The sequence below is a fragment of the Myxocyprinus asiaticus genome, chromosome 42, assembly GCF_019703515.2.
Source record: "Myxocyprinus asiaticus isolate MX2 ecotype Aquarium Trade chromosome 42, UBuf_Myxa_2, whole genome shotgun sequence".
In the NCBI taxonomy this organism is placed as follows: domain Eukaryota; kingdom Metazoa; phylum Chordata; class Actinopteri; order Cypriniformes; family Catostomidae; genus Myxocyprinus; species Myxocyprinus asiaticus.
In genome coordinates this window covers 26,348,272-26,476,733 of record NC_059385.1, presented here as the reverse complement: position 1 = coordinate 26,476,733, position 128,462 = coordinate 26,348,272, and the positions used below count along the sequence as shown (strand labels likewise).

The 128,462-nt window shown below is 40.8% G+C and overlaps 1 protein-coding gene across 2 annotated transcripts; it reads right to left on the bottom strand.

Moving 5' to 3' along the window:
- Positions 1-7,842: 7,842 nt before the first annotated feature.
- On the bottom strand, positions 7,843-88,506 carry LOC127432965 (SH2 domain-containing protein 3C-like). Of its 2 annotated transcripts, XM_051684513.1 has the most exons (12): positions 88,338-88,506; positions 80,364-81,105; positions 71,786-71,825; positions 32,547-32,675; positions 28,273-28,700; positions 25,857-25,981; positions 23,560-24,050; positions 21,789-21,904; positions 17,667-17,838; positions 16,376-16,487; positions 12,689-12,895; positions 7,843-12,239 (listed from the first exon to the last, which is right to left on the bottom strand). In XM_051684513.1, the coding sequence occupies exons 1-12, from the start codon at positions 88,447-88,449 to the stop codon at positions 12,064-12,066; spliced, it is 2,850 nt and encodes a 949-aa protein (XP_051540473.1). In that variant the 5' UTR covers positions 88,450-88,506; the 3' UTR covers positions 7,843-12,063. The 2 variants fall into 2 exon arrangements, with proteins under 2 accessions (XP_051540473.1, XP_051540474.1); XM_051684514.1 differs by lacking the exons at positions 80,364-81,105; positions 88,338-88,506 and adding an exon at positions 75,307-75,478.
- Between the last annotated feature and the right edge of the window lie 39,956 nt (positions 88,507-128,462).

Genomic DNA, 128,462 nt, shown 5'->3' with positions numbered 1-128,462 from the left:
TCATAATAATACACAATTATTAGTATTATGATGGAGAAAATTGCTAGCCAACCAGGCTTTAATCTCACTTAAGCAATGTGTTAAGGAGAAAAGAGATTGTGAGCCACATGGATCAAGTGGAATATATAATTGCGTATCATCAGCATAGAAATGATAAGAGATGTTGTATTTGCGAAAATTTTTGCCTAATGGACACATATACAATGAAAATAAAATTGGCCCAAGAATGGATCCCTGCGCTACACCACTGTTTAGTGAAGCTGATGAAGAAAACAAATTACCAACACAAACTGAAAAAGATCTTCCTTTAAATACGATCTAAACCAGTCCAAGACTGTACCTTTAATGCCCACATAATCTTTCAGCTGCCACAATAAAATACCATGATCAATGAAGTCAAAGGTGGCAGTTAGATCAAGCAAAATAAGGACTACCACCTTCCCTGAGCCACCAACAATATATAATTAAAAACCTTGAGTAATGCAGATTCTGTGCTATGAAGAGTCCTGAAGCCTGACTGAAACATGTCTATAATTGCATTCTCAGCTAAATATGGGACAAGTTGCGATAAAACGGCCTTCCCTAAAACTTTAGATAAAAAGGGTAAGTTTGATATAGGCTGATAATTACTCAAAACAGAAGGATCTAAATTAAATTTTTTAATGAGTGGCTGCACTACTGCATGCTTAAAACAAGCTGGAACATTACCATTAACTAAACTGTTATTTATAAGTAACTGAATACTAGTACCTAAAAAATCTAGTAAATTTAACAGCAGCCAAGGTGGAATAGTATCAAATGGATAGGTAGAATGTCTCGTATGAGTTAATGTATTCTCCAATTGTAGTAAAGAAACAGGCTCAAAACTACTAAATGTACTTAAACAATTTAAATGTGGCGTATCGGACATTGCTGGAGTAACTTTAGCCCTAAGATTAGCTATTTTATTCATAAAACATGGCAGTTTTAAATTGACCTCAGGGCAATTTATAAGTGTTGGAGAAAGCACTTTATTGATAGTGTTAAATAGAACATTTGGCTTATTGGAATTCCTACTAATTATATCCCCAAAATATTTTGCTTTTGTTATTTTTACTACATGTTGAAAATTTACCAAAGCATATCTTAAAATTTCGAAAGAAACCTGCTGCCTATCCTTTTTCCATTTATGCTCAGCCTTGCGGCATAATTGTCTGGAGACACGAATCTCATTGTTCATACACGGCTGTGAGTCAATTTTCTGTTCCCTATATATTAGCGGTGCAATTTATTAAATAAATCAAAATGTTCATCCACAATCTCCGCTGGAACTGACAAAAGAAGTCCAGAGTGGGCAAAACCATGACCATCAAGGCCCCGGCGCTCCAATAATAACAAAGAAGTCTGGATGTTAATGAGTGTTTGATGATCGTAGCACAGCAAAGAGCTGACAAATGGCAAAAAAGAGGCTGAGGCAGCCATGGAGTTAAACTGGTACTAAATAAACATACACATAATAAAAGCAACTGCAGCCTAATGGCATGCCGACAAACACGCTGGCACCATCTTGATAACTTAATCTTGATAACTTAATCTGAAGCTGACACTTCAGAGGATGTGTAAAAATCTTGGTCTTACAGACATTTGGAGACTTCTGAAACCATCTGGGAGGGACTACACCTTTTTTCATCAGTTCATAAGATTTTCTCTAGAATAGAATAGAATAGAATTGAATAGACATTACTGTAATGGGCCTCATCCAAGATGACGATGAGTCTGCATACAGAAGGCTGAATGGGTTGAAGGTTGAATGGCTGGCTCACTGGTGTAGTCAAAACAACCTGGCGCTGAACACGCTCAAAACGGTGGAGATGATTGTGGACCTCAGGAGGAACCCTAACATTGACCATCCTCACCATTCTAAACAGCACTGCGGCAGCAGTGGAGTCATTCAGGTTCCTGGGCACTACCATCTCACAGGACCTGAAGTGGGAGACCCACATTGACATGTGAAAAAGGCCCAGCAGAGGTTGTACTTCCTTCGCCAGTTGAGGAAGTTCAACCTGCCACAGGCGGTGCTGATACAGTTCTACTCAGCAGTCACTGAGTCTGTCCTCTGTACTTCAGTAACTGTCTGGCTTGGTGCAGCTACGAAATCGGATAGTTCGGACCGCTGAGAGGATTATTGGTTGCCCCCTGCCCTCCCTTCAAAAACTATACACTACCAGAGTGAGGAAAAAGGCTGGAAAAATCACTCTGGACCTCACTCACACTGACCACCAAAACTATCAGACTATCAAAACTACTGCCCCATTGAGCAATAATTAATGTGCAATACACAGCTTAGTCTATTTATATTTATCCAACATACCATACCTCTTCTGCCATTACATTCCCTTGCTTCTGAATTTAACAGATGGTGGTGGTGTAATGGACTAAAGCACTGAACTAGTAAGCAAAAAGTTGTTGGTTCAATCCCCACAGCCACCACCATTGTGTCCTTGAGCAAGGCACTTAACTCCAGGTTGCTCCAGGGGGATTGTCCCTGTAATAAGGGCACTGTAAGTTGCTTTGGATAAAAGCGTCTGCCAAATGCATAAAAATGTAAAAAAAAATAATATATATTGTGTATTTCTATATATACTTTATTTTCTATTCACTATATTTTATTCTATTTTTTTATTTTTTTTATTTTTTTTATTATTATCTCTGTCTTGTTGTATTGTTTGTGCACTGGAAGCTTCTGTCACCAAGACAAATTCCTTGTATGTGTAAGCATACTTGGCAATAAAGCTGATTCTGATTTTGAACTGGCACCGGGGCCAGAAGGTTTTGCCAAATAATCTTTTTAGATCTTCTGGCACAGAACTGGCTCCACTTATGTTAGAAGTACACAGAGATATTAAAGAAAGGTGAGCTACCACCAACCATGACGCAAGCCCTGATCAGTCTCAGTCTTAAAAAATATAAGGACCCAAATGAATGTAAAAGTTATCATACAATTTCCCTGATCCAATTAGATGTAAAAATATTGTCTAAAATTCTAGCTAATCGATTAAGTAGAGTAATTACATCTATTATACATATAGATCAAGTGGGGTGTATTTGTGGTCATAGTTCTTCTGATAATATTAGACATTTTATAAATATTATGTAGTCAGTAGCGAATGATCAGACCCCGATTGCTGCCATCTCACTTGACGCCGAGAAGGCATTTGATAGGGTGGAATGGGACTATCTTTTTAAGATTTTGAAAATTTACTTTTATTGGGTGGATTATGTTACTTTATAAACAACTGTTAGCAGCAGTGCAAACTAATGGATTATTTCAGATTATTTTTCTCTTGGTAGGGGAACCTGGCAAGGCTGTCCTCTCTCCCCTTTATCGTTCTGTCTTGCACTGGAACCATTAGCAGCCGCAATAAGAAAAGAGGATGATTGTCCTGGCACTGGAGCAGGAGGTGTGGTGCATAAACTTCTACTCTACGCAGATGATATATTATTATTTGTCTCCGACCCTAGTAGTTCTATGCCTAACCTCCGTAAAATTATTAAATCCTTCTACAGATTTTCAGGATACGGGATGAATTGGTCTAAATTGGAAGTTCTGAGGCCTGCCACGGCTTTTCAACCTGGCGCCTTTCAATGGCCCAAGCAAGGCATTAAGTATTTAGGCATTTTATTTCCAGCAAATTTGAGAGATTTAGTTAGTTAATTTTGACCCATTAATGAAAAGGCTCTCGTGTGATGTGGGTAGGTTGGCTGCACTACATTTGTCTATGGCTGGGAAGGTCAATGTTATAAAAAATAAATTGTATCCCAGAATTCAATTATATACCACAGTCTCTCCCCTTAGAATTTCCTCTTTCTTATTTTAAACAATTTGATAGAATATCTAAGTCCTTTATTTGAAGTGGTAAACAACCTTGGTTGCATATTAATATGTTTCATACTGTAGACCAATTGACAAAGGAGGTTTAGGCCTCCCCCCAATTTTTTTTTATTACTATGTGTGAGGAAATGAGGTCACTGGGACAGGAAGGTTCAGGTCTCAGGTGAGCTTTTAATCACAAACTTAGGGATAACACAGTCACAACTAGCTGAGTAACTTCTTCAGCTTCACAAACTCTTTAGCGTCACAGCCTCTTAATCATCACAAAGTCTTTATCACAACTCTATAGTGTCACAAACTCAGTAGCTTCACCGTGAGACTCTCGTGCCAGACTCTCTCTCTCTCTTCTGGTGGTGGCATGGCTGTTTATATGCCCCTCTACCCAAGCTCACTGGAATTAGAGACAGGTGTTAGACATAATTTAGCACAGGTGTAAGCACCCTTCCCGCTTTCTCTCTCTCCGGACGGGCGCTCTGCCACATCCCCTCTGCCACACTATGCTTTTAGCCCCTCCCTGGTACTACATTGAACAAGCAGTCCTTGCCCCAATCTCACCGTTGCAAAGTCTTTCTATCAAACTGCCTAGAGAAGTGAAAATGCATCCCATTATTTCACACTTACATTCAGTATGGACAAAGGTTCCTGTATGTTAAATTTTGATATTTACCTAAATGTTTTCTTAAGCATATGGCAAATTGTGTATTAACAAGTCCCCCTTTTGCTGGAAAGTATGGTTGGAGAGGGGTGTTGCTACACTTGGTGATCTTTATGAAAACAGAGCTTTGAGATCATTTGAAAATATAACACAGCAATTTGGGATTTTAGGTCTCAATTTTTCAGGTATTTGCAGTTGCGCCACCTACTTTGTACTATTTTGGGGGGTAGTACACAGCCCCCTAAAGCTGCAGACACCCTCTGTATGGTGCTCACAGCCTTTGGAAAGGGGCATGAAGTGTCAGTGTATTGTTCCTCATTGATTCATAGTCTTGGTGATGGGGCCTTAACAACTCTTAAGAGGTTATGGGAAAGATATTTTAACTTGGTATTGAGGATGGGGAATGAAAATGTTAAAACTATGTCTAGGGATGCAAGGGTACGACTAATTCAGTTTAAGATTTTTGCATTGTTTCTACTGGACTCCCTCTAGATTGTTTAGGCTTGGTTTAAAAGACACACCTACCTGCTGGCGATGCCAGTTGGAGGATGGAGACATAGCCCATGCTTTGTGGTTCTGCACTAAGATTCAAGAATTCTGGGTAAGAGTCCAGATACTCAAATTTCATTTTTTCCCAGATTATGTATATTGGGTGATGAGGCGGTTATTAAAGTAGGTGACAAATAGAAAAAAAGCTGGGTCCAAACTAGCATAATGATCAGCAGACAAATAATTCTTAGAGGATGGAAGTCAATTGGCGCTCCCTCATTTCAAGAATGGTTCACCGAATTGGGCAGGGTGGCGGCATTTAAAAGGATGTCATATAAGCAGTTTGGCAGATTGGACATGTTTGGTAAGAAATGGGACAGGTATTTGTCCTTTCTGGAAGGCTCTCAGTGAGGACCATGTGGAGAGAAACTAAATTATGGTAATAATTATGGATTCTGTTCTTTGTAGGATTCTTTGTTTTCTCTTTGTTTGTTGATTTTTGTCAAAATTTGTTATTGTTTGTTTGTTTATATGTGTGCATTGTGTAATTTAGGCTTTTACCACAGGGTTGTTTGTTGAGAGACAGGGTGTGGTTATATATTCAGTTTATTCTGTTTATATACAGTTGTGCTCAAAAGTTTGCATACCCTGGCAGAAATTGTGAAAGTTTGGCATGATTTTGAAAATATGACTGATCATGCAGAACACTTTTTATAAAAGTCTTTTATTTAAGGATAGTGATCATATGAAGCCATTTATCATCACATAGTTGTTCTTTTTAAATCATAATGATAACAGAAATCACCCAAATGGCCCTGATCAAAAGTTTACATACCCTTGAATGTTTGGCCTTGTTACAGACACACAAGGTGACACACACAGGTTTAAATGGCAATTAAAGGTTAATTTCCCACACCTGTGGCTTTTAAAACTGCAATTAGTGTCTGTGTATAAATAGTTTGTTAGCTCTCACGTGGATGCACTGAGCAGGCTAGATACTGAGCCATGGGGAGCAGAAAAGAACTGTCAAAAGACCTGCATAACAAGGTAATGGAACTTTATAAAGATGGAAAAGGATATAAAAAGATATCCAAAGCCTTGAAAATGCCAGTCAGTACTGTTCAATCACTTATTAAGAAGTGGAAAATTCGGGGATCTCTTGATACCAAGCCAAGGTCAGGTAGACCAAGAAAGATTTCAGCCACACCTGCCAGAAGAATTGTTCGGGATACAAAGAAAAACCCATATGTAACCTCAGGAGAAATACAGGCTGCTCTGGAAAAAGACGGTGTGGTTGTTTCAAGGAGCACAATACGACGATACTTGAACAAAAATGAGCTGCATGGTCGAGTTGCCAGAAAGAAGCCTTTACTGTGCCAATGCCACAAATGACAACACCTTGACATGCTTTACATCTTCTAGCACACTGTTATTTGGAGTGACGAGACCAAAATAGAGCTTTATGGTCACAACAATAAGCGCTATGTTTGGAGAGGGGTCAACAAGGCCTATAGTGAAAAGAATACCATCCCCACTGTGAAGCATGGTGGTGGCTCACTGCTGTTTTGGGGGTGTGTGAGCTCTAAAGGCATGGGGAATCTTGTGAAAATTGATGGCAAGATGGATGCAGCATATTATCAGAAAATACTGGCAGACAATTTGCATTCTTCTGCATGAAAGCTGCACATGGGACGTTCTTGGACTTTCCAGCATGACAGTGACCCTAAGCACAAGGCCAAGTTGACCCTCCAGTGGTTACAGCAGAACAGAGTGAAGGTTCTGGAGTGGCCATCACAGTCTCCTGACCTTAATATCATCGAGCCACTCTGGGGAGATCTCAAACGTGTGGTTCATGCAAGACGACCAAAGACTTTGCATGACCTGGAGGCATTTTGCCAAGATGAATGGGCAGCTATACCACCTGCAAGAATTTGTGGCCTCATAGACAACTATTACAAAAAACTTCACGCTGTCATTGATGCTAAAGGGGGCAATACACAGTATTAAGAACTAAGGGTATGAAGACATTTGAACAGGGGTCATTTCATTTTTTGTTGCCATGTTTTGTTTTATGATTGTGCCATTCTGTTATAACCTACAGTTGAATATGAATCCCATAAGAAATAAAAGAAATGTGTTTTGCCTGCTCACTCATGTTTTCTTTAAAAATGGTACATATATTACTAATTCTCCAAGGGTATGCAAATGTTTGAGCACAACTGTATGAATCAATAAAAGTGTTGATAAAAATGTTTTTCACATCAGTCTAAGATGATCCAGAGAAATGGGATGCACCTGAACTAAATTTCAAATGTCTTAGCAAAGGGTCTGAATACTTATTTCAGTGTGATATTTAAGTTTTTTCTACAAAAATATGGTTTTTGCTTTGTCATTATGGGGTATGGAGTGTAGATTGATGGGTAAAAAAATAATTTAAAGCATTTTAGCATAAGGCTGCAACATAACAAAATATGAAAAAATTAAGGGGTGTGAATACTCTCTAAATGCACTGTAGATATATATATATATATATATATATATATATATATATATATATATATATACAGAAACGAAGAAAATGATGACTACTACTATTACCACTGACGTGCACAGAACGGGGGCTGCAGGGGTGCAAGCAAATGTAAAGGTGCCCTTTTAGGCAGAGGTGCCTTTAAGATTGTGGAGATGTAAGCGGATGTGCCTTTACTACAGCGCACTCCCCCCCAACTCAAGAACCCCTGCCCCTGCTAAGGTCTGTGCACGTCACTGACTACTACTGCTACATTAAATAATTTTAGAAGGAAAAAAACCCTCAAAGACACTAGGACACAAGCTTACTGTATTTTATTTTTTGAAAAAAGAGTGCAAAACAGAGGACATACCAGTATGTACAGCACATAATAAAAGGATGCAGTCACATGACCTCGTCCACTTTCTTCATCGTCGTCCATTGAAGGGTAACTATTTACAAAACGAAATAGTCACACGTTTACCTTTACAGAAACTTTTCAATAGAGAAACCAAACACAGGTTACAAGCCTTAGACCAGTAGGCCTTATTAAAAAAAGTTTTAAAAGGTCCATTTATTGTTTTTGTAAGCTTACTAAACAGAGCCTTTTGCTGGCTAAAAGTGGAATTGCATATGATGCACTGTTCATCCCATAATGCTATTCTATACATGACAGCACCATCTACTTTCAGATGTGCCTTTATTAAGATACCTGAAAAACACCTCCGGAAAGTTCCCTGGAAATACACATTGATAGACTTGGTGTGTAGCAGCCTGTATGGGATATGCAACATTAGAACTTTTACTCTTAATGGGTAAGTGTTGTTACCCTAGAAATTAGGGTAGAAAATGTACATTGCTTACAGAGGTATATATATATGACTTTGGGTTTTGTTTGGCTAAATCTACCAGAACATGAAAACAGTACTGGACTCCAATAAGGGCATCTGTGAATACAAGTACAAGTTAATGAATTTGGCCATGATCAGGGGCGTGTCCAGGATTTTTTGCCAGGGTTGGCAAAGGGGTGGAAAGAGTGGCATCCAGTAAGTTTGTCTGAGGGGGCGTATTTTACTACTGAGGCGGAACGCTGTGTCCTCCCAGACACGGTTGGGTTAAGCCATTTCGCACCATCTCCAGGGCATTCTGGCCCTGTCCCTGGCCATAATTTGCTGCTAGCTGAACTTTTTTCAACCCCTTACATTTTTTTTTTTGTTGTTCAAATATTAGTTTGAATGACATTTGTAAATTTTCTGAAGAAAATGAGTGGTGCTTGCCAGTGCAAATGTCTACACCACTATTAAAGGGTTTTGTGGGTAATTGCCAGGGTGTTGCTATGTGGTTGCTGTGGTGTTCTGATTGGTTGTTATTGTATTGCTAGGTGGTTACATACTGGCTCAAGTTAAAAAAGCCCACCCACAAGTCTCTATGAAGTTCAGGTCCCTAGATATGCCTAAGGCGATAAAGTCCATGTTATTTTTTAGATCATGTCATCATCCGTCAAAGTGGAAACCGTAATTTCAGTGAGGTTTTGAAAACCCCCTAAACCTAAGTTTGAGCAATAGCAATAGTGATGCTTTCCTCGTAAACATCCTCCATGTAGTAGGTTGTGATATAAATTATTGCCGTAACATTTTTAAGAATGTTTAGTTCTTTAAAAAAATAAAAGCAAATTAAAGGAATGTTCCAGGTTCAATATAAGTTAAGCTCAATAAACAGCATTTGTGGTAAAATGTTATATATATGTGGTTACAGTAAGGCACTTACAATGGAAGTAAATGGGGCCAGTCCATAAATGCTAAAATAAATACAGTTTCAAAAGTATAGCCACAATACGTAAACATTATCCGCATTAACATTATTTTAGTGTGATAAAATCACTTACTGACCTGATCTGTGTGACGTTATTTCCAACACCGGGATAACAGGGTTTTGTTGTCATGACAATGAAGTTATAATATTGGATATAACTTTACATAGATAAGTAAGCTATTTTATCACATTTATTTCATGTTAACACATATAACGTTTACATTTTGTGGCTATACTTTTGAAATGTTATGTATTTTAGCGTTTATGGACTGGCCCCATTTACTTCCATTTTGAGAGTCTTACTGTAATCGCAATTTTTGCTTTTTTTGTGGAAATGTGGAAATCAACATTATGCCACAAATGCAGTTGAACTGAACCTGGAACATTCCTTTAAAGAGCAAATGTCTTTACTAACTTGCCATGCATGATCGAAACATGGACTAAACCTGGCGCATGACTACGTTAGATTGCTTATGTTGACTGTTCATTGAAAATCTTTAACCCAGAGTATCTTTGTTCGAGAATAGGGCACAGATAAGAAAATGCTCCATAAAGTTTGTCTACATGGGCTCTTGAATAATTTCATACAAACTGACATTCATTGTGATCTCATCTCATTGAGAATATGTGTCTAAAAAACTGCTAGAAACTCAAAGCCATATTGACTAGCATGCTCTATGATGAAAGATATTAAAGACTCCATGAAATGGTTTGACAAGTAGTTTTCTTTTCTGTATTGACCTACTTTCTATTGAAACAGGAAGTTGGGAAGGACATATTGAAGGGCTTGTCCTTAATTTTAAATATCCAAATACCCTTTAGTTTCCGTCACAGCCATGAACCATGATTCGCTATTTGCTATTTTGATTTGATAGCAAGTGGTATTTATAATTTAAGGGGAGGGGACATTCTCATTGTTGAGACCGTGCTCTGGCAAATCAGGTGAGTCATCAATACTTTTTAGGGATGTCCCAATACAATTTTTTTAAGAACAAGTATGAGTACCGATACTTCCTTTTTAGTTTACACCGATACGATACCTGTTTTTGTTTTTTCAATTAAATTTCAACATAATATTGTAATACATATATATTTTTTAATCAAATTAACTGATTTTATACAGAACCTCACAGCACAATTCAAAATACAACACTGGAGTTTATTTTTGTAAAATAAAGTGCTGCACGACAGAGCATAACAGATGTTAGATATTGCTTAAATAATAAAATTACCATAGATTTATTATTATTATTATTATTATTATAGTGAATATTACATAACTATTCGGTAGTAATATATTTCTGTCTAATTTTTTTCCATTTAAATTTAGCTTTTATTTTGGTGGTAGCTTCTCACTTCTGGAAAAGCAGGTTGCTATGTGACCCAATGTGATTATTAAACTGCAAAACGTTGCTTTTTAATGAAATAAATATGTATAAATATGTCTGTATGTGCCTCATGCTACAAAGTGAATTAGTGCTCTGCTCGCTGTCATCTGCTACAAACAGAGCATGTGATGCTCATGATGGTGTTTTTTTCGGTGTATGAGCATGTACAAGCAGCCGGCATCAGCACAGCACTGGCTCCACATACTCACAAGAGCTCACATTTAACTATACTGTATATTTATCTCATTAAATCACAGACTTTTGTGGTTAATAATCACACTAGGACATAACGTGATTTTAATTTGTACGCTGAATGTTGACGTAATGACATTTGTATGTCAAATGGTATCGTTTTTTTTTGTATCGGAGCATTTTTACGACCACGAGTAGAAGTACATGAGCGCGGTATCGGACCCAATTCCGATACCAGTACTGTTTCGTGACATCCCTAACATTTTAAGTCTTTTTTCCCGAAACAGAAAGACTGTAATTTGACATGTATTTGCCAAAAGTTAATTTAGTCAACTTTTAGGAGATAATTAGTCTCAAAGCTAATAGACATCCATTTTAGACTCCAATTCGATTTCATGGGGTCTTTAAAAAAAATTAAAATAATAATCTACAACAGAGCAACAGAAATACAGAAAAAGAAAACATCACCAAAGCGCTCAGAGGAGTGATGCTGAAAAACCTGCAGAGTGTGTGAATGTGAACGTCTGTAAGACACTCATAAAAAAATAAAGAAACAATTCCTCACAGTAGCTGTCTACTGATAAAGCCATAACAGCATCAAAATCCAGCAGGTATCTGTTTAAATTCATGATTTGGCAACATACATTCAGACATTTGACAAGTGAGTGTGTGTTCAGTCAATTCCAGCAGTAAATCGTGCAGTTTCCTCTCTGCGCAAACAACATGTATGGGAGATGTCTTTGCTCTCATCGTCGACATAAAGCTGATGGCGACAAAATCGTTGGTTCACAGAAAATAACTTGCATTTTATCACATTCTCTGTTTTTGAAAAAGAAGTTCTTAAACCCTTCATCACAATATGTCGATTCTCTGTCCAACCACTGAAGACGAGATTTTGGCTTTAGATGTGCATTTCATTCCATTGCTGCAGTTCACATCTGTGTTCTTTAAGGGGCACTATCATGCTCATGTAAAGCCTGTCCCCTTTTGTGCCTTTTTTGCAGAGTGAATCATTCCGTCATTGTCTTATTCTCCATTTCTGCTGTACGTCTACCCCACAAAAACATAATAGTCCGGTCCGGGCGTGGAAGTGACAGAGTGGGGAGGGATCATACCATTTGTGGGCGCGGGGTGATCAGGGTGGGTGCTATAATTCACTGTGTCGTACGGCAGGTTCTAACTTGTGTGAAAGAGCGGTGAGGACCTTGTCAAACTTCTCATAGCGTTCGGACTGGCCGCCTTCCGAACCTCGACTGCCCCATAATAGCCTCATCTGAAACTCTGTACAAAAGATTTCCAGCACCTCCTTACGCTCCTGGAAATCTGTGAGGAGAAAGTGGGAAAAAAGACAGAAAGAGAATCACCAACACATAAACAAACTGAAAACAAAAACTATCAGGCATATCATACGATGCCCCCATTGTCATTTCGGCCAAAATAAAGGACGTCTATGCTAATACGGGACAGTTGGCAACCCTATGCTTCGGTAAAAGCTTTTTAGGCTAATCTTGCATACAAGTCCTTGCGCTACATAAGAGGGGTTTGTGACGAGTCTCTTTTGACTTTAGCTAGATTTGCTAGCTAGATGCTAACACTTACTTGTAAATGCAAGCAGTCAAGGCTTAAGGGGTCTGTGGTAGCAAGATGGAATTTTATGACATTGTGTTATGTCCCAATACTTGTACCCTGTGTTAGAACGTACCCAAAAGTATGAACTTTCCCATCACCACTGAAGTACATAGTCAAAGTTTACACTCAGTTTAATTGTTTACCGTTTAATTTGCTCTCAGCGTTGGTGCAATACAATCCTCCGTGGTGAGCAATGGTGCGTGCTGCTTCCAGGTGACTCATGACCACATCCACCCCAGACTCCACACTCTCCCAGGACTCCAGCGCCTCCCCTGCCGCCACACCGCGCTCCAGCAAAGACAACACCGGCACCACGTGCGGGAAGGACGTGTTGGACAGTACACAGGTCTCTGAGAGACACAATTTAAAGACAGTCAGACAGATCCTTGATCTGAAAGAATGACACATGGATGAAAAACTAAGTATGCACTATTTTGTATAAAACAAATTACCTATTTATGAAAACAACACAGATTTCTATTCATTCATTATATTGGTCAGTACGTTTACATGCACTTTAAAAGTTCGATTTCAGTCAGAATAAAACAATAATCAGTTGTTTTTTTAAAAAAAATGTTTTGTAAATGTTTTAGTCTGAGTGAAATCGCACCAGTCTGATTTTAACTTTGTTGGACTAACAGCCCTAGATGATGAGATTATAGCTCGACTTCGTTCAGTACGTTTACACCTTAATCGGACCATCACTGGCCTCAGCGTTGTGTGCATATTAAGTATGATGAACAAATGGTCTCCCTTCTTTACTTTAAATGGCCATAATAATGTGTTATGGATGCGACAGTTACAGGATCTTCTTCTCAAATCATATGAGTATCAATGGGAGAATCAAACCTCCACCGCTTGTTCTTTTACTATGATGATTCAGATAGATTGCTGACTATTTGATCTGTGACGTTTTTAAACCTACTGCATCTATTGCAAACATTTGGGAAGCGATCAATTTGACAAACTTCCCAATTTGAATTGTAATATACAGTAAACATTCATCATCTAATATTGTCGCTGCTCAGAGTTTGTAGTACACCTGCTAAAGAGTGCAGCCAGAGACTATTTAGCAGAGACGGGTCCCTTCTATTAAAATTAATGGGAGAAATTGGAACACCCATGGTCAACGGATATGGAAAGGAAGTCCTGCCCTAACGTAAAAGAGCCAATCACCTTTTAGATACAGACATTGCCTGTCAATCAACTTGAGAACGTGCATTCGATATACAAGCCTGGAAAATATATTTTTTTTTAGTGTGATCTGAGTCAAAGATGCACAATTTATGATATCATCATATTTTAATCATCATTTGAAACATGCGCTTTGATTGTAATCTTGACCAGCCATTCTGAAGTTTACGGTCTTTCCCTATTCAATTAGATAGGAGCTGCACTGTCATGCTGCTTGATTACATAGAACATAGTTGTCCGGGAGAGTTCCAAAGATGGCTGCCGAGCTAAAAAAACCTTCCCTGTGTCTCAATCAGCTCCCTAGCTCCCCATATCGTGAAACAGTATATCGTGAATACAAATTGAGGCACTGGTAAGGGTACTGATCCGCTGAACACTGGGACACTAATGACTCAATCACCTGCAACAACTTAACCAGCTTGCGCATCGAAGCGCAGCTGTTATTAATCAGCAACATTATCGTTCATTTTCATATCCAAACGTACAATGTTATTATAACAGATAAATGGCATAAATAAAGATATACAAATATATTGGAGTGCATTTTAAACCTTCTTTTAACAACTCAAAAGAAGATTTAACTTTTTAAATTTTTTTAAGTTCCTTCATGATAATTATGAGTGAAAGACATTACAAACAACATCTTTTAAAGAGAAAATAAGGCTTGGACTTCATAGTTTTACACTTGTGCTCATCATCTAAGGACTTGAGAGACTTCAGAAGACATGACGATGTTTCCGGTAAGGGAACATAGTGAGAAACGATGCTCCCTGGTTTTTATGGCGCATTGTGGGATTTTTTAGGGAGCGAATGTTTCAGTGCACTGGAACGATTTTGTGAATGAGACAGCCCTTAAAATGGCCAACTCACTGATCAGTGCCCTGACTACTGAACTAGAGAACTGATTGAGATGCTCCGCTCCCTCACTCTGACTGAAACAGTAAAGGCAGACTAAGGGGCCGTTTACACAACAACATTTTCAACTAAAAACGGAAAACTTTTTATGCGTTTTGGCTGTTCGTTTACACGACAAAGGCGTTTTGGGGCCTGAAAGTGCAAGTTTTTTTAAAACGATGCCATTATCATCTCAGTGTAAACAAACAAAAACACGAATTTGTGAAAACGATGATGTCATGCACACGTGTATTACGTGTTCAGTCTATATGCATGTGCGCGAGTACTTCAAAACAACAATGGCAGACTACAGGACTGTGTTTGTGCTGCTCAAGATTGAGTTTATTGATGCTTCTCCAGCAAAGTGTAAATTTACTGCATCACTACTACGACCAACGATCGCCACCTTCATTGTTTGTATTCATCGCTCTGTGGAAGAATGCTTGTGCGCAGGCGCGTAGTGTCTCTTTACAAAGTGACATCGCCAACTACTGGCCTGGCATGCATAATACAGTGTTTTTAGTCGTTTTCGCGGATCCATGTGAACGGGATCATTTTGACACCCTTGTCGTCTGTACGCAAAACTTTTCTGTTTTTAGTACATTATGTAAACGTACCCTAAAACTCAGCCTTTTGTGCTTCATTAATCGCGCAGTAATTGCGAACCCCTAGTGGTTCATCATGAAACTGCAGGGGGTTCGTGAAATTGTCATACAATGAAATATAATTATTAGGGTGGTCAATGAATTAATTTTCAATCAAATAATTACATGACCTGATTCATTAGTTGCATATAATCAACATTTGCTGAGAAAGGCCCTGAAATAAAGAGAACCCGCGGCAGGTGAGAGGGGAAGGCGGCCCGGCTTCTAGCCCGTCGGCCGCGACGTGTGCGGTTCTCCCCCGGCGGCGCAGCAACTCGTCCGAAACCTCCCAGCTCTGGTCCTGGGCGTGCAAGGATGCCATTGTGTGTACACATGGTAAATTAAAGCCGGATCCCCGAGAACAAGTGCGCTCTGCGTTTTAAAGACAGCGGTGATGACGCATTATTCACATCAGGTGTGCTTCATCACCGCTGTCAGAACGAGGCTTATTAATTATACAGCTCTTCTCGCTCTCCTGCCTAACTCCCGTCGTGAGCCTGGCTGTAGGGCGGCCCTAAGAGGCGGGCGACGATGACGAGCCGCAATATATATATATATAAATGAATTATTTAAGTTATATTTAATTAATAATATGTATAATTACATTTTTTGTGCGATTAATTATATTAACAAAATAACGTGTTAAATACATTAAACCAATTAATCAAATAAAATTAAATATATAATTAAAAATTAATCATTGTACAATTTTTTTTTATATGATCATATAACACTTTACTCTGATTTTATATACAAAGTAAGTCATTAAATGTATTATTCATTCTGTTTATTGAAAGGTTAGAACAGTACTGTACTTGAAATGTCAGGGGATATTTCAATTAAATAAATGTATATTTAGAATTCAGTTATTAAAAGAATGGGAAACCCTGAATTATAAAAATAACATTTAAAATTATAATTATTATAATTGTATTAAGTAGTGATTCTTCTAAACTGCCCTCAGTTTATCGATCACTGATGAGTAATGTTTTTGCAGTATAGAATGTGAACATTATTTTGGTATTAGTAAAGGTTAGTAATAAAGGAAGAAGATTCTGTATTGTATTTCTTTCACTCTAAAGTGACAATACGTTTTACCTTTGCCATCATTCATGGCTTTCAGGAATGGCTTGAGTTTCTTCTCATAGAGGATGGCCCCTTCTGTGTGTCTCTGTCGCAACGTTATCCATGTCTGCTCCAGCCGTGAGATCTAAAGCAAACACACAGAACATATTGCATAAATATATGTAGTGTGTATAAGTACATAGATATACTGTATATACAGTGTAAGTAAGTACTGTACTGTAAGTACTGTGTCTTAAAAACGATAATTACAAACAACCTGAAATACTTTGTGGTGTTGTATTTACTTGTTTCACCTATATACCAAATGCTAACATGCCCGTATCTTTGCTAGTTTGGCAAACCCCTAAAGCTATCCACTGCAAGAACCTTTTGAGAGACTGTACATCTGAGTTTCGGTTCTTGTCTTCAAGTCTTACAAGCATTAAAATGCCAGCTCAATCCTTACACATGTCCAGGCTGTTAATTTCTTTCCTCTCAACCCTCCCCCATGATCTTTTTTCCACATTTATCTCTATCCACACTCCTCTCCTCTCACTGCCCTTCAATTCTTTTGTTATGACTCAAAAAATGGCTGAAATGGAATGTGATTTAATTGCTGTTGTGATAAATGTCAGTGCAAACGAACACAATAGTGCAGCGACAGCTCTACTGTAAGCTGCAAATCACTTTCAACGCTAAATAATGCATCTGATTAACACTTTGATTTACTGACTATCACACAGGAAAAGTACACAGTCTCTCAGGTTCTTCTTCCCCACTTTTTTCTTTTTTTTTTTTTCTAGTAAATTATGTTTGTTAATGCAAGCATCACTATTCCTGTTGCTCATGCATCAGTATTAAACTTTGGTGCTATGGACATAAATGATACCTCAAACATGTGGCTTATTGAGGAGAGATGTGCTATTAAAAGTCTATGTAATCGGACTTGACTGGCTGTTGTTAAACCAACAAAAATATCTCGTAGACTTACATTAAAGAAGGAACCCGAGCCATATCTAGAGACCAGAGGCTTGGGGTGGGCTCCTTCAACTTGAGCCATTTATTTTAGAAAATGTAAAGATTTGGTGGTTTTTATGTTGTAAAACCTTCCGTGATTTTACAAATGTGTAATTTAGTTAACACTTTTTATCCAGAGTGACACTACACTACACATTGTTAATAGTTCTGGACCACCCTTTGCACGATTTAAACCTAAAACCTTTCAGTTACCAGCCCAGATCTTTAACCACTAAGCTACATTACCATGATATTAATTTTCTTTCCTTCTGTTCTCTGTGCAGATGGTTTCTTATCTCTATTTTACCTGTGGTAGCTCCAGGGCTCTCATGACCGCTGCAAATCCGTACATGTTGCCCATATTGCTCTTGAGTTCAGCAGCTAGTTGGATGGTTTTATGCAGGAGGGCGGCTCTCTCATCTGTGCTCCCCGTACAGCCCAGCAAATCCACCGCCATCATTATAGACATGGTGTAAAACCTTTACAATGAGAGACAAAAATAACACAAAACAGATGATCACTTACAATACATTTAAAACAAATACAGTGATAACTGTTGTGTAACTCACATGTTTCGCAGTGAGAAAGGGGGTAAGTCGAACATTATGGTAACTAACTAACCCGTTTGGAGTTATGTCTTACTTGATCATTGCTGTATTGTGACAGACTGATATCACAGTGAATTCGGTGACAGTAGGTCTAAAATTCTGCTGCTGAAATCAGTCTGTGCTTATTTAAATTCGAACCACTTCCCCAGTGGCTGAAGTTGGAAGTGTTGTTAAACATATGGGCATGTGTGAGCTCCAGTTTCCTGGTGAAATGGCCACAGAGTGGCGCCAAAAGTGAGTTGTTTTTAGTTGTAAAATTATGTAATACAATCAATAGGAATGGATATTGTATTAACTCTACCCCCTAACTCAAACCACAACCCTTAACCCAACCGTCAGTGGAGTGAAAATATAATTTTAGAGTGAAAATACAACCTCAAAATCACACTCATCATTGTTTACGTGAACACAATTACTTTCTCGTTATTGCGCACACAATGTGCAATTAGTAGCGCTAGAGTAAAGGTGAACACATCTGAATTCATGCAAGTGAAGAGTATAGATAAAACTGATTATTGAGTATTGCTATGAAGTCAATGTGGATAGCATTTTTGGAAGAATTTGATGAAAGAAAAGTTTGAGTTTATATTGAAATTTTTAAATATTTGATTGTTGAATATTGTCTCTAGGCAAATCTAAGCACATGTTTGAAACATTGTTGAGATCTCTTCTGAAACTCTAGAGGAGACAAATTTGATATGATGTAGGGTTAGAGTTAGTGTTAGGGAGAAAAATCTGAGAAGCAGTTGCTCTCCATTTAATCTCCTGCTGTTTAGAAGAAACAGCTGAGGTATTAAAGAGATCTCATTTGTGAGTTTTCTTTCCTGTGTGTTTATTTTCAGCAAGATATGAATATGTGTATATGGGTGAAAATGTGTGTGTTTCTGACCTAACTATAATTTTGGTTTCAAGATTTCTGAAAAATGTCAGCTAAATCTAAAAAATATTTTTGGAGATGCCCACAATGATTTATAAAGTAACTTAAAGTGTTTATTAAATTCTAAAAATGGCAAAAGTTTTGGCAAAGGGTTTGTCTAATGCTGCATTCATGTTGTGTCAGAATTACTCTAATTACAGTATAAATGACAACTCTACAAACAAGCTATTTTGCTGTAATTCAAATGTGTTTACCTTTTACTTTGGTGCTCCTGAAATCATGTTGCGCAAGACACAGGTTCTGGTCCAATGGAAACCAGGAAGTAATCGTGTGCGCATAATCAATGTTTCCATCCAAGTTGCAAACTTAATTTATGCCAAAAAACATAACATCGCAAAAACAATATGCAGATAAAGCCCAAAGCCCATATGTTCAAAAGAACAAAATCATCACACCCGGGGAAACTGTAACCACCATGACTCTTTTATTAATGAAATACTCGTGGTATAGAACATGCAGACAAAACACTGCAAAGAACTTGTCTCATGTCTGGGAGCGACAGCACATCACAGTTCTGGTAGCACTATGTTTGTGCGTTCCTCCATCCTCATGACTTGGCCGTGCGGATCTATTTGATATTGTCAATAAACCTGCTCTTCAGCACAGTTTAAGTTTGTATTCGACATATTTGCTCTGCAAACTCTATGCAGGCTTTGGATTTTCAGGATACCGTTATTTCAGGTGACCAGAGCAACATTTCAGATGCGATGATTGGTCCATTGGTTAGTCCAGTTATGAACGAGTTATTCAGTCACATGACTTTTTTTATGTGCATCTTGTATTCTTAATAAATTCATTATGAGTTTATTCTGGGGGCCTGGGTAGCTCAGTGAGTAGTGACGCAGACTACCATCCTTGGAGTCGCGAGTTCGAATCCAGGGTGTGCTGAGTGACACCAGCCAGGTCTCCTAAGCAACCAAATTGGTCAGGTTGATAGGTAGTGTAGAGTTACAAGGGTGTAACCTCCTCGTGGTCGCGATTAGTGGTTCTCGCTCTCAATGAGGCACATGGTAAGTTGTGTGTGGATCGCAGAGCGTAGCATGAGCCACCACATGCGGAGTCTCCGCGGTGTCATGCACAGCAAGCCACGTGATAAGATGCACGGACTGACGGTCTCAAAAGCGGAGGCAACTGAGACTTGTCCTCCGCCACCTGGATTGAGGTGAGCAACTGCACCACCACGAGGACCTACTAAGTAGTGGGAATTGGGAATTCCAAATTGGGAGAAAAGGGGATAAAAAAAATAAATAAATAAATAAATTACGGTATCCTGAAAATCCAAAACCTGCATAGAGTTTGCAGAGCAAATATGTCAAATACAAACTTAAACTGTGCTGAAGAGCAGGTTTATTGACAATATCAAATAGATGTGTTTCCATCATAGTTTATGTGCATTTCTTCATACCAAATAAAAAATGTATTCACCTCAAGCAAGTGTATACTTTTTATGTGCAAGAGATTTTACCCGCATCTTGTTGTTTCCATCCAGCAGTTTTTATGCAATATCCCAAAATGCGCATAAAAATACATCGATGAAACCCACCTTATGATGAGCATGATTCAATGGTTGTATTTTCGCTCTAAAATAAAATTGTTGCTCCAGGCTTAGGCTGGATTCAGCGTTGAGCCTATTTTTGCTTCGTGGCTCACACTGAACTCAGCAGAACTGGGTGCAGTTGAAAACTAAAATAATTAGATTAAAGAAAAGATGCAAAAGCAAATGAAAAATATTTAAACAGAACCTACAATACACTACAATTCATAGGTCTGCATACAAACAAACACAAAATAACTAAATAAAGGAAAGAATAAATAAACTGCAGGACTTTTGCCTGTTTATATACATGTAGGGATATAGTATAGGCTTTAAAACATTAACCAATCACGACCAAGTAAGCTGATAAACAAACAAGTGCACGTGACTGCCCGCCGTTGTCACTGAAGCAACCATTAACCTCATTTGGATTTGCATGGCCACAACACTGATACTCGACAGTTAGTGGAGATTGAGAATTACGAAGTGCTGTACAGCCCACAGCATTTATTTATTTCCTTTTGTGCAGTAAGTTAAAGTTTCAGTTTACTGTTATGCGTCTCATGCCATGATGTAGTAAAAATAGTCTACCTAACATGGCTTTGTCAGGTGATTTAACAAAGAAATTACGTTATTTAATTTGGGCTGTCGGGCTGGGTGCAAACTCCATTGTGATGTAAATGTGGTCCTACTCGTACTTACGATTTCATGAAGACCAAATTTGTTACATTTATCAATTACCCCTTCTCAAAAAATATGTTATGGCCTTATTAAAGAAAATATTTGGCATAGGAATCCAAAGATAACTTTATTTTCTGTGCAGAGCCGCAGCACCAACTCGAAGAAACTCAGCCACTGTGAAAGCCCAATGCGACCGTGCTGCTCATGCCTGCTCACGGAGTACATCTGAATAAGGCGTTATGGTTGTGGTTTGGGTTAGAGCATATGGTTAATAAAATATGCATTCCTGTTGACTATATTACATCATTTACAACTAAAAATACAACTCACTTACCAACTCGCTAAGTTGGCACAACTCTGTAGACATTTCACTTGGAAACTTGAGCTCACAAATGCTCATGTGTTCAACAACACTTCCAGCTTTGGCCACTGGAGGCAGTGCTTTGAATTTCGGTAAGCACAGACCGATTTCAGCAGCACAACTTTTAACCTACTGTAACCAATTCACAGTGAGATCAGTCTGAAACCATCAGTTTCCAATGACAAAGACGTGAACACGTAATTATGGTAACTCCAATATGGCGTGAACACACCATAAAGCAAACTTTAAGAACAAAAGATAGAATAGATAGTCTTTCTTTAGATAGCTGTGTGTGTGTTTTCTCTAACCTCTCCAGCAGATCCAGCCTCAGCTGGTGTCCATGCGGAAGAGTCAGCAACTCCAGCCCCGAGCTCACTCCCATCATCCTCTGCATCTCCTTGGTAACGCCCAGTATCCTAGCAACCTGCGGATGGCCACACAGTTACAAAAGCAATATATTCAACCCCCACCCCTTCATTTCTTCGAAAATATATTCACAGTGAGTACAGAAGACATCTAATTAGAACTCAACATCAAATGATGAATGTGGTAAACAGTAGGTGGAAAGCTCAGCTCAAAGTTTATCAACCCTGGAGGTTTAGATGTCACTGTAAGAGTGCGAACAGATTAAGGTTTTGGGGTGCAGTCCAGACTTGATCAATCTGCTTGAGATAGGATGTCGTCTTTTGGGAGTTTGTCACTGTCTGAACTCTTATTGATTAGAAAACAACAGTAAAGAGTGATGCTATCTGTCTGCTGTGGTTTTTCCAGTCGTTTTCCCCTGTTTTTGTACTTCTTTGGGAGTGTTTGGGACAGGGTCGTTACCACAATAGATATTGATGGAGAAACGTCCCCTAATCCCAGTCAAACAACTTAATATTTTATAATAAATATGAATCTGTGGTATTAGTTACAAGAAGCTGTGCAGTTAAAGAAGTAGTCAGGACACAGTAAAGGTCTGGTGCCCGTAATCGAGACCATAAGACTTGACTGAATAATTTTTTACACTTCCTCTCCAAGCGAGGACATCTAGACACAAAGATCTCGCAGCTCTGACTCAAAAATGAAATGATAACTAATTAAGCAAACAATATTTTGACTATTAAAGCCACATTCTATAATGTCTATTCAATGCTATCATCTACCATAATGTAGTATCTTTGAATTATCTTCATTTTGGGGCTTTTCACAGGAAATATTTAAGGAATGTTCTGGGCTCAATACAAGTTAAGCTCAATTAACAGCAACTGCGGCACAATGTTGATTTCCAGAATAATTAATTTCAACTCAAACTCAAAACGCACTTACAATGGAAGTGAATGGGGCAGTCCAATGTTAGAATATACAGCATTTTAAAAGTATAGCCACAATATGTAAACCTTATACATGTTAACATGTATAACATGCTTACTAACATTATCTACAGTATGTAAATTTATATACATTGCCATGAAATGAAACCATGTAATCCTGGTATCTGTGTAACTTTACTAAGCAATTTTATCACTGTAAAATCATATAATGTTTACATCAATACTTTTGCAGCTATACTTTTGAAAAGTGGTATATTTTAACATTTATGAACCTGCCCCATTCACTTCCATTGTAAGCCTCTTAGTTTTTTTAGTTTTTTTATAAACATGGGATGAGTCAAAATTATTTTTTGTTGTAAACAACATTATGCAGCAAGTGCAGTTAATTGAGCTTAATTTGTATTGAACCTGGAACATTCCTTTAATATATGCGATTAATTGCGATTATTCGATTACGGAAATTTATCTGAAAATATCATGTATTTAATGTACCAATGACCTGGATCGGTATGGAACTGCATAGTTCTGCAACAAGATCCATTCGGCCTTATGGTGTAAAAGACCTTTTGTCAGGTCCCATCAGGCTTGCGTCAGGTAGGTCAAGCCAAATATAAACATTTTATCCCAGGCCCTGTGATTTCAAGTAACGGCCATGTGCATGCACTTATTTATACACATTTAATTTCTGCTGTGTGTGAGTGTCAGTGTGACCTGCCTCACTTTCAAACAGTGATATTGCCATTAAGTCTTTAGCTGCAGTATTTACCATGCAGTCTGCCTTGGTGATGTGTTTGGCAGCTGTCTTGGGATCCACCTCCGCCAGCAGCTCCTTCACTCGCTTCAATACGCTCATCTCTAGTGGTTTATTCTCAGCTGGCAGAAAAGTCGACTGGTATTTCCCAGGTTTGAAAGAGGAGCTGGTCTCCACCAGGGGCAGCATGTATCCCTCCAGCCCGTCCTGAGCTCCAGAGCCCTGGCTTTGGCCCTCCTCCACCCTCAACCTCTCCACGTAGCTCTTGCAGGGCGGTGGGGGGGTTTGTCCGGGTCTCAGCTCACAGTAGCTGCCCCCGGGTTCTGAACTCTCCGAGGGGTAACCGTGGGCAGGCGTGGAGTGGGTGCAAAGGGGCATGTCCGAGCAGGGAAGGTTGTTATTGGAGGAAGAGGGCGAGAGATGGGGATCGCTAGAGCGCCGCAAAACAGGGGAGGGTGGGATTACGGCGAGGACACGACCACCAGAGCCATGTCTGTGGCGGGAGACTGGATACACACACAAACAGATAAACAAATGATTAATTAAAGGACAAGGTCATGCAAAAATTTAAATTCTGTCATTTACTTATTCTCTTGTTTTTCCAAACATGAATTGTATGAAGTTTTGAGCTGCTGGCGCCCCCCTTTACATGGCGCCACTATGCACTGCATACCTTGCATATATGGTTTTTGCGCCTCTGATTCCAGTAATTCCAATTCCCTTTGCACGTTTTTTTTTCAACTTGTATCTGGACTTAAAAGGATTCAGATCTCTTTTTTTGTTCACTTTAGTGAACAATTTAGGATATATTTACATTCACACAATTATTTTTTGGAACCCATTTAAGTTAAATATTGTTGTAAATTGTGAACTTATAATAATAAGTATTATTATTATTATTATTATTATTATTTATTAACCTTTAGAATTTATTCTACAATAGTAATATATATTTAGTCATTCATTCTTAACTTTAAAACCCTGGGGATTTTATTTTGGCAGAACACTCCAGGAAGGGTGTGTAGCCTAGTTCACAGTATTTTAATACACTTCTTCTTCAAAATCTGGTGAAATGCTCCTCTGGTGCTGTTCTCAATGCATTTTACAGTAGTAAACTATCTCTTTATTAAACGCAGCCTTTTGCAATACAAAAAGCTATCGTATGTCTTCAAGAGACTTTGAATAAAAAGTCATATGGACTACTTTAATGATTCTTTTATGAACTTTTATGTCATTTTGGAGCTTCACAGTAACAACTATGACTAACATACAGTATCTGAATTGGATCGGGCTTGTCAGGCCGATACACGATCCGGTTAAAAATGTCAGGAACGGTGCATCCCTAGTTAAGAGCCACAGCGGAGGAAAAGAATTTCAGCAAATAAAGATTTAAATTTCAGTCTGTTCCATGCACAAAGCAATTGTATGGCTTCAGAAGACTAATTATAACATATTACTGTATATTGCACGGGTCGTATGGACTAATTTGATGGTACATTTACTGTATGGTACTTTTACAGAGCTCAGTAGTATCCGTCCCTATTCACTTTCATTGTATTGAAAAGAGCAGCATGAAGATTTGGTAAATTTCTCTTTATGAGTTAAACGAAAGACAAATAATCAAACAGTTGGGTTTGGAAAAACATGAGGGTGAGTAACGATGTCTTTAATTTTTGGGTGCACTATTGCTTTAAAGCTGAATTGTGTAATTTCTGCACCACTTTTGTCACCGAATGGAATTGCAAAAATAAACATTGTTTTTAAACAGCCTTCCGAATATGACCCCCATCGGCTGTTGATCGACAACAAACTCATGCCATCGGTTAAGTCAGTGTTGTTGTCTCTGAATTTTTATTGCACGACAGAGAAAAATAACCTACAAATGGCTTACTTATAGTTGTCTCTGCATAAACATCTGCATGATGTGTGTAATGAGCACTGCTATTAAAGAGATAGTTATCTTATAGATAATATTATAGATTACTTTTATGCTGCCTATATTTTTGATGCTTCAAAGTTTTGGTCACCATTCACTTCAAATCAATCAAATCAAATCACAATAAAGTGATTTGATTTGATTGATTTGACTTGCATGGTATGGATCTACAGAGCTGAAATATTCTTCTTAAAATCTTAATTTGTGTTCTTCAGAAGAAAGAAAGTCATATACAGTACATCTGGGATGGCATGAGAGTGAGTAAATGATAAGAGAATTTTCATTTTTGGGTAAACTATGCCTTTAATATTAATAGAATGTGCTTAAATATCCAGATATAGTGTTTGTGCATGTGTGTGTGTGTTTGTGGACTCACTGGAGCTACAGGCAGGGGACAGGGGGCTCTCCCCCACTGGGGACAGAGGGCAGCGGTACTCTTGGATCTGATCCATGCTCATGGCACAGTTCCTCATTGCATCCTTATGGTGCACAGTAGAAGGGCTGGATAAAACAAACACACTATTAGTTCTTGTGTAAGACACATTTAATACTTCAAAACAATTCAGGTGAACACAATAACCCATAAGCCATTGCTAAAAGCTTTCTAAACTACACACATCCAGTGCTATTGTGATTGTGTTTATTGTGACACTAGCGAAGACATTCACACGAGTAGGTGAAGTGAAGGGTTTCCATGTGGCCAAATCTTTTTGGAAATCAGTGAATCAGAGGGGTGAGTGAGAGGGGGGATTTGTGCCAGCTGTGTACACACACGTAAACACATCTCACACACACACACCAGCTGCTGCCCTCCACTGGTTTCTCTTCGGGCTCGACTGCCTGAGACTTATCTGGCTCTGTAGACTGGGCAGCACTGATGATAAAAGACATGAATAAATCAGACCTGCATTTACAGCACATGTGTGTACAACATGTGTGTATTAAAACACCTTGTGTACCCATTAACACACCTGATCTCAGACCTGAGATACCTAAATGGCAAGAATGTAAACAAATATTCCTCATTATACATCATCGGTTCTCATTGCGTCTCATGACCAAACGTCATGATGCCATTTCACAAGAACCAATGAGGTTTGATGTTACTGACAGAGCCACCATATTTGATTTAAGCACTTTATTCATGATTTGATATGAGAGTGAATAATGATTTTAATTTAATTTTGCATAAAGTGTTCAGATGGCTTCAGAAGACTTGGAATAAATTTAAAATAAGGTGCATGAGTGTTTGGTGTTTTTCTGTCCTTTATCGAGCTTGACAGATCATAATTACTATTTACTTTTATTATTTGGCAAATAAATCCTCTCTTTTACTCTCTTTTTGTGCAACATTAGGATGAGTAAATAATGACAGAATTTTTAATTTTGGGTGAGCTACTCCTTTAACCCTACAATGCTGTGTGTATCAAATATGATACACAACATTTGACGGCTCCTGTTTCACTCTCTGTTAAAGCTGATGATCCAAACAACATATGGTATGTAAGTTTACCATGTTTATGGCATCATCTAGTGGTTATTTGTGAAAAGAGTGGTTTCAATGTTTAAATCGATCTATTTAAAATGGCGGCTGACTTGCGTGAAAAGTGACACTTATGTTGGGATAAATTACAGCTTATTTTCATTAAGTAAAAGTGACAGTAATGATAATATTGTTACTGATATTTTAAAATGAGTATATGCTGAATATAAGCAACTTGTGCCTGGTCAAAATTTTGTATATTATTTTATTGAAAAAGGCTGTTGAAATCCAAATGTATCAAATATGATACAACAGGCTTTTGAGGCATCTCTCAATCACCATTATATTCCATTCATGCCCACCACAAAAAAAAAAAAAAAAAAAAAAGAAATTTAAAAAATAAAATTATATATATATATATATATATATATATATATATATATATATATATCACAGAGTTTTGAAATTTCTGACATATACTTTTTATAAGATATATTTAAAGTGTGAACTAATATTTCTGTGTAACTGCCTATATGCAACCTGCTCTGTCATTATAAAGATCTCATTATTTTATATTACAAGCTATTATGATGTCATCTTACCATAAGTTCCTGAGACCCAGTGAAAAAAGTTTTACAATTTCCCTTTTTTAAATGTCAATATAGCGTTTGGTGCATAAAATACATATGATGAAAATTGTTTATTGAAAAAATAATATTTTATTCATATTGTGTTTGATGTGCTGAACTGAACTGTGATGCATTTCAATCCATATTTAGAGACAAAGTAGAGCAAGTTGTCATAGCCAAACTCTCAAACATTTGGTATCTCTGAAAAGCCCAGCGAGTCCTCTGATAATAGGCTACCCCAAGATTTACCACTGTAGCATGTATGGGCTAAGAAAAACTTGAATAAAAATGGTCCTACACAAAAATTAATTGCTGGGCCTCAGGATGATAATGACCTTTAAAGCCTAATGTATCAAATATGTTACATAAAAAAAATAAAAAAAATAAATAAAAATAGCTTTTTTTTTTTTTAACGTTTTCTTTTCTTTTTTTTATTTCTTTTTTTTTTTTTTATAGTTTGTCTAATGGTACTAAAAACAATTTAATGTCAAAAAATTTGAATTTTCTGACAATTCTTTAATATGTCATGCTTTACAGTGTTAAGTTATGTTTTTATTGACAAACCTCTGTGGTCACCAGGGGTTAAATTGCCATTGTAAAGGCACCATGAGTAAGGTTAAGCAACAACATTATCAAAAACGAGTCAACGAAGGTCATTATCATCATTATAACCTCTCTACCTGTGAGGAATGATCTTTTCAGTTGTGAGTCCATCCGTCATAGTTACGCTCCGTCTCTTGATGTGGGCCCCCCTCTGGATTGATGGTGAATGTGCGGATCCTGGTCTTCCACCTGCTAATGCAAACGTCGCCTCCAGGTATCTCAGCGGCAGAGTTCGGTTGACCGGACACAGTAGCTGTACGCCGGTACGTGGGCACACGGCTCGACCTGTGCCAGCGTGGTGCCTGACCAGCGTGGGCACAGAGTCAAAGCTCTCATGCTCTAGCATGTACTGGATTTTACTTTGCCCGCTCTTCACCAGGACTTTACTGATCCGACAGTGAATCACTTCCTGCTGCCAGCGACATGTCAAGACATAGTCGCCCACAGTGGACAGGGAGTCCCGGACGAGGAAGTCGCCGCTACGTTGGACCAAATTTTCTGAGACCTGTTGTTGACACAAATAAATGAAGATAGCAAAGCCAAAAGTAACCATATTGTTAATTCAGAAACTTAGCTGCACCTCTGCACATTTCTCACATGTTAGTTTGGTCTTTTTGCCACTTTAATTATGAGAAATATTGCAAGCCGGATTGAAACTTGCATTGTCTGCATGAGCACCATAGCACAGTGTATCAGAACACCTGCACTAACAGCTAGGCCACAGCTTCAAAAGCATGACGTATTTCTGACTGAAATGTATTTCAAAACAGCCCAGAGTTCTTTCCTCTGTACACATTTTAATGTTTAAGGTAAACCTGACTCAGAAGTGCTGATACAGTTTATATATATATATATTATACTCATTAGTTTTCCATAATTTTGGTAGACATTAACATTAATGATAATGTTAAATGATATTTAGCCATTGATACACATATTTGGTTTTGTTCATTTTTAGAGGAATACTACAAGTTAAATACAAGATTTTGTGGTGTTAATTTCATGACAGTTACCCCCCCAATTCTCATTACCACAATGTGAAAAAAAGATGGTCATTATGATATTCTCCTTACCTCAACATGAAATAATTTATGTATTATTTAAATTGTAAATAGTACTCTCTTGGTACTGCTTTTCATTTTCGCTGATTTTCATAAAAAATCTGTTTTTAGGCATGGCTATTTATATAGCACATTTCTTCAATGGTAAATCATATATATATATATATATATATATATGTATATACAGTTGTGCTCAAAAGTTTGCATACCCTGGCAGAAGTTGTGAAATTTTGGCATTGATTTTGAAAATATGACTGTCTTTTATTTAAGGATAGTGATCATATGAAGCCATTTATTATCACATAGTTGTTTGGCTCCTTTTTAAATCATGATGATAACAGAAATCACCCAAATGCCCTGATCAAAAGTTTACATACCCTTGAATATTTGGCCTTGTTACAGACACACAAGGTGACACACACAGGTTTAAATGGCAATTAAAGGTTAATTTCCCACACCTGTGGCTTTTTAAATTGCAATTAGTGTCTGTGTATAAATAGTCAATGAGTTTGTTAGCTCTCACATGGATGCACTGAGCAGGCTAGATACTGAGCCATGGGGAGCAGAAAAGAACTGTCAAAAGACCTGCGTAACAAGGTAATGGAACTTTATAAAGATGGAAAAGAATATAAAAATATATCCAAAGCCTTGAAAATGCCAGTCAGTACTGTTCAATCACTTATTAAGAATCTCTTGATACCAAGCCAAGGTCAGGTAGACCAAGAAAGATTTCAGCCACAACTGCCAGAAGAATTGTTCAGAATACAAAGAAAAACCCACAGGTAACCTCAGGAGAAATACAGGCTGCTCTGGAAAAAGACGGTGTGGTTGTTTCAAGGAGCACAATACGACGAAACAAAAATGAGCTGCATGGTCGAGTTGCCAGAAAAAAGCCAATGCCACCAAAAAGCCCGGTTACAATATGCCCGACAACACCTTGACATGCCTCACATCTTCTGGCACACTGTAATTTGGAGTGACGAGACCAAAATAGAGCTTTATGGTCACACACAAACACACACACACACACACACACACACACACATACATATATATACACTATATTGCCAAAAGTATTCGCTCACCCATCCAAATAATTGAATTCAGGTGTTCCAATCACTTCCATGGCCCCAGGTGTATAAAATGAAGCACCTAGTCATGCAGACTGCTTCTACAAACATTTGTGAAAGAATGAGCCGCTCTCAGGAGCTCAGTGAATTCCATCGTGGTACTGTGATAGGATGCCACCTGTGCAACAAGTCCAGTCGTGAAATTTCCTCACTACTAAATTTTCCACAGTCAACTGTCAGTGGTATTATAACAAAGTGGAAGCGATTGGGAATGACAGCAACTCAGCCACGAAGGGGAAGGCCACGTAAAATGACAGAGCGGGGTCAGCGGATGCTGAGGTGCATAGTGCGCAGAGGTCGCCAACTTTCTGCAGAGTCAATCGCTACAGACCTCCAAAGTTCATGTGGCCTTCAGATTAGCTCAAGAACAGTGCGTAGAGAGCTTCATGGAATGGGTTTCCATGGCCGAGCAGCTGCATCCAAGCCATACATCTCCAAGTGCAATGCAAAGCGTCGGATGCAGTGGTGTAAAGGACGCCACCACTGGACTCTAGAGCAGTGGAGACGCGTTCCCTGGAGTGTGGAATCACGCTTCTCCATCTGGCAGTCTGATGGATGAGTCTGGGTTTGGCGGTTGCCAGGAGAACGGTACTTATCTGACTGCATTGTGCCAACTGTGAAGTTTGGTGGAGGGGGGATTATGGTGTGGGGTTGTTTTTCAGGAGCTGGACTTGGCCCCTTAGTTCCAGTGAAAGGAACTCTGAATGCTTCAGCATACCAAGAGATTTTGGACAATTCCATGCTCCCAACTTTGTGGGAACAGTTTGGGGATGGCCCCTTCCTGTTCCAACATGACTGCGCACCAATGCACAAAGCAAGGTCCATAAAGACATGGATGAGCGAGTTTGGTGTGGAAGAACTTGACTGGCCTGCACAGAGTCCTGACCTCAACCCGACAGAGCACCTTTGGTATGAATTAGAGCGAAGACTGCAAGCCAGGCCTTCTCGTCCAACATCAGTGTCTGACCTCACAAATGCGCTTCTGGAAGAATGTCAAAAATTCCCATAAACACACTCCTAAACCTTGTGGAAAGCCTTCCCAGAAGAGTTGAAGCTCTTATAGCTGCAAAGGGTGGGCCGACGTCATATTAAACCCTATGGATTAAGAATGGGATGTCACTTAAGTTCATATGCGTCTAAAGGCAGATGAGCAAATACTTTTGGCAATATAGTGTATTAAAATAAAAAAAAATAAAAAAAAGGAAGAGGACAAGAATACAGAAATAAAATGATATAGTGTATTGAAATACAGTAAAAAAAAAAAAAAAAAAAAAAAAATGTTCTGGTAATTCACTGAAAATAATGGGAATAGTTAAAGTAAAATGTCCAGATGCATTATGGTAATGAAAAGTGGGGTGTAAAATGTCCTGAAAATAATGTCACAATACAAAAGATCTTAATGGTCTTAAATGTAGGCTTAATTCTCTTTATATAAAATATAATTTCATTGGCAACGATTAAGCATTCAGATGAGGGAGGAATGTGGAAGGAACAATGAAACATTTAGCTGAGCTTTAGCTTTGGTTGAAGTTATCTTAATATTGTATTTTTGTTTAATGCATATTTTCATTTTTCACAAAAATTAGTTCAAACAATTATTGGTGGTATCCCTCTTTTTTAGAAACTGAGGTACAAGTCCAAATTATTTTCTGTGGGTAAAAACAGCATGGCAGGTTGTTTTGCCCACATGGTGTCAGCACCTGCAACAATGCAAGCACTTTTTTATATTTTATACTTGTCAAAGAAAGTTCTAAAGTAAAGTAGAAAGGCCACAGAGTGTTGAAGTCTCTGCTCTGTCCTCCAGCAGATGGTGCTACAGCACATTTTTTTTGAGGTCAGAGGAGTAGCATGGGGGCGTATCGCCATGGTGACTGGATATAGTTTTTAATAGAAAGGGCTGGAGTTTCTCTTTACTCCAGCTCCAGTAGGAATACATTATGCTAATGCCCAGATGGCTGCTCTCGTAGTACAGACAGCATGGGCAGCGTTTGAGGGCTCTATGGTGAAAAAAAGGACACACACAAACCTAATCACAAACACAGAGAGAAAACACAAATACAGTAAACACGCAAAACAAACTCACACAGAAACTTTTTGTCTATGCCACGTTTCCCATATTAAAAGTGGCAAAAATAAAATGACTGATAAGCAGAACCTGACCTCTCTTGGGATATGGCCATGGTACCAGCCATGGCTCCTCATGTCACTGCTACTGAGCTTGAGTTCCTCCTCCAGCTCTTTCCTGAGTTTCTCTGGGGGCGATTCCAGCAGATACTTCTCCTTGGAGAACTGTAATAAACATAGAAAAACATAACATTAAACCATCCTACCTCACATTCACATGCATACCTGCATCTGCCTGAGCTATAGCATACTTGTAAGAAGTAAAGATCATTTAGAGAAAAAAGAATCCAAAATATTCTTGCACAAGAATTGTAAAGTTTTTTGCCTCAGTTATCAAACTGATATATCAATCCATACAATAATTTATAAACTAAGTAACACAGAACTTTATTATAGACCACACAGGAAGTCAGTATGTTGTTTCTGAGAGTTGCGGTACCCTAGGATCTTCCACATTATGCCGACTCACTGACCAGCAGCATCTACTATCAGACATTTTTGCATTTGCTCTCTTAAAACAGCATGTTTACCTTCCCTTGTGGCACGACCGGAAGCGAGTTGTATAAGCAGTGTGGGAGACCCAGGTTTGAACACTGTGTTGAAACCAGGAAGTAATCATGTTTGCATAATCAGTGATGAGCGCGATTCGGTAGGTGCATTTTTCCCTCTAACATATTACATTTTTACTCCACTGATGGTTAGGTTTTGGTTTGAAGTTTGGGTTGGTAGGTTCAGTTTATATAATATGCATTCCTCTTCACTGTATGAGAGTCTGTACAGCTGAAAACAACTTGCTTCACAACTCGCTTTTGGCGCCCCTCCGTGGACATTACACCCAGAAAATGGAGATCACATGTGCCCAAACTCCCAACAACACTTACCGATTTGGCCAATGGGGGCAGAGTTTCGAATATCGGTAAGCACAGACTGACTTCAGCTAAAGAAAAGTCAACCCACTGTTTCCGATTACACTGTCATATCAGTCTTTATAGACGTCTATACTTCTGTGTGTACATACAGTACAGTGGGATTCAAAAGAGAATATATATATATATATATATATATATATATATATATATATATATATATATATATATATATATATATTGAAGTAATATTCCATGTTCAATACAAGTAAAGCTCAATCTACTGCATTTGTGGCATAATGCTGATTACCACAAAAATGAATTTCGACTCGTCCCTCCTTTTCTTTAAAAGAAAGCAAAATACGAGGTTACAGTGAGGCACTTACAATGGAAGTGAATGTGGCCAGTTTTTGGAGGGTTTAAAGGCAGAAATGTGAAGCTTATAATTTTATAAAATCACTTATATTAATTCTTCTTTAAAACTCATGTATTATTTGAGCTGCAAAGTTGTTTAAATTGTCATTTTAGGGTTTGTTGACATTACATCATCATGGCAACGAAGCTGTAAAATTGGCTATATCTTTACACAGAAAAGGTTAGTAAATGATGTTATCACACTAAAATCATGTTTACATAAATATTGTTTATGTCTTGTGGCTGTATTTTGAAAAAGTGAAAATTTTAACGTTCAAAAATTGGCAACCATTCACTTCCATTGTAAGTGTCTCACTGTAACCCAGATTTGTGCTTTTTTAAAGAAAAGGAGGGGGAAGTCAAAAGTAATTTTTGTGGTAATCAAGATTATGCCACAGATGCTGTCGATTGAGCATAACTTGTATTGAACCCGGAAATATTCCTTTAAATCTGAAAAATGGAAAAAGCATTTTCACATGTGAACTTTTGAACCCTACTCTCTTTATATAAAAGTTAATTTATGTCACATCTAACCCTGCCAAACACATACAAATACACAGAGCAAGATGTGACACTTCTTTTTCTTGCCATAGATCAACACCATCCCAAGCATGTCTGTTTAGACAATGCAAGCACTGTGTCCGATAGAAATAGAGTTTACTCTGTGAGTGAGACAGTTCAAGGCCAAGGTCTCGACCCTCAGTGACACAGGATAACTAATCCAAACACAGACAGCATTGTAATCAAGTAAATAAAAAAGACAATGGACAGCTGAAAGCAGTAACAGGGTGCAAAGCTCTGTGTAAGAATATAAGAGCGTGTGTGTGTGTGTGTGTGAGAGGATGAATATGGGATATGCAGGATCAGCTCTTTTTTCACTGAAATTGCGATGGTTCCCATGCCGAGACTGTGCTACGCTGTTCACGACCGGGGCAATCTGTAGCCTATCGCAACCGGCCGTGCTTTTCCACTGACCCGAGAGCCAAACGATGATGTAACGTGTTACTTTCTACGTGGTAGTTTCACGTGACTACCTCAAACATAAACAAACATGGTGCATCACAGTGTGTTTGTATACAGATTTTACTCTTGTTTTTGAGGACATATTTAAACATACGGATTAATGCAATCCATCATTATTACATTGCTCAACAAGACTGTCAGAGATGACATCTACGCTAAAGATGACAGGTAATGCTATTAAATTATATTGTATGAACTATGGCTTAACTTGATAAGTTCTGTAAACTGTTACAGTGGAATCATTATTAGCATAGGTGTAGCAGATGGTTGTATTTGGATTTTTGCCATAGCATATAATATTATTGATTGAGAATCTCGCCGTTTTACTTAACAGTGCACAAAATAAGATGACAACAGTGTAAGAAAAGCTAACAAAGTTGGCAAATATAACAACTTACTGAGATCAGCTGCAGAGGACTCTGGGAATTCACTGTTTATCATGAGCGTTACTGGCTGAATTCAATGCCCCGGTTAGTTAGCAGGCTGTTCGGTGTCCGAGTCCAAAACATCGTTGCTCCGTCCACTGTCCCTTTTGCTTATGCCCTACTTATGGTCCCTGTACTCCCTTTTTTGATTGGTCAATTGTTCGATTGAAGGTGGCATGCATTATTTCGTACTCTATCTTCATTCTCGTAGAGTATTTTTTTCCTTTGCGATCTCTCTAGTTTATCTCGGATCTTCATAAATACCATATCACAAGAAGAGCACTTGTTTCGTCATGTTACCTGAACGCTTTTTATGTCTGATAATTTTGTGGGTTGTTATAGAGCGAAGAAGTACTCCTTGCTGCAGATGGTAGCTACTGTTTTTGTTTGGGAAAACTTTACCATGGTGATGAAACATTATCCCGCCATCTGTCCCCTGACGTAATCGGTTCCTACGTAGAGACCAGCAAGCTTTTGGGGCCAGTGTGGAACCAGGGTTTTGGCCCTGGAATGGCCTTTTCTGAGGTGGAAATGCATGTAACAGTTTGAGAATTCGCACTGGCCCAGGAACCCGCACCCGAACAATGTGGTTGGAAAAGGGCTATCTGATGGTCACTACCATTCTCGTTTTAAGGTAAAAGGATTAGATATCTGCTTCCTGTCTCTTCAATCCTCTTTTAATAATTTTCTTTATTTATCACACATTATACATTTGCACATATACAGTGAAATTCTTCTTTTTCACATATCCCAGCTGGGGTCAGAGAGCAGGGTCAGCCATGATACAGCACCCCTGGAGCAGATAGGGTCAAGGGCCTTGCTCAAGGGCCCAACAGTGGCATCTTGGCAGTGCTGGGGCTTGAACCCCCAACCTTCTGATCAGTAACCCAGAGCCTTAACCGCTGAGCTACCACTGCCCTTTTATGTGGGGAACAGGAGAAGATGCTAGATTTCAGCTCTTCCACTGTCTTTTGATTGGTTGAGTGTGTATGTGTGTGTACACGTGTATAAATGTGAGTTAGTGAGACAGGGTCAAGTGTAGGGTGTTATTGCTTTGCTTCTGCCTCCAGGGCAAATCCACTACCTGGGTTTAACCAGACCTCTCCGTTATCATATATAATTGTTTTTCGCTGCCTGAAGATGGCCACAAGGTATGGTTTTCTGCTGTCATATATTATGTACTTAGGACCATGGGGAAACCCACAGTCAGCTCATATTGACTTATGAGAGGCTCCTTTCAAAGGAGATGGAGGAGCCATTTCCAATTTTGTGAAATTCTTTCCTCAGTGGCCCAAATTTATTAACGTTTATTTGAGGAGTGAGTTGGTGTTTTTAAATTTCTTTCATACTACATTTCCTCTTTTAAGACCACAAGAAAAGATGAAAAGAAAAGAGAAGAGAAGAAAATATAAAATATGAGACAAGACAAGATGAGAGCAAATGAGACAAGAAGAGATTAGATGAGACAAGAAGCAAAAAGACGAGAAGAGAAGAAATGAGACTAGAGAGATAACACGAAGAGATGAGAAGAGAAGATAAATGACAAGATGACATGAGAAAAAGAATTGACAAGAAAAGATGCAAACAATTGAGGCAAGAGGAGATGAGAAAAGAAAAGATGACAAGAGATGAGACACAAGATGTGATGAGAACAAATGAGACGAGATGAGACAAAATTATACAACATAAGAAGATATGAAAGGAAAAGAAATGAGACAAGAAGAGAAGACAAGAGATAACAAAGGAAGAGAAGAATCGAGAAGAGAACAAATGAGATGAGAAGAGAAGAGAAAAGAAGAGAAGAGAAGAGAAGAGAAGAGAAGAGAAGAGAAGAGAAGAGAAGAGAAAAGAAGAGAAGAGAAGAGAATGGAAGAGAAGCTCTTTAGAAAGACGGAAGATGAGACAAGTAGACACAAGTAGAGATCAGAACAAATAAGAGAAGAGAAAAGAAGAGAAGAGAAGAGAAGAGAAGAGAAGAGAAGAGAAGAGAAGCTCTTTAGAAAGATGGAAGAGAGGCTGAAAGAGTGCAAGATGATCTCTGCTGTTCAAATGCTGGTCTCTGAAGACTCCAGCGAGACACCTGGACTGATTCAACTACCCTTGCCCCCCTAAAAGGAATATTCCGGGTTCAATACAAGTTCAGCTGAATCAACAGAATTTGTGGCATAATGGTGATTACCACAAAAATGTATTTCGACTCGTCCCTCCTTTTCTTTAAAAAAAAAAAAAAAAAAAAAAGAAGAAGCAAAAATCGAGGTTACAGTGAGGCACTTAAAATTGAAGTGAATGCGCCCAATTTCTGGAGGGTTTAAAGGCAGAAATGTTAACTTATAATTTAAAAAAAGCACTTACTTTAATTCTTCTGTTAAAACTCGTATTATTTGAGCTGTAAAGCTGTTTAAATTGTAATTTTTGTGGGATTACATGGTTTACATCGTTATGTCATCCTAGCAATGAAGTTGTAAAACTGGACATAACTTTACATAGAAAAAGTTAGTAAGTGATTTTATCACACTTAAATCATGTTAACACAAATATTGTTTACGTCTTGTGGATATAATTTTGAGAAATTTAACGTTTACCAATTGGACCCATTCACTTCAATTGTAAGTGCCTCACTGGAACCCAGATTTTTGTTTTTGTTTTTTAAAGAAAAGAAGGGATGAGTTGAAATACATTATACTTTCGACTGAGCTTAACTTGTATTGAATACAGAAAATACCTTTTAAGAGTTGCTCCTTGAGGGCTAAAATGTCTTTCTAACTGCCTTCTTTCTTCCACAGTGAAACCACATCTGTCGGTCTAATGAAGAGCATGCTGGGGGAAATGACCAATCACACACACACACACACACACACACACACACACACACACACACACACACCCTATGCATGCATTTTACTAAGCAGACACAACTCATCTGGAAAACTTTTTTGGGGGATTTTTGCCATAACCAGCAGCTAAAGACTAGTGATGGACCGATAAATCAGCTTGTATTTGGCTATTTGAAATTTAGCTACTGAAAGCTTTGTCAATAAATAATGCAAAGTTTTCTGTTTTCCAAGATTTTAGTGAATTTTTAGTAAATATTGTGTAAAACACGTTTTTTAATTCCCACAATTGCCACCCTGCTCTCTAGATATCGATATTTGCATTGGCCAATTAAAAGCCCATATTGTTTAACCATTACAGACCTTAGTCGGAGAAGATGCCATACTATATTTGACTCTGAGATGAAGCTGAAGGGATAAAGTTCAATTAATTTCATTTGTCATACTGTTGTGTTCCAGGGTGTTGATCATTCACTCAATGAAACTAAAGCATTTTCACAAATTTGCAAAAATTAGAGGTAACCTAAATACATCATATTGATTATGACATTAGATTAGGACTAAACTTTATGTTCAAGAATTTGACTTTTTTGCCAATTTGTGTCAGTCATTCCATTTGGACTACAAGTAACTATGAATACTTGTGTTTTGAGAACTCTTTTGTTTTGAGGAAAACTGATGTTGAAGCCACAAAAATGGTCTAGTTTTCAGTTGCTTTGTAAATTTGGACTCCTTCCATCCTGTGGGAGATCAAAAGACTGAAAATCTTTGGGTAAATACAGACACAAACACCAACCCTACGCACTCAGAGGTGTTTATCTCCAGACCCCCATGGCTTGTCATGAATAACATCCAAGCATGATTCATCACCCAATTTTACTCGGCACCCCCATTCTCTCCTCCCACCAATCACAGCGCTCCATCTAACCTGACCCTCATCCCCTAATTTCACCTCTACCAAAGAAAGGAACCTGTGTAATCAGTCAGATCCCGTATGATTGAGTGCCGCTGCCTCTCTGGGTGAAAGGAAAGCCATAGATGCAAAAAAAACATTAGGCAAACACAAACCGCAGATATGGCAGATAAAGAATCTCGGGTCAGCGTCTAGCATTGAGTCTGCTCTCTGGGGTAGAGCTAATCCAGTCGGCCCTGGTGAATGCTGACCCAATGCTTTGAGAGATAACAGGATGGCTGGTGTTAAAATCACCTGCCACACAGATCTAGAATTTGATTTAGGGGAGATGAAAACTCTACGCAAGTACACAAAAGCATTTGCAAGTGCTTGGACAAACCACTGAAAGTACACTGCCCTGTTGTGCATATTTTAAAAATGTTTGTGTTACTGTGGCATCGACCCTTACATTCTGTAATTCAAGCTAAATGTACCACCTTGAAGTTTTTGCAAATCTGTGGCAGTAGGGGGCAGTCAGTGCAACTCCAGTTGTACAGGCAACGCACCTTGTCAAACCAACAAGAGCAACAGGCAGCACAGTCTTCCACAGATGACGTGCTCTTGCGCTTAAAGACAGCTGAACTGAGCACAACAGAATGTGCTTATAACTAGAGATGCTGAAAACTAGTGAGACTCAGCACAATGATTGCAAAAATGCTCAGAGTGCAACGTGTACTTGCGCTGTGTTATGATTTACGTTCTGGCACATATCGGAAAGCAGCTGTGCATGAAATCGAGCTTGCGTCATGAGAAACATTTGTGTTTATACCGGTACTTATGAAGTTTGAGCTTGAGCTTGTTCATCTAGGCCTGCCAATCATATTTCAAATATAAGCGTCTGCTACCCTCGCCCCAGCGATGATTCTTCCAGCATCCCTCCACCTCCCCATCTCCACCTATGTTTTGCACAGTGCCTATACTAATTATTTCAAATTGTCTTTCCATTTCCTGATTTAGTGCAATAGTCCAGGGGGGCTCTCGAAGCTCAGGCCCAGTCCCGCACTCGAGCCCCTCCACTTCGGACAGCACATCAAATACGTTTACCTTAATGCACTGCAGGACTATATGTACCTGCAAACTTGTAAAGTATAGATTATGTTTCAGGCCATAGTGGCAGATTTCTTTGACACTTTCAAGTTAAAAGATCTTTAAAAACTTTAATAAAATGTGTCTTTAGACCCCTGCACTCTATTTCATTCTGCTGAGCCTCATCTACACACATCATTTGTGCTTCTCATTGTTAGGACAATGACTCAAGGTTTGAAGATGAGCCACATTAAGGTAATTGGACAATGATAAAAGGACATTTTGATTATAAATTGGTTTTACAATATAATTAGTAGGTTTGTAGCGTTTAGGTTGTGGTTTTTGTCCAGTCCACTGAATCAGTTCTGCATGTATACAGACACACACATACAGACCTATGACGCAGGGGTCCTGATTTTAAGATATGGTCCATCTGCCGCCCATGTGGTGCTCTTGTTCCCTTATCCCACTTTAAGCCATCTTAAACCCCCTATCATGCCCTCATCTCTCAGATAAACCATCCCTCTATTTAACATCTCTATATCTATCCTTCTCTACACTGCCCAAATCCCCCTATCTGTCATCGCCGGTCTTCAACCCAACATATTACATACAAAAGTCTTTCTGTCTTTCAAACACACACCCTTTGAAGTATAGTGAGAACATATGCAGGATAACAGAGGTCTTAGATGTATCTCACATGATTATTTGCAAATAACTAAGCTGCTGTTGTTTGCATGTATTGAGAGTAAATAGATGATAATCATGTTAAGATCTGAACATTCAGGTCGGCATGCTTAGAATACCTCTGATCTCAGATGAACTTCTGTGTCCAGTAAGATGACCTTAATTATAGCAAAAACAGATGAAAATTCATGATTTTTTCTTGAAGCAATACAGTAGTTCACTCTACAATATAAATCCAATTATCACTTACTAACCCTTATGTTTTCCAAAGTAACCAGAGGCTTTCAAGCTCCAAAAAAGACACTTGTAACAGTTCAAGGATGGGCAAGGAGGAGGCAGGAACCGGCTGAACAGTCAACGTAAAGTTTAATGGTATAAATAAAACAATATAAACATAATATAACAACATTGAAAATAAATCATAAGACGAACACACATGCAGCGTGGCCACGTGCGTCTCTCTCTCTCAAACTGGCACCTCCAGCTCCCCTTTATCTCACTCTCCCGCTGATCAGCTGATTCAGCGCCCACTGTGCATCATGACGGCCCGGCCATGCCCTCCTCCTCTTCATACTCCTCCCCTGCCCGATTCAGGGTGGGGCGCCACCAGTCTGACCAACTCCCCCCCATCTTTGGAGGGGAGACGCTGCCCTTCTGGCCGTTCTGTCAGCCGGTGGTCCACCCCGCCTCCTGTGAACCTGGGGGAGAAATGAGGGGAGGTGTGGGGAGAGGGAAAGTGCGAGCGGAAACACAGAGAGAGAGAGAGAGAGAGGAGAGAGAGAGGAGAGAGAGAGAATATCTTGCTTGCCGGCTCCCGGACACGCTGTCGCCCGGTCCTAAACCGCTCCTCCGCCCTCTGGTGGATGCCAGCACGCTCCTCCCCCGGCTGATGGCAGCGAGTCCTCCGGCCCCTGGCAGACGGCCGTGGCTGCTCCCCTGGCGGATGGCAGCAACGAGGACTCCACGACAGCACTTCCCTCCTCCCTCACGGGTTTCGGCATTACTGTAACAGTTCAAGGACGGGCAAGGAGGAGGCGGGAACCGGCTGAACAGTCAACGTAAAGTTTAATGGTATAAATAAAACAATATAAACATAAAATATAAGACGAACACACATGCAGCATGGCCGCGTGCGTCTCTCTCTCTCGAACTGGTGCCTCCAGCTCCCCAGCTGATTCAACGCTGGCCGTGCATCATCACGGCCCGGCCACGCCCTCCTCCTCGTCACAACACTATTAAAACACAACCATAAAAGTAGTCCATACGACTCGTGCAATATAATTTAAGTCTCATTTTTTGAGGCAAAGATCTCATTGTTTCAAGTTTGATTAAAACTTAATCCTACATTCAAAGGCATTGTAAGGGACTTCACAAAAGAGCTGACTACTCTTTCAAAGCTGAGGTAATTTCACTGTAAATAAACACTGCATATATTAATCCAGAGGGTAAGACAGTTCTCATCTTCATTCTTCTATTAATCGCTGTCCTGGAATGCCTTGAGGAACTACAGCACAGGGTTAGTGCTCAGACTGCAGAGAGAATGAATCTGGAATCATTTTACTAATGCATGTGGAATGATTCACTCTGCATCGTGAACTGATATGTAAGCACAGTGTGAAGTCCAACCCCCTAAAACGTAATCTTTTACTGATCTCAGATCAGTTTCTTTATTCTAGATCTAAACCAGATCTCATCTGTTCAGCAGATATGAGCTTGAGTAAGTTTCTTTCTCATGTGAGATTCCATAAAGCGTTGAAACACCCTTTCATTGTGCTCACTGCATTCATATTTACTGTATAGCTCACACTACTCCAGTCTTCTCTCTTTCTCACCCTCCACCACTTCATATCTTTCTTACTTGAAAAAAGAAGCCTTTATAGCATTATTCTCCTGGAATCAGGATATTCTATTCCAGCTCTTGGCATCAGGTCTCTATTTCTCTATCCTCTTCTTCCATCAATTTCTCTCTTTATCTCTCATTTTGTCTATCCATTTCACTTGCTTCTCCCTCTTGTGCTTTGCAGATAAACTTTGGTCTAACAACTCTTGACTGTGAAGTCTTTGGTCTTGTTCTCCACCTGTTTTAAGAGCTAAAGCAGGCTGCAGGGCGACCGTCTGTTCTGCAGATAACATTTGGGTCTACACACACACACAAATATACAGTATATAGTCAGGGGCAGATTATGACTAGCAAGGGCCCCAGGGCCAATTTCCTTTTTTTGGGGCTCAAAAATAGTGGTCATTTGCTCATTTTCATCAGAAATTCTGTACAGAAACCCCACAGCTTGGCTACCATTATTATTCTTCCATCGAAAAGCCCTGCTAAGGCATCATTTAAGCTTTTTCAAAGTGTTCAAAAATCCGCTAGACTACATTACATTGACAGAATATTTAAATGAGCTACAAGTCTGTTTTGGAACATTTGTAATATCAAACTTCAGCTGACAAAACTTACACACAAGCCCTTTAAAGGTGCTGTAAGCAATTTTAGCATTCTGAAGCTTTCACGTGACTGAGTCTTTGAATTAGCTATGCACCCTCATTCAAAAACCCCACCCTCCAAAGATAATTTTGAGACCAAAACAGAGCAAAAGAGCAGCATTGTTTGTTCCTGTGGCTGTCAAATTCAACAGTGGCACAATAGCGCCCTCAACTGACAAACATTATGAATCATAGCCTCAATGATCCACTTCAAATACAACACTGGTGAAAAGCATCTATGACCGCAGCCCACAGACCCATTTTTGTTTGCTGTTTACAACGTGTACAGCTGCCACAGAGACCAGTGAGATATCTCATGACACTTGTTTCATTAATATCTTTAAGGGAGTAGGAACATTTTTTGCATACTTTTCCATAAATAATTAAAAAAAAAATGCTTACAGCACCTTTAATCTGCTTCAAGCTGCTCTCTTCTTTCTTTCTTTCTTTCTTTTTTCTTTCTTTCTTTCTTACAGTTAAACCTGTAAAAAATTTCTAACTTCAAGCATTACTACTATAAACTATTTTAAACATTCAGACAAGGTTTTTCCAACCAATATTATAGTTTGTCTCAACAAACTTTACATATCTAGTTTAATCAGTACTTTTGAACCACACAAAGTAAAATATCAGTATTTTCTTTTTTCCCAACCACCTAAGCCAAGTTATTTTTTTGTAATGTAGGGCAAACATGCAGTTTAACCATATAAAGCCTAACATATTAAATAATAGTCCGAAAATGTAATTTTTTAAACCTGTTTAAAAGAATTTTTCTATAAAATAATGACATTTAAAGCACATGTTGCTTGAATTTAATAAATACTAATATTGAAATATCAGTAAAAATATAAACGTTATTGTTAATTTTACTTTATCAAAATCAGCAAAGATTTCACATAAAAAAGATGAGTGCATTAAAATAAGAAGGTAGCTATTTTGGAAATTATTTTACAAGGTCTTCTACTTCCAGAAGAGCATGGAAATTTTCACCAGGAGGAGTTATAAGATTAAAGAGTGGCTCAAAAAATGTAATTAGAAACAGGAAGGCAAAAGGGTCCTATAAGATGTCTGGGGGCCCTCACAGTCACAGGGCCCTGTTGAGGGGGCCTTGAATAAGCTGTGGGGCCCACTTATTTAAGCATATACAAACATTTGTTTTCAAAGTTGATGGGCCATGAGACCTTGCAGCCTAGGGCCCCCCCAGGCCCCTGGTAGTCAAGGGCCCCAGGGCACTGGCCCCATTGGCCCGGTCCGTAATTCACCTATGTATATAGTGTGTATACACACTCTCTCTAAAAATCAATGAGCTCACAGTAAAGTGTCCATTGTATGGTCTCAGTAATGGTATCAGATGGAACTCAGTACCATGGAACTCATGGCACTATAGCACTATGGCACAATACATCATGGCACTGAACAATACTGAATATATCATGTACCATGGTATTTACATGGTACTGCAAAGTACTTCAAAGAATCAATAACCCCTCAAAAACAGTATTGCCATGGTGTATATACGTATATACACTATATTGCCAAAAGTATTTGCTCACCCATCCAAATAATTGAATTCAGGTGTTCCAATCACTTCCATGGCCACAGGTGTATAAAATGAAGCACCTAGGCATGCAGACTGCTTCTACAAACATTTGTGAAAGAATGGGCCGCTCTCAGGAGCTCAGTGAATTCCAGCGTGGTACTGTGATAGGATGCCACCTGTGCAACAAGTCCAGTCGTGAAATTTCCTCGCTACTAAATATTCCACAGTCAACTGTCAGTGGTATTATAACAATGTGGAAGCGATTGGGAATGACAGCAACTCAGCCACGAAGTGGTAGGCCACGTAAAATGACAGAGCGGGGTCAGCGGATGCTGAGGCGCAGAGTGCGCAGAGGTCGCCAACTTTCTGCAGAGTCAATCGCTACAGACCTCCAAAATTCATGTGGCCTTCAGATTAGCTCAAGAACAGTGCGTAGAGAGCTTCATGGAATGGGTTTCCATGGCCGAGCAGCTGCATCCAAGCCATACACCACCAAGTGCAATGCAAAGCGTCGGATGCAGTTGTGTAAAGCACGCCGCCACTGGACTCTAGAGCAGTGGAGACGCGTTCTCTGGAGTGACGAATCACGCTTCTCCATCTGGCAATCTGATGGACGAGTCTGGGTTTGGGGTTGCCAGGAGAACGGTACTTGTCTGACTGCATTGTGCCAACTGTGAAATTTGGTGGAGGGGGGATTATGGTGTGGGGTTGTTTTTCAGGAGCTGGGCTTGGCCCCTTAGTTCCAGTGAAAGGAACTCTGAATGCTTCAGCATACCAAGAGATTTTGGACAACTCCATGCTCCCAACTTTGTGGGAACAGTTTGGGGATGGCCCCTTCCTGTTCCAACATGACTGCGCACCAGTGCACAAAGCAAGGTCCATAAAGACATGGATGAGTGAGTTTGGTGTGGAAGAACTTGACTGGCCTGCACAGAGTCCTGACCTCAACCCGATAGAGCACCTTTGGGATGAATTAGAGCGAAGACTGTGAGCCAGGCCTTCTCGTCCAACATCAGTGTCTGACCTCACAAATGCGCTACTGGAAGAATGGTCAAAAATTCCCATAAACACACTCCTAAACCTTGTGGAAAGCCTTCCCAGAAGAGTTGAAGCTGTTATAGCTGCAAAGGGTGGGCCGACATCATATTAAACCCTATGGATTAAGAATGGGATGTCACTTAAGTTCATATGCATCTAAAGGCAGATGAGCGAATACTTTTGGCAATATAGTGTATATAACTGTTTAATAAAATTGTCCAAAAAACATGACTTGCGTTCAAAACGAACTATGTTATTTTGTAGTGCAAGTAGAATGTTTACACTGAAAATGCAACAAAAAGAAGTGTACAACAAGTACCCGGATGATGCACTTTTTCAACCGTTAAAAGGGAGTGTGGTATTGGACACCTCATGCACTCAGTGCTTGCGGCTTGCTGTACGTAGCGGAAGAGGTGGAGTTACCTGGCTGTGTTGTTTGTTTGACAAAACAGTTGTAAATAATGGATAATGTAGCAACTAGTGAAATTTCAGTGAAGACAGCACCTTATAAATTTAAGTTATATGCTTTAACATCAACCCATGTTTTGTGAATATGGCTGTTTTTTGAGATACAAGTGTTGAACTGAGGTTGGCTAATGCACTAAAGCTAGTGGCAACACATCGCATGCATTTGAAATGTCACTTACATCAGCTGTTAAATTGCAAATGCTTCCGTGTAGTAAAAAAACGTTAAGTGTTCCATTTGGGATGATACTACGATACATAGTACAGTATATTTTGTAAGTGCATAGTGTATAGTGTGTCATTTGGGACTTACTGGGACTAGTTGTGGTAGTTGCATGGTACCTGGTTGAAAAAAATCTGTCCAAAACCATGGTAGAATCATGGATGGTACCATGCCCAAACAAACATGGTATGGTACCATGTTAAAACAACATTGTAGTACCATGATACCATGTCTAAAAAATATTGGTAGTACTTTTTGTTACTTTTTAGACAACACACTCAATACAAACACAACTGAGGTGACACAAGTGACACAAAAACCTGCGTTCCACCTAAAAAAGGGAAGTGCAGGAGTTTTAAGTGTACAGCACAACCTCAGAGCAGAGCAGTAATTAGGTCATCTCCAACCCACCCGCCATTCCTGTTATTGGCAACCCTCCTGGCCTATTAAAAATGAAGCAGCAAACTTTAGCATTTTGATAGAGTCCCACATCAAAAAATGCATGCACTCTCCTGTCAAACACAATCAGTCAGCTGCATGCCACCGGGGGCATTTTGTTTTGCTGTGCTCACCCAAGGGTCACACAGGATGTATGGAAGTATGTTTGTGTGGGTGTAAGAAAGAGGGTAGCATATCATGTGCCAATATTGTGACCTCAGCTTTCTGAGAGCAAACACCTGGGCGTGCTGTTGTCATGGAAATGCTGCTTCTTCCCCTCCGTTGGGGCTACTGAAGGTCGGATGAGCTGTGTCTTGGGGAAATGAAAGGGAATTCAGTATGGATGTGGGAAATGGGGGTGAAACGCAGGCTGGATATGGACAACGCGCGTCAGCCAGCTGTTCTGTCCACAACATTAGGTCTCCACGCCATGTCAGTCCCCTGATGCACTGTTCTCGCCCCAAGCGTGTTGGGAATTCAGGGTGTGCTAGCACACATTCCATTTCAATCATGTTTGCATACCATGAACGCTTCCTGTTGTCTATCAAGCCTTGGGGTTTGAGTGATTTCCTATAATGATTGTGTCAAATGAGATTGATAATTAAGAATTAGTTATGTATTAGCTTCCACGCCTCTAATTTGACTCAAGAACATTGGGAATTACTGGAATTTGCGGCTGCATAATTGAGAGTGTTTGTGCACTTGATTCGCTGTCCATGACTATATTTTCTTTTCATGCCTTTTCTACACTCAAAAAATTTATTTTGCTGTTTGTTCAGTTTACTTAATTATAACGAACTAAAGCAACCCAATTCTTGACCGTTTTGTCTAAACTTGATTTTATTGCATTCTATCCATTTCAGTTTTATAAAATTGAAGTTTACTTAATCTATTTGAGTGGGGACTACAGGAATACTTTTTGTGGTGTTAATTTAGCGTTGATAAAACTGGGCAGGGGATTTCCACTTCCCCAGCATGCTTTACATGGGACTCAAATGGGAGAACAAGTGGTGAAAATAATGTTTTCACAAATTTTTGAGCAAGATGCGAATATGAGGAGATTTGTTAATGCTTAATGTTCTGTTCTATTGTTATTTGAAAAGACTCTGTCATGCTGGAGTTTTGGTGGTTACCATTGTGGTGAAAAATGGCACTTGTGGGGGGGCCTGGGTAGCTCAGCGAGTACTACCACCCCTGGAGTCGCGAGATCAAATCCAGGGTGTGCTGAGTGACTCCAGCCAGGTCTCCTAAACAACCAAATTGGCCCGGTTGCTAGGGAGGGTAGAATCACATGGGGTAATCTCCTCGTGGTCACTATAATGTGGTTCTCACTCTCGGTGGGGTGTGTGGTGAGTTGTGCATAGATGCCGTGGCGAACAGTGTGAAACCTCCACGCACGCTATGTCTCCGCGGTAACGCGCTCAACAAGCAATGTGATAAGATGCATGGATTGATGGTCTCAGACACAGAGGCAACTGAGGATCATCCTCCGCCACCTTGTTTAAGGCGAGTCACTACGCCACCATGAGGATTTAGAGCACATTAGGGATTGGGAATTCCAAATTGGGGGGAAAGGGGAGAAAAAAAAAAGAATGGCACTTGTGCATAGGTTGAGAATGAACTTTCACTTTCAAGTGATGTGCTGTTTAGCTCTATAAGCAGTTGCAATTAAGTTGACAGTGCAAAAGATTCACTTTCCTTTCACCTGGCATATACTAATGATTACTAAAATAAATTAAGCTAAACCAACATAAGACAATTAATTGAACTAAACCTTAGTAAATTAAGTTTGACAAACCTAATGACATTGAGTTTAAACTACTATAGTACATTGATTTGACCTAATCCAACTAAATTATGTTGGCTCAATTAAAGTCAATAATCTAAATTAAAGGCATTAAAAGGCTTGTAAAAACATTTTCAAGTTCAATTAATTAAAGGCAATGACTTCATTTTTTGAACCCTGCCCTCCAACACTCTACGTGTGTGTGGATGACAGTGCCATATTCACTTAGTAACTTTGGGATACAAAGTGTGGGTTGCATTTATGGACCTTTTTCACATTTCTGGGTTTGGAACAGAAAAGTAAACTATAGTGGGATAAACTGCTATAGCGGTGATTAGGAGATCACACCAAATATAATTTTTTCATTCCCATTTACTCCAACAGGGAACAAAAATTATGTTTCCACAACTTTCTACAAGAGGAAAATATAGAGAGCAGTGGATTTTGGCAGTCAGAAGAGAGAAAGATGCTAAATGTACTGTCTCTCGCTCAGCAGCTGTATTAAAAATCTCATTGCAGCTGTGGTAACTAGATTTTTTAATAATGTTATAAATTGACACTAAATAATTAAAAACTAAATTTTAAAAAGAGAGCTAAATTTATACTGCTGAAAAGGTGGAAATGCATCATCACACCCAGTAAAAAGGGTCAATTTCCACCTTGTTTCCAGAATACAGTCACATATTACAGTTGCTTTGCCCCCTAAAGAAATAAAATATTACCGACCACTAGTCTTAATATACTAGTACTGTTTTTTGTTTTTTTTTTGTAAAAGGATATTATTGAAAAGACATTTTCTTTGCCCCAAGATGCAATTTGATCTTGTTTAATTATGCTACAAAAAAAAAAAAAAAAAAAAAAAAAGTCAGGTCAATAAAATCAGACAATTCTCCTTGTTCCATAAACACCCTCAAAGCAAGCACAATAAACTGAGGTTACTTATGTAGGCTTATTTTGGCTAGGCAAGTCCCATTTTTTGGCTTGATTTGTCAGACCAGGTTGCTTGTTTTTTATCTATTAATATATATTTGTGTGCTACTGCAGGTTCGTAATGCGGCTTAGTGACACACGGGCCTGTTACTCTGACAGGTGCAGGAGAAACATCCTGATCACCCTCTTCTCTCCGGGCTAATGAGAGAGAGTGAGAGAGAGAGAGAGAGAGAGAGAGAGAGAGAGAGAGAGAGAGAGAGAGAGAGACAGGACAGGCAGCAGGAGGAATCTGGGCATATGGGTTCTACGGGTGGTTTGGTCTCTGTGTGTTAGGGAGGCAGCACAGAGCGAGTGTGTTTCTGATGGTTTGGGGCATATGGTGTCATCGAGGGGGGCAAGTTCCACAGGAAAACACACATGACTTATCTTTCATCATGGGTTTGTAGAGGATATATCACTGTAGATAAATGCCTCAACATTCACAGCATCCGCATTAGCCGAATAGCATCTGAGTGGCGTGATTTAGTGAGTGTAACAAAGAGCTGAAATCATGAGAACACCGGGAGCCCTATCCAAGATTAAAATTCCCGCAAAGAGTAGCAAAAACGCAATAATTAGAGGATGCATAATGATTGTGTTGGTTAACTTCAAGGGTGCAGACATTTTTAATTGCTTAACTGTTTTAGTTTTACTGTTGGTGTGTTAATAATGTGTATAACATAATAGCTCAAAACATATTGCCTAGTTGGCTATCTAGATAAGATAAAAAAAGAAAAAAAAGAAAAACAGCAAACTTGCCACAAATTTGCCGCTCATTATTTTCACATGCAAATGAGCTTGTGTTTCACTGCAAATGTTTGTCAGAAGTTTGCAGCTCTTCACCGGTAGTGGTGAACCTCCGGCAAACCTTTGGCAACAATGGACAATTTGCCAAAAGTTTGCAGTAAAGCTCATTTGCATGTGAAAATTATCAGTGGCGAATTTTCGGAACGTTTGTGGCAAATTTGCAGTGAACTCTCCATTTTTGTAAGGTACTGTAGGCTTGCTCATGACACAACGGCTGTTTCAAAAAGTAGGTAGCAAAATTGTGTTACCTTCTAAGATATCTTGTTATGGTCAAATTCTAAGGTAGCAACATATGTATCATGCATGGAAAAGGCGATGCTACAATGCAATAGGATAAACTTAGAAAAACAAAATCCAAGTTGGCACAGAGTCGAGAGGAATGTTGATTATAAATATCAAGTGTCGATAAAAATAGCATTGATAAAAAGTGTTGATACAAATAGTTCAATATATATTATTAAAATATTTATGTATGCTATGTATTTTTTATATTTACTCTCATTGGCAGGGCTTGGTAAAAATATTGTTTTTCGAATTAATTGTTATCCTCATTTCAGTCAAGTCAAGTCAAGATTTATTCTAGAGCACATTTAAAATCAACAGAGATGCACCAAAGTACTGTACAGTAAAATATAAAACATATCAAGAAAAAAAAAACAGGAGCAAATACGCAAGTGACAACATTAATAAACAATATGCGGCATGCAAAATATACCGCACAGTAAACAGAATACAGTCCATGTAACTAAACCATAAAACACTTAAGCTAAGAATTATCAAAAGATAGAGAATACAGATAAGATTTAAGAACAGATTTAAAACTAGCTAGTGAAGGAGCAGTTATCCTCATTTTAACAATCCTAATATCGATTCTTAAAATCCCCAAAACAATCTTTTACTTTAAAGTTTACTTCAGTTTAGGTTGTGTTGATTGTCATATAAATAGCGATTGAACAGCATAGTTTGGGCCATTTTGTGAATTTTTTTTAATTAATATTTTACATTTTTTAAGTATTTTATTTGTAATGTTGAGAGTTCATGGCAAATCTACTGCAAACTTCTTGCAAATTCGCCACTGATCATTTTCACATGCAAATGAGCTTTGCGGCAAGCTTGCGGAAAATTGTCCTTTGTTACCAAAGGTTTGCTGCAGGTTCCCCACTACCAGTGAAGAGCTGCAAACTTCTGGCAAACATTAGCGGCAAATCACAAGCTCATTTTCATGTGAAAATAATGAGTGGCAAATTTGCAACAAAGATTGCATCTAGTTTGCCAGAACTCTAGATTTTTTGTAAGGGTTCCTGTATAATTTACAGCATTAGCTGAAAAAGAATTTTAATGATGCAAGCAAAATTGACATAATAACTGTAATATACCCAAATAAATCAGGATCGAATCAAATAAAATCGAAATCAGAATTGGGAAATCCGTTTCAATACCCAGTCCTACTTATTAGAGTATTGCGTAGCTTAGCTTTTGAAGCAGCATGCCTTAGGAAACAAGGCAGCTCACTAGGTTTAGAACAGAGCTAATTAGTCAGTTCCAATAGCAGTAGTTTTCTAAATTATGAAAAGAGGATATTTTGGACCACTGACAGTCACCTGACCTGACCACACAAACGTTCATATATGTTCAATATTCGTGAACTGTCACAATGTGACATTACAATCTCTGGCAACACCTCTGCTTCCTGTTTCTCCAAGAGAGCAACCAATTAGGAGCCAATTTACAGGCTGTGAGGGGTCACAGGGTCATGGTACTGATGGATGGTAGGGTCTTAGAGTACATCAATATAACCCCTTTAGACACTGTAGCAAATCCACCATGTCTCTAAGGGTACGTTTACACGACAATGATGTACTAAAAACTGAAAAGTTTTCCTTTGCGTTTTTTAAAAGTTTCGCGTACAGACGACAACGTTGTCAAAACAATCCCCGTTCACACGGATCCGCGAAAACGACTAAAAACGCTGTATTATGCATGCCAGGCCAGTAGTTGGCGATGTCACTTTGTAAAGAAACACTATGCGCCTGCGCACATAAGCATTCTTCCACAGAGCGGTGAATACAAACAATGAAGGTGCCGATCGCTGGTCGTAGTAATGATGTAGTAAATCTACACTTTGCTGGAGAAGCGTCAATAAACTCAAAATCTTGAGCAGCACAAACACAGTCCTGTAGTCTGCCATTGTAGTTTTGAATGTCTCGCGCGTTGTTTTGAAGTACTCGCACACATGCCTATAGACTGAACACTCAAGATTATTCAATAAACTCTTTTTTACCATCACTTCGTCTCCTGCCTTCTTCTGTATTCCCCCTGCTGACTCTTGGGCTGGTAGGAGAGTAAGTTAACATAACAAGCTGTTGATGTTGACTGGTTTGGATATCAGAGAGAACTCTGATATATGGATATCTTCTGACGGAGAGAGAGGTCTTGTGTACACTGGATCTAACATGCATTTTCACTGCCTCATGTTTTCATACTCTAAGCATATCATTGAATACTGTACATGGCATCACATCTCTGTCTATAGGCTATATACATAAACGGTGGGTGAATGAATTGCAGGGTAAAGGTACATCAAATAAAATTAAGTAAATAAATAAATAACATTTAAAATACAAATACATTTTTCCCATCTGAATCCAGACATTAATTTCAAGATTTTCAAATTGCAGATTCTGCCTACTGTACAATGTTCACACTCCATACAAAACACTCCAAATGAATACATTGTTGATTATTGTTATTTGCACAGACACCAGTATTCATATTGATAATTATACATCTCAAATTGATGCCTATCAATCTATCATTCTTTATATAACATGTAATACACGTGCGCATGACGTCATCATTTTCACAAATTTGCATTTTTGTATGTTTACACGGAGACGATAACGGCATCGTTTTCAAAAACTTGCACTTTGAAACCCATTTTTAAAAGTTTGCATTTTCAGGCCCCAAAACGCCATTGTCGTGTAAACGAACAGCTAAAACGCATAAAATGTTTTCTGTTTTTAGTTGAAAACGTTGTCGTGTAAACGGCCCCTAAATGGTAAAAAGTGTGTGTGTTATTAAGCAGCACTGTGCATTAGCCCAATGTGAAGGAGAATGGCCAGGGACTGTTTTATGTTCAAATAAACCACAGAACCCACAATTCCGCACTGGACACGGCCCCAGAGAATGAAAATGCATCGGGGGTAAGTTGGCGAAGGAATATAGAGACACATTCGATTGATTATTCAATAAATGTCAGCTGTAGATTAATTACACAGCCTGGAAGACGTACCAGCTGAAATTATGAAGACACCAGATTCAATAAAAGACTTTGGGCAGCACTTCTGGGGAGCATCAGTTAAGTTATTAAAGTAAAAGGACTGGGAACATGGGCCAACTCATTTGATTTTTGCAGACCGATTCAGAAGTAATCCTTAATGCTAAACTCAATCCAATTGTGCCCATTTCATTAGCTGTTTTCGCAGTTTCTGATTCACGTAAACAGATCACCATGCTGTCACAGAGAGAAAGATTGGTCTGAAAGGTCAATGCAAGTGAATTTATGAGTTTCCACAATCCATCATCCATCTCTCAGAGTTTCATTGAGAAGAACTGAAGAGAAAAATAAAAAAGTGGAGGAGAAATCTCAGATAAAGAACCTAGTCTCTTGGCAGCATTTGTTCTTTGAGAAAATGTTAATGGATCACTCTACCTTTTCTGATGGAACTCTTAAGTGGCATAAATGTGTACATGTGACTATGGCACCATTCTTTCCAATCCAAAGTGCCCAATTCTGATTTTCTGCTCAAATATGTTTAACTTAAAAATGTGGCCCATATCAGACAATAATCGTTAAAGGCGGCAAGGAAGCAAAAAAGGGGAATATTTTTCATATGTATTAAAATAGCATAGTGGCGTAAATAAATAGTTCCATCCAAAATGTGATTTGCTGCCACTTTCTTTTATTTCTAGAGCCAATAAAAGTGTAAACTCTAACCTATGATAGTTATAAAATAAAATAAATTATTATATATATATATATATATATATATATATATATATATATATATATATATATATATATATATATATATACACACACACACACACACACACACACACACACGCACACACTGTATATAAAAGCACATTAATTCTTCTGTTAAAACTTATGTATTATTTTAGCTGTAAAGTTGTTTAAATAATAGTTTTTATGGCCGTTTTAAGGTATTAGGGTTTACACCATTATGCCGTCATGGCAACAGAATTGTAAAATTGGAAACTTTACACAGAAAAGGCTAGCAAGTGATTTTATCAGACTAAAATCATGTTAACATGCATATTGTATGTGTTGTGGCTACACTTTAAAAATCAGATCTGGGCCACATTCAGCTGCCATGTGAACATACTGTAGCTTATGTGTATGTGTGTGAGCGCATCTCTTTTGCAATGATGACTTTCAAGCGAGACACATGAGAAGTGATGCATCACCCGCTATGATCAATACACATACACACAGTAACACTATCAGCCTTCAGAGGGAAATCAGATTAAAGAGTAGCTTAGCTGTCGCTGATGTGTCAAAACTGTCCCTATACACTAAGCACATTATACAAACACCTAAACAAATACTGGTGACCTATCGATGTCCTGACATTACAGATAAGCACAACTCACATAACACCATGTCTTAAACAGTCATGACACGATAAAGAGATAAAGAATAAAGCTATCTCTTCAATGTAAGTCACAGTTTTTGTCATGACCAGCTGTGAAAAGGACAGGGCATTTTGTTGGGTTGTTTCTATTTCTGTTGCGTTGCAGTGGGTAGCGCCACCCACTGTGAAATTTCATTGGTACAAAATCCTGCTTCTTATAATTGTGCATCAGATATCTTCTGATTGGCTGAGATTGTGTCACTTCACGCAGCAATTTCATGTTCAATGTGGACAGATAAATTGCTTGTAGCTGGAAACAAGCAAAGCTTAGAACACAATGTACATGGTGTACGAAGCAAAAGTTTCTAGCTTTGCAAGCTCAATTTCATGTTTCGGCATTCCGAAATGAGTTTGAATGCAATTCATAACACAATACAATTTTGAGTTGCATTCTCTGCGTACCACAAGGGGTGCAATAGCAGCCATTAGCATAAACGGTCTTCTAGAATTTTCCCTTTCAGGTCAATAATTGCCATGGTGGAGTATCCTGAGCAAGTTAGGGTTATATAAACATTTTTATAGCTAGTTACCCGAATAACAACATACTGTATGGTTTAATGACACAGACATTTGAAGGTAACTCTATTTCCATCAGGTTTGTTGCAGACATATTAATGCAAGAACACACAATCGCTTGAAATACATTGTCCAAGCATTGTCTCCGTTTGCATACATGTGTAGAGTATGGCTGCGTATGAAAGCATTGGCAGCTGTGTGGATGTCTCATGAAGGCACCTTGTAAAAATGCTGGTTTCGGACAGCCTTCCAAGGCACCATAATGTCATATCCAAAATTATCTTAAAATATTTTAAGTGTGCTTTAGACACAACCAAGCAAATATTTAGATATTACAATTATCATTTTTTGCTAGGAATGGAGTCATATGTTGGGAAAAATGGGACATTTACAGTATAAACTTTACTGCTTTCACTTGCTCTATCAGACACCTTGTTTATTCTTTCAACCAACCAGCAAACCATAAGCACAGGTTTCTGGGATATCAAAGGAAGTGAAGGTTGGATCCATGTGCCTACTCTGGTTCAGGTCATGTTGTGTTTATTGAATGCCAATATCCACTATGTATTATTGACCATGCAGTCTAGTCAGCAACATCAGGGCAAATATACTGCCCCAGTTGGGTAGCACACATACACACACACTTTGAAAAAGTAGATCTGCCTCGTAATGCCAGCTGGCAGGTCACAGAGAAATATCACTTTCAGACACACACACACACAATGCCTTTGAGGTCATTTCAACATCATATTTGGTATCGCAACTAGCTTCCTCTTGTGTTTCTGCCTTTTTCTCTCTATCTCACTTCCTGTGTCACCTCAGTGTCTCTCTCTCTGTATGTCTCATTGCACTGTTAAGCCTGCAGCAGTCAACCCTTGAGCTACACCGCAATTGGCTGGAAATGATGTCATCTCTTCTGGAGAGCTCCGCAACAATGCATACCATTGGCCGACAATGCAGACAGTAGCGGAACGCTTCATTCACTTCATTCATGTGTTGCTGGATTTAGTGTAGCTGGGGTGGGGCATGCATTGGCGGGCTACTCATGACCTCGCAGGCAGGGTTGTTGCATTATAATGATACACTGTTAAAACTGTCCCGGCACAATGATACTTCAGACATACACTAGAATGAAGTGCTAATGGGAGTTTATAGCACCCGGGGCTTTATTCATACAGCTCAGATGTGCACACACACACATGCAAATAAGTATATGTCTGCACTAGCAGGCTTAACTGTATTCACACATTCATTACACACACATTTACACACAGCCACATGGCGACTGGAGCAAGCTAATCAGCGAGTCTCTGATGGGGGTTGGAATAAGGGTGTATAGGGTGGTTGTCCTGGAGCGTGAGGCTGTCACCATGGAGACATAGCAGATGATGAACTCCTCCTGGAGTGGGGTGAGGTGGGGGAGCAGAGTAAAGATGGAGAGTGCTGGGGAACTCCACGATAAACACACACCAGACTTCATGTGTGTGCATGTTTGTTACCACTTAGCTAATCTCCCACTGGACGTACACTATCCCTGCTCAGCATGTCTAAACCATGTCACACACACTAGATATTAGCCAGCAATCTCCCACTGCAATGTCAACTCCCTTTCTCTGTTATCTTGCTTGCTTTCTCTACTTCTCCACCCAGCATAAGGTGTCATTGTTTCTCAGTAGTTGCTGGAGAGGCATATGAATATGATTCCTTCCAGAAGCTCCAAGGAGAAATCCATGTTCGACACCTCTGGATCTTTTCAGACTCTGCTTCTGCTCTGCTTCTTACAGAAGTCCTCCGCCGATACAGGCTGAAAAAAAAACAACTAGAGCCCCCGCTTTGCACAATACTAGCAAAAACTGGATTAATTCAATTTGATATACAATGCAAAACTAGAGATTACATGCTCCTTCACGAGTCTATAACTAATCCAATCCACCCAACACAACAGTATAAAGAAGCTTAAAAGATTCCAGCTATGCCATTTTCTGCTGCAATTGTAATTTCATTATCTACACACTTTGGTAAGGTACGATTGAATTGGAATTGAATTAATTTACAATAATTAACCATCTAATCTTTTTTCATTTTCTTTCTTTATCATTTTTTTCATTTAGGTCTATTCAGTTGCTGAGCAGTGGGTGGTATCGCTTCAATCTCAGACTATAAATGCCTTTCTGTGCTTGTTCTGATCTATTGGTTTATCAGGCGTGGCATAATTCTGTACAGTCTACGGTAAATCACTGAAGTGGCTCTTTTCAAGTGATGGGCCCTGTAATAATGCAGAATGATGCATGCAGGGGCAGGTGGGAGTTCTTAGGTAACTACTACAGCATCCAACAAGCCACTAGTGCTCAGTCAAATGTCACAGAGATTTGAAAACACACGCTCCCTTGCTTGAATCAATCAAGCACATGCTCAAATATAGGAAGATATCCACAAACTAGGATTCACCTATGTCTGACCCATGTGAAACATACAAAATGGACACATTTTTGATTTGCCACAAAACAGGTGATAAGATATAACATAATCTCACAAAAAACCATAAAGACCAACAGCAACCTTGTGCAATAATAAAGCACGAAACTAAGTTACATATCAAACATTTTTTAACTTAAGATAAGGCCACTTGACTGGGGTAAAAAAGACAGCGAGTTCAAAAGGACAAGCCATGTCTTAAAGCCCCATCTCTGATCAAGTGTATCCTGCATGCATGACTACCTGACTACCTGTCCAGATCAGCACATCAGGCCCCACTGATGGCCTTGAAGTGGTCCCCTCTCTTGTTGCCAAAACAAGTGAGTAATGACAAGTCCCTCTTTGTCTAATGGAGGTTAAAAGAGAAGCTATATTATATTTTGTGGGACGTCTACTGAGAAACCTCCTCATGAACATGCATGCACCCTTTTTTATCAGTGAACGGAAAAAGGGCATCCCACTGCCCATTGACCTCAGAGGTTGAGCTGAACTAAAGGTCAAGTGAACATACAAAAGAGACCTGACTCCAGCCTACTCCAGCACCCAGCCCCCTTTTTTCCAGTTCACACCCACCTGCTCAACAGGCCCTTTAAGGGACCGAAGCTATAGGACAAGTTGGCTTATCTTTCACTTCAGAGGAAATTAATTCCTGGTGGGATTGAAAATGTCACTAAAGTGCTCTGCTACTTCCTGCTCAGACCTAACAACAAATCACATTGACTTATTGGACTGACAGTGCCATTGTCTTGGAGGAAGAGGAGATGATGAGTAGAGGGAGGGATGGTCAGGGTAAGCCAATATCAAGACTCAACCACATTAATTTTCTTCTTATAAAGCAAGAATTTTCTGTATATTTAACCATATAACAAGATGTTAGAGAATGTAGTCATTTGCTGAAGCAATTTGAACTGCCAGATCAAATAAACTTGTTTTTCCCAGTCCTTGTCCTGGAGTATCTAACACACCTGATTCAACTCATCAGCTCATTAGTTGAAGCTTGTAAAATAAGGAAGACATCCAAAAGTTGGGGGTACTCCAGGACCAGGAATTGACCCTCCTGGGAACTTCAGGATAACACAAAGGTTTACAAAAGCACACAACATTTGCACAGATTGTCTGTGTCTAATTAAAGATTTTGTCAACTACAGCATCTTCAGTTGTGTGATAAGCAAAGCAGAACAAACATCATTACACTAAGAAGTATACACAGTATGAATGAAAACTAATCAAGACTCTGAGGGGCTTCTAGTTCAGCCACATTCATCCAACCCTGCCCTCAAATTTTAAAGTCATATGGGAGTGATGAATAAAGAGAACTCTGTACAGAAACAGTTTAGGGGGAAGTATAAAACCCCAGCACTCTAAATCCGCATGCCGTTCATTAGGAGAGAAAACAGCCCTGTGTAATTAGGTTATCCTCACATTCAGTAACAGCCAGATTTACTCTTGAACTTTTCTGTTTCACAGCTGTTAAGCTGTGGCATCCCCGGGGAAGAGACGGTGGCTCCAGAGAGGATTTGGAGAGGATAGAAAGAAAAACACAAGAAAAAGAGAGGAAGGGGAAGAGGGTCATACCCCTGAATATTTGAATATGAAATTAATATTTTTTACAATGACTGTGAGAGAGAGAAATATGAGGGGGGAATCTGCCAATTCACCCACCAGTTTAGAATGACGACCCACCATAACAGACAATCACAACAGCCTTAATGTGTCTGGAATCTGTGTTAATAGTAGTAGGGTATTCATTTTAGACCCCCTTTGTTAATGTGATTCCCAACCCCTGGGGTTAAAACTGGCATAACAACATATGCAAGTGGGGTCACAGATGAGAGGACCGCCGAACCACTATCTGGCAGAGAACCAGGGGGATTAAGATTGACTGAAACAATCAAAGTGCAACTGCGAGATGCAGATGGGGGATTTGGGGTTGATGTCATACCTGACAAATGCACAGCACCCTAGCCCAATTAAAATAAAACTTTATTGGGAATGAGGCTGATGGGTTGCCACTAAAAGCAAGAGAACATCAGAATCTGTAGAATCTAGTGTAGGATCAATGGGAGAACTGCATACAGTAAATCAGACTTTAGGATCCAAATTGGACCTCAGGACTCAAGCTCAGTCTAAGGCGAGACATCCTGTGACAAGATGCAAGCTATGCCTTTTGACTGGGTTAGGGTTAAGGGTAGGATAGGGCTAGTAACACCAGGTTTCGATTTTGGTCTTATAATAGTGTCAAACAAATGCAACCAAAATATCCCACTATACCAAACTATTTTATAAATTCCATAAAGGTACAGACCAGGTCAATATGCCTGACTGAATTTTAAGCATACAAAGAATCTGTTTCCTCATTTTCATATCAAGCCAGAAAGGCCATTATCAGTCTGCAGCTGAGACAGCCTCTCTGAGCTCAGGTGGCCAGCGGGACAAACACATACATCATAACAGACACTCAATGGACCTTTATGGTCTCTACATGGATATTGTAAATAGTTCCATTTTTTTTCTTAGTATATATAAAATTGAAATATAAGTGTGGGTTATGTGTATGCTTTGTGCTGTACTGGACTTGAACTAGATATGTGTCTTGCCAAAATGCAATTCAGAACAGTAAACATGATAGCACCCCCACCCTCCCAACCCAATGTATAGAGATTGATTGTACCAATATTAAACAACTATGATTATATCCAAATATATAGAGGGTCAGAGTAACCTTTCAATAGGGTTAGGATTACCTTAACCCAATGGTTAGATTTGGGCTAGGGGTTAGAACTACTGTAAACTGCCTATAACCTCATATGCTAAAATGTCAAGTTTTATTGTCTTTCTTTTTATTTTCTTAGGGGCACATTTTATACAATCTTCTCCCAGCTATGCATTTATGATGCTTTAAGGGTGTGCAGTGAGGGACTAGGTCACTTTGGCAAATAGAAGAGTAAAAATATTTTTTAAAGAGCTTAAACACCCCTTGTTCTTAGCGGGACTGAATACAGCAGCAAAAACAAACAGAGAGTGAGAAAAGTGAGACAGAGAGAGAGAGACGAGATGAGGCAAAGAAGTATTGTCTCTTATTCTATAGTGCACCACCCAAACTCAGCCAAAATAATACTGCTGTTCTCCAGTCCAAGTTGGCTGCAATATCGATGACAATTAGACAACACCCATTCTCCCACTTCAGCTTTCCTACTGAAATCCTGTATCATATTGGGATCATGTATCTGGCCTCAACAGTGTAATGCAGGGTTTTTTTTTTTTTTTGTATTCTGAGCCATGCATGAAACAATATATCTTCACTTTCAGATATAAAAGCATGACCTCTAGAGCTACTTTTATGGATTCTGTTTCCTGAGCCCTGAGCCCCATTACAATCCACTACATAACTGCAGGGTGACAACAGAACCCTGCCTCCTCACTCATCCAACTGTGCATCATCAGCACTAGTTTTACAGCTGAGCCAAAGTCAGCTCAGCCCAGTCGGTGCACACATACACACCCACATGCTCGGTGCAGTGATATCATTGCCCAGGCTGGTGGAATGACACATTTGTTGGAGTTGCACAATTACAACAGGCCAGACACATAGCCTTGAGGAGCACCCTTCCCTACAAGCAGATGCCCTGGATGGAATCACAACAATCAATATGTATGCTTACATAAACCACAAACCCTGCCGATATGATATGCATCTACCTCCACTTCTCATGCAAGAACTCCTGAGGACACATTTAGAGATGATGTAACCCATATCCACACCTTTTCTCACACATCAAACAGTGTATGCATGCATAGACTCTGTAACTGCACACACACACATGCACACCCTCACGTACAGGAGGCAGCCCCCCTCTCACCTGCACCTGCATGAAGGAACCCCTGTAGAAACAGCAGGCAGCAGCTGACAGGGCACTCCAAAGGCTGCATCTTTCTGTCATGGCTCCTTTCCTCCTCACTTTGGCTCTTCCACCCCTGGAGTCCACTAGAAGCCCTGGGACATGCCCCTATCCCCTCGTGCACACCCGAGCACAAGCCACTGCCGCAAGTGATCAGTGCTATCGCTGTTCCGCTGGAGCCAGTGTCATCCCAGATCCGCACCGGTTTTCTCTCTCTCTTCCTCTCAATGTCTTGTTCTCTCTCTCTCCCTCTCGGACTCTCAATGTATCCCTTTCACTCAGTTCTGCTACCTCTCACTCTCACTCTATTGCATGCTATGCTTCACAGCATTGGCAGGGATTACCTCATCGCTCTTGGATGAAAGCGGTGGGTGGGGGGAGGGACAGAGGGGGAGAGGGAGGGATGTAGAAAGAGAGAGATGCTTGCAGGCACTGAGACCCCACCCCGCCTCCAGGGCTCCAAACAATGCTGGGGGGAGAGAGAGAGAAAGACCAAGAGAAAGAGAGAGAGAGTGGTATTTGGCTCATGCATTCAGCACCTTCTCAAAGGAATTTTCTCTTTTATTCCGGTTTGAAAGAGTGCAAAAGAAAAGTAGAGGGGGGCTGTAAGGGGAAAAGAGTCTATACACACACCCACACAAACATACGCACTCCCACTCCCAAGTCACACATGCAGCAAAAACAATTAAAAACAGGCACACACATCTGTTTATGTATGAGATTTTTGCACAAGGGTGGATGCAGTATGCCAAGGCATGCATGAGCTATTTAGAGTCTGAATTGTGCTTGGAAATAAAATGATTTTTTCTAGGAACATGGCAAAACCTGCTAATGAGCCTCAGTGCTTGAGTATATCACACACTACCCACGCACGGTTACACTTATATCACACACTGCCACTCCAGTTAAATGAGGTTGACTTCAGCACAGCAGTCTAGGGTGTGGTGTTTTCTCCCTGGGGACCATTATGACATCACAAAGGACGCCTCGCTATGGTAACCAACTCAAAGCTTTTACAGCGACATCCTTAAAGGGACAGTTCATCCAAAAATTGCTATGTTCACACAGCAGCATTATGCATTAGTCAGTTCTGTATTAGAGTGCTTAATACTTTTATGTTCAAACACAGTTTGGTTAAGTACGAGAGTTACAACCGCATTCTATAACCGAACTGACACCCATACATTTTCTGCATTTAATTTAAAATAAAAGTGACTGAAAAAGAGAGTAACGAATGACTTTTTTTTGTCCCACACCTTTTAGCCTTCTGAAGCTCTCACACTGGAGGGTGAAGTCATTGAAGGGCACAAGCATGGGCATGCATAGGCATCTCTTCAGAATGGAACGCACCCCTGGTTGACGGGTTCGCATGAGTGCGAAGGTTTCGCATGCAAGAAGTGACGTCATCATGCTGTTGCTATTGGGCCTGATATCAAGATTTATAGTGAATAAGGACTTTTTGGTCTATTTCTCAAACAAGGCTATAATGTCGCTTCAGATGACTTGGAATTTACCAATCGAGTTGTATGGATTACTTTTGTGCTACCTTTATGTGCTTTATGGAGTTTTAAATTTTGATCCCTTTTCACTTGCATTGCATGAAAAAAACGACTCAGATATTCTTGAAAATATATTTTTTGGGTTCCATCGAAGAAAGTAAGTCATCCAGGTTTGAAACAACATGAGAGTGAGTGTATGATAGCAGAATTTTCATTTTGGGGTGACCCATTGCTTTAAATCCATCATCTAAGACCAGACAGCCTATGCGCATCATCAGTCACCTCTGATAATAACCTTGGCATGTTTGCATGTATATATGTGCATATATGTCTTTAACAGGCTTATTGAATGATAAAGATTACAGCATCATCCAGGGAAGCCACACAATAGAAAAAAAAAAAAAGAGATAATTAGATGAGACCCATTCTATAAAGAAATCTCACTGATGCTATTGTGGATATTCAGATATCCTGTAAGAACATGTTCATTTCAATGATGATCAGCCTGAGACAATGGGAGGATGAATGTCAAGTTGAAGCTCTTAAAGAGGGTAAGATAGCACATGGTGTAATCCGGTGCATGAGTTAACATTTGTTATGGTGAGTATGTGTGAGTGTGTCTTGAGATCAAGGGATGAAATAAGGATTTGGTGGTGCATTGCATATAATGAGAAGATTCACATGACACATGGTAATACATGCATAAAAGCATGCACAAAACACTTCCTCTGTTTACTCTCTTTCTTTCTATCTTTACCTCTTGCTACTCAGATAAAAATGTATTGGTCAGAAGTTGCTCTTTTATAGCTCGGGACTTCTCAGTTATTATAGTCCATTTAAAGGTGATGGGTGTAATTTTGTATGTTAAAGTATTTTCTTCTTTCCCAGTTTAATGTGCAAAGACAACTATAAGTTGTTAATAAATTGTATAACTATTAAATAAAAATAGTTCGAATAATTTGGTCTTGGAAGAATGTGATGATTCTGAATTTAATCTCTGAAGTTTTTAGCTCAAATTTTGGTATTTTGGCAAATCTAAACACAGTTTGTAACATTATTGAGATCTCTTCAATAACTCTAGATGTGAAACAAGTGAGATTATGAGGATCTTTTTCTCTTGAGTGTAGTCTGAGAAGCAGGAGATTTTAGTAAATGTCTCCATTTGCACTCCATTTAACCTCATTGCTTTCTAAAAGGAACAACTGAAATATATACAACATGATTTTTCTTTCCTAAGAGTAATCTTTCCTACCTCTCGTTAGCCTATATCTCTATGTTCTATGTTCCCTCTCGTTTTCTGGTTTTCTTTTGCTTTGTCTCATGCTGCTCTGTGTATCTATGCTGATCATGGTTTTTCATCCTCACTTCTTCATTCACACTCTCTGTCTCTCTCTCAGTTAAATATTACATACACAGTGAGTGTCCTGCAGGCAGGGTGCAATAGTACAATGGAGAGGAGTGGAGACTGTGAATGCACAGATAATGAGGAAGGTGGAGGTGGGGTTTGTCTGTTCCTCCATCTGCCTACAGGGTCCAAACACCTCACCTCCCCTTTCTCTTTAACATTAATAAGCACGGCCCTTTCGGAGTTCTGGGTATTGTAGTTTGGCTGGTGTTATGGCTCCTGCCCAAGTCAGGGCTTATTTGCTAATCGAACAGATCAGTCATTCAGTTTGATCTGTTGCAGTAATGTAAAACCACGAGAAGCATGTTAGCGAGTGAAGTGAAGCCGATTTACTGGGCTAATCAGTGCAGAGCTGTGTAGTGATTTGATTAAAAGGAATAACTGGCACTTGTGTATGTATTTTCATGCCCATAAACTAGAGGCAGGGGAAACAGAGGGCGATCGGCACCCCCATCCTTCACCAGCTGGGTCTATATAGCTGTATCTTTCTAAATACTGATTTATGCATGTGTAACATCTGTGTCCATTTTGCAGAGGGTGTCTCTATTGGCTGTTCTCCTCTCTATGTCTTCCTCTTTCATAGTGGTGCTTGCTAAGGGATACATCACTATGATTATTGCTCATACTTAGGGTTGGGGATTTGAATAAACCACTAGCAACCTGGTCTCATAGAATTATGTTACTATACCTTCATTTATGCAAATTGATTTTTACATGCCTTGTTGTACATATCACAGCAGTTTTCTGGTGAAATGAACACTAGAGGCGCTACAACAACGACTTTTATTTACTTTCACACAAATCACAAATAAAACGGTAGATTATCAGTTCATAAACACTTACTTTAACCCCTGTTTCTCACAAAATGTTATCTTATGTCATCCAAGCACTTTTACTATAGTGCATGACTTGTTAGGTGAAATATTTTAACGTTTACATTACATAATCAACAAAAATAACAAGCTTGTTAGACCACAATCAAATTGGGAATGGGCAAGCACCCCTCACATTTTCTTCTGAAAAAGAAAAAATTAGGGCTGTCGATTTAATGTTAATTTAGTGTAATTATATAGAAAAACAGTTAACACAATGAATCCTGACCCTGACCCACACATAAATTCCGTAATAAGGAATGTTCCTACCATCAGATTAATTCAAGCTGTGGCAGTAGAGGGCAATCAGTGCAACTCCAGCTGTACATCTTACACAGAAGACGTGCACTTGCATTTAAAGACAGCTGGACCGAGCTCAACAGAATGTAGGGATCTCGAGATGTGTTTTTCAAAGTTTCAAACTACGTTTATCTTGACACAGCGTTCTAAAAACACAGTGCTTATGAATAGACACTGATAACTAGTGAGACGTAAAGCAACCAGAGTAAGACGCTCCAAAAGTGTCCATCTGACGCATGAGTACAGAGACCAACAATTAAAAATAGCATAGATGGAAGTAGGCCAATAATAGAGCTATGCTCAATGATATGGGAAAAAACTATACTTTTACTTTCAAAGCCACATTTGTGTTGTGTAAATGCTTTACTTGCAGTAATGTATTTGAATTTTTTGAATTATAATTTTTATTATATATCATATTAAATGTATATTTATATACTGTATGTGTGTGTGTGTGTGTGGGCAGGTTTAAGTGGTTTACGAGGACTTTTTTTTAGGTTACAAACTGGTAATTACAAGGGTATTATGCTATAAATGTGGTTTATGAGGACATTTCTAGTGTCCCCATAATTCAAATCACTTAAAAAACATACTAAATGATGTTTTATTGAAAATGTAAAAATGCAGAATTTTTTTTTGTGAGGGTTAGGTTTAGGGGTAGGGTTAGGGTTAGGGGATAGAATCTATAGTTCATACAGTATAAAAATCATTATGTCTATGGAGAGTGCTCATAATGATAGTTGCACTAACATGTGTGTTTGTGTGTGTGTGTGTGTGTGTGTGTGTGTGTGTGTGTGTTTCATTATTATATATTAATTTGTTTATTTGGGGGCATTTCTCAATAAATATTGATATATGCAATTAATTAGATTAATTAATCACCACATCATGTTATTATTTGATTAAAAATTTTAATCGATTGACAGCCCTATTAAAATCGAATTTTGTCCAATATTTTTTGGACATAGTACCATGGTATAGTAGTTAATTATTCCTTTCCATGCTACAGTACAAAGTACAGCAGTATTACAATCTGATACCATCACTGTACCATGGTAAAGCCACAGAAATGTTTTGCATGGACAGACCAGTGCCTTTCAGTAGAATTTCAGTGATATGGGCACAGAGGACCCAGCTAATTGTGTTGCTATCCTTGCTGCTAGCAGAAAAGTTACCTAGGAGTTCAATCCAAAGGTGCTGGAAAAGGTGTAAGATCCAGGAACTGCTGAGATAATGAGATCACAGCCCAGCAGCAAATAAACATCAGGTAGAAATGGCTGAATGGCATAAATACAATTACAAACAATTCAACCGATCACTCATATTCTGGCTTCTGGGGACGTTCTGTTCTAGAGTGAAGACCAGTTGTTCATCTCTGTTTCCAGCTGAAAGAGCTCTTTTTGCCATTACAGTGAACATTCAGGGCAAAGCCTCATTTTAACTCAGACACCATTAAATTTTCAGATGTTCAAGGTGGAGAAAATAGAGCAAAGGATGGCAACCATGAAAAATGCTGTTTAAGGACCTAAGGCTGGAAGAGGTAAGGTAATATACAGTTGAAGTCAAAAGTTTACATACACTTAGGTTGAAGTAATTAAAACTCTTTTTTAACCATTCCACAGATTTAATATTAGCAAACTATAGTTTTGACAAGTCATTTAGGACATCTACTTTGTGCATGACACAAGTAATTTTTCCAACAATTGTTTACAGACAGATTGTTTCACATTTAATTGACTATATCACAATTCTTGTGGGTCAGAAGTTTACAGACACAAAGTTAACTGTGCCTTTAAGCAGCTTGGAAAATTCCAAAAAAATGATGTCAAGCCTTTAGACAATTAGCCAATTAGCTTCTGATAGGAGGTGTACTGAATTGGAGGAGTATCTGTGGATGAATTTTAAGGCCTAACTTCAAACTCAGTGCCTCTTTGCTTGACATCATGGGAAAATCAAAATAAATCAGCCAAGACCTCAGAAAAAATAAATAAATTGTGGGCCTCCACAAGTCTGGTTCATCCTTGGGAGCAATTTCCAAATGCCTGAAGGTACCACGTTCATCTGTACAAACAATAGTACGCAAGTATAAACACCATGGGTCAACGCAGCCATCATCCCGCTCAGGAAGGAGACGCATTCAAGTGCACATGGGGACAAAGATCTTGGAGAAATGTCCTCTGGTCTGATGAAACAAAAATTGAACTGTTTGGCCATAATGACCATTGTTATGTTTGGAGGAAAAAGGGTGAGGCTTGCAAGCCAAAGACCACCATCCCAATCATGAAGCATGGGGGTGGCAGCATCATGTTGTGGGGGTGCTTTGCTGCAGGAGGGACTGGTGCACTTCACAAAATAGATGGCATCATGAGGTAGGAAAATTATATGGATATATTGAAGCAACATCTCAAGACATCAGCCAGAAGTTAAAGCTCAGTCGCAAATGGGTCTTCCAAATGGACAGTGACCCCGAGCAAACCTCCAAAGTTGTGGCAAAATGGCTTAAGGACAACAAAATCAAGGTATTGGAGTGGCCATCACAAAGTCCTGACCTCAATCCGATTGAAAATTTGTGGGCAGAACTGAAAAAGCATGTGCGAGCAAGGAGGCCTACAAACCTGTCCCAGTTTTTTCTGGAGGAATGGGCCAAAATTCCAGCAACTTTTTGTGAGAAGATTGTGGAAGTCTACCCAAAAGGTTTGACCCAAGTTAAACAATTTAAAGGCAATGCTACCAAATACTAACAAAGTGTATGTAAACTTCTGACCCACTGAGAATGTGATGAAAGAAATAAAAGCTGAAATAAATCATTCTTTCTACTATTATTCTGACATTTCACATTCTTAAAATAAAGTAGTGATCCTAACTGACCTGACAGGGAATGATTTCTATGATTAAGTGTCAAGAATTGTGAAAACTGACTTTAAATGTATTTGGCTAAGGTTTATGTATACTTCTAAATTCAACTGTATGCATTAGACCAGTGGTTCTCAAATGGAGGGCCACAATCAAAACAAAATGGTAGGGTAGCAACACCAGGGAAAAAACATTTAAAAATACAAATAACAAAATGTAAAATGTGACCCCTAGGCAACAATAAATACCAGTTCACTTGCAGTGAGAATCAAGATGGTTGGCCACAATGTGTTTTGTGCAGTGAACTATTGGCTGCCGAGAGCATGAAACCATCGAAATTCAAGAGATTTAGAAACCAAATTAGTCGATTGTTTGTCAATTGACAATTTTCCTATTCAGCCTTTTCAGTTGTGTTAATACTTTTGCATTTTGTTGGGCATATGCAGTTCTTAAATTATTAAAAATTTACATTTTAATGTTTAATTTTAAGGACATTTCTGTTTAGGTGGTCACCACTTGATGTCAAAATGTAAAACTGGGACCCAGTTGTGCTGTTTTATACTGTGTGCACAAGTGAGGTGTCTAATATGTCTGAATAACCCCAATAGCTTTTGGACAGAGAGGAATTCTGAGTGTGTGTGTATATATTCATATGTAATGTGTGGGAATGTGTGTAAAACTATGTGTTTTGAAGGCTGAAGTGTCCGGACACACCTCAGTCTCCTAGCTTCATGATTTTAAAACAGTTTACAGCTCCATCTAGTGATAGCAGAGTTTACTACACAAGCAATAAATGAAAATCTAAAATGTCATAATGGCAAAGGACAGGGCATTGCAAAGACATTAATTTGTACCAAATCAGCACTAACCACAAGAACTCATTATATTAATTTCTCATTACATATCATTAAATGCTGCTTTTATTTAATGAATACAGGGTTTTAATGGATGTTTCACCTAATTAAGCTTAACATAACCAAATGTAATGCTTTTTTCATAAAAAAATAGTGAGGTATTTTGGAGATATAGCCTAGATTAAAGAACAGACAGACTGAAGAAGTTAAGACACATACTGAATTTCCTGCAGCTACTTCAGCCTATTAACCTGTTACAATTCATGAGGACGCACACAGATTGCGTCCGAATATCCATACTTCCCTACTATATATTATATCTGCCTAATACAACCTTATATCTAGTGGGGTCTGGAGGCATGGTCCCCCAGGAGAATGTTGTAGCAAAAACAACACCAAAGCATTAAATTCTGGTGACTTTGAGTGCATTTTTTTGTATTTTTCCCGAGTAAGAGTAGCGTTCTTGTAACTATTGGCTATTGGTCCAGTAACCATTCAGAACAAACACGTTCTTGCGCTAAAAAAGCAAAATGCACCACAACGAATAGAGCAGAACGCAGGTGTCTTGAGACACATTTTTATCAGTTGAAGAAGTTCTTTTTAACTTGAAACGGTGTCTAAAAATGCAGCGCTCCTGTGAGAGATGCTAAAAACACAGTGAAACAAGATGCAGTTGTCAAAAGACATCCATCTAGCAAATGTTTACATGGAAAACGATTGAAAAACAGCACGAGCAGACGCAAAAACACACGGCCCATTGTTCCTGACACAGCACTAGCTGAAGTTTCTCAAAGTTACCTCTCAAAAAGACAGCCTTTTGTTTCAGTTGATTGTAGGTATATTTCCAATTTATCCAGCGATTTTTTCTCTGTAAACATCCCAGTGTTTTACTATGTGAGAAACCGCTCCAAATGACTCAGTGAGAAATTGCTCCGACCTAATTTTACTGAGTCGAATTTAGTCGATTCAGACCGTTTTAAGCAAAGACTGCTTCATTGGATTGTGAATGCAAATTCGAGTGCTTATGAGGCACGTGGTTTGCCTTTGCCTCTGGGTATTCAAGCCCATTCTACGATGAGCATGGCATCATCATGGACATTGGCTATAGGTGAGTCCGTGGAAGACATTTGTATGGCGGCAGGATGGTTCTCACTGCATACTTTTGTTAGATTTTATAATTTGGATGAAAAAAAGAGTTTGACTCCTGCTTCCCAAGTTCTCTCTGTTGGAACAGGAGTAAGTTCATGAGGTTTATATTTCTTTAGCTCGTTTGTGTGCTGCTATAAGCTTGCCACACGGGCTTAGAGAGTTGGCAGCTACTGTTCGCATGGCGTCATGGTATTCGTCCAAATTGCATCATTATGCAACGTCAAAGTTTCCTTTGAAAGGGAACATCTCGGTTATGAACGTAACGCTGAGAGGGAACGAGATGTTGCATGGCTGGCCATACTCTCTAGTTGCTGCATAGGCTCGTGCCGATGGCGCCAAGCACTCGCCTATATAGAGCCCATGACGTGGCTCCCTGTGGGCGTCACTTGAGCGCCATCAGCCGATAAATTGGCGTGATTGTGTACAGGCTTCAGACCACGTGAGACCACTGACGAAGTCCCAATTGTGTCATTACGTAACGTCTCGTTCCCTCTCAGAGAACCAAGGTTATGTTTGTAACTGAGATGTTTAGCAGCCGTAGAAATTTTTCTGAAAGTTTGCCCTGGCAAGCTGTTATGAACCAACAGAAGCAAACTCAAAAACACCTTCTTTTTGGGCAGATTTTTTTCTAATGACATCACACCCATTCTTTCTTCTATTTTGTTGGAAGTATGTTGGAAGTTGGAAGTTGGACGCTTTTAACCGATAGCGTTTTGAATGACAAATATACAAAAAGAAAGAAAGAAAGAAAGAAAATGTCTCACCTCAACATATTCTCCTTGGCTGTCTGTGGTGTCCAACTTTCTGTGAAAAAGATATTGACAGTGTGGAAAAGGATTAATTTACACAAAATATTCATATGGTTTTATAAACTTATGTATGGGTGATTCTTTAACTTTGGGTCATTTTAGCACTGTGGATTTCTAGAGAGTAAAGTCTTGTTAAAACATTTTTATATGTTTACCAAATGTTTTAATCTGTCTACTAACAATTTCCAACAGTGTATGTACATGCATCACAGGAGATTTATATCATTTTTGTCATTTTAACCCACCAAAGTGTTATTTCCAGCACATCTCAATAAACGTAATAAAATTCTGTGGTGGAAATGACGCTGATGGAAATTACATATTTAATGTTTTTTTTTTTAAATATAATTGACCCTCCTTTGTCTTGCTAAGGCAAATTTCATTGCTAACATTTTATTTTTACTAAATACACACAATTAAATAATATTTTCACACTTTTTGCATAATTTAGCAAAATTGCTACTTGACTGGAAATGATGCCAAATAAAAATATTCTGCTCACAAGTGATATTTACCTTGATTTTTTTTTTTTTTTACTTCAAACATCACTTGTCTCATATTTCTCAAGATTATTTAAAGCATGCTCTTCACTGACACTTACACTCTTTCCAACTTGGTTAACAAGTACACTAACCTTTGGAAAACATTTTTTTTTTTATATAAATAATGATAATTAAATATATAAATTGTCTGGTGTGGTGAAAATGATGCTAAACAATGACGATAGTTTTAAAAATGTAATAATTTCTCTTTTATAATTGATGTTCATCATTTAATATTGAAAGTCTGGGTCTGTGACAAGTCTAAAACAGCTAAAGCTGCACATAAAAGGCACTGAAAAAGTAGCAAAATTAAAAAATGAAGGCCTAGTAAAAAGTTCCAATGTAACCATATAACAATAATAATAATAATAATAATAATAATAATAATAATAATAATAATTAAATCTGTTAGTTTTAGTAAAAATCAACCCCTGGGACATAAAATTTGCCAGAAGTTGCAGAAACACTGATGTTGAAAGGCATCTCAGCATAATGTTTTAAATTATGGAGAGAGTGAGAGCTGTGCTGAGATGGATTTCATCATTGGGTTACACTTCCTGTTTGACGTCACAAGATGCTTAGTAAAACTCAGAGAGGAACTTCACCTCCGGTTAACATTTACTTCTGTGTTCATGTTCCTCTTTTTCACACACCACATCAATGGCCAGATCAGATGGGGACAAATCCAAAAATGAAGTACAAACACATGCATGTGAGCACATTAACATTCTGAGCATTTATATATATAATATGACTTAATTAAAAAGAAAGGATAAAATCATTCTCTCTCTTTTGTTCCCATTAAATCTTTCTTTCTGGACCAATGAATTCACTGAAAAGAGGAAGGCAGCATCAGATGGATAAAACAGTAGAGAAGGGGAGTAACGTAAGATAAATGTCAATGCCGCATCACTCAGCATTCAGATCTCACCAAAAACTGAGATATGAAATGCTCATCTCTGTTTGTGAGACATTTATGCATTTGGGGGAGCCTCTGAAAGTTTGACAATTCAGCATTGTGTGAAGATTTTTTTATTTAATTTTTTAATTAATGTAAGTTCAGGTTATCACAATTATATTGGCAAGTTGTCACATTTTTATATGTTGCAATTTTAAACAATGTATTATTTTTTGTTGGACAAAACAGTGGTTTGATTATTTTTATACAACCTTTTCCATTTTTGCTGTTTCAAGATTTATTTTATGTTTCATTATTAATGAAGGTTCCTATTATCAAAAGTGTGTTTAATGAACTGTATATTTGCCACACCCAAACCCCCCCCCCCCCCCACCCCCACCCCCGGTCAATAATGGTGGAAATGTAAATGTTTTGTAGTCAAGACTTCAATGTATGTGTCTACCATTTTCTCCTGTAATTACTATAGAAAACATTTGGGTGAAAAACATTTAAAAATTTTAAGTAAATATACAGTACACTGCAGAAAAATGCTTTCGGTGTTTTTAACCACCAGATAATTCATATGTAATAGGTTATAAATGTAATGGAGAACAAATACATTACATAGAGAATCTGAAATTAAAAAATATACTTGGTTCATCTTTGAACAGTGTCTGAATACTTTAACTCAAGTTGTTCTCATGTTTTTAATGCTGATATGAGGCTCTTTCCTGAAGCGGTTAAATACTTAACCACATGAGAGCATATGACCCTCATGCACAAAGTGTTGAAAAACACCCTGAGCAGAAAAGCTTACACAAAAATTATATAAACATATTAACAATAAGATGAAAAGAAGAGTGTAAACGGCAATTAAATTAATCCATGGCATCTATTAAATAGATGGCCTTTAGAGCATAATCAGTTCTGAGTTAATAAATATTCATTAATTGGTTTAAATAGAGTTTAATAATGTGTGTTTAAAAAGCAAAGGCAGAAAGAGTACTTTACAATGGAGAGGAGAGTATGTCAAGAGGTTTGGTAAGCAAGCACTGAAGAAGTAATGGTTGCTATTGCCTAAAAGCAGACCAGAGATAAATATAGACATGCAAAAATGTGACACTGTGTCCTCAGACAGTGAATACAAAAGCAGGAAGACACTGTTTTCCTGACAAAATTTTGCTTGCATCCTCCAGATGTGCTGTCTACTCTCCCATCATTTTCCTTCTTCAATCTTATTTAGAGATCATGTTTGCAAACAACAAACAATTAGTAATGAGCTCTTACCAAGTGCAATCTAATTATTAATAGAACCAAGCAAACAATGCTCATGCATATAGTCACCTACAATGTGGTTTATGTTATGTTTAAAAATGTCTATTTTAAATAAAAAGAATGCAGTGTAGTTATTTAGGCCAATACATAATCTTAAATGAAAATGTAATCTCTGATAATGCTGCAACATGTAAGAACCTTACTAGAGGTTGTTTTACAGTTTTCATGTGCAGGGATTCATAATTAGGATCTGATTCTTGACATGTCTGTAGAGTGCAAAAGCTCTTTTCAGCCCATTGATTTATTGGGCCAAGGCCATCTATTCACCACACTTATGGCTTACGTCACTGGCATTACTCCAAAAAATCAAAGTGATTTTATTCTCTGTATTTATTTCTTTTTATCTCTTCAACACATTCCCCAACTCCTTCCTCTCACTCACACACACAAAAACACTGTTCAAATGATTTTTCTGAATGTCCCAGTTACTGAACACATTTACCAGAAACTGTGACATCACGTTTCATATTGACATCCCTAACAAATACTCAACATGGTAATCAACAAAATTCTACAATAAAACTGTACACTCTTGGCATTAGCCAACTAAGACATAAAAAAAAAAAGAAATTAAACAAATGAACAGAAAGTTTGAGGGCATACTTTAATTTACCATGTTTTTATAATAGTCAAATTAACTATGGTATTTTAGCTGAATTTCTGACACTCGCGACACACCATAATGACAATAATAAACTCACCTCAGACATGTTCGCAGCTTCATAATCCAGCAACACAATTTCCATCTGATAAGACCAACAAAAGTTGAGCTGTTTTTGAAGAATATCCAGAGATAAAATTGCGCTTCTATTTAAAGTCTAAACCTGAAAATCGAATTTTCTTATCCACATGCCATGTCAAGGGTGTGTAGATTCCCATTGGGAAGCAGACAGAAGAGAACCTTGGTTGCCTGAAAGAAGACACAAGACACTGCGTCAGAAGCTGACACTGTGGGAGCACCTCCCAGGGGTGGTGACCTTAAAATCCTATACCAGCATGCCAATTTGATTGGCTGGTGACACTTGGTGCTCTGCCAATGCTGACACCATTGTGGGCATATAAGGCAGAGACCAGTGCCACACCATCAGGATTTTACAACTGAAGGGTCCCATAAGAGTGAAAAATTAGTAGCTGCGGCAAAGCTACGCAGCATCTCGTTCCCTCCTTTCAAGGAACCAAGGTGACAAGAGTAACCTAAACGTACCCTTTCAAGAAGGTAACTTTGACGCTGCGTCACAAGCTGACGCTATGGGAGTTGTATACCATAACGACATAGCACTGATGTGCAAAGTCCATGCGTTGCTGTAACCACCCTTTCATATTGAAAAATAGGAAGGAAAGTGGGGAACAATAAACCAACAGCTCAATGTCATGACAGAGACACTAGCCATCTTAGGTAGTGGTCCAGTGTTTTAACACATCTACTCAGTTAGCAAGAAAGAGGGGAGCAGAGCAGTTGCCTGACTAATGACTTTTGTACAATGACACTAGCCAACAGGGTTCACTGCGAACACATGAGTATCAAGATGCTACCTTCACCCTTCACGGTTGCCGTTCTTCTCAAAGGATGCCGTGGCATCTACGGCCATCCGCAGTACCCCTGCTGTGGCTCCAGTGCAAACTTTGCGGGCTTCCCGCTCTCCATCTACAGTGTTTTTGCCCGTGGAATATGCCAGTGAAGTTCTCCATCCCTCTGTTAGCACAGATGGGCTGATGTCACTTGGCATTTCCCCAGATATTATATAGTGTCTATCATGGCATGGAAGGCGGGGCATGGTTCAGCAGATCTGTTACGCATTCTCTCCAAGGAACAGAGAAGGCGAAGGTGCCATTCTCACTAAGAATATATGCCGAACTCTCCAAAACGTGGCGTGCGCCCTACTCAGCTCCCACGCACGTTTCAGGAGTGAATGCCTCCATCGCAGGCATTTTGCAGATCTTTCAGGCAAAATCCTGGAGGACATGAACGAATGGAATCCCGACCACACGCTCTTCAAAGACTTGACCACGTGTAAGCGTCGCGGCCAGGCTTGCGCCACGGTGGGGAAAAACCTCCGGGCTAGCCGGAGCGCTCCTGACTATGTCAGATCGGCAAAAAAGGAAACCAGAGTTATAAACTATTGTTTGCCCCGGCCTAGAAGAAGGCTCAGTTTATGTCTCTTCTCCCTGCAATCACTGCCGGAAGAGAGTTAAAATGATGTGTTCTTGCAAACATAAAAATGAGAGTATGCATCTTGAAGCTGTTGCCCAGAGATGCAGTTACATACTCAAAAAAGAGCTCTTTTTACTCCTCACTGGCCAGAAACCAGACTCTGTACCCTCTCTTGCTTCACGCAAATACTTTGAATATGTTACCAGGCATTTCAAGGTAGGAACTGTGATGTACGGTTACACAGTTCAATGCACGAGGCGGCCGCCTCGCTTTAACAGCATTGCGTCCTTCCCCACTGAGTGCAGGACATGCTTATACTGTGTTCAGAGGTGCTGCCGCCACACGGCTGAGCTCACTGCACATGAGACCCCTTCAATATGGGACGGTGCGAGAGTGCTATGGAATGCATGATGTCACAAAATGACTTCAGCATCTTCTAACAACACACCACAGTATTATTACCACAAACAAGCCCAACAGGTCTAAAATGGCATATAAAGTGCCTAAAATAACTTGCAGTATTTTTGGCTCCAAAATATTTCTGACCAGAACTCCAATATAAAGAAGTGTAATTCAAACAAACAACACGTCAGTGGTGGCATATATAAAATACACAAGAAAGGAGGTTGGTGGCATCCAATGTTGAATTTGACACACCATCTTCCCTTGTGGTGTCATAACACCTTAAATCGGTCCGGCCAGTTCAAATTTTCTCAGACGACTGACTTGTGGAGCTGACATGCTCTCGCATCAAGGCATTTGCCTATAAATCAGGCTCTGCTGGGTTCAGATGCCTTAACTTACTAATGACAAAATGGAAATATGCGTTTCCTCATTATAAATCTGCCTAAATTAGGCTACATTCCTAAGGTTTTATCCACCCCCTTCAGAGCACAGGTAATAACCTTACAGGCTTTCTCTCCCCTCATGTTCCACTCAGCAGTAGTGAGTAATGTGTATAGCTGCAGTTGGAAAGAAGAGGGGGGGGGAAGCGACTCCCCGACCACCTGGAGTGGTAGGGCCGCTGCCAGGGACGGAGGAGAGTCCCCACGGGACGCCGGGAACGCGGAGGGGCGTTCTGTCCGCTGGGGGTCGGATGTCTGACTCCGGTCCGCCCGGGGAGGAGCGGCTGCAGTCCGCCTGAGAGGGTGGAGTAGTGATTGAGGACCACGCGACGGCGCATCAGAGAACCAGTGAGTTTCTTTTTCTCTCTCTCCTCTCTCTCTCTCTGTCCCTCCGTGTTGGCCTTTCCCTCGCCATTTTGTGTTGTTGTTTTTTCCCCTCCTGTCTCCTCCCAGGTCGAGGAAGGCGGGGAGGACCCGCCGGCAGTCGGGGCATAAGGCACGCCCCCCGGAGAGGAAGGGTGGGGGGGATGTACGTCATGCCGGGGGCTCCCCGGCCTGAGGCAACGCCGGGAGGAGTGTAGAGCCGAGGAGGGCGAGGCCGGGCTGGAATGAGACACACCCGGTCCCCAATCAGCCTGATGGGGCGCGCGAGGGATAAAGGCGGCCGGGGACGACAGTTCGAGAGAGAGAGAATTGCAGACAGCTGTACTGTGTGTTTTTGGTTGTGTATTTTGGTTGTGTTTTTTGGTTAATAAATTATTATTTAAGTTGTCAAGCCGGTTCTCGCCTCCTCCTTTCCACTGAACCCCCTTACACACACCAACAAGAAATTAAAATTATGGCTAAATCAAGCAGGTGACAGCTGTGAAGACAATGTTTTAAACTTTAATGAAAAGAGAGAAGCCTCACCACTATGTAATATCCAAAGTTATATCCATATCCAATATCCATAGTTAAATGTATTGCTGATTCTCATAGTTAATCACTTCAAAGTAATAATTGTAAAAATATTAAGTTATAAATTGTTTGTGAGAAATTGTCATTAGCACACGAGAAATTGACACAAAGAATTCAACTACAGTCTAGGGCCTCAGTCCCAGGGGAAATTTTTTTTTTACTATTTTTGAATGCTCTCATGTATGAAAATCATGAAAATGTTCATTTCTCAGCCTTCATTGCATAAGAACAAACGTCAAGCGTGACATCAGTCCAGATGTTCATGTATAATGAAACAGAACCGGTGTCACTAAGGAACAGAGATCAAATTTCACTCTATCACAAAACCACACTTTCACGGTATGACGCGGACATGGAGACAAGTCTTGTTGTGACAGTGTTGGTTCCTGAATTATCTGTGAAGAGTTCCTTGAAATTTATCCTGCTTTCTCAAACTATGAACTTTGCAATCCCACTGACAATCATTTTTCTCCTGATATTTATGATAATTACATTTGTGATATTTGAATTTGCAAGGGAAAACTGGAGAAAAGTGTTCCCAACTCAGAATTTAAAAAAGAGGCAATTTCACAATTGTGACTTTATTTACAGAAATTGCGACTTTAATACTCATTATTGCAAGTTTATATCTCACAATTACAGGAAATTAAGTCACAATTGTGAGATAAAAAAAAAAAAAATCTTTATTCTGTTATATAATTTAACAGGATCCGTCGTTCATATTGATTAGTTGATTAAACTAGAATAAAAAGTACAGTAAAAATAAAGGTTGTTCAATGGTTCTTTGCAGCAAGGTTACACAAATTTTTTAGCTGTATAGGGTTCCTGAGTTGACTGTATGTTCCTTTGGAGATTACTAAACTTCATGTTACATTATAGGTTCTTCAGATCAGTGTATTGGTTTCTGGGTTCTTTAAAGGAATATTCCGGGTTCAGTACAAGTTATGCTCAGTCGACAGCATTGTCTGGCATAATGTTGATTACCACAAAACTTAATTTTGACTTGCCCCTCCTTTTCTTTAAAAAAAGCAAAAATCTGGGATACAGTGAAGCGCTTACAATGGAAGTGAATGGGGCCAATTTTTGAAATTTTTGAATACTCACTTTTTCAAAATTATAGCCACAAGACATAAACATATGCATGTGAACATGATTTTAGTGTGATAAAATCACTTTCTAACTTTTCTGTGTAAAGTTATAGCCAATTTTACAACTTCGTTGCCAAGACGATGTAATGTCAACAAACCCTAAAATCCTAAAAATGACTTTAAAGATTACAATTTAAAAAACTTTACAGCTCAAATAATACGAGTTTTAACAGAATAATTGATGTAAGTGCTTTTATAAAATTATGTTTCAAATTTCTGCCTTTAAACCCTCAAAAAATTTCCCCATTCACTTCCACTGTAAGTGCCTCACTGTTACCCAGATTTTTGCACTTTTTAAAGAAAAGGATGAGTCAAAATGTATTTGTGTGGTAATCAACATTATGCCACAAATGCAGGTGATTGAGCTTAATTTGTATTGCACCTGGAGTATTCCTTTAAGGTACCAATACATAGAATCTTTTCTAAAAAACTACAGAACAAAAAGAATAAGATCTTTGTGGAACTTAAAATTACTGTTTTTTTTTTTTTTTTTTTTTTTCTTGATGAATATCCTGTTTCACTTGAAAATGCATCATATTACTATAAAATAGGTTGCGATTTGTGTTTCATTAACAGTGTACTTGGGTATAAAACAAACATTGCTGAAGATCAGCCATTTATCAAAGAATGAGTCAAGAAATTGATCGGATTCCTACCTGTTGGGTTCCTTCTCCTCTTTATTGTCTTGCTTACAGCCTGATCCCATATTAGCCTCTTGCTCTTTCTTCTGCTCTGCGTAACTGCCAATCTTTAGAGGCAAATTAATCAAGTTACTGTCCGAATGGAGCTCCTCAGCACCTTTCATGGAAGTGTCTCCTTTGTGTCTCTTCATGGGCAGCACTGGCTGAACCTTTGACCCTTTGGTCAGACTTAGATTTGGTGGCAAAACATCTGAAGATTGTACACATGGAGCTGGCTGATTAACATGTAGCATAGAGTCAAGTACAGGCTCCTTATCTGCAGTTCCTTGCTCTGTTGTGCATCCATCCAGAGTTGGTGGAGGAGGAAGATCACGATTCTGAATGTCTCTTGTCTGCATAGCTGGCTTGTCCTCCATGATGGGCTTTTCCAAGGCTTCCAAGCCCTTCCCAGAAAGCACACTTAGAAGAGGTGAATCAACTACATAGTCCTGTGAAGGTCTCAAGCTCTGGCTCCGACCCAGATTGGTCTTGTCCTTGGACTTGTTCTTCTTTAAACTTCTGTCCTTCTTCTTGTGACGTGGCATAGTGCCCATGTGGGTGTACATTTCACTGGAGCTGGCATAGCTTGGGCTCCGTGGATGCATGCCCATGTCGTCAGTCGATATCTCTTTAACTGACAGCATGTCAGAAGGTCCTTCGTCCTTTTGGGCATCTGATTTTCGTCTGAGGTTGGTGAGACTACCAAACCACTTAATGCCTGAGAAATAAGAAAACATATTGTTTGTGACTCAGCGCAGTCTTCAGTCTAAACCCTTTAACAACCAATAAATAGCTTATAGCACTAACTGTTCATCCAATGTGGCTAAAGATGCATCACTGAGTTTCTGTCGTTCCAAAAGTTCCTTTAACATGAGAACCCAACATGCAGCCTTTAAAGTAAATATTTGAGCCCTGACCTTGTCTGGGGGGAAATTCATTGGTCCCTTACGTCCCCAAAAACACTTAGCTAAACTCAAAACATTTCAGTTTCTCATAAGTGAAGCCAAAATATATCATTCTTTCAGCTGACAGTGATTTAGAAAGGCTACAAAGCTATGATACTGATGAACGGGGGAGGAAATTAAGATATAAAAAAGCTATGTCATACTTTTAAATGTTTCTGGTATGATTTGCATTGTCAGGGCCTGTATTTTATCATTGTCATTGTTGGAATGTCTATCCTTTCATCTTAATATTTTTAGCTCTAGCGGGACCACCAATGTCTAAACCCTTTCTGTTTTGATTCTTGTCAAGTTGTCTGGTATTATGGTCCAGACTGCTCCTGAGAATATTCAGTCATGGACTTGAAATAGCACATGGGACTTTAAAAGTTGATGTAATTCTGATTGTATTTCTGGGTATTCTGATTATAAGACAGCAGAAAAAGACAGCTAATCATAATAATAACAAATAATAGAAGGACAAACATGCAATAATGCATTTAAAAATGATAATAAAAGGTACTAAATGTTTAAAATCATTAAAGGGATAGTTCACCCAAAAATTCTAATTCTCTCATCATTTTCTCATCCTCATGTCACCCCAGATGTATACAACTTTCTTCTGCTGAACACAAACGAAGATTTTCAAAAGAATATTTCAGCTCTGTAGGTCCATACAATGCATGTTAATGGATACCAAAAATGTAAAGCTCCAAAAAGCAAATAAAGGCAGCATTCATGTCCAGTGGTTTAATCCATGTCTTCTGAAGCGATATGATAGGTATGGGTAAGAAACAGATCAATATTTATCTATGAGACTATGAATCTACACTTTCACCAGCCCTCCTTTCACCAGCCCTCCAAGTCTGCATACCCTTGGAGAACTGGTAATATACAGGTGCATCTCAATAAATTAGAATGTTGTGGAAAAGTTCATTTATTTCAGTAATTCAACTCAAATTGTGAAACTCGTGTATTAAATAAATTCAATGCACACAGACTGAAGTAGTTTAAGTCTTTGGTTTTTTTAACTGTGATGATTTTGGCTCACATTTAACAAAAACCCACCAATACACTATCTCAAAAAATTAGAATATGGTGACATGCCAATCAGCTAATCAACTCAAAACACCTGCAAAGGTTTCCTGAGCCTTCAAAATGGTCTCTCAGTTTGGTTCACTAGGCTACACAATCATGGGGAAGACTGCTGATCTGACAGTTGTCCAGAAGACAATCATTGACACCCTTCACAAGGAGGGTAAGCCACAAACATTCATTGCCAAAGAAGCTGGCTGTTCACAGAGTGCTGTATCCAAGCATGTTAACAGAAAGTTGAGTGGAAGGAAAAAGTGTGGAAGAAAAAGATGCACAACCAACCGAGAGAATCGCAGCCTTATGATTGTCAAGCAAAATCGATTCAAGAATTTGGGTGAACTTCACAAGGAATGGACTGAGGCTGGGGTCAAGGCATCAAGAGCCACCACACACAGACATGTCAAGGAATTTGGCTACAGTTGTCATATTCCTCTTGTCAAGCCACTCCTGAACCACAGACAACGTCAGAGGCGTCTTACCTGGGCTAAGGAGAAGAAGAACTGGACTGTTGCCCAGTGTTCCAAAGTCCTCTTTTCAGATGAGAGCAAGTTTTGTATTTCATTTGGAAACCAAGGTCCTAGAGTCTGGAGGAAGGGTGGAGAAGCTCATAGCCCAAGTTGCTTGAAGTCCAGTGTTAAGTTTCCACAGTCTGTGATGATTTGAGGTGCAATGTCATCTGCTGGTGTTGGTCCATTGTGTTTTTTGAAAACCAAATTCACTGCACCCGTTTACCAAGAAATTTTGGAGCACTTTAGGCTTCCTTCTGCTGACCAGCTTTTTAAAGATGCTGATTTCATTTTCCAGCAGGATTTGGCACCTGCCCACACTGCCAAAAGCACCAAAAGTTGGTTAAATGACCATGGTGTTGGTGTGCTTGACTGGCCAGCAAACTCACCAGACCTGAAGCCCATAGAGAATCTATGGGGTATTGTCAAGAGGAAAATGAGAAACAAGAGACCAAAAAATGCAGATGAGCTGAAGGCCACTGTCAAAGAAACCTGGGCTTCCATACCACCTCAGCAGTGCCACAAACTGATCACCTCCATGCCACGCCGAATTGAGGCAGTAATTAAAGCAAAAGGAGCCCCTACCAAGTATTGAGTACATATACAGTAAATGAACATACTTTCCAGAAGGCCAACAATTCACTAAAAATGTTTTTTTTATTGGTCTTATGATGTATTCTAATTTTTTGAGATAGTGAATTGGTGGGTTTTTGTTAAATGTGTAGGGCTTTATTGGTTGTTTAGATCAGTGTTACTATCAGAAATAATTAATAATTATTTCTGTAGTTATAAATCAATGTTTAAATTAATTAATTGTATCTAACACATTAAAACCTCATATGGGACTCCAGTAAATGTAGTGTGCTACGTTTAGGAGCGGGTTTGGTTATTAGCAATAATTAATAATTATCAAAGATAATTATTCATTATAAAAATCAATAGAACATTGATGAGAATCAATGTTAGTTTTTTTTAATCCTTTAAAATCAACACTTATCAAAGATAATCGTTAATTGTTAACATCGATGAAACATTAAAATTAACACTAGCTTATTGATCATTCAAATTCAATCAAAGATAATTATCAATTATCAAAAATCAATAGAATATTAATAAGGATTAACATTGACGGGGCACCACCCTGAAATCAGGGACTAATAATCGAATATTAAAACAGTCTCAATATTAGATTGTTTTCTTAGGAAAATCAACATCCGAAGAATATTGATTTTCGGGAAAAAAAAACAATGAATGAAGGTTTGAATCCGAGCACTGACATCCCGTCAGCATGACACAGACGTATGCAAAACAAACCAAAACACTTCTCTCTGTAATATAAACAAAGTTTATTTATGCAGTAATATCAATTAATAATTAATACAATTTATGCAGTCAATAAACTTCCGACTTACAACTACAAACTAAACAGTGATATGATTAGATATGGAAATAAAATAATCCTATAACACATAAGGTGTGTGTGTGACAGTGTGTGTGTGTGTGTGTGTGTGTGTGTGTGTGTCAGTGTGGTTAGTGAGAGAGAGAGAGAGAGAGAGAGAGATGGTTAAATGACAGCCCGAAAGCTGATTTCGCGATAGCTGGAGATAAAGCAGCCGTGTTCATCACTCAGAGACGCGGTTTTACGAGCGGGGCTCGTAAAAGTCCCTTGTTATTTGACTCTTTAATGGATGAACTCAGTTGCTGTCTCACCCGCGATGGCGAAAATGCACAACAGTCCAATTTGGTTGGACCACAATACAGCAAAACAAATTCGTGATAATTAATACCCTGAGTATTAATAATTAGCGGACATGGCGGTCCGTAAACTGTACAAGCAAAAACCTTGAAACACAAGAATAACACACTATAATATTCTATCTCTGCCCAGACGTAAAACTCTTACTTGAATCGCATGAGGACACAGGTAGAATGTGTTTTCCTCCGTCCTTTAACTTTGACCCGGTTCCTTGAGGCTCGGGTGATGACGGGGGCCGTTTCCTCACGCTGTCAGCGGCCGGTACGGCTGTTGATTCTCGGCGGGCTGGCGGAGAACTCAGAAATATCGACTTGATTGAAGATGGAAGAGAAATCTTTAATCTCTTCACTTCTGTAGGCCAACGGATGAAGATGCGAATTGCTCGGCGGTCTCCTTCGGATCCGTTAGAGTGTTTGGTTGAACACAGAGTAATCTCAACTCGTCCAGCGAGATGGAGATTGTATGGCCACAGTTTCAAGTCGGAAGTTACTTCCTTAAGCCACGAGGTTGCACCGGAGAGCAGCAAAAAGCTACGTCCGTATTCAGTGAACGAAGTCGCTGGAAGCAACTCTGGAAGCATTTCAGAATTATTTGAAGTCCTGATGATGTCATGTTTGAGGGACGTTCTGTGGTGTGCCTCATCCAATAGGAGTTGAGAGCTCGATCCTTTAGAGGGCAAGGCTTCATGGATCTGTAGTCTGTTTTGGACTCCCTTTGTTTGATTTTGGCGTGATTTTTATCAGTAAAATTTACGACTAAGAAGGTGGGGGCTTGAGGAATGTTTTTATGACTGTTAGGCCTGCCTTTGTCTTCTATCTGAATACATGAGGCCCAACAAATGTGAGCCAAAATCATCACAATTAAAAGAACCAAAGACTTAAACTACTTCAGTCTGTGTGCATTGAGTTTATTTAATACACGAGTTTCACAATTTGAGTTGAATTACTGAAATAAATGAACTTTTCCACGACATTCTAATTTATTGAGATGCACCTGTATGTACCATTTTTAAAGAAAACATGAGTGAGCAGGCAAAACACATTTTTCTTTTATTTCTTATGGGATTCATATACAACTGTAGGTTATATCAGAATGGCACAATCATAAAACAAATCATGGCAACAAAGAAAAAAAATGAAATGACCCCTGTTCAAAAGTCTGCATACACTTAGTTCTTAATACTGTGTATTGCCCCCTTTAGCATCAATAGAATGATAATTATCTTTGATTGAATTTGAATGATCAATAAGCACAGTGTGCAGTCTTTTGTAATAGTTGTCTATGAGGCCCCAAATTCTTGCAGGTGGTATAGCTGCCCATTCGTCTTGGCAAAATGCCTCCAGGTCATACAAAGTCTTTGGTCGTCTTGCATGAACTGCACATTTGAGATCTCCCCAGAGTGGCTCGATGATATTAAGGTCAGGAGACTGTGATGGCCACTACAGAACCTTCACCTTTTTCTGCTCTAACCACTGGAGGGTCAACTTGGCCTTGTGCTTAGGGTCATTGTCATGCTGGAAAGTCCAAAAGCTTCCCATGCGCAGCTTTCGTGCAGAAGAATGCAAATTGTCTGCCAGTATTTTCTGATAACATGCTGCATTCATCTTGCCATCAATTTTCACAAGATTCCCTGTGCCTTTAGAGCTCACACACCCCCAAAACATCAGTGAGCCACCACCATGCTTCACAGTGGGGATGGTATTCTTTCACTATAGGCCTTGTTGACCCCTCTCCAAACATAGCGCTTATGGTTGTGACCATAAAGCTCTATTTTGGTCTTGTCACTCCAAATTACAGTGTGCCAGAAGCTGTGAGGCGTGTCAAGGTGTTGTCAGGCATATTGTAACCAGGCTTTTTTGTGGCATTGGCGCAGTAAAGGCTTCTTTCTGGCAACTCGACCATGCAGCTAATTTTTGTTCAAGTATCGTCGTATTGTGCTCCTTGAAACAACCACACCATCTTTTTCCAGAGCAGCCTGTATTTCTCCTGAGGTTACCTGTGGGTTTTTCTTTGTATCCCGAACAATTCTTCTGGCAGTTGTAGCTGAAATCTTTCTTGGTCTACCTGACCTTGGCTTGGTATCAAGAGATCCCCGGATTTTCCACTTCTTAAATCATACAATTCATACAACAGTACTGACTGGCATTTTCAAGGCTTTGGATATCTTTTTATATCCTTTTCCATCTTTATAAAGTTCCATTACCTTGTTACGCAGGTCTTTTGACAGTTCTTTTGTGCTCCCCATGGCTCAGTATCTAGCCTGCTCAGTGCATCCACATGAGAGCTAACAAACTCATTGACTATTTATACACAGACACTAATTGCAATTTAAAAAGCCACAGGTGTGGTAAATTAACCTTTAATTGCCATTTAAACCTGCGTGTGTCACCTTGTGTGTCTGTAACAAGACCAAACATTCAAGGGTATGTCAACTTTTGATCAGGGCCATTTGGGTGATATCTGTTATCATTATGATTTAAAAAGGAGCCAAACAACTATGTGATAATAAATGGCTTCATATGATCACTATCCTTAAATAAAAGCCGTCAATTCTAAAATTTCACAATTTTTGCCAGGGTATGCAAACTTTTGAGCACAACTGTACATGAATTTATTTGAAGGATGTTCTCCTTCTGTGGTTTCACAATGATAAACATAAGAACTTAGTGTGTGTGGTTTATTCCACAAACATTCTGTGGTAAAACTTGTGACTTTTAAGGCTTTATGAGGTTTTCATGACCATGTTTGCTTTTAAATGTATTTGCTCTCATAGTATTACACATTCAGTTGTAGTTTATCCAAACACAACTATATAAAAATTGCCCTTATTTGACCTTATAATACACAGCTTTATCTGATGTAAACTAGACTTTTATTTTAGAGTTTTTTTTATATCTTTTGGTCGATGTTCAATTCAGCTCATTGTGATCTAGTCTAAAGTACATTAATTTGCTTTGCACTGCTGAATCCCCAAGTGTTATTATGGCCTACCCATATCCCATCACTGTTTTCAGAATTGTATGATTCTGGATTTTACTCTAGCTCAAGGTATGTGGGCTAATACAACAACAACAAAAACAAAAAAATTTTTTTTTTTTTAACAATTAAATACACTAACCTTCATAGGAAAGCAACATTAGCCTTTTAAGGCCACAATGAAAATCAATACTGTCAACATTGCTGTTTTTATAAATCCTCTGTAGCTTCAAATAGAACAATGGAATTTTATTTACAGGAAGAGTTCACTGTTCCTCACACAAAGCTATCAGATGACTTCAGAAGACTTGGGATATAGCACACGAATCATATAGACCACTTGTATGACACTTTTGTTGTGCTTTTTGTTTTTGTCATTTTGGAGCTTGACAGTCCTAGTCCCCATTCACTTTCATTATATGGTTAAAGTGGCTAGAATATTCTTCAACAATTCACCTTTTGTGTTCCACCAAGCAAACAAAGGCATACAGATTTGGAACTACATGAGGGATAGTAAATAATAACAGAATTTTCTTTTTAAGAGAACTATTCTTTTAAATAGTCTTGCTTAACCGATCACAGACCTTACCCAAAATTAGAAACCTCATGGCAAAGCAATAGCACCCTCAGTGATAACTCCCTGCCATGATGGAAGTCCTCAATCAAATGTACTCACTCAGTTTGCGTTTGATCATGGTCCTGACTCTGTCCGACAGGATGTGGATGGTCTTTTCCAGAATGCAGATCGACAGTTTTACCACGGCAGTCTCTTTAAGGTGTGTTTGCATGTGTGTGTGTCGATACAAGTGTGTACTTCCGCTGCAAAAAGTTGATGCTCTTTTAGAAGTAACAGTGAACGAATACTTCCTGTGGTTGCTGGGCGTATGCATGTGCTTAATCTTGAAAGTAAGCAATACCACTTTTACTCAATAATAGCACTAGATGTGCAAAAAAGTTTCAAGGGTCACTCTGTCAAAGGTGACACCACCGGATTTTGTCTTGGCACATGCATACAAATAAATGTGCTGTATGTCAGTGAACACACTGCAAAAACATCCTTAAAACAAGATGCATTTACTTGAGATGCAAAATGACAATATATTAAGTCATGGACTAATAATAAATCAGGGACTAATAACCAAATAGTAAAACAGTCTCAATATTAGATTGTTTTCTTAGGAAAATCGACATCCGAAGAATATCGATTTTCGGGAAAAAAAAACAATGAATGAAGGTTTGAATCCGAGCACTGACATCCCATCAGCATGACACAGGCGTATGCAAACAAACCAAAACACTTCTCTTTGTAATATAAACAAAGTTTATTTATGCAGTAATATCAATTAATAATTAATACAATTTATGCAGTCAATAAACTTCCGACTTACAACTACAAACTAAACAGTGATATGATTAGATATGGAAATAAAATAATCCTATAACACATAAGGTGTGTGTGTGACAGTGTGTGTGTGTGTGTGTGTGTGTCAGTGTGGTTAGTGAGAGAGAGAGAGAGAGAGAGAGAGAGAGAGAGAGAGAGAAGTGACAGCCCTAAAGCCGATTTCGCGATAGTTGGAGAGAAAGCAGCTCTCAGTTTGTCACTCAGAGACGCGGTTTTACGAGCGGGGCTCGTAAAAGTCCAGCGTTATTTGACTCTTTAATGGATGAACTCAGTTGCTGTCTCACCCGCGATGGCGAAATTGCACAACAATCCAATTTGGTTGGACCACAATACAGCAAAACAAATTTGTGATAATTAATACCCTGAGTATTAATAATGAGCGGACATGGCGGTCTGTAAACTGTACAAGCAAAAACCTTGAAACACAAGAATAACACACTATAAATTCTATCTCTGCCCAGACGTAAACCTCTTACTTGAATCGCATGAGGACACAGGTAGAATGTGATTTCCTCCGTCCTTTAACTCTGACCCGGTTCCTTGAGGCTCAGGTGATGACGGGAGGCCGTTTCCTCGCTCTGTCGGCGGGTGGTACGGCTGTTGATTCTCGGCGGGCTGGCGGAGAACTCAGAAATGTCAACTAGATTGAAGATGGAAGAGAAATCTTTAATCTCTTCACTTCTGTAGGCAAACGGATGAAGATGTGAATTGCTCGGCGGTCTCCTTCGGATCCGTTAGAGTGTTTGGTTGAACACAGAGTAATCTCAACTCATCCAGCGAGATGGAGATTATATGGCCACAGTTTCAAGTCGGACGTTACTTCCTTGTGCCACGAAGAGCTGCGTCCACACGCTGCAAACAAAGTTGCTGGAAGCAACTCAGGAAAACATTTCAGAGGTATTTCAACTCCTGATGATGTCATGTTTGAGGGACATTCTGTTGTGTGCCTCATCCAATAGGAGTTGAGAGTTCGGTCCTTTAGTGAGCAGGGCTTCATGGATTTGTAGTCTGTTTTGGACTCCCTTTGTTTGATTTTGGCGCGATTTTTATCAGTAAGATTTACGATTTGGAATGTGGGGGCTTGAGTTAGTTTTTTTTACGACTGTGTTAGGCCTGCCTTTGTCTTCTATCTGAATACATGAGGCCCAACAGTGGCCTAGAAGAAATAGTGCAGATTTTAAGTATGTCTTCTTCATTTTATCTCATAACTTTGTATTAATATTTCAAAATCCTAAAACGTAATTTTTTCTATTTTATTTTTTTTTAAATAAAAAACATAAAAAAAGAAAGAAAAATCACAGCTTTTAATGTGGACTCAGACTTTTGGACCCAACTGTATATTTTTTAACCCTATAAAGCCTGACATATGAAATAATAGTCAGAAAGTTCTACATTTTGGAAATGTAGCTGTTTTTTTATTTGTTTTTTTTTAACTATAGACAAGAAATTTTGAAAATGTAAAAAAAAATGTTGTGTGTGTGTGTCATATTTGATACATCAGGATATATAGATCATTATCCTCCTGAGACCCAACAATTCACTTTTTGTATAGGACTTTTGTTAAGTTTATCTTAGCCCATACATGCCACAGGATAAATCTAGAGTTGTCTTAAGAGGACTCACTGTGTTTTTCAGACATACCAAATGTTTGGGAGTTCCTCAACTTCCTCTCCTTGGTCTGTATAAAAATGTATGACGTTACAATTCAGCACATCAGATACAATAATAATAATAATAATAATAAACAACAACAATTATTATCAAATGCTTTTTTATGCACCAAAAACCATTGTGGTGGTTAAAAAGCCAATTTGTAAAACCTTTTATTGTTGTGTCTGAGGAGATTATAGTAAGAAGACATCATGATAACTTATAATGTAAAAACAATGAGATCTTTATAATCTCATCAGAAGATAATTTCAGACCCAACCCATGTCCTCCACCCAGAGTACCAGCTCCTACCCCAAGGCAGATGCTTTAGAGTCCCCAAGTGCAGACTGAATGGTTTTAAGTTCCCTATCTGTCACTCATTCGACATTGTATTCGATGTAGTGACACTAGGGGTCAAACTTGGGAGCCCCAAACACCTCTGATATTTGAGAAAAGGCCAATAAGAATTGGCGAGTGGAATTTGCATGCCACTCCCCTGGACATACGGGTAGTAAAGGAGACAGCTTGCATCCACTCATTCAGATTTGTTCTTCGGAGCCGTTCAGTGTAGAGCCTCCCACTGGCGTTCCATTCACCTCTAAAAGTGTACAAGCTGCTGGATATATGGTGCATTTACAGCGGGTTCTCTCTCCTCGCACAGATAAGTGCAGAGAACGCCCCTGGGCGCTTCAGCAGCCACACTAAAAAAAGAGTATATTTTCTCTAAAAGAGTGAGCACTGACGCAGAGCGTCTTTTTAAAGACGCCTTTCCATCTAGCACTGGGGGCGATTTGATGGCTTTAATGGGAACATTTCCGCCGGGTGAATCCCCACGGACCTCCCATTCCCCAGCACGCTCGTTTCCACTGGTCGAGTTCATGGATGAGTCAGGCGGCTCACCCTAGCGTGGGCTTAATGTCTCATTCGGGGCTTGCGATGAGGATGTGGTATCGATCACAGCATCAGAGGGTGCGCCCAGTCAGAGGCCGACATGGCACTGACGGCCATGCTTGCCCATGGAACCCTCCACCCTGCCCTGAGCATTCGCGGCTGGACGATTGGTTCCTGGGCTCAGAGCGCTGCACACAGCAGGCTCTGCCCCAGTTCCCGTCCAGGGCCTGTAAGTTCACTTCGTCCTTGACGGCCAAGGTTTACAGTGCTGCTGGACACACCACCTCCGCCTTGCATGCCATGGCCATCATGCAGGTCCACCAGGCCAAGGCTCTGAAAGGGTAGTCCTGACCACGAGGGTAGTCCTGACCCGGGATTAATGCAGGAGCTGCGCCAGGAGACCGACTTCGCCCTGCAGGCGACGAAGGTCACGGCACTAGCTCTCGGGCAGGTGATGTCCCAATCTCTCAAGGTGGCCTGTTCGGCGACACTGCCGAGGACTTTGCCTCCGCCTTCGCACACTCAGTGGCAACACACACATAACCACGATCAGGCGTATGTGATGCGCTACGGGGACACCCAGCCTCCTCTCCCGTTGCAGACCGGTCCTATGGTGGGTACGCAGAGCGAGGTAAGTGCTCTAACATTTCACTCAGCACAGCCACGAGTTCGGGATGTGAGGCCTCTCAACGTGGCAGTTCCTGCTCCGCCCTGCCACGAGGCCTCCATCCGCAGGTTTGTCAAAGGTGATTGTCTCCTTGGTACCCTTTGCTAGGTGTTTGGAGGTGTGGTTAGCACTCTGCAACTCATCGTGCTGGCTGGCCGGATGGCGTCCGGTTTACCTATGTAGTAGACAAGGACACCGCTGTTCTGCTTGCAGAAATCACAGCTTGTCCCTCCAGCCGAGATGAAGAAGGGTTCCTACAGCCCCTACTTCATTGTACCAAAGAAAGGTGGTGGGTTGCGACCAATTTTAGACCTGCGAGCTTTGAGTCGGGACCTGTACAAGCTCCCGTTCAAAATGCTGATGCAGAAGCGCATTCTGTTATGCGTCCGGCATCAAGAATGGTTCACAGCAGTAGACCTGAAGGACACGTACTTTCATGTCTCGTTTCTGCCTCGACACACACCGTTCCTGCCGGTTTGCCTTTGGGGGTCAGGCATACCTGTACAAGGTCCTCTCCTTTGGTCTGTCCCTGTCACCTCACGTCTTTTTGAAAGTCAGAAAGGCAGCTAAGGGAAGTGGGTGTCCGCATCCTCAATTATCTCGATGATTGGCTGATTCTAGCTTACTCTCGAGATTTATTGTGTGCACACAGGGACCTGGTGTTCGGACACCTCAGCCGTTTGGGGCTTTGGGTCAACTGGGAAAAGAGCAAGCTCGCCCCGGTGCTGAGCATCTCATTTCTCGTGAGTTGGACTCAGTCACTATGACAGTGTGCCTCAAGAGCGAGCGCGCTCAGTCAGTGCTGAATTGCCTGAAGTCATTTGGGGGATGTACAGCAGTGAAACAATTTCAGAGGCTCCTGGGGCATATGGCGTCCTCAACGGCGGTTACACACTGGCTTCAGACTCGAGTACCGAGATGGACATGGCGCAGCGGTACGCATTGCATGGCGATCTGTCGCTGCACGTTCAGCCCTTGGACAGACCTTGCATTTCTACGAGCAGGGGTTCCCCTAGAACAAGCGTCCAGGCATGTCGTTGTCACAACAGATGCATCCAAGTCAGGCTGGGGTGCCGTTTGCAAAGGGCACGCAGCCTCAGGCTCCTGGACAGGACCTCGACTGTGTTGGCATATCAACTGCCTCAAGTTGCTGGCGGTATTGCTGGCTCTGCGGAGGTTTTGGCCGTTGATCCCGGGCAAGTATGTGTTAGTCCAGATGGACAACACAGCGACAGTAGCATATATAAATCGCCAAGGCGGTTTATGCTCACTTCGCATGTCGCAACTCACCTGCCATCTCCTCCTTCGGAGTCAGCAGAGACTGAAGTTGTTGCAGGCCACTCACATCCCAGGCGAACCCAATCACACGGCGGACGCACTGTCACGACAGGTGACGCTCTGAGGAGAGTGGAGACTCCACTCCCAGGTGGTTCAGCTGATTTGGAGTCGATTCGTGAAGTGCAGGTAGACCTGTTTGCTTCCCAGGAATCCTCCCACTGCCCACTATGGTACTCCCTGGCCGAGATCCTGCTCGGCACGGACACGTTGGCACGCAGCTGGCCCCGGGGGCCTGCGCAAATATGCATTTCCCCCAGTGAGCCTGCTTGCACAGATTCAGTGTTATATTTTAGCATCTTCAAAGTAGTGTAAAAAAGTATGTACTCTTTTTTATATTATTTTTTTGTAATTAACATTTTTTATTAAATCTTATAATAACAAGAAACACACACACACACACAAACACACACACACACACACACACATATATATATATATATATATACATATACACAACATTTAAACCCCACAACCCCCCCTCCCCAACCCCCAACCCCGCCTCCCTAAAAAACAATCCTGTGGTCACACATAAGTAAACATATACATACACATACACACACACATATATATATATATATATATATATATATATATATATATATATATATATATATATATACTATACACATAATAATCATACTCACTTAAAAACTATACTACAATACTCTCTCCACACCCCACCCGAGAGCCACCCCCAAAATTCCAAATACCTGCCCCATTTCCGGACAAACAAATCTAAATCACCCCGTCTTCCCAATGACACCTCCTCATAAGCCGCTAACCTCCCCATCTCTGTGCACCACTCCGGATATGGGGGTGCACCAGCTGACCTCCAACCCCTCAAAATAACCTGCCTGGTGATCATCACACAGGTCAGAACCCAGTTCTCAATATGGGCATCCCCCACATCGATGACCGCCCCATCGCCCAGAACACAAAGTTTGGGGCAAAACGAAACCCGAGTACCCACCACGTTGCACACAAAATTCTGAACCTTCAACCAGAATTTCTGGATCTCGACACACCACTAAAAAACATGGGCCATGTCTGCATCCTCCGACTGGCATCTCCAGCAGGTGGGTGTGTCTTTAAGACCAAGCCTATACAGTCTAGAGGGGGTCCAATAAAATCCATGCAAAATTTTGAGTTGTATAAGACGCACCCATGCATCTCTAGATGCAAACTTAACGTTTTTAAGAATCTTAGCCCACACTCCTTCCTCCAATGCCAAGTTGAAATCTTTCTCCCATACTCTCTTGAGATAAGTTAAGGCTCCATCCCCCAGACTCTGAATTAACAGGGAGTAGTACTCTGATGCCTCATGACCTTTTCCAAAAGCTGCAATCACCTCTCCCAAAGCATCTGCCTCCTTAGGGGTGTGTGTGTGCTACTCCCAAAAATAGTACAAAGCAGGTGGCGCAGTTGTAAATACCTATAAAACTGAGGTCTGGGGATCCCAAAATGTTGGACCAAGTTTTCAAACGATCTCAACACTCCACTTTCATATAGGTCACCGAGTGTAGCAACCCCCCTCACAATCCACTCTGGCCAGCAGAAAGGGGACTTGCCAATACACAATCTTGGGTTCTGCCATATGCTCGAGGCAACATTTAAATAAGTGTCCAATTTAAACAATCTGGACACTTTAGTCCATACCGAGTGTAAATGCAAAATAACGGGGTGTAACTTAACTTTTCCGATTAGTTTGATAGAGATGCTTTGTAATGGCGAAATAGGGGCAAGAACTGCCTGTTCAATAACAAACCAGGGAGAGGCTCTCTCAGGTGGAAGCGACCAATGAGACAAATGTCTGAGACTGAACGCATAGTAATAAAACAAAATCTTGGGTAGGCCTAGTCCACTGTTGTCTATCGGCCTATGTAACTTATTAAAATGCAATCTGGGACATTTACCATTCCAAATGAAGGACTTCGCTATGCTATCAAATCGCTTGAAATAAGAGAGGGGGACATCTACAGGGAGAGATTGTAGCAGGTAGTTAAATTTTGGAATACAATTCATTTTATTAACATTAACCTTCCCAATCATAGATAAATGTAATGAAGCCCACCTGCTCACATCGCTCAAAAAACTTTTTATTAAAGGGTCAAAATTAACACTAACTAAATCAGACAAATTAGCTGGGAATAAAATCCCCAAATACTTAATGCCCTGTTTGGGCCACTGGAAGGCGCCTGGCTGGAAAGCTGTTACTGGACAGTACGCTGTCAGTGCCAAAGCTTCGGATTTAGACCAATTGACTTTGTATCCTGAGAACTTGGAAAAGTAATTAATAATTCTGTGGAGGCAAGGCATAGATCTAGTAGGTTCAGAGACAAATAATAAAATATCATCTGCGTAAAGCAGAAGTTTATGCTGCCAGACCTCCTGCCACCACCCCTGGAAAATCATCCTCCTTTCTTATCGCAGCTGCTAATGGTTCCAGGGCAAGACAGAACAAAAATGGGGAAAGAGGGCAACCCTGCCGAGTGCCCCTATCCAGAGTAAAATAATCTGAAATTACATTTGTTTGTACCGCTGCTACAGGGTGTCTATAAAGTAACTCAATCCAACCAATAAATGTACTCCCGAACCCATACATTTCCAAAATCTTAAAAAGATAATCCCATTCTACCATATCAAACGCCTTTTCGGTGTCAAGTGAGATGGTAGCAACCAGAGACTGATCATTCACTACTGACCACATGATATTGATGAAATGCCTGATGTTATCAGAAGAGCTGCGGCCCTGAATAAACCCCACCTGATCTATATGTATAAGAGATGTCATAACCTTACTTAATTGGTTAGCCAACATTTTTGACAAAAAAGTTTTACATCTAGTTGGATCAGGGAGATTGGACAGTAACTTTTACACTGGCTTGGATCTTTGTCCTTTTTAAGAATCAGACTGATCCGGGCTTGTGTCATGGTTGGAGGAAACTTTCCATTCTTTAATGATTCAGTATAAACTTCTAACAAAAGTGGAGCCAGTTCTGTTGCATAGGATCTAAAAAAATCTGTGGCAAAACCATCTGGCCCCAGAGCCTTGCCAGTAGGTAGGGATTTAATTACCTCGTCAAGCTCCTCCAATGTTATCTCAGAATCAAGAAAGTTTTTTTGCTCAGTCTTCAGTTTAGGAAGATCTAATGGTTCCACAAAGTTTCTAATATCATCATCAGTAGACGAAGACGTGGAAATATAAAGATTAAGATAGAACTCTTTAAAGGCATTATTAATATCAATGGCTGAGTTAAAAATTTCACCACCAGCAGATTTCACTGAGGGAATGATAGAAAGAGACTCTCTCTGCTTTATATATCTAGCCAAAAGCTTCCCTGCTTTGTCCCCCGACTCAAAGTATGTCTGTCTTGCCCTGAATAACCAAAACTCCACTTTCTGTGACGAAATAGTATTATATCTATATTTCAATCGGGTCAATTCTCTGAGGCCATCAGATGACATACGGCGCTTCAGCTCTGCCTCTGCACTTTTAATATTTCCTTCCAACTCCACGAGTTCTCGTGCTTTGGATTTTTTGATGAATGAGGCATACTGTATGATCCGACCCCTAAGAACCGCCTTAATTGCCTCCCAAGCCACGCCCACAGAGGATACAGAGGACCAGTTGGTCTTCATATAAATATCGATTTCAGTCTTTAACATTTGTTGGAAATCAGTATTTTGCAAAAGGGATACATTAAGGCGCCAACTATATGATTTATTTTTCTCTATATGTGGCAACACCTCTAAACTCACCAGGGCGTGATCCGAGACTAAAATGTTTCCAACTGAGCAATCAACAACAGATGAACTGAGTGATTTGGATATATCAAAAAATCTATTCTAGAATAAATCTTATGGACTGATGAAAAAAATGTATAGTCTCTACCAGATGGGTTCAAAAGTGTCCAAATATCTGTAAGACCAAGATTTTTACACATCCTGTGAAGCGTCAATGTTGCTCTAGGGGGCTTACACACTTTTGCTGCACTATGATCAAGGACTGAGTCCATCAAAAGATTAAAGTCTCCTCCCAAAATTATATCATGAGGGGTGCCAGCGGCTTGCAACATCCCTTCAAGATCTATAAAAAAGCCCTGATCATCAGCGTTAGGGGCGTAAATATTAGCCAAAATCAGACTTTGCCCCTGAATTTCTGCTAAAACAATAATGACTCTTCCTAATTTATCATTAAACTGTTTGAGATATTTGAATTGTAAATGTTTATTTACCAATATAATGACTCCCTTGCTCTTACATGAGCCAACACTAAAGAAAACATGTCAACCCCACATCTTCCCAAATTTTTCAGCTTCTTGCAGGGAAAGATGTGTTTCTTGAAGAAACACTATATCATATTTCTTACGTTTAAGAAAATAAATAACCTTCCTTCTTTTTATGGGGTGCCCCAACCCATTCACATTCCATGTGGAGAGAGATAGTACACTCATATTAACATTTGACATTTTGATATAATAGAAAAAATAAATTGTGTGCCAATGACAAAATTATGAAGACCACATTTCAACATTAATGCAACAATAAAACCCTGAACTTCCCCCCGAACAAAACAAACAGAAAAAAGAAAAACATGTGCATTAACCCCGTGCACGACAGCGCCAACCGGCGTCAATCCCTTTAAACTCAAAGAGTCCATGTACGCCTACGAGAACCCCTGCGACAACTTTGCCATTGGATTGCTCAATTTTGCCTCACAAATTTGTAAGACAAAATTACATAACATCAAATATTTTGTAAAACAAACCCCAGCCAATAGGCAGAATAAACACAAAGAACGTGTAGACTCATTCACAGAACTGTCTCGAAGGTGTGTTGCTTCACAAAACAAATTCCAGCTGATATAAAGCCGTTCAGTTTCCTCTGTCAGACAAACAAATCTTCAGTGAGCCAGCTGATGAGTGCAGCAGATGACATAATCATTCCAATGTCCCATGAAAATACTCCACAAATCATACTCCAGCCAACAGGAGGCATAAGCACAAGGAACTGACAGATTCATCCATAACTCTCCCGAAGTAGTGTTATTTAACAAAACAAGCTCCAACCGCAAGGCGGGACCAGCACAGAAGGAAACAAAACACGTATCCCGGTTCCTTGGATGGTCAAGAGTCAATTCACTCAGAGGCCGCATAAAAGTATATCCCATGATTTACACAGTCAGCCAACTTTATAAAAGACATCCTTTGTGTGGGCATGTAGATATTTTGCGGTCATCCGTAGTGTCTATTCTCAATCTGCCCAGGAACTTCATTGTAAAAGTGATCTTCCGTCAATGCAAAAGTTTCTTTAAGGAAAAGTGTTAATCCACAAAACAAAACAAACTCCAACCACTCGGCGGAGCCAATGCAAAAAGAAACAAAAATGGTGCCCAGCTTCCTCCGAAAGCCAGAGCATGTACAGTGAACCAATCCACTCACAAGAAAAACACCCAATGGTTACTCACCCATTGTTTCAATAAAAGACATTGCCTGATTGGGACATGTAAATACTTTGCTGCCGTCCTTGGTGTTTATTCTCAGTCTGGCCAGAAACATCAGGGCAAAAGTGATCTTCCGCTGATGTAAGAGTTTCTTGCATTCCTTAAACTGATCGCGTTTCTCTCTTGTCAATTTCGCAGAGTCCGGGAACAAGAAAATATTGTAATTCTTCCAAGAAAGCTTTCCTTTGCTCCTTGCCTGGCGCAACACGAGATCTTTATCGGATGATTTCAAAAATTTGGCCAGAATCGATCGGGGCCTGTCTCCCTCAGCAGATCTGCGAGCCAGGACTCTGTGAGCTCGCTCGATTTCCAGCTTGTGGCCTGTTATGTCGAGCAGACTCGGGAAAAGCTCGTCTAGGAATTTCACCATATCTCTGCCCTCCTCATGCTCAGGAATTCCAACAATTAGAATGTTATTCCTGCAGCTTCTATTCTCAAGATCTTCAAGCTTTTCAAGAACACATTCCAAATCAACTTTGGTCACGGGTGGATTAGCGGCTAATTCCCTCTCTGATGCCTCTAAATAATCGATTCGTTTTTCAACATCTGTCACTCTTGTGACTAGCTCAGATTATTTTTTTTCCATCGCCGTAATCGAACGACGTATTACAACGAGATCCTCCAAGTCCGCAAGTACCTTTGTCAACATCACCGACATGTTGGACAGTTGATGCTGGATTCCTTCTCCTGCCGCGGACCTGCATCCAAATCGAGTCCCCGGTCTACAGGCCTGTCTGGGCTTTCATCTTGAACCCGTAAGTGTCTTTTAATGTCTCCAGAGCCCGAGGATTTTGACTTCTTTGCCATGTTTACCTCAAACAGTAAATGTGTAACTGGGTGTATCAAATTTCACCGGATTATATCATGAAAATAATTTAAAAAAAAATAAAGTTGAATCAAATCAAAATCAAATCATAATGACAGAGCAGGCTGCATACAGTATATAAAAATAAATGCAGAAATATCAGTTCCCACTTTAAATTTATCTTATAAAAATGTTAGGTCAGTATTTTTAAAGCTTTTTGTTTTTTTTGTTTTTTTTGTGGTGGGCATGAAGGGAATGAAATGATGATTGAGAGATAGACCTCAAAAGCCTATTGTATCACATGTAAATTCTAAGCAAGCACAAGTTTCTACAATTCAGCAAATATTCATTTTTAAATATCAGTAACAATATAAACGTTATTGTTACTTTAACTTGATCAAAATCAGTAAAGAATTCACAGCAAAAAGATGTGTGCATCACAATACGAAGGTGGTCATTTTCAAAATCATATTACAAGGTCTTCTACTTCCAGAAGAGCACAGAAACTTTCACCAGGATGCAGTAGACATTTAGTATATTGCATACAACCAGGACTGGATCTAGGAGGAAATGTATCCCCAAAATTATCCCTATGCACCCCCCAAGCATAAGTAAAATGAACTACCAAATTGTATTGTCATGGTCCATACCTAACCCTAAATGCACAGGAAGGAAAGACATGCACACCCACAACAAATAGAAGTGTGAAAGGGAGTTGCTAGTTTTGTTGAATCAGGAAAGTGTTGAAAACCTGCAATCTAATTCATCATGCTGTATCATTTCTAATGGAAAAACTGCCCTGAAATCAAAGTTTTAAAGGGATAGTTCACTCAAAAATGAAAATTGAGTCATCATTACTGTAACTCACCCTCATGTTGTTCCAAACCCGTATTACTTTTTCCCCCTGTGGAACACAATAGTAGATGTTAGGCAGAATATTAGCCTCATTCCCTATTCACTGTCACTGCATCTTTTTTCCATTCAAGGAAAGTGAATGTTGAATGGAGGCAGTAATTCAGTCTAACATCTCCTTTTGTGTTCCACAGGGGGAAAAAGTCATACATGTATGGAATAAAAGTCATACATGTATGAACTACTTTAAAGACATAGGCACAAATACACCTTTTTTATTTTATTATTATTATTTAATAGTAATATATTTATATATATTAATATTTAATAATTTATCCTAAATCCTAATAATTAATTACCATACAATAGTGTGTTGGACATAGTGTGTTGTTAATTTTGACACTTTGCAGTACTGTATTGCATTATACAGACATACACAACAAGTAAAATACACCATCAAGGCTAGTCAAAAAGGACACGCCAAAACATCTCCCTGACTTTCAAGAAGACAATTGCTGTGTCCTAATTTGCATATTATGTATCCTAAATAGAGATTATAATTAGTGTATCCCAAATCATAGAATGATAAAAGTAGAATTCAAAAGCGTCTGATGTTTGCCTTGTTCCAGTGGATTTTTGAAGTATGCACATGGCCAAAGCTTCTACAGCTATTTTTTAATGTATGAACCTAAAAGTGGTGGTGGTGTAGTGGACTAAAGCACTGAACTGGTAAGCAGAAGGTTGTTGGTTCAATACCCACAGCCACCACCATTGTGTCCTTGAGCAAGGCACTTAACTCCAGGTTGCTCCAGGAGGATTGTCCCTGTAATCAGGCCAAATGCATAAAAATGTAAAAAAAAAAATGTGAAGTAATAATGAATTTGAGGATTATTAATGTATCTTTAAGCTAATACTTAAATGAAAATAGTATGTGACAAGTTGTTCTGTGATACCAAGGCACAATTTATGACATGGTAGTATGTTCCAATACCAGTGTACTGTCTTACTACACACTCAAATGTATCTGCTTTATCATTAGCGTAGTATATACTTTTAGTCCGTAGTATGAGTATGCAAACTGGGACACTCTTAGCAGCATTCACCCTTGTCTGAAACTCCACATGCAATGATGTGCTTGACCACAAGAGAACAGCAGCACTTCAGCTAAATGCTCAACAGTAGCTTTGAACTGAGCATACAGTATATTAACAGCATATTAGCCTTGAGTTTGTTTAATGTGCAGTAAATTACTAGGAAAATTTGGCAAAAGTAAATCGCCTCTAATTCTGTCATGAAACATTAGATCATGTAAGTGAAAGCCTGTTAATAACATCATAACTGGAGGCTATTAATAACTAAATCACAGTTCGTCAAATGGAGCGCAGTCTACTGGACAATTACATTCTGGCCTACTTTAACAGGCTTATTAAGTTGTAGATGGAGTTTTCAGTGGGCAGCAACTGACCTGTTCAACAATAAACAAACAATTCTTACGATACAGTAGTGTGGCACCATAGCACAGCGATGGCATCAGATGGAAAAACCATGGTTGATATTTACAGTGGTACTAATACTATATTCAAGTAAGTAGCCTTTTATCTACACAGTACTCTAAGGTAGTTCAAACAATACAATGGTATTACCATGGTACATGTCCAAAAAGACTCCATGGAACTAGTTTTTAGTATTTTTTTATTTATTAGTGAATTAATGCATAAATAATTAAATACACTACATAATTAAGCAATAAGGTATGAAAAGACATGTAATATTGTGAAATTAGTCCCAGCTAAAGGGCATGGTTAGGCACAATGTGCAATGGAGTGCCAGCAACCCCTTCAGCCATGATTTATTCACAATATAGCATGGACTTGAGTGACTTATAGCTTTTATAAAAGTGTTACTACATGATAAAAATAATATGGACACAAATTTTCATTTTAAAGTATTTTTTTTTTAAATATGCGAATGATATCCTTCCACTGCAGGATATAGTCCCTGACATGTAAACTAAGGTTAGTAGTTGGTGTATTGAACAATATACACTCACTATGTAAACAGGTGTTTAACATCACAGCTGTTATAAAGCACAACAGTGCACATGCACTTTTTCAGCTGTCTGGTTTCCAGAAGTATTTTTCCCATTAATTTTTTCCATTGACTTTTCATAAAATCTTTCATAAAAGAGCCATTGTTGGGCGCTTCGTTCAGGAGTGGGTTTGGTTATTAGCAATAATTAATCATTATCAAAGATAATTATTAATTATTAAAATCAATAGGACATTGATTAGAATCAACATTAGCTTTTTAATCCTTTAAATCAACAATCATCAAAGATAACCATCAATTATCAAATTCAATAGAATATGAATTATTATCAAAGATAATTATTAATTATAAAATCAACAGAACATTGATTAGAATTAACATTAGCTTATTGATCCTTCAAATCAACAATCATCAAAGATAATTATCAATTATCAAAATCAATAGAATATTAATAAGGATTAATGTTGCTGGGACACCACCCTGGAATCAGGGACTAATAACCTCACTATAGGATTGTTCTCTTAGGAAAGTCGACCTCCGTAGAACATAGACATTCAAAAGGTAAACAATGAAGGCTAGAATCCGAGCACTGACATCCCCTGCCAGCCTTTGACACAGGTGCATGCAGAACAATACCAAAACTCTTCTCTTTAAAGTATAACAAAGTTTATTGATGCAGTAATATCAATTAATAACCAATACAAACTAAACAGTAACATGATTAAATATGGTAACAAAAAAGCCTATAATACATGGAATAAGGTGAGAGGAAGGTGTGTGTGTGTGTGTGTGTGTGTGTGTGTGTGTGTGTGTAAGGAGTGGAGCGCACAAAATGGCGGACATGGCTCTCATGGAGAGTACATCACACGAGTATTCCGGCCAGAGAAGGTGGTTTTGAATGGAGGCGGAGAGACTGGTTAATGGCATCTGCCCATTTAAAGCATGTCTCCGCTGGTACGATAACTTAGGGACAAAGCTGGACTCTATCGCCATGTTATCTGTTCGCCAAATGTGTGTGTGGGTATGTTTGTGAGGGGTCGTGTGTGTGTGCGGTTAGTACGAGAGAAAGAGAGAGAAAAGTGACGGCACTGAAACCATTTTTAACGATCGTGGAAGAGAAGGCAATTGTTAGTTTATCACTCAGAGATGCAGTGAATGGCTCGTTATCCATCTGTCAAAGTCGTTGGTTCTTTAATGGATAAACTCAGTGTCTCACCCGTGATGGCAGATATGCACAAAAAATCCAACGTGGTGGGACAACAACTCAGCAAATCTCATTCATGGTAACAGTAATACCTTGAGTATTATTAGCAGTAATGAGCGGACTCGGCAGTCTGTAAACTGTGCAAGCAATAACCTTGATACATAAGAATAACACACTATAATAATCTATCTTTGCCCAGACGTAAACCTCTTACTTGAGTCGTGTGAGGATGCGGGTAGAATGTGTTTTTGTCCGTCGTTTGACTCTGACTCGGTTCCTCGAAGCTTGGGTGATGACAGGAGGCCGTTTCCTCGCTCTGTCAGGGGCCGGTACGGCAGCTGATTCTCGGCGGGTCGGCGGAAAAACCAGCTAAGTCGACTCGGTTGAAGAAGGAAGAGAAATCTTCTTTCTTCACTTCTGCAGGCCAAAGGGTGAAGACGCAGATTGCTTGGCAGTCTCATTCGGATCTGTTAGTGTGCTCGGTGGAACACTGAGAAATCTCAACTCATCTAGTGAGATGGAGATTGTATGGCCAAAGTTTCAGGTACGTATGTGTAAAGGTTCCAACAGGAAGGAAGCAGGAAGTGGGTTGGCGGACAAGGTAAATCAGATTTTATTGAAGCGTGCAGCTTCACAGACAAAGTATAGGCTTTTCAGCTTCATAAACAAAGAGCAGGCTTTTCAGCTTCATTAACAAAGAGCAGGCTTTTCAGTTTCATGCAACACTAAACAGGCTTTCAGATACAGACGTGGCTTTTCAGCTTCACGCAACTCTCCCTGCCTCACTGGCGTTCTCTGCAGCCTTTTCAAGCCCATCTCCATTGTCACTGTAATGAGAAACAGGTGTTACGCATCATTAATCACCAGGTGATGGTCCTTACCGCTACCACTCTCCCCAGTGACAGACACATGACCACGTCCCTCTCCACAGTACGTTACTTCCTTGGGCAATGAGGCTACACCTGGGAGCAGCAGAGCTGCTACTAGTCACGCCGCATACTGTCGCAGAAAGCAATGGCCAGAAAGATCTCTGTGGTTTTTATACTCTTGATTACATCATGGTTGAAGAACAATTCTGCCGTGCACCTCATCCAATAGGAGTTGAGAGTTCAATCCTTCAGAATTTCACACATAGGTGTAAAGTGAGCAAGGCTTCATGGGATCTGTAGTCTGTTTTGGACTCCCTTTGTTTGATTTTTGTGTGGTTGTTGTTATCATGCTTTATGACTGTATATAGGCCTCAGTTAGGCTTTATGACTGTATGTAGGCCTGCTTTTGTCTCATATCTGAGTACATGAGGCCCAACATTCCCCCCTTTGGTCTGAAGAGTTGGTTATTGTCCAGCATCTTTAGAGCAGCTGAAGGGCCGAACAGTTCTTGTAGGTTCACAGTAACCTGTGGTTTACACCGTCCATGTCTTCCTGATAGAAAAGAAAATGGCTGCACAGTCCATACAGTTCATTAGAGTTCACAGAGGATTTATCGTCTGGGCAGAGACTGAGGCACATCTGGGCATAGAACTTCTAGCTAAGTCTAAAACTACATTAATCACACATAAAGAAAAACATTCCAAGTTATAGGTAGGCACAGCATTAACCGTAACACAATCCATTGCTGTTCTTTGGTCATAACACAAAATCATAGTAGAACCTGACAATGGTTACTAGGACCAAAACGTTAGAGGAAAGGAGGGTTAGAGGTTAAAAGGCTTATCCTTGGAAATGATTGGGTTTAACCTGTGGGATGGGCTCAGACTGGTGTGTAAAATGCGGCTGTACGAGAAGGAGGGAGTCCAGTATGGCCTGTAGGTTTTGAATGTACTTGTACATGGCATGTTCAATAATTGCCATGATGATCCAACCACTAAGGAGGAGCCTGAGGGTGACCAGACTTATAAGGTGTTCTTGGTAAGATGACCATCTGGTTATGTGACTACGAAATATTGTGGTCAAGCCAGTCGGTTTGAGACTGAACTTCACTAATTTCGTCCCTTCAGCCTAAAGCTGCTGTTGAAGGGTGTCATCAGTGGTGAGGTTGTGAACTCTATATGCGTCCATGATCTCAATTTCTGCATCATGTTTGTCGATGCTGAGATGGTGGAGGACAATATCGTCAATGTGCACGGTGGCTCCTTGGGGAACTGTTAAGAACACTGTCTGGTTTGGTAGTGTTAGTTTAGTGGCTGTATCATGGTGGTTGTATGACATTAGAACTTTGGTGGCTGGTGTGTTAATGAGCCAGCGATTGCCTGCTCACTTTACCTTTGTCTCTGTGCCTTCATCTTTGACAGACATGCTACCTTGACACTTTTGTTCAGAGGATTCGGCTCTTAGGCCACAGAGGTATGTAGTTAGTCGCCTGTCTAACAAAGGGGTTGCTTGGACAAACCCAATGAATGTCCTTTGTCTTGGTACACATGCTTAGGTTAGGGATAAGGTAGAGCGAGGGATCCTAATCATGGTAGGTGAGTGTTGGTGGTGTTTTGAGGTGAATGTGTGGGCTACCTCTCTGAAAACCAACATTCAATACAAACTTTAGTTGGTATATATTCTGCCTTTCTATGATGGGTAGATTGAGGATGAAACCTATTTCGAGGTTCTGAGGATTTACATAGATTGAAATGCACTGCCAAGACTATATGCCAGGTGTATCTGTGAAGGTAGCACAACGGAGGTAGTAGCAGATCTAAGGATTTGTTCGACAAGGTCTAGGGAGACCAGGTAAGCTGGAATCCTTCCACCACTCGGAGTGGTGCTTGGAGTTAGTGCATGCCGACCGGATGGGTTGAGGCATGCAGCTATCCTTATGGCGCTACTATGGTGCGTCTTATCCCCTTTGGAGTGAAAATGGCTTGAAGAGCTTAATCTGATTCGAATGGACCCATTTGTATGCCAGTGTTTGGCTTGGTTTTGAGACCCTGAGGTGGTAGGCTACTGGTGAGAGCTTTCCCACTACCTCGAAGGGGCCTGATCAATTGGTAGGAACTTTTTTGAGATTCCTGCCAGTTTGGTGAATCTGAAATAGAGTACCTTGTTGCCTTCTTGGTACTCGCAGTGAGACGCTTTCCTGTCATTGTAGGCTTTGGATCCCTTGACGCTGGCATCCAAGTTCTTCTGGGCCCACGTGAATGTGGCCGAAGATGGTCACGCAGGTCCGTCACATATTGGTGCGCCGTATAGGCGGTTGCAACACTGAAGACTTCGGGGCGGTACAGAAGGTGTAGCAGAAGGGTCACTTCTTTTCCAGTCATCATTTCAAACAGTGTGACTCCTGTGGAGTGGTGCAGAGTAGACCTATTGGCCATCAGCACCAGGAGGAGTTTCACGTCCCAATCTCTGCCATTGCTGTTAACATACTTTTTAAGCATGTTGATAATGTTGCGATTGGCACATTCAACCTGTCCAGTTGACTGGGGATGACAGGATGTGGAAGTTGACTTCCACACCCATGATTTTGTACATGGTAGTCATGACGCTTGAGGTGAAATGGGTGCCTCAATCCGAATCAATGGAGAGGGATAGCCCCAGCGACTGAACACATGGTTCAGCAGCAGGACTGCGGTTGTTGTGGCTGTGTCGTTAGGGGCAGGAAGGCATTACAGCCACTTGGTGAAAGCGCAGGTAACCGTGAGGAGGTACTTGTTACCTCGTGATGACTTGGGGACTGGTCCAATCCACCTGGAGGTGGGACCACGGGAACGTGATCCCTCGGTTCTGGAGCGGGCCCGATCCAGTGGTCTGGACAGCTGGAACTGGTTACAGACCAGGCATCCTTTGACATAGGAACAGGTATCGTGGGCCATCAATGGCCAACAAATGACTTGCTGGAGGGTCTTGAGGGTGGCCTTGTAACCCCGGTGGCCTCCAACAGGGGAGTCATGAGTGTGGGCTAACATCACTCCCCTATGATCGTTTGGGACAACCTAGAGAGCTGGTCTCTGGTCAGTTTGGGTATAGACCAACAAACCTTTCTCCAGTTACTCCAGGCTGGTCATGAAGGAGAGCATGTATCTCCTCCGACTCACATGATAGGGTTTGAGAGGTTCCTTGTGTTGCAGGGTTTGCTACCCACTGCCGGATGGTTTGGATGGCCAGGTCTTGCTACTGCATGGTGATCAAATCTGCATCGCCGGGTCTTTGTCCCAGGTGCAGAGTCTGTGGGTCTTCTCGCCTTTCTTTTGCCTGCCGACGGGTGATTGCGTTTACCGCACATTTTTGGGTAATTGGAAGCCACTTCCCAGGCCGTGCCCTGTTCCGTGGCTAGCTTGGCTAGGTGGTCGGCTTCAATGTTACCGTCCTTGTCAGGACCGGAGGTTTGGGAATGATCTTTGACCTTTTTCCAGTACACTGTCATTCCCAAGTCGGTCACAAGTCGGTCACAAGCCAGGAACAGTTCCGAGTGCTTGACTTCCTTGTTTCTCACATTCTCCATGCCGTTCTCTTTCCATGTGGGAAAGTGAGAGATAAAACAATAACAAGCATAGTTTGAGTCAGAACAGATCATCAGTTGCTCAACAGTCAACTTGGCGGCTTGCTGGAGTGTGATGAGCACTGCTGCAATCTCCACATACTGGCTTGTCTTGTTGCCCAGTCGATAGTTGTTTGGTTCTTCGACGTTGCAGTTGAACCAAACAATACCAGCTCCTGCCCGAGTCTGACATATGGCAGAATGAACAGCCATCTATGTAGACCCTTGGGAGGTCTGCGCAGGTATTCTCATCATTGTAACAATGATTTGACGGGAGCAGTGGAGTGTGACCAGTAAGGATTCTGTGCTCGGTTGCCCTTAGCAGTCACAATGTTGTCATTCAGCCAGATCCTGGCCCAAGGCCATTTATGGTTCTGGGCGTACTTGACCTCAGTGTTGTAGCCTTGCAGTGCCATCATCCAAGTGGCACTGCGGCTGTTGGACACCCGCCCTCCCTCAGCTGTTGGCTGTTCAGGAAGGTGACAGGTTGGTGACAAGTCTCAACGACAATACAGCTGCATCTGATGGAACCCCCGGCCATGTATTAATAAACACGCAAAGTAGAAACTGCAGTCTGGGTAGAGTTATTATGCCTGCGGCATAAGTCTAGATATGAGATAGGTATTATGGTGAAATCGCTAGCGTTTAGTGACAGAAAACAAGATTCTCGGATCGAGTGAGAATTGTCTGTGTGCAGGACGCTGCCAACCTCTCAGTAGACTCTGAGTTGTAATGCGCTGAAGAAAAAGGTACCAGCGGGCTGGGAAACTAGGAGACCAGCAGGTTAGTCAGGTAATTTAGGGAATTAGGTTTACTGGGGTCAGTATTTAGAATTTCCATGACAAGGTATACAAGGAAAAATGATTGTAAGAGACAAGAGGGTTAAAGTACTCACCCCAGGGTTATTTGACATGTGGGCAGCAGGACATCAAAGTTAAAACAGCCATCAATGGATTTTAATGGAATGAAAAGATTCAGGGTACAAGAGGTCTGTAACACTGTATGTTCGCATTAGCACTTAAGGGAGGCCAATATGAATATGAACATTTTAGACCTCTGAGCTCACAGGTCCCAAGAGAACATAATGAAAACATTTGTTAAATTTAGAAATGTCTTCAAACATTTCAGTTTAAACACCTACCATAGACAGCTTGAAACTTTTGAAGTAAAATGTATTCATTCATATTTAGCCAACCAGTTATAAGACTTTTCTGGGTTCATTAGAAGTTAAGCTCAGTTGACCACATTTGTGGCATAACCACAAAAATGTATTTAGACTTGTCTCTCCTTTTCTTAAAAAAATAAAATAAAAAATAGATTCAAAAATCTGGGTTCCAGCAGTACTTACAATGGAAGGGAATGGGGCCAATCCGTAAACATTAATGATAAAATCAATTACTAACATTTTTTGTGTAAAGTTATATCCAATTTTACCAGAATGTTGCCATGATGACATAATGGCTATGACAAATATCTAAGTTCATCCAGCTAGAACAGTAATCTGTCGCAAAAATTATTATTATTATTATTTTTAATTTTGTTTAGATTAAAACTTTTTATTGGTTCATAAACAACACAAAATAAAACATAATAGGTTATAAATGCACAGAATCAACCTTTAACCCCATTAATTCCCCCTTCCCCTCCCAATTCCCAACCAAACCCCACCTCAACCCCCAACAAACAACACCATGGTCAATGCCTTACAGACATACAATATAAACACACACAATTTTTTTTTTTTTTTTTTTTTGAGAAAATAAAAATACAACAATCAACAAACAAAAAGAGAAAAGGAGAAAAATTCCACAAAGAATTCAATTTAGAATTTAGTCCATAATCACATTTCTCTCCACTTGGTCCTCACTAAGAGCCTTCCAGAAAGGACAAGTATTTGCCCCATATCTTACCATAGACATCCAATCTGCCAAGCTGCTTATATGACATCTTTTCAAATGCCGCCACCCTGCCCAATTCAGTGAACCATTCTTGAAATGGGGGAGCGCCATTTGACTTCCATCCTCTAAGAATTATCTGTCTGCCAATCATTACACTAGTTTGGATCCAGCTTTTTGTATATTTGTCACCTACTTTAGTAATCGCCCCATCACCCAATATACATAGTCTGAATGACTATGGGCAGAATGAAATTTGAGTGTCTAAAGCCTCACATAAAATTCTGGACTCTTACCCAGAATTCTTGAATCTTAGTGCAGAACCACAGAAAGCATGGGCTATGTCTTCATCCTCCAACTGACATCGCCAGCAGGTAGGTGTGTCTTTTAAACCAAGCCTAAACAATATAGATGGAGTCCAGTAGAAACGATGCAAAATCTTAAACTAAATAAGTTGTATCCTTGCATCCCTAGACATAGTTTACATTTTTTTTTTTTTTTATTCTTTCCCACTCCCCATCCTCCAGTACAAAGTTCAAATCTCTTTCCCATAACCTCTTAAGAGGTGTTAAGGCCCCGTCACCAAGACTCTGAATCAATGAGGAATAATACACTGACACTTCATGCCCCTTTCCAAAGGCTGTGAGCACCATACAGAGGGTGTCTGCAGCTTTAGGGGGCTGTGTACTACCAACAAAAATAGTACCACGTAGATGGTGCAACTGCAAATACCTGAAAAATTGAGACCTAGAAATCCCAAATTGCTGTGTTATATTTTCATATGATCTCAAAGCTCCGTTTTCATAAAGGTCATAAAGTGTAGCAACACTCCTCTCGACCCATTCTTTCCAGCAAAAGTGGGACTTGTTAATACACAATTTGGGGTTCAGCCATATGCTTGAGGAAACATTTAGGTAAGTATCAGAATTGAACATACGGGAAACCTTTGTCCATACTGAATGTAAGTGTGAAATAACGGGATGCATTTTCACTTTTCTAGGCAATTTGATATAAAGACTTTGCAATGGTGAGATTGGGGCAAGGATCGCGTGTTCAATGTTGTACCAGGGAGGGGCTCTCTCAGGTGGAAGAGACCAATGGGCCAGGTGTCTAAGACTAAAAGCATAGTAATAAAACTACATTTTGGGGAGGCCTAAGCCTCCTTTGTCAATTGGTATATGTAACTTACTGAAATGCAACCAAGGTTGTTTATAATTCCAAATAAAATACTTAGATATTCTATCAAATGTTTTAAAGTAAGAAAGAGGAACTTCTAGAGGGAGAGACTGTAGTAAATATTTGAATTTGGGTTAACAATTCATTTTTACAACACTGACATTCCCTACCATAGACAAATGTAGTGAAGCCCACCTATTCACATCGCACGAGAACCTTCTCATTAATGGGTCAAATTTAACTAACTAAAATCTCTCAAATTTTCTGGAAATAAAATACCTAAATACTTAATGCCTTGCTTGGGCCATTGAAAGGCGCCAGGTTGGAAAGCCGTGGCAGGGCATGCTGTCAGAGCAAGAGCTTCCGATTTAGACCAATTCACCCTGTATCCTGAAAATTTGGAGAAAGAATTACAAATTTGATGGAGGCTAGGCATAGATCTACTAGGGTCGGAGAAAATAATAATATATCATCTGTGTAGAGTAAAAGTTTATGCACCACACATCCTGCTACAATACAATATCAGGAAAATCACCCTCTTTTCTTATTGCGGCTGCTAATGGTTCCAGGGCAAGACAGAACAATAAAGGGGAGACAATCATGCTGGGTTCCACTACCATGTGAAAAAAATTCTGAAATTAATCCATTAGTTTGCATTGCTGCTAACGGTTGTTTATAATGTAACTTAATCCACCCAATAAAAGTGTTCCCAAACCCATACATTTCCAAAATCTTAAAAAGATCCCATTCCACCCTATTAAACACCTTCTCAGCATCAAGTGAGATAGCAATGATCAGGGTCTGATCATTTGCTACCAAATACATAATATTTATAAAATGTCTAATATTATCAGAAGAACTACGACCACAAATAAATCCCACTTAATCTATTTGTATAATAGATGCAATTATTATAACTTTGCACGTGCGTATGTGTGTGTGCATGTGTTTGCATAAACACAGTGAAACAACTCTGGCTACGTCTATGACTTCAGAGGCTAATACAGCTGCATGTAGACAGAGGTCAAATCAAATCAAATCACATTTATTGTCACACAGCCATATACACAAGTGCAATGGTGTGTGAAATTCTCGGTGTGTTCATTAATTTCTGTTTTGTTATTTATTTATTTTTATTTTTCATTACATCTCAAATGTCATGGACTCAGCTGGACTTGGAAAAAAATCCCAAGTCCCAAAGACTCGAGTACGAGTCTAGTCCAAGTAAAAATGCATCCGAGTCCGTGACAAGTCCAAGTCCATTAAAATTGGACTCGTGACTCGGACTCAAGTCCGTGTCCAAACTCAAGTAGCCCAACTCTAAAAGAGACTTAAGCAGTACGTGACTACAAGGTGGAATAGCACTTTCTACATGATGGAAAGTATTTTGGAACAAAAAAGAGCACTTGCTGTGTACGATATAGATTACGAGCTACCTGTCACACTTAATGCACAGCACTGGGCACTGATGGAAATTATAACTACACTTCTCTCACCATTTGAACAAATGACCAGAGAGATTAGTGAAGCAGGTATGTCCGCTGCTGACACTACCCCCCAATCGAGACTCTGAAATGGTTACTCAGCAAAGAAGCCGACAGTGACCACAGAGTTAAATCAACAACAACAACAAAAAACATTACTGGAGGCAGTACATAAACACTTCAGGAACACCACTTCCAACCACCTGTACTGTATTGCAATGATCCTTGATCTGTGTAATAAAGACATGTTTTTTGATACTGACACAAAATGACAAACATACAAAATGCTAGTTGCGGAGATGAAGAAATTCAATCCCACTAGTGGGAGAGATGGTGTGCAGAATGTAGAAGGTAACTTAAAGGCTTTTCTTTTAGTTCAAGTACAGTTTTATATAGAAATATTAATATTCAGTAATTCAGTAGTCTGCTGTGAGTGAGTCTTAATAAAAATTCAGAATATTTTTCTACGTTATGCTTTACTTTTAGACATCGTACAACAGAAAAGGAAGGCTCACACAGACACAAGTGGATCAAATACAGCATCTTTCTCTGACATGATCAATAAGATTGTTCAGGAAAACAGTACCATGACACAGAGGGCGAGTGTGTCTACACAGCAAGTTGCTGTTTATCTGGCAGAGCCCATAATTCCCAGGCATGAGAGCGCACTTGTGTACTGGGGCACGCTTGCACGATTGGTGAGAAGATACTTGTCTGCTTAAGTATGGAATGCCACAGGGATCAGTTTTAGGGCCTCTGCTTTTCTCCTAATACATGCTTCCCCTGGGAGATATTATCAGGAATCATGGAATATGTTTCCACTGTTATGCTGATGATACCCAACTTTATATTTCTTCTAAATCCAACGAAAATTCACAATTCTCCAAATTAGCAGAGTGTAATCAATTAAATCAAATATTGATACCAATATGTCCTTTGAAAATCAAATTTCCAGTGTTTGTAGAGCAGCATTCTTCCACCTCAGAAATATTGCTCAATTATGACACATGCTCTCTGTTGCTGATGCCAGAAAACTAATTAATGCGTTCATGACCTCAAGACTAGATTATTGTAATGCATTACTGGGAGGATGTCCAGCAAGTTCAATAAATAAACTTCAATTGGTTCAAAATGCAGCTGCCAGAGTGCTGACTAGAACTAAGAAATATGATCATATTAGCCCCATTTTATCATCATTACATTGGCTACCTGTTAAATTTGGTATTAATTTTAAAATTCTGTTAACTACATACAAAGCTTTGAATGGTCTAGCTTGGAACCTTGGATTTAGGATGGACCCCACCGAACCTCACCGAAATGACCTGCCGGTTGAACTGCAATGCACCTCATTGATCTCTGCCTGCATCACCTTTGTAAATTGATGGACAACACTCTTGAAATGGAATACATAGACTATCATTTAATTGTCAACAAAAGCCTTCATCAGCCAACTAACAAAGGACAATGCTTCTATGTAAACTTCTGCAGTTAATCCAGGATGGACTTCAAAGACATTAGTCATTAATCTTACAGTTCATAATTTTTTTTTAAAAATACTGGACCTTAACACTTACTTAGTTTACTAATCTTAAACCATGACCTGCACTGCATATAAATAACTAATTTTGGCATTATATTCATGCTGGTTAGCCAGAGGGGAACTGGCCCCCACAGTGAGCCTGGTTTCTCCCAAGGTTATTTTTCTCCATTAACCAACATCATATGGAGTTTTGTGTCCCTTGCCACAGTCACCTTCAGCTTGCTCACAGGGGTTCTAAATACAATCATTATTTAATTATGTAATTTTTATACACAATTTACAATCATATTTTATCAAACTACACAATGATCACTCTAAGACTTTATAGATATTACAGTTTTTATTTTTTTATGCATGTTTGTTTTTGTAAAGCTGCTTTGAAACTATGTGTGTTGTGAAAAGCACTATACAAATAAAAATTACTTGACTTGACCTTGCACGAGTGTAGGTAGTGAAAGGATTTTTAGCTCTGCATCTGATGTAATGAATGAGAAAAGAAATAGACTGAGCTGTAAAAAGCAGAGTTGCTTTTGTTTGTAAATAGTTTTTTACCCCACACACTTAAATGTGGGAAATGATGAGTGATTGTGAGCCTAACATGAGGCTATTCAGAATTCAGTTAATGTTAATGTGAGTTAAGAACATCCAAAAAAGTTAAGAAATCTTACCAATTTAATGTTCAGAATGTTAATGATAGTTAATTTGTTGTCTGTTTATACTGTAACTGAGACCAGTTTCTCTGAAACATGGAAAACATGTAGATACAGAGAGAAATAAGTTATTATTTACATTTCTTTCAAAGTTGTGTAATTAATGATCAGTAATTTGAACCACCAAACTATCGGTATCTGTATCGGTATCAGCAGATATAATTCTAAATAATCGGATGTCGTATCGGCGCAGAAATTTTGTATGGGTGTTTCCCTAGTACCTATATTTTAGCTGAGTCAGCTCTCTATGACCATAGGATGACATTCGGCATTTCAGCTCAGTTTCAGCCCTTTTAATACTTTTTTCCAATTCTATGAATTCCTGTGCTTTGATATTTTTAATGAATGAGGCATGTTGTATTATCTGCCCCCTAAGAACTGCCTTAAGCGCCTCCCATGCCACACCCACAGAGGACACTGAGGACCAACTGGTTTCTACATAAACATTAACTTCTGTCTTTAACATTTGTTGAAATGCTGGGTCCTGTAGAAGGGATGCATTAAAGCAGCATCTATATGATTTTCTTTTCTCTATATGTGGCACACAACATCTCTAAACACACAAAAGCATGATCTGAAACTAAGATGTTCCCAATTGAGCAATCAGTGGCAAATGGAATAAGTGACTTAGATATATTTAAAAATATATATATTCTAGAGTAAATCTTATGAACTGATGAAAAGAAGGTACAATCCCTCCCAGATGGATTCAGAAGTCTCAAAATGTCTGTAAGACCAAGATTTGTACACATCCTCTGTAGTGTCAGCTTTGCTCTAAAGGGTCTACAGACCTTTGTATCACTATGATCAAGGACTGGATCCATTAAAAGATTGAAGTCTCCACTCAAAGCCATATCATGAAGGATCCCAGCTGCTTGTAGCTTTCCTTCAAGATCTATAAAAAATTCTGATCATCAGCGCTGGGTGCATAAATATTATCCAAAATAAGATTTTGCCCCTGTATTTCAGCCAAAAAAATAATGACACTTCCTAAATGATCTTTGATCTTTTTGAGACATTTGAATTGTAAATGCTGATCTTACTCGAATCAGCACTACAGAACACATGCCCACCCAATGTCTTGCCAAGTTTTTCAGCTTCCTGTGGAGAAAGGTGCATTTCTTGAAGGAACACTATATAAAAATTTTTACGCTTAAGAAAAGATACCACCTTTCTTCTTTTCATAGTGTGCCCCAGCCAATTAACATTCCATGTGGAGAGAAATATTTTACCTGTATTAAAGTGACATATTGGAGGAGTTTCTACAAACATGGTGACCGGGGGCAGAGGGGCCTCTGCCCAAGGAAGACGCAGTTTACCGACAGGGAAACGATTTAGCAGAAGATATCACATGGGGTCACCTATGGGGAACCAGCACATGTGGAGCACCTACCCCAGTACAGGGCCTAATTAGCACACATACAGGGCCGGCAGCGAGTTTCTCCGCAAACTCATCTGCCACAGGGCTAAAGAGGTAAGTCATCCAGGGATCACAGCTTGTGAACATGACTGGGAGTCAGAAGTGCACATCTTCACCTCAAGGGAGGTGAAAGGTGCTATGCGCAAGCGGTACACCCGGCCAGCTGTCCCGGAACTTACTTGCTCGTACCTGACAATACACGGGACGAAACCGGCTCAACCCGGAGATTGTAGAACCTCGCAAAGGTGTTGGGTGTTGCCCGCTGCTCTTTAGATGTCTGCCAAAGAGGCCGCTACACTCCTAGTAGAGTAGGCTCGTAACCCCACGGGGGGCGGCACATCCTGAGCGTGATATGCCACCACGATGGCGTCAATGACCCAGTGGGCGATCCTCTGTTTGGAGACAGCGCTTCCTTTCCGATGTCCACCAAAGCAGACAAAGAGCTGCTTGGAGCTTCTAAAGCTCTGTGTGTGATCCAAATAGATGTGTAAAGCATGCGCCGGACACAGCAACGCCAAGGCTGGGTCTGCCTCCTCCTGGGGCAGCGCTTGCAGGTTCACAACCTGATCCCTAAAAGGGGTCTTGGGATCACGTGAGAGTAGCCCGGACCGAACTCCAGGCACGATTTGCTGACAGAGAACGCCTGCAGGTCCCCTACCCTCTCGATGGAAGTGAGTGCAGTCAGGAGGGCAGTCTTCAAAGAGAGTGCCTTAAGCTCAATTGACTCCAGGGGCTCAAAGGGAGTTCCCCGTAGACCCCGAAGGACTACAGAGAGGTCCCATGAGGGGATGAGGCACGGTCTGGAGGGATTCAACCTCCTAGCACCTCTCAGGAACCTGATGATCAAGTCGAGCTTCCCCAAATACTTAGCATCCACTGCATCGTGATGTGCCGAAATGGCAGCCACGTACACCTTCAAGGTGGAGGGGGACAGCGTGAGGTCCGAGAACCACATCTGGGTGGGCCAGTAGGGTGCTACTAAGACAACCTGCTCCTCATCCTCCCTGACCTTACAGGGTCTGTGCAAGTAGGCTCACTGTGGGAAACGCATATTTGCGTAATCCCGGGAGCCAGCTGTGTGCCAGCGCATCAATACCGAGGGGTGCCTCGGTCAGGGCGTACCAAAGCGGGCAGTGGGAGGATTCCCGGGAAGCAAACAGGTCTACCTGTGCTCGACCGAATGGATTCCAAATCAGCTGGACCACCTGGGGGTGGAGTCTCCACTCTCCCCTGAGAATAGCCTGTTGTGACAGCGCTTCTGCCACGGTATTGAGGTCATCGGGGATGTGAGTGGCTCGCAGCGACTTGAGGCGGGCGAGTTGTGACATACAACGGGAGCGTAGACCGCCTTGACGGTTGATGTACACTATCGTCGCCATGTTGTCCATCCGGACCAACACGTGCTTGCCCTGGATCAACAGCCGGAACCTCCACAGGGCAAGCAGTACTGCCAACAACTCGAGGCAGTTGATGTGCCAATGCAGCCGTGGGCAAGTCCAGGAGCCAGCGGCTGTGTGCCCGTTGCATACGGCACCCCAGCCTGTCTTGGAGGTGTCCTTCAGAACCACGACACGCCTGGAGACCTGCTCTAGCGGAACCCCTGCCCGTAGAAATGCAAGGTCGGTCCAAGGGCTGAAGAGGCTTCGACAGATCGGCATGACGACCACGCGATGTGTCCCGCGGTGCCATGCCCATCTTGGGACTCGAGTCTGAAGCCAGTATTGAAGCGGTCTCATATGCATCAACCCGAGCAGTGTGGCCACCGCTGAGGATGCCATATACCCCAGGAGCCTCTGAAAAAGTTTCAGTGGAACTGCTGTCTTCTGTCTGAACGCCTTCAGACAGTTCAGCACTGACTGTGCGCACTCGTTTGTAAGGCGCGCCGTCATCGAGACTGAGGGTTCCACTCCAGCCCGACACACGCAGCTGCCCGGGCAAGCATGGCTGCCAGCTGTGCATCAGGCTGCGACTGGGTGACCATACCTGAAGGTGGGAGCCCAGTCAAGTCCTGAGCATCAGACTGGACAGCCCGCTCTCCGATGCTGCAATCGAGAGCTCATCCACTTCGCGAGCGCCAAAACGAGATCGCAAACTCGCCCTGAGACGAGTCGGTGGTCTCATCCCAGCAGGGCAACGAGTGTACTGGGGAATGGGAGGTCCATGGGGAGTTACCCAGTGGAGTGGCTCCCAGTGGGGTCCCCAAATCGCCCCCAGTCGCCCCTTTAAAAAGATGCTCTCCATTAATGCCACTTTTTTAAGAAGGGAAAATATACTCTTTTAGTAGGAAGAATATACTCTTTTAGCTGCTGAAGCGCCCAGGGGTGTTCTCTGCACTTCACCAGTGCAAGAGGGGGAGAAGCCGCTGTAATGCGCCGTAAATCCAACAGCTTTTCGAGGTGAATGGATCGGCAGAGTAATTCAGCTCGCTGAACACAACAGCTTGGCTCCGAAGAGAAAATCTGAATGAGTGGTTGCATACCAGCTCCTTTTATACCCATATGTCCGGGGGAATGGCATGCAAATTCCACTCGCCAATTCCCATTGGCCTTTTGTCAAAAAGCAGAGGTGTTTGGGGCTCCCAAGAGTGACCCCTAGTGTCACTACATCAACACAACGTCGAGTGAGTGACAGATAGGGAACTACAAACCCTCTCAGGCTGCATCAGTAAAATGCATGATGTGTAGACTGTATTGTTGATCGAAAATTACTTACTCACACCATTGATTTAATGAAAGCCATAGCTTGCCGTGGGCATGTAAAAGGTTTTGGGGAAACGAATTAGCGGAAGATATATATCGCATGGGATTAGCCTTACAGGGAACCGCCACATGCGGAGCACCTACCCCAGAACAGGACTCATGTGTACTGGGCCGGCAGCGAGTCTCTCCGAACACTCGACTGCCACAGGGCTCGGAGGAAGTAAACCAGGGAACAAAGTTTGTGAACACAACTGGGAATTAATGCCGCACATCTTCAGCTCAAAAGGAGGTAGAAGGCGCTATGTGCAAGTGATACACCCTGCCCCGGGCTTATCCGCTTGTATTGCATGCCACTATGTCCATTCTTGCCGTCAATTCTCAGCTTAGCAGGATAAGGAAGTGTAAAGCCCACCTTCTGTTGGTGCAGCAATTTTTTACACTCTTTGAATCCGTCCTGCTTCGCTTGTGTCACTCTAGCAAAGTCCGGAAAAACCATGATGTTGTGGTACTCCCAGCACAACTTGCCTTTATTCCTCACCGCTCATAGTACAAAAGTCTTGGTCAGCCGACTGCAAGAATCTTGCCAGGATAGACCGGGGTCTATCACCTTTCTGGGAAGCTCACCAAAAACTCTGTGGCCACTCTCAATTTCAAGCAATATCCATTCCACATCAGCCTTGGTAACAGGTGGGTTAGCCTGTAGCTCTCTTTCGGCCGACTCCAGAAATGTTTTTCAACATCATCCATTCTTGTGGTCAGGGTGGAAATTTTTTAGTGCTGCATAAATGTTTGAGAAATCCCGACCTACTTTATGAAGCTCGCTGCCACTATCGACTGGACCTCTGCTATCTTGATCCTGCGAGGCGTCCGACATGTGAGAATATGAGTGCTTTTTAATGTCCCCAATGGCCGATGATTTCACATTTTTCGACATCCTGCCATGCCAGCACAGTTTAGCAAACAAAACTATTACAGTTGTCACTGGTTAATATTGCTTAAAAGGATAATTGTTGGGGCCTGGGTAGCTCAGTGATAAAGACGCTGGCTACCACCCCTGGAGTTCGCTAGTTCGAATCCCAGGGCATGCTGAGTGACTCCAGCCAGGTCTCCTAAGCAACCAAATTGGCCCGGTTGCTAGGGAGGGTAGAGTCACATGGGGTAACCTCCTCGTGATCGCTATAATGTGGTTTGCTCTCAGTGGGGCGCATGGTGAGTTGGGCATGGAAGCCACGTTGGATGGCGTGAAGCCTCCACATGCACTATATCTCTGCGATAACATGCTCAACAAGCCACGTGATAAGATGCGCGGGTTGACAGTCTCAGACGCGGAGGCAGCTGAGATTAATTCTCCACCACCCAGATTGAGGCGAGTCACTACACCACCACGAGGACTTAGAGCACATTGGGAATTGGGCATTCCAAATTGAAAAAAAAGGATAATTGTAGCAAATTTTAAGTGGAGCTCGTCTCTAAGCGACCAACCCTTGCATAGCGTCATGTCACTCCCCCAAAAAATTACAATTTAAACAACTTTGCAACTCAAATAATACAAATTTAATCAGATGAATTAATTAAACTGCTTTATAAAATTATAAATGTCACATTTCTGCCTTTAAACCCTCCAAAAATTGGCCCCATTCACTTCCATTGTAAAGTGCCTCATTATAACCTCGATATGTCCTTTTTTAAATAAAGGAGGGATGAGTCAAAATTAAATTTTGTGTTAATCAAAATGATGCCACAAATGTTAACTGAGCTTAACTTGTATTGAACCCCAAATACTCCTTTAACATGTGCTGAGTACATAATTGTAAATTGTATGTTGAACATAAATCATTCTTGAACATATGTTCTTGGCTATTTTCGAAAGGTAGGGCCTACTAGTACACTGCTTACTGCATAGGCCTACTGTGCAGTATAGACTACTGTTATTTGTTTTTTAATTTAAATTTAAAGTATGTGTAAGAAACACTATGCAACATGCAGCGCTAGACATTTCATTTGATAATGTGCCATGTTGTTGTCACATGACCTATGTTGACCACTACATTGTCATGTTGCAAGTATAATACAGTGACCTCTGAAATTAATATGATTATTTAGCATTTTCAACCCAAGTTTTTGTTTAATCCAAGTTTAGCAGTTCGAGAAAAATAATAAGTCAAGAAAGAGATGGTAAAACCAGGGTTGATAGTAATTCAGTTTTCATTTATCATACTTATCAACACAAGGTCAAGTTAAGCACATTGCATTGATGGATATAATACACAGCGAAGTAGTATTCAGTGGTGGAAAGAGTACTGAAAATCCTTGTGTAAAAGTATTGCCATTGAAGAAATCATTCACTTGAATACAAGTAGACATACTGAAAACTAGCCTAATATGACTTAAGTAAGACTAAAAAAGTAGTTCCCTTTCTGTAACTCACTCGACGTTGTGTCGATGTAGTGACACTAAGGATCACTCTTGGGAGCCCGAGACACCTCTGGTCTGTGATAAAAGGCCAATGAAAATTGGCGAGTGGTATTTGCATGCCACTCCCCCGGACATACGGGTATAAAAGGAGCTGGTATGCAACCACTCATTCAGATTTTCTCTTCGGAGCCGAACGGTCATGCTCACTGAGCTGAATACTACTGTTCATTCACCTCTGCTGGATCTGACGGCGCATTTCAGCGGCTTCTCCCCTCTCTGCACTGGTGCACTGCAGAGAATGCCCCTGGGCGCTTCGGCAGAAATAAAAGAGTATATTTCTCTAAAAGAGTATATTTCTCTAAAAGAGCGGCACACACGGAACGTCTTTTTAAAGACGTGTCTTTCTAAAGATACTTTTCCGATTATGTGTTATTCCTGGTTGCGCTCATTATCTCTCGCCTTCTGATGGTCACGATCACTGTCTTTTGTGTCTGGGCACTGCTCACGTGGAGACAGCGTTCTTGGATGGTCATGTTCTCATTGCGAGGATATGTCCATGGCAACGTTGCGGTTGCGGCTCACCTTCGTAAGAAAGCAAGCCACCCCAGAGGCTCCCCCGCCTCGGTCCTTTTACCCACGGATATGAGGCCAGCGCGGCTAGCACAGGGGGCGATTTGGGGACCCCAATGGGACCGCCTCTGCCGGGTATCCCCCCGTGGACCTCCCATTCCCCAGCACGCTCATCTGCCCCGATCGGGCTTCCGGATGAGTCCACCGGCTCGTCTCATGGCGAGTTCGACCTCTTATTCGGAGCCCGCAAAAGTGATGAGCTCTCGAGCGCAACATTGGAGAGCGGGCTTGTCCAGTTGGACGCGGAAGCCTCAGCTGGGCTCCTCCCTTCGGGGACGATTGCCCAGTCACAGGCTGACACGGAGATGATGACATGCTTTCCCGGGCAGCCGCGAGCGTCGGCTAGAGTGGAACCCTCTGCTCTTCCCTGAACCCTCGCGGCTCTGTGATTGGTTCCTGGGCTCGTGGCGCTGCTCAAAGCCACACCCCGCCCCTGTTCCTTTCTTCCTGGAAGTGCATGAAGAGCTGACAAGGTCATGGGAGGCACTTTTTACTGCCCGGTCCCGATCTTTTCAGCTTCCCCGCCCTCACTACCCTCGATGGTGGGGCGGCCAAGGGCTATTCGGCAATCCCTCGGTGGATAAAGGCGCTCGCGGTGCATCTATGCCCGCAGAGCGCCGCCACCTGGTGTGGGTGCCCAAAGCCCCCGTCCAAGGCCTGTAGGTTTACGTCGTCTCTGACGGCCAAGGCCTACGGTGCCACTGGACAAGCCGCCTCCACCATGCACGCCATGGCTCTCCTGCAAGTCCGCCAAGGCACTAAAGGAACTGTACGAGGGTAGTTCCGCCCCAGGATTGATGCAGGAACTGCGCTCGGCGACTGACCTTGCTCTCCGAGTGACGGAGGTCACGGCGCAGTCTCTCAGGCAGACGATGGCCACACTAGTGGTCCAGGAGTGCCACCTTTGGCTCAACCTGGTCGAGATGGGCGAGGCCGACAAGACACGGTTCCTTGCTGCCCCCATTTCCCAGGTGGGCCTATTCGGCAACACCATCTGCTTTGCCCAGCAGTTCTCGATGGTGGAGCAGTAGACAGATGCTAAACAGCATATCCTGCCCCGGCGTGGCTCAAGATCCCGCACCCCGTCTACTCATCGCTAAGGGCATCCCCCTGCGGTGACTGCACCGGCTCCACTGCAGCCCGCCCCTTCGGCCCAGCCCCGGCATGGAGCCCACCCATGAAAGGCTTCAAAGTGCCCTTGAGATGGGCGACCCAGGGACAATGAAACTGCTGCTCTGGAGCTGGTAAGCAGATCTTTCCATCTTGTTGTTACCTTTTGCATTTAATTGCAATGCATGCCCAAGTGGCTGCAGTATTCAAGAGCTCAGCAAGAGCGGTTTCCTTGTCCCTGGGTCACGTATCCGGTGTGCACGGCCGTCATTACGACCACCGTCCACCACTCTATTTGGCAGGTTTGGCGCTCCAGCGGCAGTCTCCCGCCCCTGAGCGCCCAGCTGTGGCACAAATCTGCCCCCGATGTGAAGGTCTCCACGGGTCATAAGGACAGGCCTCTTCCTCCCCCATCCCAGGCTGTTCCGGGGGTGGTCACAAGGAGCCAGGTAAGTGCTTCAATGTCCTTAGACTCAGCACGGCCACAACGTGGTGTGGCACCTCGAGCTCCGCCCCACCACGAGGCCCCACCTGCCGGTACGTCCGATGACGTTGTCCCTTTGGTCCCCCTTGCGTGGAACTTGGACGCATGGCTTGCGCTTTCCAATCCGTCACGAGGGCTGGTCCGGAACGTCCAACTCGTCTACGCGATTCACTTCGCCGGGCATCCGCCCAGGTTCGGCGGTGTCCACTTAACCTTGGTGAAGGATGAAACGCTGCTACCTTGCGTGGAGATCGCTACCCTCCTACGGAAGGTCGCGATAGAACCTGTCCCTCCAGCCGAGATGAAGAGGTTTTTCAGCCCCTACCTCATCGTACCAAAAAAAGGTGGTGGGTTGCGGCCAATCTTGGACCTGTGAGTACTGAACTAGGCTTTACACAGACTCCCTTTCAAGATGCTGATGCAAAAAACGCATTCTGGCGAGTGTCCAGCATCAAGATTGGTTTGTGGTGGTAGACTTGAAGGATGTGTACTTCCATGTCTCGATCCTTCCTCGACACAGACCCTTCCTGTGGTTCGCATTCAAGGGTCAGGCGTATCAGTACAAAGTCCTCCCTTTCGGCCTGTCCTTGTCTCCTCACATCTTTACAAAGAACGCAGAGACTGCCCTTGCCCCGTTAAGGGAGGTGGGCATTCGCATTCTCAACTATCTCGACGACTGGCTAATCCTAGCTCACTCTTGAGACATGTTGTGTGCACACAGGGACCTGGTGCTCTCGCACCTCAGCTGACTAGGGCTTCGGGTCAACTGGGAAAAGAGCAAGCTCCTCCCGGTTCAGAGCATCTCTTTTCTCTGTTTGGAGTTCGACTCAGTCTCCTTGATGGCGCCTTATGAACGAGTGCACCCAGTCGGTGTTGGCCTGTTTGAAGGCATTCAAACAGAGAACAGAGGTTCCACTGAAACTTTTTCAGAGGCTCCTGGGGCATATGGCGTCCTCGGCGGTGGCCACCCCACTCGGGTTGATGCATATGAGGCCGCTTTGGCACTGGCTCCAGACTCGAGTCCTGAGATGGGCATGGCACCACAGGACACATCGCGTGGCCATCACGCCGGTCTGTCACTGTCTTTTCAGCCCTTGGACCGACCTCTCATTTCTATGAGCAGGTGTTCTTTTAGAACTGGTCTCCAGGCACGTTGTGGTCATGACAGACGCCTCCAAAACAGGCTGGGGCACTGTTTGCAATGGGCACGCAGCCGCCAGCCTCTGGACGGGTCCGCGACTGCATTGGCACATCAACTGCCTCGAGTTGTTGGCAATTCTGCTCGCCCTGCGGAGGTTTCAGCCATTGATGCAGGGCAAGCACGTGTTAATTCAGACAGACAACACGAAGACGGTAGCATATGTCAACCGCCAAGGCGGTCTGCACTCTCATTGTATGTCACAACTCGCCCACCGTCTCCTCCTCTGGAGTCAGCAGCACTTCAAGTCGCTGCAAGCCACTCACATCCCGGGCAACCTCAACACTACAGTGGACACGCTGTCATGACAGGTTACCCTCAGGGGAGAGTGGAGACTCCACCCTCAGGTGGTCCAGCTGATTTGGAGTCGATTCGACAGGCACAGGTGCACCTGTTCGCCTCCCAAGAATTCTCCCTACTGCCCGCTCTAGTACGCCCTGACCGAGGCCCCCCTCAGTATAGATGTGCTGGCACACAGCTGGCCCCCTGGCATGCGCAAATATGCATTTCCCCTAGTGAGCCTGCTTGCACAGACCCTGTGCAAGGTCAGGGAGTATGAGGAGCAGGTCATCCTGGTAGCACCCTACGGGCCCACCCAGATGCTCCTCACGACAGCTCCCCCCTGGCAAATTCCCCTGAGGAAGGACCTTCTTTCTCAGGGACAGGGCACCATCTGGCACCCGCGCCCAGACCTCTGGAATCTCCATGTCTGGCCCCTGGACGGGACACGGAAGACCTAAGCAGTCTACCACCCGTGGTGGTAGACACAATCACTCAGTCTAGGGCCCCCTCTATGAGGCGCCTGTATGCCTTTAAGTGGCGTCTGTTCGCTAAGTGTTGTTCTTCCTGTCGGGAAGTCCCCCAGAGATGTGCAGTTGGATCAGTGCTTTCCATCCTGCAGGAGAGGTTGGAAGGGAGGCTTTCCCCTTCCACCTTGAAGGTGTACGTTGCTGCCATAGCAGCACACCACTTAGGGAAGCACGACCTGATCATCAGGTTCCTAAAAGGCGCCAGGAGGCTGAATCCCTCCAGACCGCGCCTTGTTCCCTCATCGGACCTCTCTGTAGTTCTTCAGGGTCTACAGAGAGCCCCCTTTGAGCCTTTGCAGTCAGCCGAGCTTAAGACACTGCCCTCCTGACTGCGCTCACTTCCATTTAGAGGGCAGGTGACCTGCAAGCGTTCTCTGTCAGTGAAACGTGCCTGGAGTTCGGTCCAGGTTACTCTCACGTGATCCTGAGACCCTGACCGGGCTATGTGCCCAAGGTTCCCACCACCCCTTTAGGGACCAGGTGGTGAACCTGCAATCACTGCCCCAGGAGGAGGCAGACCCAGCCCTGGCGTCGCTGTGTCCGGTGCGTGCTTTACGCATCTATTTGGACCGCATGCAGAGCTTTAGAATCTCTGAGCAGCTCTTTGTCTGCTTTGGTGCACAGTGGAAAGGAAGCGCTGTCTCCAAGCAGAGGATCGCCTAGGACATGCTGCCTCTGGTAGGGCTACAAGCCCATTCTACCAGGGGTGTAGCGGCTCCCTGGGCCCTGGCCAGGGGTGCCTCTCTAACAGACATTTGCAGAGCAGCGGGCTGGGCAACACCCAACACCTGTGCAAGGTTCTACAACCTCCGGGTGGAACCGGTTTCGTCCCAGGTAGTGGCACACAACACAAGCGGATAAGCCCGGAATAGCTGGCCGGGTGTATCGCTTGCACATAGCGCTTTCCACCTCCCTTGGAGCTGAAGATCTGTGCCGTTAATTCCCAGTAGTGTTCACAAACTTTGTTCCCTGGTTGACTTCCTCCGAGCACTGTGGCAGTCGCATTTTTGTAGAGACTCGCTGCCGGCCCAGTACACGTGCTAATTAAGAGCCCTGTTCTGGGGTAGGTGCTCCGCATGTGGCGGTTCCCTGTAAGGCTAACCCCATGTGATTATATATCTTCTGCTAATTCGTTTCCCTGTTGGCAAACTGCATCTCCCTTGGGCAGAGCCCCTCTGCCCCAGTCTCGATGTTTGTAGTAACTCCTCCCCCATTGGGCAGGATCTACCTTGGAGACTGGTTGGAAAGACGATGTGACGTATTTTTCCACTTAAATATTCCCCCCTGTCTTTGAGCGAGGTGTGGTTTCCGCGGTGTTTTCCCCTTGGGAGTGACACCCCCCGACTAGACCTGGCGGCCCAGTCGGATAATCCCCCTTTTTTTTAGGGAGTGGAAAAAAAGAAGGGGAAAAGAGGCCACGACTGGGTTAAGCCTGTCTCTATCTTTTGGGTAGTCGACTTGTCCCCAAAAAGAGCCGTTCGACACATAAATATGTTGGGGGAGGTTACGTGTCGACCTGGTGTGCTGGCTATGAGGCACACAATAGTCTGCCCACCACACACCACCAGTTCAGGTAACACAGTTCAGCCAATTGTGGTGTTTCGTAAAGGGACCCCTAGTGTCACTACATCGACACAACGTTGAGTGAGTGATAGATAGGGAATGTCATGGTTACTTGTGTAACCTCCGTTCCCTGATGGAGGGAACGAGACGTTGTGTCCCTCCTGCCACAACGCTGAACTACCCGCTGAAATGGCCGGACCTTATATCGGCTCCTCAGCATAAAACCTGAATGAGTGGTTGCATACCAGCTCCTTTTATACCTGTATGTCCGGGGGAGTGGCATGCAAATACCACTTGCCAATTTTCATTGGACTTTTATCAAAGACCAGAGGTGTCTCGGGCTCCCAAGAGTGACCCTTAGTGTCACTACATTGACACAACGTCTCGTTCCCTCCATCAGGAAACGGAGGTTACACAAGTAACCATGATGTTTTTTGAAAAATAATCAAGAAATTCCAAATACAAATTACTTTTAGTATCTTGCAAATAGGATATAAAGCATGTGTAAGGGGAGCCAGCTGGTACATGATAGCTGTGAAGTATGTAAACCTCACTCCCCTGGCCTCAAGAGGTGCACTAGCGACTGACACTAGGGGCTTTAGCCTTTAGCCTCCTCGTTAGCGTGCCTGCCTCCCATGACAGAGACGCCGGTTCGAATCCCACTCAGAGCGGGTCAAGTAGGACCGGTTACAGTGGTGCCATGACCCCGATGGGAGTGAGGTTAAGGGAGGTGAGTGTAATGGGAGCCAGCTGGTACGTGATAGCTGTGCAGTGTGTAAACCTCACTCCACTGGCCTCAAGAGGCGCACTAGCATCTGACACTAGGGGCTTTAGCCACCT

What these genes read in the sequence shown, in the direction of transcription:
- LOC127432965 (XM_051684513.1), bottom strand. Translation starts at nt 88,449, where the DNA reads ATGCAAACACACCTTAAAGAGACTGCCGTGGTAAAACTGTCGATCTGC. An exon ending in GAGGAGAAGGAACCCAACAG is followed by an intron (nt 71,826 to 80,363) that starts GTAGGAATCCGA and finishes TCTTTTTCACAG; the next exon opens with AAAGTTGGACACCACAGACA. An exon ending in AGCCATGAATGATGGCAAAG is followed by an intron (nt 12,896 to 16,375) that starts GTAAAACGTATT and finishes TGTGTCTCTCAG; the next exon opens with AGACCTGTGTACTGTCCAAC.